The sequence below is a fragment of the Mchenga conophoros genome, linkage group LG7, assembly GCF_057382185.1.
Source record: "Mchenga conophoros isolate Kocher_MC1m ecotype Shallow Benthic linkage group LG7, M_conophoros_male_GT1.1, whole genome shotgun sequence".
NCBI lineage: Eukaryota > Metazoa > Chordata > Actinopteri > Cichliformes > Cichlidae > Mchenga > Mchenga conophoros.
Genome location: NC_140532.1, coordinates 18,051,524 through 18,195,702, shown reverse-complemented (window position 1 = coordinate 18,195,702; position 144,179 = coordinate 18,051,524). Strand labels below are relative to the sequence as shown.

Genomic DNA, 144,179 nt, shown 5'->3' with positions numbered 1-144,179 from the left:
AGTGAAAAGAAACAGAAAATCTTCAAATGTTACGCAGGATTAGCGATGCACTCTACCAGTGTGCAGTGTTGATGAAAATAAAAATAGTATGCAAAGCCACATCTGGATAAGCCAAAGTTATTTTGGACTCCAATGCAGTAGAATTTAAGCTCCTTTGCCACTACAGCCAAAGGTATATTTAGCACAGAAAACAGCATGTTGGTGAAAATACAAATCGCATGCAGTCTTCTAGAAATTGAAACTGAAAGCACACCTGCTTCTTCAATAGCCAAATATCACCTTTAAGAAACACAAGCAATAAGAAACTTAAGTACTAACCCTTAAACTGTAAAAGAAATAGCATGGTAAGCTGTGGATATGATTGCCTTCTGTGTTGTGAATGTTGGGACAGGTCTCACACATTAATCACGCTGCTGGGCAGAAAGTGGTAAACTGGATAGACTTTTAGCATCACATAAGCCATGGGAATAAACCCACAGTGTTTTCAGTTTTCCTTGTCCAGAGTCCCAATGTGAGGTTCTTTTAAGATCTATTACCTTGTACAGAATGTTTTTGTCTGTTTTCAAACACTGAAAAAACAGACTTATATGTAATCACCAAAGAACACATATAAACAAGAAATGAAGAAAGCCACAGGGGTGGGGGTGGGGATAGGCTGAAAACCCACCAGTAGAGTCAGAGTGAGAGGTGAGTTTTCCTCTAGTCAGGTCACCAGGGCTACGACATTTACACAGACAACCATTCACACTTATATTCACACCTACAGTCAATTTAGAATTGCCAGTCAGCCGAACATGAATGTGTTTTGTATGAGAGACAAAGCTGGAGTACCTCGAGAAAACACAAGCAGCACAGGGAGACCGTGAATTTTCCACACAGAAGGGCGCCAGCCAGCTGGTTGATTCAAACCCAGGACTCTCTTGACTCTTTTCAGTGGCTGGTGCCTGGTGCTATGAATGTCTGTTTCTTTGTGTTGGCTTGTCTGTGTGAAGCTTGCATGTTGTCCCTGTGCTTGTTTGAATTCTTACACAGTACTCTGGCTTCCCCTGACAGTCCAAAGGCTTGGTTTTAGGTTAATTGGCAATTCTAAACTTTTGTATTTTGACTTTTCTAAGAGACTAAGTAATTGTCTTATTTTAAAATGGTGTGTGCATATGAGTACTGCTGCTGTGCTTGCCCAAAGCCTGGTCCCCTTTAGTTCCCTGTGTAAGAAAATGTCCCGTTTCATCCATGCTCATATGAACACATGTGAAAATGTGAAATACAAGATATATTTTGACTTTTTTATACCAGCAAAGATATTTCTAAAAAAAAAAAAAAGGTCAGAGGAAGGAAGCTCTGTTTTTACTAGATAAGAGGGACAAGTGCAGCAAGGGAGCACATTAACTTAATGTCACTATTATTTTTCATTATTATTTCCATTATGAATATGAAAACATCTCACCAATAGTATCCTGGGATTCAACAATAGTGTATATATCAGAGTAATTGCAAAAAAAATGATTTAAAGCAATGATACTAATAAGAGCTAAACACATTTTACAGAGGTTTGCTGCTAGTGCTTTTACTTTTACATTCAAACACTTGCACTTTCTCCTTTGTTTTCAAAGAAGCTCTAAGTTCAGCTTCTGGAAGAGGTGTAGTAGAAGGATTTGTACTGTTGTATTTGTAGTAACAAAAATCAATGCTGAAAAATACTACTTCTAAATTTATAGAGCTGAAATCATTATTTAATTCCGTAATTTCATTTACATGTACAATGACAATAATGGATTGCATTTATATAGCGCTTTTCAAGAACCTTAAAGCGCTGTACAATTCCACTATTCATTCACTCTCACATTCACACACTGGTGGAGGCAAGCTACAGTTGTAGCCACAGCTGCCCTGGGGCAGACTGACAGAAGCGAGGCTGCCATATCGCGCCATCGGCCCCTCTGGCCATCACCAGTAGACGAAGGGTCTTGCCCAAGGTCACAACGACTGTCCAAGCTGGGCCTCGAACCGGCAACCTTCCGATTACAAGACCAACTGCCAAGTCTTGAGCCAGGTTTGGGTATTCTGTTCCGTTCTATTCTATTAATTGAGTTCTTTATCAGGAAGAAGAAGCAGAAGTTGTAAAAATGAAAAAGAAAGAAAAACAAAGCCTGTTTTCAGAAAAACTGATAAAAGGCTATTGTATTGTATTTTATTCTATCATGAAAATAATCATCACTGCAAGTTTTAAGGTGTGACTGTGACCTCTGAAAGCAGGAAGCCACGAAAAGAGCCACTGGTTTCCTGGCTGGTAGGCAATCCACACCAGAGTTCTTCCACCTCTTCACCAAGAGGCCACATGCACCTGCAGATAAAAGGTGAATGAAAAAAATGAGACTTCACACCGAGCATGCACTACATAACCAAAAGAGACAAAAAATAAAAGAAGTTATAGAATATCTTGGCCTGTTGAGTCCAATTTAATTCACAGCAAAGGTATGATGCACGAGCAACCATTGGGCACGCCCCCTCCCCTTGATTGGTCGTTTTCATTCAGGTGCAGGACTTGACTAGTCCATATTTATGTCTTTCTTTTTTTTTTTAATCAAATGTGACAAAAGAACCCCAGTATTTATAAATGCTACACGCCGAGTCTTTGAATGACACAGCTCAGCAGAAATCAACAAACTGTATGGTTCATTTTTCCACAGGATAGTAAAAATTAAAAAAAAGCTAGAACACAGTTTTCATATTTGACAAAAAGAAAGCAGCGACAATTATAAAGACAATAATAAAGAGTGAAGTATCGTCTCCGTTTTGTTTTTTTTTAAAGACTGAAAAAAAAACACATATTAAAATAAAACACGATTACCTTCCTGTTAGGATTTTAGTGACGACAGACTCGGGGCGGGTCTCGCCGATGTAGTCCACTTCCTGCTTCTCTGCCCTGGTTTCGCCTGATCAGCCGCATCAGCCTTTTATCCGACGAAAGCCACAATGTCACATCAAACGGGCATTCAAGGTAGATGCTTTCTTTCTGATTCACAGCTTTCGGCCTTTACGTGTTTTGTTTTGCTGCGTGTCTGATTGCCCGGCGAGCTTTAAGCGCCTGCAACAATTAATTGCAAGGGGAAGCTAGCGTCACGTTAGCTAGCCACTCCTAGCTAGCTTTGAGCTATCCTGATGTGTGCATATGTGTGTGTGCGTGCCCTGTTTGGACACTTATGACCAGGAAATCTAATCCTGAGTCTCTAATCAGTTTACGAGCGACCTAAAACACGACTACTCATACTTTTTTCACCCTCGCAGTGCTCGAAAAGCCTGTAATTCCCCAGCCTTTTAGCATCAAGCATAAATCCGGTAGTGTTTAGATTTTGAGTAGATTTTGAATGGACAGACGACGCCTTCATTTTGACAAACTGCTGGCCTGATACCTGTCGGTGTTTGCAATAATCCGTGAATGGTACTGGCATTGCTTAAGCCGTGTTGTAATTAAAAGGAAAAAGGGATTTATGCAGGGCGTGACCACTTGTTATACACGATGGCATCGCAGCAAAAATAGAAACAACCCCCGAGGTTAAACTTACAAATCAGGCAACCTTAAAATAGAAGTACAAACGTACTTGTTACTGCTGTGTCCGAATAGTGTTTTTTTTTCTTTTCTTTTTCTGTTTTATCTTTTAAATATATATATATGTTAAACGTAAAGCTTAATACAGGGGCTCCTCTAAGCTAAACCCTTTTTGTGGTTGTTTGTAGCTCACCAGATTTTGGTGGTGGTGAAAAACAAAAGTGAATCCTAGTAATTCAGGGAATATGACCCAGTTCATTTACTACCATGTATGTGTTGTGTTACATGGAAGATTTTTCTTTAGTGCCTTCCTGCAAAAGTGATTTTAAAAATGTCTAAATAGTTTGTTGGACTTGTGCCATTAAGGTTCCCTTGGGCTTTGTGTTACAGCTATTAAGAAGTTGGTTTGAATCTGAATTATCACCCTTTTTAAATTTATTAAAAGAAAATGTATTTATTGTGACTGGGTTTGAGATCAAAGGTTGAACCAAAATAATAGGACTGACAAGTTTTCTTGATGGCCTGCTCACTCAAAGCCTGTGCAATACGGGATAAAATGCTAACTTTACAAAGGTCTGCAGGTGCTGAATGCTTAATGAGAAGATCATTTTGTGGCCTTTGTCTAATGGCTGACATCAGATGGTTCACAGGCTATTATGAGTCATTAAACCTTTAGGTGTAGACTCATAATCATATGACTCATGATGGCCATGTTAAGATGAGCGTGATGTTGTTGAGCCTGCATTGTTTAAAGGAGGGGAAGAAAACCCTGACCTTATGTCTTTTTTTCTCTCAGCGGGGAATGATGTGAAGGATATCTTTGCCAGTGCGAAGAGCGGGGATCAGTATCGTGCCCTAAAGATCGTCATCAAGGATGGTAAGCAGCGCTCTAGCGTCCTGGAGTTTGTTTACTTCTACCTAAATGTCTGCCAAGGCTGACATTAGCATTTCTTTATAAAGAAACAAAACTCTGCACTGCTGATTTTTTTTTCTCTCTCTCTTTGTCCACATCTGCTCTCCAGAGCAGCTGACTCTAGGTGCCAGCAGGAAAGCATCTAAAAAATGGGACCAGGAATATGATTCTTTAGTGCTACCCCTCCTCGACGATGATGTGCCCTGCTACGTTCTATACCGGCTAGACTCCAATAACAACCAGGGCTACGAGTGGATCTTCCTGGCCTGGTCACCGGACCACTCTGCTGTAAGAAAAAAACCCCAAACTACCCCAGCTTTAATGAATAGCTTTCCATTCTGCATGGCATTTGTCCTTCTCTGCTATGGGTATCAGACGGGTGGGGTTTACCACATCAAGGCAGCCGTTCTTTTATATGCATTCATTATTTCCTAACAGACCTCTTGAAAGCTAAATATGGGTAAATTATGTTTTTCCAAATAGCATGGTGCATAGCCTCAGCCTCTCCTTCTTGACTTAAAATTTACCCTCATTGCTTTTAGGTGGCATATTCCTTTCATGCATTGGTGTTTTGTTGTAATGCAAATGTGTGTGCTTGCAATTTATGCGTTCTTGTCTCGCACAGTGTCATTTAAGTCATTGTTGTTTGGTCTCACTGAAACTTGATGAACCACTTGCAGCCTGGAGTTGCTGTGAACAAGAATAGCCGTAACAAATAACACACAAGTGTGTTTCTGCAGCAGTGAAATGGGGAATGTTGCGAGGAGAAGCGACCGGTGCCCAGATAAAGTGCAATGGAGGATTATTTGTAGCACGGTGGACTTTAGAATCACTTTCTGAAGGAGGAGCTGAGCTCAGCATTCCTGACCTCTAGTATAAAGCACGAGCCTTCAGGTTTAGGCTTGCTTGGAAGTTGCAAAACATTTTTCCAATGCATGCATGCACTCGTTTTTATCATGTGCATTTTCTTTTTCACTTCGTTAGAACTGGAGCTGGATTTACGTAGCCTAAATCACACGTTTGATATTCAAGGTATCTTGTAAAGTTTTGGTTACCACTAGTGTAACTATGAATTTGAGCAGTTCCCTATTTTTATGACAGGAAATGCAGCAATAAACCAGCAAACACATGAAAGAATGTCTTGACAGAAGCACCGGCTGTAATATGTATTATAATATTTCTCACTTTTTTTAAGGCAAGCAACAATAAAATGTTTTTTTTTTTCTTTAAAGATAAAGCTCTCATTACCTTATGTCCTGTGTAAAGTTTGCTAAATATTATATTTATTTTTTTTGGATATTCACAACAGGTGCGACACAAAATGTTATATGCTGCTACCAGAGCAACACTGAAGAAGGAGTTTGGAGGCGGGCACATCAAGGATGAGATTTTTGGTACCAGCAAGGTTGGTCAAGTGAAAGGCTTGTTACTCAGTAGTTTAACAGTGCCAAGTTAAATGTCAGTGTTAGTGTTTAGCACCTAATAGGAACTGTGATTACTATATCAGTAACAGTGAGTCAGTGTGTGTTTCTGCATGCCGTGTGATTGGGCTGTTCTTTACCTGCAGGATGATTTGAGCCTCAGTGGTTACAAGAAACATCTGACCTCTCAAGCTGCTCCTTTGCCTCTTACTGCTGCAGAAGAGGAACTGAGGCAGATCAAACTGAATGAGGTAACACACACACACACACACACACACACACACACAGACAAGTGATTTGGATTTTATCACTTGGTCACCGCTTAGAGTTGTCATCATCTTGGAGGAAACGATGTTCTGTGCAGTGCTTGCTGCACACATGCGGTCACTTGTTGACAAGTTCTCTGGCTTGAAGTGTTCTAAAGTGGGTGTGGATTAGGCTTCTCGTTTCTCTTTTGGCATTACGTCATTATCACATTGGAGGCTTCACTGGGAGAAAGCACTGGCTTGCTTTAGCTCAGCGGTATCCCTCCTCATTGCATATCCTGGGTGTGGTAGGTAAATCCAAACCAGTACAGTGTAGGGTATCAATGAAAGCTGGCGCTGAAGCTTTCCAAACAGCGCAAGGTCAGCAGCAATGCAAGTGTGCATATGCTTGCCTGGCAGTATCAGTGCAGTGCAGAGATGCTGATGCATTAGCACAGCAGGATGTTCTAATGCATCGGGAAGAGATAAAGCTATTAGCTGTGTGTATATCCTTAGCTCCACAAAACGTGCTGTTTAGAGTTGTAAACACTGGTTAGCCTAATCAGCAAAGGGACTAAAAGAAGAGCTTTTTGATTGTTCTAATCGAACATTTACATGTTGGGAGCTAAATGCAAATGAGAGGGTTCTGTAGCTCTTAGTATTTGGCAGTGATTGGTCACAAGAGTACAGGTGAGCTGCATCAATGGCTTGTGCCTTTGTTGTGATCAGATAAAGAAGTGCTGTAATGTGATACTTGTTGCAGGCAGTGTCGTCAGCAGTGTTTACAGTGCTGATATCAAGGTCTCCGGGGATGTGCCACATAGACTCCAACAGACAAATGAAAATGGGAACATTTGAAGTTTCACTCTTTATACTTCTGGAGAGTATTCCTAGAATTTTGCCGAGAATTTCTTCAGTGTTAAGAAACAACCTGTTTCTAATTGCTGCTCTCCCAGCTCCGCCACATGAACAAGAACTATCTTTCTTACCATATATGGAAGTGCTCTGAGTAGAGTGCAGGCTGTCTCCAAAAGTACGGTCAATTAAAAGCAGCAGAGCAAATGGGAAGTGAGGTTTTTTTGCTCTTCCCACTTGCCCAGCTGTTGAAGGAAGATGATATACTGTTAATCTGTACTGCCTAGCTCAAAAAGCCTTTGAAATATTTATTGTTGCTTTGCCTCGGAGACTGCACACTTTTTTCCAAGCAGATGGATAAAAGACCTGCAATCCTTTTTGGTATGCGCGATAGCTACATGGGAGGCTCAATCATGTTTGCATGGCATTTCATTTTGTGGGAGCAAGCCTCTAAAAATAGATGCAATCCATCAGTGTAATCCTTCCAGAATTTCCAGTTTTCAGTGCAATTTCTCGGAGGCGCCTTGTCACTTCGATACAAGCACCTCATCTGTAATCATCAGGTCTAGCTCTGAAGATGTGCAAAGCACTTGTAATCCTAAAAAGTTTTTTTTTTGTGTGTTCTTTTTTTAACGGTGTGCCCTCACATGATTACACTTATTGAATTATTGTGGCTTATGTTTTGATTTTGAAGACATTTGATGCTTGCTAAGTAATGCTCTGATCAGCCTACTTTAAAGGCTTTGATATCATTTTTCAGTGTTTTTGTCAATTGTAGTGTTTTAATGACGATAATGTGACTGTAGAACTCAAAGTGTGTCTTGTTTCTGTGTCTTCGTTTGTGGTGTGTTTAGGTGCAGACTGACATCAGTGTGGACACCAAGCAGCAGACTCTGCAGGGAGTGGCTTTCCCTATTCATAAAGATGCCATCGCAGCACTTGAACGTTTCAGGGACAAGAAAATCAACTACGTACAACTGGTGAGTTATTAGCTGGGGTTATTAGCCTCTACATGGCCAAGTGTCAGCATACCTGTCACAGCACTACATCTGGGCATTTTTACATGCCATGGGATTACAAAGTATTGTAAGGGCAGCCACATACTCCTGGTGTCTGCAGCTTTCTGCATACACGTCTGCAAGGCTGTATCCTGGTCTAAATGACAGTAATTAGCTCAGCACTGACATATTCATATTCAATAATTTGAATGTGCAGTTGGAGTTTTTACCTTGTGTTTGGAAAGATGCAGATTGTTTTGGCGAGGAGACCTTTCTAGTTTGACACAATGAGTTACTCAGTTTGTCCAAAAAGCCTTTGTGTAAATTCTGCTCATTGAAATTCTGTCGGTTTGTGTCACAAGATCAGATGAGTCCAGTACAAAGGAATAATTGTAGCACTGTTGTGGTTGTGCATCAGATTTCCTTTTCATGAGTCTAAAAGCTTAGTTAAAGTGAATTTCTTTCTTTTGTGGGTTCTATTCATCCTTACTAGTTTTACTCCTGGCTGCTGAGGATCACATTAGCATGTAGAGTAAAGGGAGCTGTTTGGTATTTACTGGCACCACCTAGATTTTTCACATTGTCTGGTAACCAAAGCAGGGAGCTTGTAGTTACAGGAGCACTCGGCTTGCTTAAAGGGTAACTTTTTGCTTCTTTTGTCAAAAAAGAAATTAGATGCTGAACAGGAGCTCATTCGGTTGTGCGGCACTGAGCCAACGGAGCTGAAAGATCTCCCAATGAGAATCCCTAAAGATACTCCACGTTACCACTTCTTCCTCTACAAACATTCCCATGAGGGCGACTACTTAGAGTCCACAGGTAAATGATTTCCCACGGGTTATTACGAACAGCAGGAAAAAACAAACAAACACTGTATTTTGTGCAGGTTTCTGTGTTGTTCTGCTCTGAATGGTGCTTCACGTGATTCCAATCTCACTGTCCTTTCCTTCTTTCTTTGTAGTCTTCATTTATTCTATGCCAGGGTACAAGTGTAGCATCAAAGAGAGGATGCTGTATTCCAGCTGCAAAAATCCCTTGGTCGACATGGTGGAAAACAATCTCCAGATTGAGATTGAGAAAAAAGTAAGACACTGTGTTTTGTGATATACTAGGGCTGTGCGATATGACCAAAATCTCATATCCCGATATAAGAATTCTATCGTCCCGAATCCCGATAACGATATAAATCGCAAAAATTTTCTGTAAATTCTGTGAATCTCGGGCAGCTCGACTTGTGTGAAGTGTTTCCAGCTGCGTGTCATGTATCTGGAGTCGAGTGTTTTAACCGATGCATGAAACTATACAGTTTTAGACATAAGTTGTAACGGCCGCCGTTTTCTTTGTATTTATTACACGGCGTGCTGCGGGGAAAAGCCTGTTCTAACGTTTGAGTCTAAGGTTTATTTTTTAGCACTTGGCGGCTCTTTTTTACTTCTCATCCGTAAATAATCTGCTCTTTCACGTGATTCAGTTTATTCTGAAAAGTCTCAACAGGATCTTGAGCTTTATTGTGAAAGGTTTATGTGGAACATAAACAAGCGGCCCCACGAAGGTGTTGCTGTCGCTGTTGCTAACGACAACGCATAAAAACAGGCGCTTGTCCGTCAGTAGTGTGGTTATATTACATATAAGAGAAAGAGAGAACTTTAAGAAATTAATATGACCACTACAGTGACCATCAAAACGATGAAAAAATATTGTCGTAAACAGTTTATTTTGCGACACCACGAAACAAATGATAGCGTAAAATGAAACGATAGACGTTTTTATATCGTCATCCGATATATATCGTTATATCGAACAGCCCTATGATATACTATAATAATCAAATGTCTTATGTAAAATAAATATCATTTATTTACATAAGAGATTTCCTGATAACGAAAGTATTTGTGTACTGTGTTTCATACAGAGTTTAAAATGGTTTTGGTGGCTGATATGACTGATTACAAATGTAAACCTTATTCTACATGTATTGCTTAAACAAGACTGAAAACCTACAGTGTTATTATTGATTCTACAGTAAATCTCCAGGCATTTACAGGAAGGGTGGAGCGCCATGCTTCCAAAGCATATTTTCCTCATAAGGTGTTTTGATGATGGTGGTGAAGGGCACTCTACCCATAATTTACTCCACATTGCATTACACATCATATTGCCAATGCTTTTAATGTATTAATACAGCTTATGTAGGGGAGAGAAGTGTGTCATGATTTATGAGATAAATCGGCATCAATTTGCAAATTCTGAACGTGACAGTCAACAAAAACGTTCAGACATTTTTCATAGTTTTTTTTTTTTTTTTTCATTTAAATTGAGTTTTTCTCAAAATTTTTTTTTAACACAATTCAGTGGGCTACATACTGAACTGGGAGGAAAGGATGGAGACAAAGCATTAATAATATGGCACTAATATTGATTTGACACCAATACCAGCGTTGGCATTGATACTATCTATATTTGGATCGATTCGAGCACATGCGCTGTATTTTAAACAGCACACATGTCATGGAAAACGCTGCACAGGCTCAGGAACACTTCCACAATTTACTGTCTGTTCAGCTTAAACATCTGTCATGCAAATAAAAGCCATGTTGTCATCTTAGAACTCATTTGTAGTGACCTTTTCTAATGGGCCTCAAACAGCATGCTCAATGTTGGGCACAGGGGTGAATGTTTTTCCTTTAATCTGTCACACAATGCACCAGTGGTCCAGCTCATCTTTTTAATGCACTTTTTAAATATTTCTGTTTCCCAGTTGGAAATAGAAAACGGAGAAGAACTGACAAGTGATTTCTTGTACGAGGAGGTGCATCCCAAGCAGCACGCACACAAGCAGCGCTTTGCCAAGCCCAAAGGCCCCGCTGGTAAGAAGGGCGGCCGCCGCATCACCCGACCACCGGGGGAGAGAGAGGAGGAAGATTAAACAGACCTCACCGCCCGACCACCACCTCTACCCCGAGCACGGTCCACAGAGGAACATTCCTGCTTTGGGGAGGGGAAGGCAGGAGGGAGGGGGGGTTAATCATTTTCGACACGCTTGTTTAAAATAATAAGACAAAAACCTCAAATTCCCACAGAGTTCACCCACAGACCCAGCTATGCACGCCAAGGACAACTGAGCAATGACACACTTCAGAATGTCCATTTGTAGCTTGCCAAATGGAAGTACATTCATGTAGGTTAGTACATTCATAAAAACCCTTTTACTATAATTCAGAGAGGCCCAAACCAAGTCAAAGATGAGGTTGTTTTTTTTAATTTTCACATCGTTGCCAGCTCTGAGACTTCAAAAATGTTAGTGTAACTAATGTGAACTTGCGCCGATGTGATGAAAAGACCCCATTTTGTGTTCACGTGCTCAAATTCCTAACTTCCATTCCTCCTCGTGTCAATTAATGTTTCTGTGTCTAATGTGTTGATTATTTGTCTCCTACTGTTTGCACAATGAGGTGCTCCAAAGCAGAAAAAAAAAATTCTCAAACTTGTGTCTGATGATTCATTTTATATTGGGGGAAAAAAAAAAAAAAAGACTTCTTTTTTGATATAACTGTGGTTTACATGAAAAAAATCATCTGCTGAGATACTTATTTTTCTATGCAAGTGCTGTAAATGTACATATTGTAGCTGTGTGATGCTCTTTGATTAAGAAACAGTCTGGTCTGTTGAGGTAGATGTCCACGTCGGTAAGGATCACAGTGAAAGAACTGGGGCTTCCAGAAATATTACATCCACACATTTCAGATTTCACAAGGAAGGAAGCTTTTCCAGCTTTTCTGGTTCCCATAATGACAGGGAATGCCACGCTACTGGATGGGAAAGGGAATAATATAATTACCTTGATCAAAATGTTGCCACATCCACTGATGTACTGATTAATATTAGGCAAACTACTTCGCTCACCTCATGTTTGAAGGGAATATCCCTTTATGTTCATACAGTGTCATTATAATAGAAAAATCATGTTTGGTCTTATGTTTTCTTATAATTCTTTTAAAGAAGAAAAATAAAATATTTAAATCACTTTCTTTCACTTCTTTAATTGTTCGTAATAAATACATTTAACACTGGGAAGAACAACCAATCAGCATTCTGAAAGAGTTCGGCCATTAGATTTGTTTAAAGGCCGCACAGAAATGTATTCAGCAGTATTTTTACAGCAATTACACACGTAAGCTACATGCCTTTAAAAAAACAAAACAGTGCAGTAATTCTTCTGTCAGTCTGCAGTTTGAAGCAAGCTCACAATTCCCACGATGCTTTGCTTCACGCCTTTCTATCAAGATCCAGTGCAATGTTTTTGACGACTCCGTGAATCTCCGCGTAAACCTGTTCAGACACACAACAATCATGACTACATCATGAAGTTAGCATATATATATATCGTAGCAACAATATGACATTTTCCTTTAGTTCAACAAGACAAGAGTGCAGCCTCCGTTCTCTTACTGCCTGCATTTGCTCCCTAAATCCCCTAAATAATATGTTTGTTATTACATAGACTCCCCATACACTTTATTAGGTACACCTTGCTATATCAAGTTGGGCCCCTTTTGCCTTTAGAACTGCTTTAATTCGTTGCAGCACAGATTGAACACAGTGTTGGAAAATTCCTCAGAGATTTTGGTTAATATAGCGTCACACAGATTTGTCAGGATGTGGCAGAAAGGGACATTTGCATCATGCATTCATTCGGCTTTCTGCTGCTCATCCCATCTGCTTTAAGGTTCAACATGTTGTGCATTCAGAGATGCTCTGCTGCATACCTTGTTAAGATAACAAGTACTGTTGACTTCCTATCAGCTTTAAACGGTCTGCCCATTTTCCTTTGATCTCTGGCATTTTCACCCTCAAAACTGCCACTCACTGGAAATGGTTATGTGCTATTTACACAGCATCAAATCGCAACAAAAGTCACCTCGAGGTGCTTAAATGACCACAGCCACGCCTATACAGCAGTCAGTTGCTGCTATGTGATTGGCTGTTTAGATATTAGTGTTAATAAGCAGTTAAACAGGTGAATGTATTTTTGCTAATAAATGCCATTAAAAAAAACCCAAACAATGACCCGACTCAGTTGTTAATGATCCTCTTTTCAAAAACTAAAACAAAAAAAAAAAATCCCTTTGTGGGATTTCTTCATTCAGCCTGGTCCAGCAGAGGCACATAACACAGGCAAACAGCTCAAGGTGAAAAGCTGTGCAGATGCCAACACAGTAGCTTGACCTATACATTAAATCTGCTGGGATCGTTCCTGTACCTGTCTGATGACAGGCCGTCTGTTTTTCCTCTCATGGAGGCAGTTGCATGCCAAGGAGTAAATACTCTCCACCTGGCTCAGCTCCCAGGCTTTCATCTTTTTGTCCACAAAATCCTCCAGAGTCAGCTCCTCATCTTCATCATCTATGTCATACCTCATCTCCATCTAGGAAATGAAGTAGGGAACACACACACACACACACACACACACAGTGATGTAACAATCATCTTCTGCAAGCATGTTCCATAGATGCTGACTTGTATATTAAACATCAAATGCAGTATCAGCACATGATGAGCACAGATGAAACTTTTAAAGGTGGAAGATTTGAACTTTTTTGTTTAAATCAATAACAAATTGACTATTAACCGATAATGTTCCCTGACTTATTAAAGGCAAAGCCTTTAATAAGCTGGAAGCACAAAGTGTAGCTTGGCAGGTAACACGATGAAAGCCTCTTTTGTGTAACTTACCAAGAACTGTGGCTCCCGGTTTTCATCAACTGGCGGGAGTCCAGACAATATTTCTAACAACACCTGTAGATGGCAGAGAGACGGGGTTAATCGCACGGCTCTGGGCAACAGGAAAACTTACATGTGGCGGCGGGTAACATCGCCAACACTGCAGTATTCCCACAGCATGTAGGAATGCATATGCTTCGTGGCAAGGTCAGAGATTCTACTAAAGTACTGATCCCGGAAATCACCTAATGATCACCTAATAATCACCTATGTTTGACAATTATAGCTACTGATACGTATCGCTGTGTCCCACAGCAGATTTGGGATAATGACAGATGATAAACAATATAGAGCTCTTATTTCACAAATACTGAAAAAAGTATACTGCAACGCTTGTGTCCTGCAGTTATATATGTGTCAGTAGTTTGGGAGAACCTTGGAGTCAAGGAAAGTGCTGAGTATTGCTCTACATTTTACATTACAGCTGCAGTTTCTCCAGCCCTACCTGTGTGTATCAGTGTGTGTGTGTGTGTGTGTGTGTGTGTGTGTGTGTGTGTGTGTGTGTGTGTGTGTGTGTGTGTGTGTGTGCGCGCGCGTCTGAAGAAAGCCTACCACTCCAAAACTGAAGACATCGGATTTTGGTGTGATCTCTCCTCTTAGCGCCTCCGGTGCCATGTACGCACGGGTACCCACGATCCTCTCAGTCATCATGGTCGTCGAGGTTCGCTTGGCCGATGCTCTCGTCAGACCAAAGTCTGAGATTTTGGCCACAAAGTGTTCATCTAACAGGATGTTCGCACTAACAGGGAAGAAATACCAGAGTGAGCAACAAAACATCCAGTCATGTGTCATGTATATTTCTACATTTAGGGAAATGTGATTTTACTGGTTTCCTTGCCAAGAGTTAAATTAAAACATCAATACCTCTTGCATGATTTTGCTTATGAGCCTCTATAAAACTCACTAAATTACCAAACTGTACCTTTCGTGCCCAAACTGTACTGTTGCATTACTAATGAACCTGTTCGTGATCTTCATGTTAACTTAAACTACTAGCTACTAGTGGTGTCATCAGATTAAACAAAAATAAAATAAATCTAGGTGTGGCATCAGTTTTTTCATGCGCCTCTGAACAGGGACATAAATACAAGTGTAAATGAAACCTTTTTCTACTTTTAATTTAGTTTAATTTTGTCATATGATCTGCAGAGAACCATATGGGAAAGCTTTTTCTACATCCCCAAAGTCTTTTTTTGGTTCTTTGTCTAAAACAGTAATGTGATGTAATTTGCATAGTGTTCCATAAAGGTACGGGACATCAAAAACAGGATATTTTCTCTCTTCTTTGTAGGATATCTCTAAACCAATAACGATGAAAGCTTTCGCACTATGAACCTTTTAACATCTCTGTGGACGTGATGGTTGGAGTGCAGATACTCCAAACCTTTGGCTGTCCCTTCTGCTATCAAGCACCTGTGGTGCCAGGAAAGTGGAGGACTTCCTTCCTAAATAAACAAAAAAAAAAGCATGTAATTAAATCCCTTTATGAATGCACGGGGACTGAAAAGCAGACTGTTTGTGTAGAAGAGTAAATAATGCTTACAAAGCAAGCCAGTCGGTCTAATAACGATCCATTGGCCATGAAAGCGTACACTAAACATAGGTGCTGTTCGTCACAGGAAAATCCAACCATGTCAACCAAGTTCTCGTGTTTCAACCTGTGGAACAAATGCTGTTATTAAACCATACCTGCATTTGTAAATACATGTATGTTAAATATGCTTCTTCACCTTCTTCCTGAGGGAAACTTACACTTTCAGAGTCTGGATCTCTTGGTTGAACTGATCTTGCAACTTGTCCAGTGGTATGTCATCCACCTAAATAATACAATATCTCAGATGCAATTAACAGCAGTACACAGAGGCATGTGGTTCTGTTAAAAAATATTTTCACTTACTGGATTGAGTTTTTTCACTGCAACTGGTTTGTCATTCAGGAGACCTTTGTATACCGTCCCAAAGCCTCCCTCTCCAATTCGGCTGCCACCAGCTGACGTGGACCGGTCATCAAAGTTGCCTGTGATCCTCATCAGGTCACTATATAAGAAACTGGAGAAGCCTAAGGAGGGAGACACAGTAAACTGCCTCATTAACTTCTCTGATCAAGAGCCCGACGCTGCCACCTGCTGTCGATTACGTAAAATCACATCTTTACGAAGAAGCGGCATCGAAATCTAAACATCTTTGTTGACTACACTACACCACTATAGAGCAGCTTAGTTTACAGTGCTCTAATGTAATCAAGTAGATTTACTGCACTACTTTAGTACTGCAGTGGCAGATTTACATGGTGCTGAGAAAGATATGACATTTTAATTCACTGAAACCAGACTTTTCAGCAGATAATGAAAGATGAACATTATCTACTTAAAACATCGCATGAATATGACTCATAAATGACTGTGTTAATAAATGTCAGACGTGTCATACGTTCAGTGTCACATGTTCAATCAAGATATGAACGTAAAATTAATACATAATCAAAAAGTGAAAGACCTGTGTGTATTGGTTCGGTGTTCTCCTGTGGCATTCGAAGCTGCAGCACAGTGGTGACGGGCTGCTGCTGCACATCTCTCTCTTCCAGCACTCTGGTTGAAGCAGTGCTTTGGGTTTGTGTCTCCAGTGGACTGGACTCTTCAACTGTGTGAGGACAAAAACAAAAGATGATCAGAATAAATGATTGGGTTTTACATCCTGTATCAGTGCGGTTTGACTGTTTCTCCTCATGCTCCAGGCATCACACCTTTAATATAACATAACAGATGTTTACTCATCCTCTACCCAAAAAGTGCAGAAGTTTTTTGCTACATCTCTTATTGCAATTTCACAACTCGTGGTTAACATCTTATTTTCTTACAATAATTTTTTTTAAAAAGAGGGCGATACTGGGAAAAAGATCTGGGGTAAGTTAAGATTCAACAGGTTTATTCTACCTGTTGCGTGTGGTTATTATTTAATGGCTTTTAAAAGTCATACCAGGTAGCAGAACACTGGCAGCAGCCAGTAACTCGTGACTCTTCAAAATGTCCACAAGTTCACCCACTGTGCTGTTGGTGGTCCCCCAGTCATTGAGCAGCTCCACTGTGGGACTGCGACCCTGTGCAACAAGACCTTCAAATCTCCTTCAAAGACAGCGGCACAAATTCAGTAAACAATAAATAAACAATCAGCGTGATTTCATTCAATGAAAAACAAGCACGTCAGAAAGTTTGCCCGCATCTTACCTGACATGAAGCTGGGAATACCTCGGCTCCCCGCTCGGTTTCTGTATATCTACAAGAACTTCTTTCCACCTGTCCTGAGGATCCAAAAAATCGGACAATTTGCGACGTAAACGAAAACCGATGTTGCGAATATAAGTAGCGGAAGTTACTGGATTATCCATTCTGCGGGGAGCTTGTGACCAAACCTGAGATTGGGTTTTATCTAACAGTCATGTTGTCATGATCTTAGACCTGAAGACGTTAATTATACTCCATCGAGTGGATTCTTTAACCCAGAAAAATCGCAAACAGTTAGGTTTTGCTCACATACCTAAAAGAAAAAGTGTTTTCCGATATTGAGCAACTTCCCCAAACGTAAACAGCAGGGCTGTCCTACAAAAGGTCTCCACCTACAAAGCGGAAACGCAAAGATTGAGTGCTATGGTATAATACAGTCTGTGCTGGATGTTCTTACCTGTAAGCGGGCACAACAAACTAACAATAAACCTGCGTGTGGTTATTCATATAATTATCTTTTTGATAACACAAGAGCAGAAAGGGAGACAGCTGTCGTGTGATGGTGGTTTGGAGATTTACAGTGTCACAGTGCCCTCTAGTGGATAATGAAAATAAAACAAATCTTCCATTCGTGGGTGCACACTGACGGTATCCGGCAAGAACACCCTGAGTTTGAGTCCACCACTCGGCTGGGCCTGTCATGTGATCAGTTTGCATGGTGTCTGCGTGGGTGCTCTGCCTTCAAAAGACATGTAGTTAGTGGTGCCCGTTGGTGTGAATGGTTGCCTGTTTTGCTGTGTTAGTCCTGCGTCAGGTTGGCGAGCTGTCCAGGGTGTAAACTGTCTCTCACCCAAACGATATCTGGGATAGGCGGAAGAGGATGGATGGAATGAATAACCGAGAGACCTTAGAACTGTGATTGAATTCATAATAACTGCTGCGTATGTCAAATATTAGAATACTTGTATGCATATAATTTAAATGCACAAAAACAGAAGAAAATAGTTCCCTTAACATCTTCTCAATCTCCATCTTCATCTTCTCTTATTGAACTCTAGGTTTCACGCACGCATTCATTTGGAAATGTGATCAAATAACTATATAAGTAAGTATTAGGAAAAAACAAACATCTTTTTTGTACCCATTTGTGTATTTTAACACTCAACTGGACATTTTTGAACTCCTATGTTGCTACATCAACACACAATATAAACCAAAGGGTGCCATTTTTGCAGGATGTTAGGTATCGATCAGCCTATCCATCACCCATAAGGCACAATTTTTTTTCACTGGTGTTTAAATCCCACTCACAGTCCAGCATAGAACCCCACTCCCCAAATAAACTCCCCAAATGTGTTGCAGGAAAAAAAACTTCTTTAACAGATTTTTTTTTTCTTGGAAACTTTAAAACCACATCAAGGAGGTGACCTCGATCGAGCCATCTCATGTCAAACCAATTTGGCAAACAGCTGGAGGCATTTGGTCTAAACTGCTTGGAGTACCTTTTTTTGTTTCTGTGTTACAAAAAAGCTGGATCTGTTTATGGTGTGTGTTATTTGCTATTTGCACTGTATTTGATGAACTGTGATCAGTTCCATGTGCAAATGGAAGGCCTAGCTGTATTACTGGATGGGATGGATTACTGGGTGGATTTGTGATGAAGTGCAAGATGCGTGTGTGTGAGACATAAATTTCAGAGAAAAAACCCACACACAAGATTAAAACTTATTTTTGCATCAGAAAAGTCTTACAATAACATGTTTTGAATGCTAATACAAACAAGTGAAATTAAAATCCATTTGATATTTATTGAGCTATTAACATCAGCTCAAACCATCAAACAAACCACCCACAGAGACCTGCTGCACTGTGCACACACCAAACTGCATCAAAGCAAAAGTTAAATTCAGGTTTGCTTGAGTTTTGATCTCATTTGATATTAAACTTTCAGTCATGAATGGGACACAATTCTCACTCCTTTGAATGTTTGTTCTTACATAATATATATATATGTGTGTGTATATATATATATATATGTAAGTAGCACGGAGGGAGGTTAGCCAACTAACGGAGTTGCAGAAAGGTGCGACAAATAAGGTGCCTAAGAAATACAGCAAGCTGTCCATACCTGAGGCCTTGGAAACTGCCAAGCAAAGACTCACAGCCTTGGCCAGCCGCTTGAGGAGGTACACCAGAGAGATCGAAGGCAGGAGAATAAACCAGCTGTTCTCCACAGAACCAGCAAAGGTGTACTCTCAGTGGCAAGGGAACAATAAGAGAACAGCACCACCAAGGCTGGAGATGGAGCAATACTGGAAGAGCATATGGGAGAAGGACGCAACCCATAACGGCAATGCTCAGTGGCTAGAGGATCTGAGGGCAGACCACAGCGACCTCCCTGAACAGGGTCCAGTAACCATCACAGTGGCAGATATCCAAGAAAGGGTCTCCAGTATGAAGAGTTGGACAGCACCAGGGCCCGACATGGTTCACGCCTACTGGCTAAAGAAGCTGACTGCACTCCACGAGCGTCTGGCAGCACAAATGAACCAGCTGCTAGTTAACGAGAGACACCCGGAATGGCTAACTGAAGGCCGGACGGTCCTGATCCCCAAGGACCCCAAGAAGGGACCGGTCCCCTCCAACTACCGACCACTAACCTGCCTCAGTACTACATGGAAGCTCCTGTCAGGCATCATATCGGCTAAGATGAACAGGCACATGGGTCAATACATGAGCGGGACACAGAAAGGAATTGGCAAGAATACCAGAGGCGCAAAACACCAGCTACTGGTAGACAGAACAATCAGCCGAGACTGCAAGACCAGACTGACCAACCTGTGCACTGCCTGGATTGATTACAAGAAGGCCTATGACTCAATGCCCCACAGCTGGATACTGGAATGCCTAGAATTGTACAAGATCAATGGAACCCTAAGAGCCTTCATCAGGAACTCAATGGGGATGTGGCGTACAACACTAGAGGCCAACTCCAAGCCCATAGCACAAGTCACCATCAAGTGCGGGATCTACCAAGGAGATGCTCTGTCCCCACTGCTGTTCTGCATAGGCCTGAACCCCCTCAGTGAGATCATTAACAAGACTGGCTACGGATACCGACTACGGAACGGAGCAATTGTCAGCCACCTCCTGTACATGGATGACATCAAGCTGTATGCCAAGAGTGAACGAGACATCGATTCACTGATCCACACTACCAGGCTATACAGCAATGACATTGGAATGTCGTTCGGACTGGAGAAGTGTAGTCGGATGGTAACAAAGAGAGGGAAGGTAGTCAGAACTGAGGGGATTGAACTACCAGAAGGACACATTGCAGACATAGAGGACAGTTACAAGTACCTGGGGATCCCGCAGGCGAATGGGAACCGTGAAGAGGCCGCTAGAAAAGCTGCAACCACCAAGTACCTGCAGAGGGTCAGGCAAGTCCTGAGGAGTCAGCTGAATGGTAAGAACAAGATCCGGGCCATCAACACGTACGCCCTGCCCGTGATCAGGTACCCTGCTGGGGTAATAGGCTGGCCAAAGGAGGAGATAGAAGCCACTGACATAAAGACAAGAAAGCTCCTTACCATGCATGGAGGGTTTCACCCCAAGTCCAGCACCCTGAGGCTGTACGCTAAGCGGAAGGAAGGGGGCTGGGGACTGGTGAGTGTCAGCACCACAGTCCAGGATGAGACAACGAACATCCAAGAATACATTGGGAAGATGGCCCCAACTGACCGAGTGCTCAGTGAATACCTCAGGCAGCAGAAACCCAAGAAAGAGGAGGGAGACGAGGAACCATCATGGAAGGACAGGCCCCTGCACGGTATGTACCACCGGCAGATAGAGGAGGTGGCTGATATCCAGAAATCCTACCAGTGGCTGGACAAAGCTGGACTGAAAGACAGCACAGAGGCACTAATCATGGCAGCACAAGAACAAGCTCTGAGTACAAGATCCATAGAGGCTGGGGTCTATCACACTAGGCAAGACCCCAGGTGCAGGCTGTGTAAAGATGCCCCAGAAACAATCCAGCACATAACAGCAGGGTGCAAGATGCTAGCAGGCAAGGCATACATGGAATGCCATAACCAAGTGGCCGGCATAGTGTACAGGAACATCTGTGCAGAGTATAACCTGGAAGTCCCGAGGTCAAAATGGGAGATGCCCCCAAGGGTGGTGGAGAATGACCGAGCTAAGATCCTGTGGGACTTCCAGATACAGACGGACAAAATGGTGGTGGCTAACCAACCGGACATAGTGGTGGTAGACAAACAGAAGAAGACGGCCGTAGTGATCGATGTAGCGGTTCCGAATGACAGCAATATCAGGAAGAAGGAACACGAGAAGCTGGAGAAATACCAAGGGCTCAGAGAAGAGCTCGAGAGGATGTGGAGGGTGAAGGTAACAGTGGTCCCCGTGGTAATCGGAGCACTAGGTGCGGTGACTCCCAAGCTAGGCGAGTGGCTCCAGCAGATCCCGGGAACAACATTGGAGATCTCTGTCCAGAAGAGCGCAGTCCTGGGAACAGCTAAGATACTGCGCAGGACCCTCAAGCTCCCAGGCCTCTGGTAGAGGACCCGAGCTTGAAGGATAAAACCGCCCGCAGGGGCGTGCTGGGTGTTTTTATATATATATATATATATATATATATATATATATATATATATATATATATATATATATATATATATATATATATATATATTGTGTTCAACTTTTGTTTCCAGGCAAACACATAAAAAAAAAAAAAGATTGAAAATTACATTACAAACTAAACTTTAAAATGTCATCTCAATCTACCCAAAGTCATCCAAAACCTATTTGAAGTAAGACATAAATAATGTTTGTATGTAAGGCTATTACTTTTAGCATGGAGCTTGTGAAACCAGTGACCCAGAGCACATGGCCATCACTGCACCTCACAACACACGCTAATACAATTCTTTAATGCTGCATGTGATTTTGATGAGTCCCAATGATGACAAGCAACATTTGCATGATTTTACACAGTTGCGAGTCATTTCACTTTGTCTCTGTGAAAGGAGTATACAAGAGATGATCTAAGCAGAGAGAGGCAACTGTAGCCCACAGGCTTTTTATGATTATATTTTTATAGGCTTGGCTGATGACACCATGAGTGATACTCTTAATAAAAGTTAGTGACTCATAAACTTAAAAACAACTTCTATGACACTGCATACAGATGGTCTGCATTACATGAAAAGGAGACTTCACCACATAAATAACCAAAACGCAATTAAGTTATTTTGTGAGGGAAAAGCATAATGAGAGCCATCACTGCAATTGTGGTGCCCGAAAGGGTTTATTCTCTTTATGCTTGAGGTTTGATGCCATCTTTTGCAAATACATAATACATGAGACCAACTGGAGCTCGTCAGAAGTTGTTTATTATTAAATGACAGGTGAGGACATTTGAGTACCTCTGCATAATGACGTGGGACTTCATTAGAGCAATTGTATGTTGTTAGTAGGAGATGGAGTGTATCTGTACCTGTCTTCTTTCTGTGTATGTGTGCTAACCTGGGGTGCGAACACAAGCCAGCGGTGCCCAAGAGACCATCAAAGAAGACGCTTGTTTGACGAGGACCCGAGCTGCCGAGAGCTCAGGTAAATTCCCTGTGTGTGTGTGTGTGCTCCTGGTGAAGGATAGCTCTCACACCTGTGCGCAGGAGATTCTTTGAAGTGCCTAATCATCTCGTGCCTCCTCTAACCCAACTGACAGGATCCAAACACTGCATGCACACTTCACACGCAGAGGCGGGGAGTGAAGCCAGAGCCTCTGCTCTCCTGTGGCAAGTGGAGGGATGAAGGGAGAAGAAAATAAAGAGAGCTGGAAAGGGAGAGTCTGACGCTAAAGATGAGGAGAAGCATAAAAGTTCAAAAAACAACAACAACAACAACAAAAAAGGAAAACTAACAGCCAGCACAGGGGAGAAGGCTCTCGATAATTAGAGTGCAGAGGAAAAGAGGTGGAGAAGAGGATCTGATAGAGGCGAAGGAGAGGTGGAGATGTGAGGGAGAGCAGAAAGCGAGGTCCCCTGTAGTTTGGGAACAAGGGCAGAGGTGGGAGACATGCCAAAGTGGCTTAAATCAGCGGGTGGAAACGCTGCAGGTGCAGGAAGTGATCTGAGGAAGTCATGTGATATCTAGGAAACTTTAATGGTAAACAAGGACACATGAAATGAGAAGTTGTGCTAGCCACGGATGCTATACAGTCCATTATGATTGTGTAGCTGAGATATAATGTACGAATTGTGAACCTTCTCAAAACTGTATTGTACATAGGTTATACTTTTTTATTGTGTGAACTTTATTTTTGTGGAACTAAGGTTCCGTGTGTTATTGTTGAAGTGGGACATTAATCAGTGTAACGCCACCTGCGGCCACATTGCGGGTGTGGGGTTTCCTAGCCAGAGCTGTACGGACTCCACACTGGTGAGGCACGCTTTCTGTAGCTCTTCTCCCTGTACTAAATTATCCATATAAATTCGGTGTATTTGTCTTTGTTAAGTATTGGCTCCTAGGGTTAAAAGCTCTCAAAGTGTTTTCAATCGCTTTGAGTGAGAAAAATGATATTTGGAACTGCGCTTTATCTGTTGTATCATCCGTTTGTGTGGAACTGACTTGTGTTAAACAGGGTGAGGAGAAGCCTGCTGCCGCTGTGTGACACTGATTTTGCTGCTGCACTCTGTTTTATAGGAATAAACCCTGTTTCCAGCCAGTCCGTGTCTGTTGTCACAACGCAGTCGACCATTTCACATCTGCTACATAAAAGTGGTGCCGTGACCCGGATGCATCTGATCAGCCGCTGCTGATCGCTGAGGTTGAGCTGAACACTTCCGACACCTGTAATATAAGTAAAATTATTCTGTGGGTCAGCAAAAAATTTCCAGTGTTCTGTTAGTAGGCATTTCTCCCAGTTACACCTGTTAGAGTCTAACTGAGCCGTGTTTACTTGTGTTGTATTTTTCTGAGTGATAGGTATTTTTGTATTCCTTTTGTTTCTGATCCCCTTTGTAGTTATTGCTAACCTCCTGTAAGCAACATGGCTGGTAGGGGCCAAGACTCCTTTAACCTTTTCACGCCAGTCGCTGGGAGAGGTTGGAGACTGTCTGGGGCAGATGAAGTGAGAGACAGGTCTATAATGTTGCGTGATGAGCCAGCAGAGTCAGATGACATTATTCGAAATAAAGCTCATGAGCGCCAGTCCTCAACCCCTGCTTTGAGCGACGACAGCACACACAAAGAGCTACGTGAGCTCATTGGTGAATTGGGAACCCAGATAGGTGAATCAATCGCTAGCCGGCTACTATCCAGTCAAGTCCCACTTGGTCCAAACCAGACAGCTCCAGCCGAGTCCCCCAAAGTTAAGAGCCCTGACACCACTCTCGACCTCTCCAAAGTGAACTTAGTGGTCCGACAAGATATCAAAGACCCACCTATGTACAGAGGTGATGATGCGGATAAGTACTCTGTTCATGAGTGGATAGACATGATGGAAGTGTACTTAGAGAAGAGAGGGTTGTCTAGAGCCGTGCAGGTGGATGAAGTCTTAAACCACCTCCTCGGCAGAGCTAAAAACATTATTAAGGTGGGTTTGAAAAGTAACTCATGTTCTGGTGTAGTGACCAACCCTGAGACCATCTATGCCATACTCAGGCGTTATTTTAGTGATAGTCCTGGCTCCTGTCAACCACTGGCTGACTTCTATGCCACCCAAGCAGTTGCAAAAGAGACCCCAGTAGACTATTGGGTGAGGCTTAATATCGCTGCTGAGGCAGCTGACAAGCATTTACAGCGTCAGGGAGGCAAAATGGAGAACATGGAGGCAGAGATAGCCATGATGTTTATCAGAAATTGTCCTGATCCCAGCCTCGCCTGTGTTTTCAAATGTAAGCCCATCAGTAAATGGACAGTAATGGAGGTTCAGGAAGCCATTGATGAACACCAAAGAGAGTGTCATGCAAAAAAGAAGAGCCTGGGCTCTGCCAGACCCCATCCCCTCCTCGTGGCCACTGCGACAACCACAAGCGAGTCGCCTGAGTTTGAACTGAACCATGCCCAAGTAGGTACAGTAAAATGTTCCCAGGACAGCCCGGGTAAGGCTGCTGGAGCTGCCGCTTCAGACCCAAGTGCTCTAGACCGCGTGCTCAGTATGCTGGAGAGGGTGTTAGAGCGCTCCAACCAGCCTGTCCACCCCGTAATTAGACCACAGCCTCTAGCCTCAGCCAGGTTCCCTTCGTGCCAGGTTTGTGGCAATAGCTCACATTCCACGCGCACTCACTGCATGAGAGAGAGGAGATGTCTAGGTTGCCTGGAGGTTGGGCATCAGAGGAAAGACTGCCCCAGAGCAGCTGAGCCCATTACCCAGCAAAATAATCCCCAGGGAAACTAGGGTGCTTGCACTTGAGAGGGGACAGTGTGAGCGAAGAGTGTGAAACCCTCAATCCCAGTGATGACATACAGACTGTATACAAAGAAAGCCTGAAGTGTGCCCCACCTGGTACTGTTGTACTTTCCCAGAATATAGTAAGACTTGATGAGGCAGACAGCCTATTTTACACGAATGCATTGGTGAATGACAAAGTCTCTTTGCAGGCCCTTCTTGATACAGGTTCCATGGCGTGTACCTTGAGCGAAGAGGCGGAGCGAGAGTTAAAGAGCGCTGGGGTCGCATTGGAATTAAGCGACACTCGTACCGACATTGTGCTAGTGGGCTGTGGTGGAGTTCAGGTTAAACCCAAGAGTATATGCGAGTTGAAAATGGAAGTGTATGATTGTACGTTCAGAGTGCCTGCCCTAGTGGTCCCCGGTCAGAAAGATCAGTTGATTTTAGGGACAAATGTTATCAAACACCTCCTCAGACACTTCAGGCTGTCCCCCCATTTCTGGCAAGTCCTGAGCAAACCCGAATCAGCAGAAGCGCCTGAAATAGTGCAGTTTCTGAATATGCTGTCTGGCATTAACCGGTGGAGGGGTGACAAAATGCCAGATGTCATTGGCACTGTCAAACTAGCTCAGGCAGTGACTCTACTCCCCAAGCAAGAGCACCTTGTATGGGGCAGACTGCCAGCGTCATCACCCCTTTCCGAGGGCAGCGCCATTCTGGTTGAACCACCAAAATCGCAAACTCATAAAAAAGGTGTCATTGTCTGTAGAACTGTGGTTTCTATGAGTGGCGATAGGTGGGTCCCTGTTCGAATCCTGAACACATGTGATAAGCCTATCACATTGAGACGAAACGCTAAGGTAGCAGATGCTTCCGCTTGTGTAGCTGTTGAAGATCTCGAAGTGGCTTCTGACCAAAACCCAAGTGAGACCCTTAGGGTCCAGAGCCAGACAGTGTGTAGCGACGCACAGAGTAGCCCTACCTCCTGCCCTAGCCTGCGTGACAGCTTGCAGAAGATGGGGTTGGAGGACCTAGACCTCGACTCTTGTGAAGTCTCAGACCACTGGAAGGCTCAGGTACTGCAACTGATCCACAGGTATGAGGATGTCTTTTCCAAGGGTAAGCTGGACTGTGGACTGGCAAAGGATTTTGTCCATCGCATCCATCTGTCTGACGACAGGCCGTTCAGACTTCCCTATCGGCGCGTCCCTCCACGGCAGTACCACAAGTTGCGACAGGTGCTCACAGAGATGGAGGAGCGAGAGCTGATCCGCAAATCCAACAGTGAGTGGGCGTCCCCACTGGTACTGGTGTGGAAGAAGAATGGAGATCTCAGAATATGCGTGGACTACCGCTGGTTGAACGCACGCACAGTCAAGGATGCCCATCCCTTGCCCCACCAGTCAGACTGTCTGGCAGCCCTGGGAGGTAACGCAATTTTCAGTGCCATGGATCTCACCTCTGGCTTCTACAATATTGAGATGGCAGAGGAGGACAAAAAGCTAACGGCCTTCACAACACCAATGGGGCTCTACGAGTTTAACAGACTCCCCCAAGGCCTGTGCAACAGCCCGGCGAGCTTCATGCGTCTCATGATGGGCATATTTGGCGACCAGAATTTCCTAACCCTGCTGTGCTACCTGGACGACCTGCTTGTTTATGCACCCAATGAAGCAGAGGCTCTCAGGAGGTTGGAGATTGTGTTTAGCAGACTACGTGCCCACGGACTGAAGCTGGCCCCCAAAAAATGTCATCTGCTCCGAAGGAGTGTGAGATTTCTGGGCCATGTTGTGACTGAAGGCGGGGTTTCGACCGATCCTGACAAGGTTAAGGCGATCACCGCTATCTCAGAGGCTGATCTCATGATGGAGGACGGGGTTACGCCATCCCAGAAGAAGATAAAGTCATTTCTGGGTATGGTAATGTATTACCAACACTTCATACAGGACTGTTCTAAGATTGCCAGACCCCTTTTTACCCTGACTGCCGCTCCTAAAGGAAAGAAAGTAAATGCCCGAGGTGCTGCTTCTTTCCGGAGGCTCAGCCCAAGTGATTGGAAGAAGGAGCATGTTGACTCGTTTGAACGCTTGAAGGCTGCACTCCTTGACTCCGTTGTGCTTGCTCACCCTGATTTCAACAAACCATTTATCTTGTCGACAGACGCTTCACAGGACGGCTTGGGTGCTGTGCTGTCACAAGTCCAAGAGGGCGAGAGTAAAGCACGTCCCGTTGCATTTGCCAGCAAGGCCCTCGCCCGTGCACAGAGAAACTATCCCGCCCATCGCCTTGAGTTTCTGGCGCTAAAGTGGTCTGTCTGTGACAAATTCAGCCACTGGTTGAAGGGGCATAGCTTTACCGTCTGGACAGACAATAACCCCCTAACATATATTCTCACGAAGCCCAAGCTTGATGCATGTGAACAGAGGTGGGTGTCAAAGCTGTCCCCCTACGACTTCAGCATCAAGTACATTCCTGGCAGTAAAAATGTCGTTGCAGATGCACTGAGCAGGCAGCCATTCGTTCACAACCGTGTTAGTCAGAGACTCATGACTGAACCCTATGCAACCCTGTTAGAGGAGTCGCAACAGGTCAAAGAAATCTCGGTTCAGGATGCATTCAGGCTCAGTGCCAACCACCAAAGTGTTGAGTGTTTGGCCCCTGCAGAGAGCCTAGGGTGTTGTTCCCTGACTAATGATGAAGTTTCCGCAGTCTTCGCAGGCCACGCTGAGTGGGACCAAGGCTCAAAACAGAGAGCAATCTCCTGGTTGACTCAAGAGCTAGATCGGTTTCCCTCACTAGGCCAGAACACCTTGTCTGCCTTCTCGCTCCAGGAGCTACAGGAGGAGCAGAGAGCAGATGTGACACTGTCTCAAGTCATTCCGTTCGTCGTACGTGGTCGGCGTCCATCACGTAGAGAAAGAGCTCACCTGTCGCACAGAGCGCAAAAGACGATGAAACAGTGGGAAAAGTTGAAAGTGTTGGATGGTATCCTGTACAGAGTGAGCAAAGACCTGCTCACTGGCAAAAAGCGCCATCAGTACGTGACCCCATCCACATTAATCAGTCAAGTCCTGTCAGGTGTCCATGATTATGCTGGCCATCAGGGCCAAAGCAGAACTCTGTACCTAGCCAGGCAGAGATTTTTCTGGATCAACATGGAGCATGACATTCGCGAGCATGTCAAGTGCTGTAAACGTTGTGTTGTCAGCAAAACACTCGAGCCTGAGGGGAGGGCTCCTCTTGAAAGCATTAAAACTACCGGTCCTCTTGAGCTCGTCTGCATAGACTTCTGGTCCGCAGAGGATCACAGGGGCAAGAGTGTGGATGTTCTAGTAGTGACTGACCATTTCACCAAGATGGCCCATGCTTTCCAGTGCTCAGATCAGACGGCAAAACAAGTTGCGCGCCAGTTGTGGGACAGATATTTCTGTGTCTATGGCTTCCCTCAAAGGATCCATTCAGACCAGGGCGCCAATTTTGAGAGTGAGTTGATCCAAGAGCTGCTGCAAGTGGCCGGGGTGCAGAAGTCAAGAACGACACCTTACCACCCTATGGGTAACGGTCACACCGAAAGGTTTAACAGGACCTTGGGAAATATGATCAGAGCCCTACCTCCGAGGGAGAAGCACAAGTGGCCTCAGATGTTGCAGACATTGACCTTTGTCTACAACTGCACCGCTCATGAGTCCACTGGTTACGCACCGTTCTTCCTAATGTACGGGCGTATCCCCAGGTTACCAGTGGATGTCATGTTTCACAATGTTGCAAGGGACAATGATGTAACAGACTATGACAGTTATGTAAAAAGGATGAGAGATGACCTCAGAGAAGCACTCGCATTGGCCCAGACTAACACCGGAGCTAGTCAGCAGCGTCAAGCAGACCTGTACAACAAAAAGCAGAAAGGTGTTGACATTGAGGAAGGAGATCGTGTCCTTTTGGCAAACAAGGGCGAACGGGGTCGTAGGAAGTTAGCTGATAGGTGGGAGTCGACCATCTACACTGTAATCTCCAAGAACCCCACATGCCACACGTATCGCATCAGGAACGTCAAGAGTGGACAGGAGAAAGTTGTCCATAGGAACTTGCTTTTGCAGGCTAATTTCCTGCCCATAGAGTCCGAGGGCGAACCAGAGATGTCTTTTGCCAGTGAATCAGAACTCGGCCAGGAGCAGAGTCAATCTGATGGAGAATCCCCTGTCGCTGATCCTGAGGACGATTGTACTGAACGCACAGCCCGTTGGGTGGCTCAGATGATGGATGACTGTGTCCCGGCTCCTAGAGGACCCCAAGAGTGTGACAGTATTGGAGACAGTGTCTGTGCGCAGTTGGATGATGAGGAGCATCAGGACAGTGACAGTGCCAGTAGTGAAGTAGCTGCTTACCCTGAAGTAGATGATGACAACAACAGCAGGGCTTGCACTACCCCAGTTGAGGAGGGAACACTACCAAGTATCAGTTACCCTGAAAGTCAGCCAGTCAGCGAGGTTGGGAGCCTCGTGAAACATGGTGGTGTACCCCCAAGTAATGCAGCAGGCCAGATCAGGACGAGAGTGGGTCGAATAGTGAAGCCTGTGAATAGGTTAATCCAGACTATGAAGCAAAGAAACCTACAAACAGGCAATGTAGTGAGCAGCTTTGCCAAGAACTTGTTTCTGTGAGGGCTACTTGTTTTATATGTTGGGTGATTTTCATGTCAGATGTTAACACCTATTTTGAGATTGTCTTCAGCTCAGAGTACTATTCATCATATAGTAGCTGTTACCGTGTTGTTTGTTCAGGATAGTGTATAAGGCACTTTCTCTTGCGAGTAAACATTAGGGGGTCTGGCCAACTTTCTTCTGTTTACTTTCCCCATGAGTTGGGAAACATATTTGTTGCACGTATCACCGGGTAGTGAATTTCCAGATCACTGACAGTTACGAATTGTTATATGTGACGCTCAGTTGCTCACCCTTACCTAACGGGTTTTGAGAAGTTCAGGGGGGAGTATGTAGCTGAGATATAATGTACGAATTGTGAACATTCTCAAAACTGTATTGTACATAGGTTATACTTTTTTATTGTGTGAACTTTATTTTTGTGGAACTAAGGTTCCGTGTGTTATTGTTGAAGTGGGACATTAATCAGTGTAACGCCACCTGCGGCCACATTGCGGGTGTGGGGTTTCCTAGCCAGAGCTGTACGGACTCCACACTGGTGAGGCACGCTTTCTGTAGCTCTTCTCCCTGTACTAAATTATCCATATAAATTCGGTGTATTTGTCTTTGTTAAGTATTGGCTCCTAGGGTTAAAAGCTCTCAAAGTGTTTTCAATCGCTTTGAGTGAGAAAAATGATATTTGGAACTGCGCTTTATCTGTTGTATCATCCGTTTGTGTGGAACTGACTTGTGTTAAACAGGGTGAGGAGAAGCCTGCTGCCGCTGTGTGACACTGATTTTGCTGCTGCACTGTTTTATAGGAATAAACCCTGTTTCCAGCCAGTCCGTGTCTGTTGTCACAACGCAGTCGACCATTTCACATCTGCTACAATTGCATAACATGCAGAATTATGTCTATTTCCCAAATTACCATGATGGTGTTGGGGTTACATGTGGGATATTTTTTGCAGCAGACGTTATTGTTTCATAGCTTTTAGGAGTCTGGAAAACTCTTATTAACTGTTCAACTTAATAACCGTGGTTAAAATTGTTGAAATGTTTAGGAAAAGATTTGAGAAATTTCACCCTCAGAATAGCAGATGTAGCCTTTATATAATAAAAAAAAATCCCATTAGAATATTATTTTCAGGAGACTGTGATATAGTTCAAAACTAAAGCAGATACGGAATAACAATAAAACACAATAACAGGGGACATAAAAGGCACAATTCTCAAATAATAATGAGTATTTTTAAACCATTAAAACCATTTGGTTCATCGGATTGCCAGATGGACAAGTGGGACTTTTCTCTCCAGAGAACACGTCTCTACTCCTCTCGAGTCCAGTGTCTCAGGGTGCCTTACACGACAGCATCTGATGCTTTGCATTGTCCTTGGTAACGTAAAACTTGGAAACAGCTGATTGGCCATGGAAACTCATTCCATGAAGTTCTCAATGCACTGTTCTTGAGTTAATCTGAAGGCCACATGAAGTTTGGAGGTCTGTTACAACTGACTGTGCAGAAATTTGGTGACCTCTGCACACTATGTACCTCAGCATCTGCTGATCCTGCTCTGTGATTTTATGTGGCCTGCCACTTCACGGCTGAGTTGCTGCTGTTACCAATAAGTTCCACTTTACTGTAATACCACTAACATGCAACTGTGGAATGTTTAATAGTGACGAAATTTCACAACTGGCATTCTATCACGGTACCATACTGGTATTCCCTGTGCTCCTGAGAGTGACCAATTCTTTCACGAATGTTTGTAGAAGCAGTCTGCATGCCTGGCTGCTTGACTAGTTGGTCAGTTGGTCAGGGACTTCATCTGCTCTGCACTACCCGACTCACTGGACCCTCTACAGTTTGCATACCGCCACAACAGGTCCACTGATGATGCCATAGCTCTGACACTACACACTGCCCTGTCACACCTGGAGAAGAGAGACACGTATGTGAGGATGCTGTTTGTAGATTACAGCTCAGCATTCAATACCATCGTTCCCTCGAAGCTGGACAGGAAACTGCAGGATCTAGGACTGAGCAGCTCCCTCTGCAGCTGGATCCTTAGCTTCCTGTCTGACAGACGCCAGGTGGTCAGACTGGGCAGCATCACCTCATCCCCCATCACACTGAACACTGGTGCTCCACAGGGGTGTGTACTGAGCCCTCTCCTGTACTCACTCTACACCTACGACTGCACAGCCACTAACAGCTCCAACATCATTGTGAAGTTTGCAGACGACACTACAGTGGTGGGTCTTATCACCAACGGTGATGAGACGGCTTACAGGGAGGAGGTCAGCGCCCTGACCCACTGGTGTCAAGACAACCATCTCACCCTCAATGTCGCAAAGACAAAGGAGTTGATAGTGGACTTCCGGAGGTGCAGAGAAGTACACACCCCCATCACCATCAACGGCGCTGCTGTGGAGAGAGTGAGCAGCTTCCGGTTCCTTGGAGTACATCTGGCTGAGGATCTTACGTGGTCAGTACACACAAACAAAACAGTGAAGAAGGCGCAGCAGCGCCTCTTCTTTCTCAGGAGACTGAAAAGATTCGGCATGAGCCCCCGCATCCTCAGGACCTTCTATCACTGTGCCATTGAGAGCATCCTCACTGGATGCATCACCACCTGGTATGGCAACAGCACCGCCTACAACTGCAAAGCTCTCCAGCGAGTAGTGTGGTGCTCTGAACGGATAATTGGAGGTGAGCTTCCCTCCGTGTTGCAGGGAGCATGCACTGCCATACACGTTGTGTCTGTGAGCGCGAGGAGGGAGAAAAAGGCGAGTGGAAAGGTACGAGTTGTCGTCGAGGAAAAACGGGAGCTGGAAGCATGTAAATATAATAATAACCACTGCAGCCAAGAAGAGTGCCTGACGAGCCCAGTTGTAAGTAAGCTATTAAGACTCGACTGTACACCGTGTTCGTGTTTTCCTCCGAAAACAATAAGTTCCGTTGGAGCAGTCTTTCAATGCCTCTCTGTCTCTCACAAGAAAAGTTGACCCACACAACAAAGTAAAGCTATTTTTCGGCTATGAGCCGACAGGGACCCCGCCGTATTAGTCAGAGGTCCCTTTACTACAGTTCGGAGTCGCGGACCTTCAGTAATAGTAATAAATCACACAGCAATAGTACATTCACGTTGTTGTAAAAAGCACGATAATATATTAAGTAATCCAAAGTATTCAGAATACGTTACTCTCATTGAGTAACATAACGGAATACGTTACAGAATACGTTACAGAATACATTTTGGGGCATGTATTCTGTATTCTGTAACGGAATACATTTTAAAAGTAACCTTCCCAACACTGCAGGTTGAACACTTTTTCATTTGCTGAACTGTTTATACCGAAAAAGAGATGATGCATATCTGCATGCAGTGCTTTAAGAAATTATGGGCTTCAGACTGATACATCCCACTTCTTAGTTAAAATAAAAGAGAGAAAGACTGATTTATGCTCATAAATCAGCACCAAAGATGCAGTGTGTACAGTCTGTTGAAATTAATTAGCAGTCTTGTCGGGGAGTTTAACAGTTCCCCCAACTCGTTGGAGGTCTCCCATAGTGGAATTCAAATGAGCCAAATGCATGGGGAAGTCCAGAGAAGAGCAACGGGGGGTATGGGCACAGCATCGGGGTCAAATAGAAGAGCCTCAATGTATCTTTGAATGTATACTGCCTGTGCATACAAGGAGTTTAGCAGTGTGCCACTGATAGACATTGAAAATTCACTGCAGGAGGTCTTCTCTCAAACTGGAACACCATTGATCCGATTTAGTGCGCACTGAGAAAAGCCCCAGCGACTGAACAACATTTTAATAGCCTTTTGTGTCAGAAGGTGTTTTGTGGCTATGAATTTTAAATGTTTCTAGCTTTAATGTTGATGAGACCCATCTCTGTGTTGCAAGTTTAATCTTGGATAGATGTGTGCACACAACAATACTGTAATGGCCCATTAGACACATAGAGGGCAGCCTGCAACTGCTAATTAATGACTATCATGATAAATATTAGCACGTCCTTAAATATGCATAAACCTAGAATATGGGGCAATGTTGAAATCTCTCTCTCTCTCTAGCACACACACACATGCACACACACAAAGAAACCCTGTCTTTTTTCCTCTGCAGCGTATAATAGTTCACATAATTTAAGGCAATACGGCTTGAAGTCAACCAGAAATTAAAGCAATTTTTGCGTTTCAAAGTATCCTTTCATTTCTGCCTTGTGGGCTGAAGAATTTGCAGGGAAAGAGCAGCTGTTTGCCTGTCCAATTTCCTCTTGGCCTACACACGCACACACAAGCATACACTCACACATCCACAGCTCATCAGGAGTTTACTTCTAAGGAATGATCTGGCGGCATCTTGAGTGGCAGCTCACCACTGCGTTGCACTCGAGTGGTCATCGACACTGGGTGATTGCAGGAGGTTGCCCTCTCATATTTCCTCAAAAAATCTCTGGCTGCGATCCCAAAATGTTCTGTCCAACCAAGCACACCAGCATGAGAACAAAAAGAGCAGCCTCCCCTGGCATCTCCACCACCGCTCCAAAGCTACTTGTTAGCACGGTGTATTCTGGGGTATCTGGAAAAATGCCAGGAGTCATGCAATGCCATGTCTGAATTTAATCCAGCATGACACATAGAAACAGACCATTAGGTATATTTATTAATATATACGGAGCCCCCCAGGGGACATGGGAGAAAAAAAAATTAGGGAGGAAAAAAAAAAATTAGGGAGGAAAAAAAAAAAATTAGGGAGGAAAAAAAAATTAAGACGGACTTTTGCGAGATCTCGCAAAAGTATTGCGAGCGCTCGCAAAAGTATTGCGAGATCTCGCAAAAGTATTGCGAGCGCTCGCAAAAGTATTGCGAGATCTCGCAAAACTCCAACAATGGCGGCAGCTACTTAGTTGTAATATTGCTCTTTCTGGGTCACAAAATACACTTTTAAGATATTTTGAGGCGTGAATGTAGTTGTGTAAACGTCAGATACCTGCTCGGTTTACAAGACATCACATATTTGCAAAAGAGCTCCGACGTTTTTGGAGATCTGACACCCACTAGCTCGAAGCTAACGGGAGGTCGAGACCTACTACAGCCGGGAGGAACACCGCTTTCCCGGCACATCGTGCCTCGACCTCCCGGTCGGCTTCGAGCTGGCGGCCACTAGCTCGAAGCTAACGGGCGGTCGAGACCTACTACAGCCGGGAGGAACACCGCTTTCCCGGCACATCGTGCCTCGACCTCCCGGTCGGCTTCGAGCTGGCGGCCACTAGCTCGAAGCTAACGGGAAGTCGAGACCTACTACAGCCGGGAGGAACACCACTTTCCCGGCACATCGTGCCTCAACCTCCCGGTCGGCTTCGAGCTGGCGGCCTCCGAAGAATGCGGCTAAAACTTTTGCGAGATCTCGCAATACTTTTGCGAGCGCTCGCAATACTTATTGCGAGATCTCGCAAAAGTATTGCGAGATCTCGCAAAAGTATTGCGAGATCTCGCAAAAGTATTGCGAGATCTCGCAAAAGTCCGTCTTAGTTTTCTTTTTCCTCCCTAATTTTTTTTTTTTCCTCCCTAATTTTTTTTTCTCCCATGTCCCCTGGGGGGCTCCGTAAATATAAGCATACCTGTTTTATTTTGTTTTTTACATTGAAGAGTGTAAATCAAAAATACTAAGATTTTTTATAGAAATTTGTTCACAAATTTTATTTTATCTTGATAAAGACAAAGGAAACAAATCTAAAAACAAATGTAAATACTTTTTTATCGTTGGCTGTGACGTTGTTTAGTCAACAATAGCGATAGTGTTAACCACCACAGCATTTTGCTAGATAACAGACTGTGTGGCAGTTAACATACTGTAGGTTTAAACTTTTACACTTTTGCTTTGCCCACTGTATCAGCGCACTAGTTTCACTCAGAGTAACTCATTCAGTATTCTCAGCAGCTACTTTGGCCTTGAAGATGTAAAAATGTAGCAATACGCTAGAAAATTGCTGTGAATTGTGTATGAGGACAGTGAATTACATGCTATATGTTGCACTCCAAAAACATGTAAGTGTTTTTACACTTACCGGGTAGTAAGTGTAAATAAAAACTGTGACCACGTGAGGTGGTGTATCTGGAGCATGTTTCTATTAACATAGCATTGTGGCAGATCACTGTCCTTTATTAAGACTGGTTTCACAAGACAGTTATTCCTAGTGAGGAAACCTCTAAAACGGGAATGGTTTCATAGGTCTACTGACATTTTTTCCCTCCTCATCTTTTTGGGCTGTTTTTTCATTAGTTTTGTATTTTTCTATGGTCAGTGTCACTGCTGGTAGTATGGGGAGATACTTGGAGCCAGCAGAAGTTGCACAGGTAGTCCAGCTCCACCAGGATGACACATGAATTCGTATCATTGCTAGAAGGTTTGCTGTGTCTCCCAGCAAAGAGCATGGAGAAGATTCCAGGAGCCAGGCATTTAGAGCTGGAGAGGGCTGTTGAGATTCTTAACCCATCAGGAGGAGCGGTATCTGCTCTTTTGTGTAAGGAGGATCAGAATGAGGACCGCCAGAGCTACAAAATGAGCCCCAGCAGCCTACTGGTGTGAATGTCTCTGACCAAACAATCAGAAAACAGACTTTGTGAGGGTAGCTTCAGGACCCGATGTCCTCTAGCAGGCCTTGTGCACTCTGCCCTGGACCATGGAGCCCGATTTGCATTTACAATAGAATAGTAGATTTAGTAGGTCTATTACTGGTGCTCTGTGCTTTTCACAGATGATCAGGTTCACTCTGAGCACATGAGTGATATGAAACGGTCTGGAGAAGCTGTGGAGAAGGTTATGCTGCCTATAACATCCTTCTGCATGACTGGTTTGGTGGCGCGTCAGTGACGGTCTGGGGAGGGACACACAGACTTCTACAGGCTAGGCAACAGCAGTTAAGACCCATCCTTGAAGCTATTGTCAGACTCTACACTTGCCCAGTGGGTTCTGGATTCCTCCACAATGCCTGGCCGCTTGTGATGAGACTATGTAGACAGTTCCTGGATAAGTAATTCATTTCTGCTGCATCATTTTTCACTTTGATTTTTGAGATATCTTTGAATTCAGCCCTCTGTGGGTTAATAATATCATTTCCATCAGATGATGCAGCATCCTTTCATTCCTAACACATTACCCAAACCACATTAGTGTGCATATCCAACATTATTTTTCCCCACTGACATCTGATGTGTTTTTGAAGTGTTGCTTTATTTATTTTTTTGTACAACACTGAATTGAAGCGACATCAATATCTCAATTTTCTGACCATTTTTCCTTTACAGGAAACATCAGACTAACACTTATTAGTCCTAAGTGACATTTGTAGCTGTCAGAGTGTCTGATCAAGCTGACCCACTGTGTCACAGCTAACATTTGCTCTCAAAGTCTTAAAATTGAACTGTTTTATAATAATAGCTTCCACATAGTTTTGTATGTACACAACGCCTTCACTTCCCTGTGGTCTGAGCTCTGGAGTGGCTCTCGTTGAGCCTATAACCTCCATTGTTTGAATTCCGATTTCTGTGAGGGATCTTTTTGTATTGGTTTGCCAAGATATAAGTGGGGCGTAACTCATGGGTGAGGGGGAGGCGCTGCTGCAGGTCAGTAGTAACTCTGAATACTGAAAAGGCATTCTGATCCTCTTGAAGCAAATCATTGATGGTAGGTAACCCCAGCCACTGATGCTTTGCTCCAGTGAGGGTGGAGGTGAAAGGAGTCCGCGAAGCCCTTTGACATCCCAGCAGGGACCCTGTAATCCAACGCTCGTCAGTGCTAATCTCTGTAGCTTTGCAGCTACAAAGCAAACATCATCTTATGTGTTTGACTTGCAAATGTTTTGAGTAACAACCATAATGCGCAGATGACCAGAGGTGGAAATTGGTTAATTGTCTTTGGATTCTGACAGAAAATTGACGAATTTCCTCCTTGACAATGGCAGGTTGATTGACTGCTGCAAAGGAGTCAAGGGTCAACTCACTGAATTGGTCTGCTTTCATTCTTACTTGTGCCATCCAAGTTTGCCTGAGAAAGTCTGAAAAAACACTTGAGAAGAACTTTCTTTGAGATTTGAGGAGGCTTTCAATCCCAGGTGCCTTGAGATGCTAATCTACTCTAGTCTCCATGCACAAAAAGGCAATTTTTAAAGGTTTACAAACTCCTACTTTGTTCAAGGTTTTCTGACCTCTTTTCTACACTGCTCCCTTGTATTGTCACGTAGCGATGTGCTTGAAAATGCCATTCTGTAGCTGAATAAATAACCCAAGGCAAACTAGGGCGGTTTGCTCTGATCTCCCACAATAAACTTCTCTGAAATTTCAAAGCAGGTCTAGACCTCAGCTCTGAGGCCTTGACAATAGTCTCGGCTCAGAAAAATGACAGAACACTGCCACAGGTGGTTTATTCTTTAAACTATAAAACAATGCTGCACCTTATTTGTTCCTTATTTAAAAACCTGTTGGAACTTGCTGATGGATGAGGTTAAGGTCTGCGCTGTGGGGAGAGCAAAGAAGAGCAATAAAAGGGTGGATACACTGACACACACTGTAACTTTTTCCTGTTTGGTTTGCCCGTGTGCTCTTTGTTGCATGATAATGATATATAACCTAATATATAATACATATAATACAGCTACAGTGCTGAACATTGACTCAATGATTTACTAAATAGGCCATGAATATCAGCCATAGGTGTATAAAAATAATCATATTAAAAAAATACAACAAAAAACTATTAGTATCCAGGTCACAACTCTTCAGCAGCCTTGTGGTGAAGTCGTAAATCTCATAATCACCTTTACAAGCTCAAACATTGAGCTTCTATTCATTATAGTGAGAGATGTGCATGTTTCTCATGCGACTGATCCCTCTCGATCTGAAAAAACCAAAGGCTTTTTGTTTTGTGCATTGACTACACTTGGGGTTAACGCCTCACAAGCTCTTATACCTACACCTAAAATGCTGAGTCATGCTAATCCCATAGATTTATCTTTTATCCACAGTGAAAACAGCTGGTGGCAATGTTTAGTGGACTGTAAATAAGAACAGCTCAGAATAATGGTAACTGTGGATGATATGCTGGACTGCGCACACCCACCACAGACTCAGTCTATGGATTAAGCAGTCTCCTGTCATGATCACGTGGGCTGTGTAAGTCTTTTTCCCCCTGAAGCACCAGTAGTATAACTCTTATTCTAAATTAATTTAAGAACTTAAGTATCTGTTATTACTTTTGATGAATGTGGCTGTCCATTAAAGTCTGGTGTGGTGAAGCTAAGTCGGGTTTGTGATTTTCAAAATTTTATTTAGCTGTGACTCAGTTCAGAGACTAGATCTTTCAAAAATCAAACCAATTCAATTAAATCTTATTTATGTCGCACCAATTCACAAGAAGAGTCACCTCAAGGTGCCTTATATTGTAAGGTAAAGCCCCTCGAATAATTCAGAGAAAACCCCAACAATCAGATGATCCTCTATGAACAAGCACTTGGTGACAGTGGGAAGGAAAAACTCCCTTTTGATAGGAAGAAACCTCTGGCAGGGGGATAAACAAGATAAGAGGCACAGTGTGGAGGAGAGTCATAAATTAACAAATTATTAAATACAAATTGTTGGATAAACACATGTATAAACACACAGTGAAAATAGGTGAATAAACACTCGTCATGGGAACTCAAAAGCAGCCAAGATCTATTGCAGCATAACTACGGGAGGATTCAAGGTCGTCTGATCCAGCCATAATTATATGCTTTATGAAAAATGAAAGTTTTTAGCTGAATCTTAAAAGTAGAGAGGGTGTCTGTCTCCAGAATCCAAACTGGGAGCTGGTTTCAGAGAAGACGAGGCTAAATCACAAGTAAGCCTGAGACTGAAGTGCTCTATTCTGGTCATATGGTACTATGAGCTCTTTAACATAAAATTAACAGGAAGCCAATGAAGAAAAGCCAATATGGGAGAAATGTGCTTTCTCTTTCTAGTCATTTCAAATCAGTTTTCTTTAATATGTTGGTTACAGCTTTAAACAAGTTTAAAAAAATATATAATTTAAGAAATCCTTCTTCTATGTTCTGAATGATTATTTTAGCTTTCTTTAATACTTGAACATTACTACCCAGTAAGTGTAAAAAACTTGCATGTTCTGGAGTGCAATATTTAACATGTAACCCACTGTCAGTGTTATCATGCACAATGTCCCACAAGTCATAGCAACATCATCTTTTTTTTAGATTTTACAGGCATAGTTACTACTGTAGAGGGTGGGTGTTAACCAGGAAAAGAACATCTACAAATTACAAAAAAAAGTTGCAAAATCCCTTAAAATACACATTGGCAAATTGTGGTTGCCTAACATAGCCAAGTGTGTTTGCAAATTATCAGTGTGAATCCTTTTAACTTCACCCACCATCTCTGCCATGGGGAGATGATTGCTACATGGTATAATTGAAGAGTAGATCAAAAGCCAAGGCAGAAGTGGTCGCTGAAGACAAGTGTAAGGGTGCATCCATACCGACTGCAGCGCTCTGTGGAAACTCAGACCCACAGATTACAGGCTTCAGCTTATCATTACAATAGTTGCTGGGTAAGGAGCAAGTTGACTGATTTCCAAATTACTTAAAGAATGCACAAATTGAAGCTCACGATCTGCTTTATTCTATATGATCTGGAATTCTGGGGCACATACTCAAATAGCTAGCTATAATGTTGGAGCAACTTTTATTTTTTTTTACCAATAGACCCTCGTATTACTACATTAAAACAACTGGATTTGTGAGTTCAAATGTGTGACTGAATAATCTTTAAAGTCGTATTATAGTGCAGGATGTTGTGGTTGTTTGCATACGTTGTTTCAACATGTGCTCGCAAACTAAAAGGAGTCACGTGATCCCACGGACAAAAGTTCACTGTGTAGGTGAATTAAGGTTGTGCCAACTTGTTTCCTTTCCATTCTTGACAGATCACCCTCAGTATTTGTCCAGCAGGTCCACCTTAAGCCCACCAGTGAGTACCCCACACCCATCGTGCATACATATATGTACAAACACTTACATACATCTCAAAACCTTGAAACCACCAGCCACACCCGCTCTGTCATTGATGGAATACAGATGTTATCAGCATGCTGGATAACACTGTTTGCTCTCTTTTCTCCACATCTGTTATACAACCAGAGCAGGAGCAAAACAGGGAAGTAGAGACAGGTCGCGCTCTGGATAACTATATTTTAATTAGATGTCCTGCACCACCAGGGTAACAAATTGTCATCACTTATTATTGCCACAATATGCACTGCTGCTAATACTTCTGCAGTTTTGTTTTGCTTGACGTGATAATGCTTGTAATAGTGATAAGCAGATCGACGTACAACTTTTCCAAATATCCTTTTTTATCAACTATTTGATCAAATTTCATCAGCTTTTTAGTACTAACTCATTGAGATCGTAAGAAATGTTGGCTGACTGGAACCTATTAAAACATGTGCAAACACGTGAAAATACAGCACATAGAGCAACAAAAGATTTTTTTTTTACAATTCTAACTCTAATTCGAGGAGTAAATGTCAATATTTGGTATGAATATCTGTATTCTCTAACACAGTCTGAACTCTCTTAGTCAAATTTCCTTCAGTAGTCTTGAAGAATATCTCTCCAGGTTTCTTAAAGGACATCCAAAGCTTTTCCTTAGAGTCTGTCAAGATGATCTCATACTGGTTCAATCATTTTGAAGCTCTGGGGAGGCCAGTCAATGACTGATAGTGTTCCACAGTGTCTTTTCCTATCCAGGTAGGCTTTTATTCAATTCACTTCAATTCAATTTTATTTATACAGCACTAAATCACAACATCAGTGGCCTCAACTGCATTTCGTTGCCCTGTACCTGTGCATGTGCAATGACAATAAAGTTGAATTCTATTCTATTCTATTCTCAAGGCGATGGACTTCTACTGCATTGACAGTGTGTACAGGATCATTGTCATGCTGAAACATGAAGCTGTTGCCAATCAGTGGCTTTCCGAATGGTTTTGCATCACAATCTGATGATACTTTTCTGTGTCTATGACAAGATCTCCAACACCACTGGCTGGAGTGGAGCCCCAAACAATGACAGGGCCTCCACCGTGTTTTACAGACTGCTCACTGTTGTTTCATCTCCCGACCTCCCTGGTGACAATTTGAACCAAAAATGTCAAATTTGGATTCATCCCTCCATCAGATGTGTTGCCATTGATTTTCAGTCTATTTCTTGTGTAATTTGACCTAACTGAGCCTTTCCTCTCTGTTTACATTGCTTCAGTCTCTGAAGAAGTCACTTGGTCACAAGTGTTCATCTGACCTACAGATGAACACTTGACCTACAATCAACTTTCTGGGAGTTCATTACCTGGGTGACTGAGCACACATCAGGAAACTATTAATATATTTTTATATATTTTATTTATTGTTTACTCCAATTAATTTGTTAAATATGTGTACACACACACACACACACACACACACACACACACACACACGTAGAAAAATATTTAGTATACACATCCAGAAATGCATATACTATTATATATTGTACATATATTTATTAGTTTCAGATGTAGCCATTCTTGTATTTTGCTTGTTTACATTATTGTATTTTGCACAACTCTGTTGCTTGTGAAGCTCGCACACAAGAATTTCACTCACATGTGCTGTACCAATGTACCTGCACATGTGATGTGACAATAAAAGTGATTTGATTTGATTTGAAGTAATATAGGTCACTATGCAATTGTTCCATATAACACACTATATAATTTTAACGTAAAACAAACAAACATTTGGCACTGTAAATAAAAGTTTTGTATCATCTACATATTTGACATCAACTAATCAGCAAGAAATCTTTCAGCAAGTTGTTCTCACGTGTCTATGTGAATTTTCCAGTTTGGAACTCATTTTTCATTATAGCCAGCTGCTGCAATCATCACTACTGATACTTTTTCAAGCCTCATTTCACTGACAACAGCTGTGTAGCAAAAAACTATTTTAAAAATGTATTTAATATATATATAATTAATATAATATATAATTAATTTGCATATGAGTTTAAATTTGTATAATACTTACTACCTCAGAATTTTTTTTTTTTTTTTTGCAACTTATTGCTTAAAAGTGCACTTTCAACTTTTTTTGGTTTTTCAGGGGGAAAAATTCACACTGATGACGTAGAAGTCTCAAAAACTCCCATAAAAAACTGTCACATTATAATACTGCTATAGCCCTGTGAGTTTGTCTGCAAAAAAGGGCAAAGATGCTAAGGTTAACAAAATCAACATTTGCATCTTACTTGTTGTTTAAGTAAACAGTTTGTTACTTCTATATGCGACTATATTGTCTGTTTTGGAGAGGCAATAAAAACGTTCTTTAACTCCTTTAGAATTCCTTTGCCAAGAACTGTTAAAGGGAAAACTTCAGTCAGTGAGAAAGACGTTTTAATGCTGTTTGTAAAAGTACATCTCATCCAGAATGTGGAGCTACAGCAGCACACAGTACCACACGCCACACATTTTTGCAAAAGTGATTAATGTGCATCATGAAAGCCTGGAAATGCTTAATAGCAGTTGCAAAGCTATTCTGTCTGTAAAGGTTAAACCACAACAGAGGTCCTTGGGGATAAAGAAGACAAAGCGAGGTGTTTCGGACACATGCCAAAGTTAACTGATGCAAAAAGATACTCACTGGGCCTTTATGGGTCATTTATTTTAACTGTGATGGAAGGAGAGGGTTAGTATGTATGCTCGGAATCAGTTTGGGGGCTGCTTGGTAATGTCCGTGGGTAACAGGAGTCATTTGTTGTGATTTCTAAAGACTTTCTGATATTTTCTCAGGCTGTAAACTCTGGGTCAGAGACCTTGGACAACTCTTTGTTTCCTTCTGCAGAAGACTAGTCCAGACTCATCCATTGCTAGAGGCCAAAAAGATAAAGCAAACAAATATCTGCTGGGAAAAGATGGAAACAGTTTAGATAGATAGAAAATCTCCTATCTAGCTTCACATTTACATAATACGTAATAGTCCTGGACATAAGCAGTCAAATACTGTGAGTAATTTTATTTAATTATATTTATATATTTTATTTTTGTTTGTTTGTTTTTTTTTCCTTAGTTGCACTTTCAAAAAAGATGCATCCACATGTTAAGACTCAGAAACTGCTTTAAGAGAATTTACATTTGTCTCCACTTGCATCTGGAAAAAAAAAGACCAGGGCCTCCCAGGCCATGATTACATGTTATATTTTGCTGTTACATTTCTAATTAGAGAACACACAGGAGTGGAGGATGTGGAACAAGTTGAGTCACAGTCGGTTTGGTTTCAGGAACATTTCATAGCCACATATTCATTCGCTGACAATCCGCTGCAGCATTATACTTCTGTGCTGAGGTAAAACCCTTCTGCCCCAATTCTGACCCTGCAGGAAGGCCGCTGGGCTTTATAGCACTGTAGCTACATGCATTTTTCCATTGTTTCACCTGTGTTTACATCCATGATGTAATGTGAGTGCTTAACACTACCCTGAGGCTACAATGGGACTTCTGCTGTTGGTGGAATAATTTGCAATCTCCTGTTTTGTTTGTTTTACCTCACATCAGATGGAATTCCCCTCTTATCTAAATCCAATAATTACTTAAACCTGGATGTCAAAACACTTTCCATTATCATCACAGCCCCTTTTACCCCCTTTTTCCCTTTGATGCCAGTTGTTACCATGCAGGAGCAGAGTACTTGGGTCTTCTTTGGCTTAACTGAGTTGCCAGGAGGACAGGAACACTCTGTGTGATCTCAGGATATGCTGATGCCTTGTCGGGATTAAGACAACACTATGCTGTATGTAACTTTCATTTAGGACTAGTCTAAAGATGTTGTGTCTGTTTACTGAAAACAGATCGTGTTTTTGTGCTGTTTTTGGCTTTTCACGTAATTAAACCACATTTCAAAATGTTTGATGCTGCTAACGTGAATCTAAATTTGAAGGCAGCTAATAGCCACTTTAGATGCCCACGTCATTAGTTTTTGTTAAAGAAAATAACAGCACTGAACTTTTTTTTTTATAAAACCTAAAATGAAATTTAAACAGTGACTGACTTGGTGCTTCCATTTCATATATCCTGTCTATGTCCAGGATTTAAGCAACACTGATGGGGTGGCTGTGGAAGTAGTGCAGGTCATCTACTAGATGGAGGGTGTTCCAGTCTTAATGCCACCATGTCCTTGGAGAAAATCCTAAACATTGAGTTGCTCCTGATGGGTAAATATTAGATAGAAAGCAGTTAGACATAGAGAAAAGTGCTTGTGTGAATGTATAAAATGCTTTGAGTGCTCAAGTAGAGTAGAAAAACCTTGTATATGAACCAATCCATTCACCATAATTTACAAATGGAGGACTTTGTTCTTAAAGTCTGTAATGGCTCTTCACGTTGATGGATTTAATCTTTTAGCTTAATCCCAGTCAGGCACCAGTACAGAGATGCTTTACTGAAATTCTGGGTGTGTTGTAGGATTCTGGTCTCTACTTTCACTCAGACACTTGATGCATTTGCTTTCTTTCTTTTCCTCAGTGTCTGGACATTCTCCTGTTTCCTCAGTTACCTTGCTGATGGAGACGGGGGAGGGTAAGTGCTTTAGCGCCATTAAAAGTAAGTTAGGTGTAGCTAAAAGAAAACACAAAGCAAAGGGTTAAAGGGCAGCAATGGGCTGCTTCAAATGGTTTCCACAGTCTTCCCTTGATAGGTGCGTTTGAGTGGATGAAAAAGTTTCATGTGGGTAATGTGTATTTTGGTCAAAGTAAAAAGTACATTACATGCTTGTAATGTTTTATCTGTGTGGTAAAATTCTGAATAATATACTAGCTTCTGTCGACATACAGAAACACAGCAACAACAAAGTGGAATCCAGGTTTACATACTAGTATTTAGACGTTGGCTAGCACACTCTGTGAATAGCAGAAGTACTAAGGTATGTTTATTTACAGCCTTTCAGATGGGCCAGATGGGAATTTAAAAAAGAAGAAAAAAAAAAAGAAGGGCAGCACAGGCAAAGCTTAGCAGATGACTCGGTTAATTCCTCCAGGGCTCCCTGCATGTCTCCAGCCCTTTGCACTGTAAATGGCTTCACTAAAGTCATTACTTTCTTAATTGGACCAGCTCAACATGTTTCCCAAACTCTTAAACAGTTTATGATTCGGAGATGCAAACCAAACACTAAAGACTGTTGTTTCCTCTTTGCCTCGGGGTGACAGGCCTGCCTGCCATGTGAGGAAGCAGGAAGACACCTGTGCCACATTTCCCATCATCTCTTTCTATACCATACATCAGTGTGTCTGCCCCGAGGACCGAATTGTAATCAGCTTATTGTTTAATGGGAAAGCCAATCTCAGCGTTAGGCCTAATCGCCTGCCGTGTCCTTTTCGAACCTTTCCAAAGACACCATGAGGTTTAACAAGGAAAAAGGCAGGGGGGGGATAATAATTAAAAGGTACACCAGTAGGATACCGTGTTCGCTCACAATCACCTAAAAGAGGGATCATTCCTCCTCACTGAGTCCTGTGGCACTTGCGTGAATTGAAATCACATGTGAATGAACGAGCTGATCCACAAACGGCTGGAGCTTTCTGTGCTTCAATAGCCTCCGTGCGTGATATTACTGCAATGTTTTGAACATGCTGAATGGAGTTCGAGCCAATTTAGCACGAGGTCCCAGCTGGAGTTCCAGTCTTGGTTTACTTGGGAAAAGAAAATGTTGGGAGAATGGAAAACGTTCGCTCATATACATGCAGTTCAACCCCCCTCGCTTGTTGTGACAAAGATGAATGGTTGGCTTTAGGGGACTTTTAATCAAGGCTCGAGAATACAGAACGTAACATAGTCTGTGCCAGCAGACCACTTTTGAATATTAACAGGAGGATTGGATCCTTTAAACTGGATCCTTTAACCTCACAGCACTTTTTCTCATATCATGATGAAGCGATTCTGACACTGAAGATGAGGATCATAAACACAGATACCACATCTTCACAGTCTGAATGGACTCTGACACTACGACTGGGAAGCTGAGGGTCACTTCAGAGAATCCTCCTGTACATAAGGTTTGCCTTGGCCACCTGCGTGACGTGACATAAGGTAGAGGGTAGGTGCAAAGATGTGTGATGGAGGCTTTGGCAGGACTGTTTCCTGCCTCTCTTTCTCTCTCTCTTTTCTTCTTTAGCAGCACCAGGAGCCCCTGCATGGGGGCCACCCCCTCTGACATCAGCGAGGCCCCGCAGCCCTGGGAAGTTGAGCATGTGAGCTTCCCCAGGTCATTAGGGAGAGGCTTGAAAAGACTGTCACCAGGAAGGAGATAAGCCGCGAGGGGCGTAGTAATAAGGCCCCGAATAATAGCCCCTCTGTAGAAAGCCACTGAGGATACAGACCCAGGGATTAAAGGGAGACTGAAAAGGAGAAAGTCAATGGACCTCCACAAAAATATGAACCGAGAGTACTGGTGAATAGTGGGGGGAGTTATCAGCATTCTGGGGGCTCCTTCTCTGGGCCCCATCAAGCTCAAGGAGAAGAGCGGTGTTCTGTGTTTTTTAGCCTCTTCTCTGATGGGATTGGCAATATTAAGGGAAGACTTTTCTGCCGAGTTTGTACGTATCATTAAAAAAACAACAAAAAAACCTCCAACTTAATTGGACGCAGACCTTTGGTACTCCGGTTCACTGAAGTCATCCTCAAAGTGGAGGTGCTGCGGGTCATCTTTTTCGATGCAGTTTACATGCAGTGTGTTACTGCGGTGCAAGAACAGGCTGTCTGCATTCACTGTGTTTGTGCAAACTGCTCATGCAGATGCGCATTTTTGTGCATCTACTATCTTTTTATTCTAATGGCAAAAGTCAGCTCAGTGTGTAGAGGCTTGTTTCTACTTGTTTGCTGATAAAATCTCAGTCACCCTCCCTGTCAACACTGTGTCCATGTCCTGTGGGAGAACTGTTTTTGTTTAAACAACAGGGCATTTAAGCATCACTTTAAACTACAATGGCAGTCCAGGAAACATGTAATTACAGTGTGGCAGAATATGAAAAGAACTGGATCAGTTAAATATCTTTAGTCAAAGTAAGAAAAGGTCGATAGCAATGGAAAGCTTAATATCCAATGATACTTTTATGATCTGATCTCAGGATTTGAGGATTTCCTATAACGGGACACTTGGTGCTGTAGGTGGAAGACAGAATAAACAAGCATTCAGCCTCTCTCTTTCCCTGAGACCAGTTCTTGATGTCTTATTGATTGTGAAAGTGGGTTCGGATTGGCCTGCTATGCGCTCAGCTGCTTGAGCTGTAACACAAACCTACAGGGTAATTTAGGCTTCACGCCAAGTGTTGAAGGGGAAGGAAACCTTACAAAAGCTTGTTAATCTCCCAAAGGAAATTTCATTTTTCTTAGGGGATACCCAGCAAAATGTACTAACAATCAGTGGGGTCTATACGAAAGGTGATCTCTGAGAGGCTGGCGTGGCTCACGAATTGCCAAATAATTAGGTCATTCCCTTTAATGCGCATTATCCGAATCAATTTCCGATCTCACCGCAGCGCCGTGGAGCATCCCATAATGTGAGCCACATTGTCAGATGCGGTCAACGGTAATATGAAGCAGACATGTGAAGCTGAACTCAGGTGGGCTTGATTGTATCTGCTGGAGCCACGAGGCCTGTGTCAGATCTGCCCTTTAACCTCAACAGCACTTATTAGGACAATGACAGAGCCAGACGTAAACACCCTTTTCAAATGAACTGAATGAACTTTTTAATTACCAAGTGGTAGGTATATACTTATACAGATACAAAAAAGTCACATCAGTGTGCACACACAGACAGAGAATTTAAAAACACAGCTTCTATGCACACACACTTCTTAAAGAAAGTCTGTTCTTTTCACTCAAGCACTCCAACAAGTTTGTTAGTAGAACAAAATTCAACCTCTCTCCTCACCCCTCTGTCACCTCCCACACAGCTGCTTGCTGCCACATTGTCCTCGCATCATTGTCAATGTCACTGTCATCACCATGCGCAACATGCGCTAACCTTTCCTCTCACCGAGCCCGGCCCCCGGGGTGTCGGCTGTCGGTTGTTTCGGGGCACGACTGTGGCGCTGAATGGTGAATCAAAGCTGTGCTCTCCCGCAGCAGGAAACCCCTCGACTCCGACTTGTTCTGGCCTATTCGGCAGCTCACAGCAACCAGACTTCATTCCCTAGACCACTGCTTTTAGAAACTCTGTCACTCCCCCAACCCCACAGTCACACAATCCCTGTGTAGGAGCAAGCCCAGAGAGACAGGCAGGTCTATGAATAGGAGCAGAAATTGAATGGGCATTTCTTCAGACACTGCTAATGGGTGGTCCCTTTACCTCGGGATTGGACTGCGTGCAAGCAGCCGATCCAAAAGAGCTCTCATGCAGTGTCACCTCGAACAATAATCTGCAAAATCAGTCCAGAGTTTGGACTTCCTGGAAAGACATTTTTTGTTAAGGGGATTTTAAAAGAAGGCTCTTGCTGACCATGGAAGCTGTCTTGAGCTTCCCAACCCCATCAGCTCTGTCTCTTTCACCCTTACTCTTTTTTTATTCCCATTTCTTTGTTTGCTTAAGAGGCGTCTAGGAAAAAGGCATCTTAACTCACAAAAATTTATAACAGAGAATTTGTCCATCAACACATCATGTGTGCAGTTAGCTGACGTGGAGTATTTTCAAAATTCACAGATTGTATAGAACTGTGTACAGTGTTTCTTAGAAATATCAGCATTTCTGCGTCTTTCAGGACATATACAGTAGTGGCCTTGAGTTCACGTGAGGTATTGTATGAGCTATAGGTGCAGGTGAGTGGGCTTTCCATGGTTTGTGTTGAGCAAACAGAGGCTGTTGAAATACAGGAAGGTTCTGAAAGAACCACACCAGACACATCTATGTCTGTCATCTCACTCTGGGAAATGCACAACACTGACACAGGCTGCATGTAAAGGTTCCTTTGATCAGAGGTACTCTCAGATCTTCAGCAACTTCCCTGCCATTTAGACCTGTTTACACAACTCCAGACTCTAACAAGCACAGGGATAATACCTGGAAGACTGGTTTCAAGACCTGGTATAGTGGGCTACTCATAATGAAGTCTGACCTGGGTTTGGCCTCTTTTTCAGTTCATTGTTAACATTGCTGTTATTCTGATTGCTGTCGTGTTCGTCTTCTCCTTCACTTCATTTGTTATTAATCTATGTGAAACTGTCTATAGTTTCATTAAAAAAAAATGCAGTAGGTTTCTACTAAAACATATCATTAACCATGAAAAGTACCACTCATATTTCCTTTATTGCTTTTCTGCAGTAATAGTCTAACCCCACAGCTGCAAAACCACAGACTACATGACAAAAAACGCAGTCCATCATGGTTCCTATCATGCTTAATACAGATTTGGTCCATGTTTTATGAGCTGCAACGCTCAGGTAGATATCACCATAAAGCACATAGTCGAAGTGGGTAGAGAGGAGATCAGAACTGGATGGAAGCTGTGATGACCATGTGCTGAGCTCTTACAGCAGCTCACAGGCCCCCTGATGGGGGTAGAAGACTAAATGAAGACCACCTGTACTGGGGCTAATCCCCCAAACACCATCCTCCTCCTCCAGAGGACTGCTTCATGGACTCATGCCATAGGATTTACACTGTTTTGAATTTGAACCAGTCCCTTTTGCCCCCCCTTCACCTTTTCTCTTCCACTTGAAGTATGGATAAGGGTGGCGAAAGGAAAGAAGGGAATGCAGAGCGTTTTTCTTTTGTGTCTCTGATGTCACGACCAAGCTAAAGCTCACCGCTCACACATCTGACAGAATATTGTGTTCTGTTGGAGGTAACTGATGTGTAATCATAAAATTGTTTTGTGTTCATGTGCTCAATCACCGCTATCTGTTTTGGATTATGTTGGATCTCTTAAGTTTGCTCAATAAAGGGAAAATAAAGTTTCTCATTATGAAACAATTGTTCCACGTCCTTTTGTGCATTTGCAAAAGTTTCACGTTTGTATCTGGGTTTTGTTTTGTTTTTTGCCCAAATGTATCTGTCATCAAATCGTGGGAATACTTGACACAATTGCAAGTTAAAATGGTAAATGGTAAATGGTAAATGGCCTGCATTTGTATAGCGCTTTTCTAGTCCATAGGACCCCAAAGCGCTTTACACTACATTCAGTCATTCACCCATTCACACACACATTCACACACTGGCGATGGCAAGCTACATTGTAGCCACAGCTGCCCTGGGGCGCACTGACAGAGGCGAGGCTGCCGGACACAGGCGCCACCGGGCCCTCTGACCACCACCAGTAATGAACGCATGGAGAACTGAGCGCTGTGCGCAATCAAGATTCGATCTGCAGATTCAAGGGCTTTGAAGTTGTGTATATGATGAAGGTCGCAAACAATATCTGACATCAGATTTTAACCTTGTTGTAGCGAGAAGTGAGGCACATACAAAGCGCACACACGAACATGCACACAGACAAGCAAGCACATGCACATTAAGATTACATGATTCCATGAGCTAAGGAGACTGGCTGTCTACTTGTGTTTCGAGATAACGTACAAAAAGGGGACAGTTTCCAGGTGTTGAAGGCATTTCCTTTTTTTCTCTTTTGGCTATAGATAGTCTCAGTGTAAAAGAGAGGAAGTGATTGACAGAGTTATTATATTTTGGGGTTTTTTCTTATTTGTTGCTGAATTTTGGCTTGAGTTCATTAGGTTTTCTCACTGGATTTACTTGTTTTAGTTTAGTCAGTGTTTAAAAATGTTCAATAAAATATATCAATAAAATGAATGAAAAATGGGAATCTAATGCTATTAATATTTAAGATAGTAAAGTCGGTACATAGCCAAATGTCTCAGACACTGGATACACGTGATGAATGTGCGCTCCATTGGTAGCAGAGGGTTTTAACTTCAAGCTCACTTCTGTGGAGTGTTGAATGCTTGAAAACACTTGACCACTTGGCACTCGCAAGGTTATATTAGTGCATGGTTGTAATGCTATTAGTGCCGGTAAAGTTTTATTGAGCTTGATAGCATCCTTATATTGTGCATAACTGTAAGGTTGACCTGTGTGCTATATGGTGCCTTCCTTGATGGAGAACTCTCAGCGAGATTTAAACAGTCTGTCTGTAAAAACGCATTATCTCTTGCTCGCTCACAGTGTGAGATACTCAAAGAGCAGCAGAAGGTTGTGAGCAAAGTGACTACCAGTGTGCAGTGTGAATTCTCAGGCTTTCTTATCGTGAAGCATTTTGATAACACTAATTTTAGACCTCCTAATATCTCAGAGACCAGGCTATCTGTGCCTGTAAGGTTCCCGGGCTCACGAAAAGCTGCCATCTTTCACTGTGAACGAACCAGGTCTTCATCAGTGGACACATTGGCTCAGTGAAAGCCCGGTTTGACAGATTCAACTCAGGCAGACAGTGTATGTGTGCGTTTCAAGGAAAGGATCCTCACAACTAAATAAGGAGAAGTACAGAAGATGTTAAGATATGTTTATAATAAACAGTTTGGCTCTGAACTTTGCTCATGCCATATCATTTTAAGCTTAGAGATTAAGTCAGAGACAGAAATTCAGCTGGGATTATAGAAATTGGGATTAAATTTCAAAATAAATGAGGTGCCGGTAGGATTTTGGGTCTTTTGCACACAGCCTGGCGAGCTGTTTACTTATGTTTCCAGTCTGCATGATGGACTAAACCAATGGATTGGTGGCTGTTGCTTTTTATTTAGTCTTTCTTTTCATCCAACTATTGTTTTAAGAATTTAGCTAAATGAAACAGTATCTTACTCTAAACTAAAATAAGTTTTTGGTCTCTGAGAAAGAAGGTTTAAAAAAAAAAAAAGATGCGTGCATGTGTGTTTATGTCTGTGCAACACTTTTATGCTTCAGGCCCTAATCCTTCTGTGAGGGAATGAAATGAGGCGAAAAGCAAAGTGATTCTTTGTGTGAGTGCCGAATAACAGTGAGCTCAGCGGGTGTGTAAAAGGATGAGCCCTGCTTTAGACAGACTGACACTGTCAAAGCTTACAAATGATTTGCCATGTCTCACGTACAACTCGTGGCCTTCAGTAATACTGGTATTATTTCTGAAAGAAAATGATTTGAAATCAATGATTGGACTTACCAACAGTACAAATTAAATTTTAATCGCGAGTATTTTTCTTTTCCATTTTCTCATTTTATAAAGCTTAACAACAAATCCCCTAATACTAAAATTTTCTGGTTGGAAGATATTTAATTATATTACACATTTAATGAAAACTTTGATCTATGATAAAGTATGATAGGTAGGTCTTCTCAGGGAGTACCTGAATTTTGCTTCATGTCATCTGGGATAAACTCCAGCACCACCGCAACAATATTAGATCTGTTTGTTTGCACTGAATAAATAAATGATAAATCCCATTAATTACATTTACTGTTCATAAATGAAGACGACTGGGAATGTGAGGCAGACCAGAGGCAAATCTGACAAAAACAAAGCTTTCTTTGCATTAACATTGACAAACCCTAAAACACCACTTATGGACAATCAATGCCACAACTATGAATATCCGCTTTCTCTCTTTACTACATCAGACTTCATTGCTGCTTATTTTTGGGTCTTTCTGCATTATGTTTTGTATCTAATAACTGAAAGCATGCTCTGTTTGGTCATCAATGAAGAATATCCCATTTCTTTGTCTTGAGAAACTCTTGGGTTGTTTTTGCAGTGCTTTGGGTCATTATTCATTTGCACTGTGCAGGACTGCCTGATCAGTTTTGCAGCATTTTGGTGAATCTGAACAGAGAGCACAGTCGCTCTACACTTCACAACTCAACCTGCTGATTCTGTCAGCAGTCACATCATCAATAAACACTAGTTGCCCAGGTCCACGGGCAGCCATACATGCCCAATTCATGACATTTCTTTCACCCCCTTTGACAGATGATGTGCTATGCTTGCACTTTGTGGTAATCCTATGTATTTTCATGAAGTTGTTTCTTGAGTCTAGACTGTGAAAATGACGCCTACCTTCTCAAGCTTGTTCCTGACTTGGATGTTAACCATGGAAATAATTCTGTCATCATACCCTTTAGGGTCTTCTTTGATCTTTTTTGGCCTTTTGGTGTTGCTGAGCAGTTTTTGCTCTGTCTGAACAGTTTATTTGCCACATTGGTGCTGTTAATTCAACTTTATTAAATTAATTTAAATTTCATAAAATATAGGAGACAGAAAACATAAATTCACGTCATGCAAGAGTGGCATAAAAAAAAACAGAAAAATACACACAGGAAAGAGGAGGAGATGTGCTCACTACATGGGAAATCCCCCAACAGCCTGAGCTTATAGCAGCATAAATAAGGGATGTTTAAGGCTTCCTTGATCTGGCCTTGGCTATAAGCTTTGCTGAAAAGGTGTCTGTCTCCCAAATCCAAACTGGACTTGGCAAGTATCCAGTTTCCTGTCATTAAGACAATAGAGCACTGAAGCAAGCGTGCAATCTTCTTAATGTAGTGTATGTTAATGTATTTATTTTGCCAGTCAGTCTTCTCTCATCCTCCCATTTTTTTCTTGTCTAACATGACAGTTTTTTTTTCCAAAGGCAGGTTCAGCTTTTGACTGTTTATAATGGAAGTGGAGAACCTCCAGGCCTGGCATGTTATCTATTTTCACCCCAACCTCACTGTTATTTTGGTTGCTGGTCACAAATAGTAGAGCAGTTGTCCTGTCTGTGGCCCATGGGGATTGTACTCTGTAAATTACCCTCTGCAGTTGGAACGGTCAGGATTTAGCATCCCAGTCATATTTTAAGAAAAACACGATGGTTACTGGTGAACAGTGTGGCATTCGGTCATGGTATGGTATCAGATGGCAGATTGATGGCTGCGGTAAATGTTAGCGGTTGATGCTAAAATGCTAGTTCTTTCCCACTAATCAAACAACAAGGGTTAAAAAGCTGAGTTTGATTTAATTGACCGCATCATATCAACACATTCATGCTATTTCCATATGCCACAGCGGACAAAGACATTTTTCAGGAATAAAATAAATCAACACTAGTGTGGCCAGCTGTCAAAAGAAATCAACACCCACTATTTTTATTGAGGGGTGTGGATGCACGATTGCCTGTTGACAAGTGCAAAAAAGGGAATACATTTCTCGGTGAAATTTAATCAGAAAGACAGTCACATGACCCGTGTCGCAAGTGTCATGTTGAGAGCGTGGCCACACCGGACACCACGGGTGTGAAACGGTCGAATGCCTTCTGTTTAGATCATCATCTGTTCTCCATTACATTTATTAGTGTGATGTCTTTTTGCAGTATAGTGACACATCCCTGGTGTCTGAAAGTCAATTTCGCCATTAAACATGATCTCGCTTCACTCAGCTGTATGATTTGCCTTCTCATTTTAGCGTAATTGATACAATCATGTGAGGAATTAAATTTGGCCTTTATGGCAGCAGACCTTAACCTTGACAGCAACCTTCTCCTAATTTAAAGACACATGCTTTGTCTCACTTCTGTTTGCTTAACCCCTTTACTAGTCAGTGGAGCTAGAGTGCGGAAGCAGACACTTTCTATTAATGGAAAAAGAGTGTTAAGAAGTCAGAGACTGGAACTGGAATTAGGCTGATTGTTTCCTTGTACAGTGCAGTCCAAGCCTTCCTTGTTAGGCCTTTGCTTGTCATGTAATGAGCTCAGCAGAGTTATAAACACAGTGTCCCAACCATGAAAAGAGGACATCTAAATACAAAATTTGTACTTGTAAAACAGCAAGAATTCACCATGTTTTCACTCATTTGGCTTTTCAACCATTGCAATAATGTGAAATTAAAGCCTTTGCTGTCCGATTTATTTCAGCAACGAAGAATTCTTTTTGGGTTTGTTTGTTTTTTTGGCATAATAAGATAATTCATCAGCCCTCAGGAGATGGGTGACAGAGTGTACTTTAACATTGTTTTATAGCTGTCTGCAGAGCTGAGGCAGACAGTGCCTCACTCAATGGGAGTATGGAAAAGGTTGACAGACTGCTGTGTTTAAACAACTAAGAATTCAGCATCTTATGAAGCTGCGTTGAGGAAATGGGGTGGGGGCGCTAATCTGTAGTGCAAGCAGTCAGGTGGATGAGCTTCTTGATCAATGCACCATGAGAACCACCTGAATGGTCGCAGACCGGGGATTGCTTTGTCAGTGTGTTATGCTAACTCTTTGAGGGACACAGTAACTCCCCTATCCACCTCCCAGTGACTTTTTTATTGAATTTTCCTCTGAGCTGATTGAGTATCGCCATATTAATTATAGTACAGTGATAAGAGTTCATTATACGCATGCAGTGCAACAGCAGACATTGCAACACTGCACAACAATAAAGGATTCTGTGGACGGTCATGGAGAAATTTATGGTCAACAATCCATTACCCCCCTGGGAGGAATGATTCTCTGTTGTCATGTTACAATCTTTGCACTTGACACACGTACATGTGCAAATATGTGTCAAATAAAGAAGATTTTGCAACACCACGAGAAGAGGCTGGTTAAGGCAAGGCCCCGATGTGTATCAGGAGGTATAGATCACTGTTATGACTGCAGAGTTCAAAACCAGCGACCCATGAGAGGCAGAGCAGCTCTGGAACTGCTTCAGCTTTCGAGCTTAGGCTTTGCTTAAGTTTGGGGTACAGCAGAGAGGGGAGGGCAGTTCAGACTGGTTGATAAATCACCTGACATGTTGGTGAGCTTCCACTGCTTTCTTTGTTTAGTGTACACTTTAACTAAGAAGTACTTTGTACGGTGTAAGGATTCTTGCAGAGCTCCAAATGTGCTGAGTACACCAGTGTCATTTTTTCATTATTAATTCAGTTTACCGAAAGATTTTATGTTTTTGTTTTAGCCATGTATTCATCTGTATGTGTCACTCATTTATTTTGTCAATGTATATTGACCCACATGTACCTTTGAATAAAAATTAGATTATTTTGAAGAAAAAAAGACAGGATCGTGCTGCTGCATTCATTTCCCTATAAAAACAGTATTTGACAACTTCCCCTGTAGCAAATGGTGAATTTTGCCACCTCAGAATATATCAATCAAGACCTGGTTTGATGACCATTAGCATAGATCCAGTGTTTTTCCAAGAACCTGAACCTATACTGTTAAGCTGATCACTAAATTATTATGTAGACCAAGTCATTTTATTCTAAAGGAAGGTCTGAAATTACAGAAATTGATCAGATGAGAAAAGAGAAACGAGGTTTAGGCCTCCGAGGGCAAAATAATTAAAGACATAAATCAGTGTCAGAACAAAATACTTGGTACAGAAAATGAATGACCAAGGGAAGAAACAAGAAGCATTGACATGTATAAAGAGGCAAATCATTCAATGACTATTTGTTTTACTGGGTAGACACTTGGAAAGGGGGTGAAATATTTAGATGGCAGTGAATCTTACACAATTTTTACCTTATTTTTTTTTATAACCTAAATCAAGGTCATTCTTGGTCATTATCAATCACTTAACTGTATGCATAAACCTCCAAAAGGTAGACTGAGGCCAGAGACCAAACAAGCAATACAACCCATAAAAAACATATTATAATAATAATGATTCACATAAAAAAACCCCCCGATAATAAACAATAAATAATTACCAGCAAACTCCTAACCAGAACTTTTTCACACTGCAAGCAACAGTCAGGGTATCAAGAGCCAACCTCGTTTGATGCATTTTTATGAAAATTACTCTTCACAATAAATAATTCACATAAGAAAGATGGTATAGATGTACAAATGTGTAGATGATTACAACAGAGAACTGACACGTGCAGATTTTGAGCAGACCCTGCAATATCTGGGAAACTACGCAGATATTGCAGATGTTTAGCCAAAACATCTGTCTGGAATAACAAGCACATGAGTAGCTAGACTAAACCTAAATAAGCTATTTAGTGCAGGCATGTGGCTAACTCTAAAATGCACCATAGATTATAAAAGCTGGTTTGTGGATGGGCGGATGAAGAGGTGTTAAAGTGATAGCTAGAGGCACTGGCACCTGTGTGCCATACAGCGGTTGTTGCAGTATAAGAAAGCTGCACATCTGGGACTTATCGTTCTCGTCATAGAATTAAGCTCAGTCTTTTCTTTCCCCCTAAAATTGAAACATATAATTAGGAAAAATAGAAGATTTAAGCACCAAATGAGGGTTTTTTTTATGTGGCTTTAAAGCTGAACATTTCAAATATTTCATAAGAGAATTTGTTTCTTCTGTCACTATGTAAATCTGCTTTTCTTGCCATAACCGGTTTGTCTCAAACTCTGTTCTTTTTTGCACATACCCAGTGAAAGAGCTGGGACACTGGACAAGAGGACTGAAAAGCCTCACAGGAGGTTTGAAGAGTGAATGAATAACACATCAGGGAGGCATCAGAGGAGTTACAGTGGGGAGATTTTTTTTTACTGAAAATAACAATAACTTCATCCCAGAAGGTTGAAATTCATAATCAGATTAGACAGCCTGACTTCAACACTGAGTAACTATTCTTTTAAAATATTGTCAGCTTTTAGGAACTGGAATGTGCGAATCCTGCATTTTTATTGAGAAGTTTGACCCTGTTTGCAGATGCATTCTTGGTCTTGTTTCATTCTTTTGTCTAAGTTTATTTCAAAAAGTTTCATCATCTGAGATGCTTACATATTTAACAGAAGCCTGGACTGACTGTTAAGAGCAATTTCTGAGGCGTATAGTTCTTTCTACTTAACATTTATCGCAATATATGAAAAATTATGCAATGCAAAGCTATGGCAAACCTCTGTTTGGCCTACCGCCGGCCACACCACCGCTCTGTTAGCAGATATGTGTCGATGAAATAAAAGCTCTTGGAAGAGAGGGAAAGAGAAGAGTCAGAGAGACTTCAAAAAGTAATAGCTGTGACTTGAAGACTAGATGTTTTGTGTCAAAGAAAGAGCTTTTGGTATCCGAAAGTGTTTCCGGTGAGACCACTGCGTCTAATTACTAACAATGCTGTGACATCAGTCTTCAAAGGACAAGATTTCTTTCACACATCCATCAACTTTGTGGAACACTTTACGTGCCCAAATGATTAACGAGAAGCTGGCCGCTTCACAGCCAAGGAAATCCACTTCCTCCAATAGATGACAGTGAAGAATGGTTCTTAATGCCTTCTGTCCTCATTATTTTGTGCTTTGATTTCCTCAGTGCTTTTCTCACCAGTTGTAACTAAATAGTCTCTAATTTTTATGGTAGCTTCATTTTAATGGCGAGAGACAGAATATCAACCAAAAATTCAAAACAAAAAACACACATACACGTTACTTAATTATTATACAGTAAAGTGATTTACATATCATTGAATGAATAAATGTTTGATCATCAAGCAAAATTAGGACTTGGTGGAGAAACTCTAGCAGGGAGCGCAATTGTAAGACATTTCTTGTAGTTGGTCACCAGGTTTGTAACATCTCAGGAGGGATTTGGCCCACTCCTCTTAAAGAAACTCTCCAAATCCTTTAGGTTTCTGGCTGTCACTTGGTAACTTAAAGCTTCCGGTCCTACGCAGATTTTCTATAGCACTGAGGTCTGGAGAGTGACTCAGCCACTCCATGACCTTTGTGTGCTTCTTCTTTAGCTAATCCTTTGTAGCACTGTAGGTATATTTTTGGTCATTGTCATCCTGGAAAATGGTAAATGGACTGGTTCTTATATGGCGCTTTCCTACTCTACCTGAGTGCTCAAAGTTCTTTATATAACATGCCCCATTCACCCATTCACACCAGTTCAAACAAGCATCTTTTTCTGAGTTTAAGTACTTTCTATCTAACATTCACACACACGTTCACACTGTTATGGGACTTAACTTGGGGTTAATATTTTGCCCAGGGATGTTTGGCATCAAACTGACAAGCTTCTAATTAGTGGATGACCTGCTCTGCTTCCTGAGCTACAACCACCCCTAAATCCCCTGGATCCATCCACAACCTATCTTCAGTGATCTGGCTGAGAGTGACACACGGCCCTCAACAGATCGCTGACAAATGGTGGTGACTGTGGTTCCAACAGAACATTAAAAGCTCCCACGACAATCCATAGTTTTGGGCTGTGTTACGGTCGCTAACCTCTAGGCCGTCTCCATATTTATGTTGCGGCTTTTGAGCCGGATCGTAACAGGCCGCCACCACCTTTCTCATGATCATGAGGTAAGATCTTACACGGAGCTCCTGGTCAATAGCTGGTCATTTTATTTGTCTTTCATTTTCAAATAATAATAGCAACAGTTACCCTAATAGGTCTTTAATCTTGTCCCTGGTGTCTTTGGTCTTGGCCATGGTGGTGAAGAGCTTGGAATAAAAGAAATTGATTCTGTGGACAGATGTGCTTTATACACATAACGAGTTAAGATCAAGAGTATGTATAATTGATTGACTGATTGTCCTACATCAGGGGTGTCCAAGGCCAGGCCTCGAGGGCGGTGTCCTGCAGGTTTTAGATGTGTCCTTGATCCAGCACAGCTGATTTAAAGGCTAAATTACCTCCTCAACATATCTTGAAGTTGGTACTAAAATGGTAGTATTACACATTTTTACTGGTGCAGACAGTGCTGCTGATACCATGGAACATGTAAGAAGCTGTACACACTAAGTTCCTAGTTTATCAGGATGAGTTTGCAGCTCCATAACATGCTGTTCAGTCAACTAAAATTTAACTTCATTAAATTCATTACATCAGATATCACATTACTTTCACTTGATTTCTCTTACCTGTCAGCAACAATAATAACTTAATGATCTGACTCATACTGTAATTTGTTTGTCTATTCATAATTATCCACAGTAAGTTCTGACTGTTCTCATTTGAATATTTTGTTCTCCCCATAGACAAATGATGCTAATAGGTACAACGAGTCACTGACCATCTCTGGCAGTTTAAGCAAAGGTTAGTAATGTTGAAAGTGTCAGTCAACACAGTATAGTCTATTTTATTCCACCTGAGACTAAATCGTTTTAGATGCTAATAATATCAATGTGTAAGTTACAATATCTCACGTATTGTCCAATATGTGTTAATATTGACATTTTTCCCTAATAAGTACTCTTTAAAAAGTGTTATTTTTTGCAAGTTAATTAAAATATAACTATTTACTCTTTTACTTTAAACTTGCTAAGCTTTTTTTATTACTAACTAATTACTTTTGTTGTTGGATCTAATTCAGTCAAGGCTCTGTTAAACACACATATATCACATTCTTTGCATATCATTAGATAAAATAAGATATTTCAGTTTTAACCAGCAGCCAGGATGAGGTTTCTCTTTAATGGTTGATTTTTTCTGATCAGCAGCAACACAAACTCTTGAACTCCCAGGAAAACCAGCTGACTGCTGGGTGTTTCTCAGTACTCGCTGACATTTGGCAGCTGAGAAACAACAATATGAAGCATGAAGTTAGTTCAGGCAGGCGTTCAAGTCGAGCTCTGCCAGTCCTTGCATATCAGCTGATCTCAATGCCAGTCCTCATCAGCTAACGGTCCAGCTCATTTCATATGGGGCCTACTGTTCAGGGTGCTTTAGCCTGCACACAGCCACTTTGCAACCCACATCTGGTCGTCTGTTCATGCTGTATCTGACTTATTTTGTTGAATATCTGTTGCCCCTGATACCTGCTCTGCAGTGTGCCGGGGTTTTCTTACCTCATTCTTTTCCACATAGCTACATGCAGGGGGCTTGGAGTTCATTGAACAGCGCAATACAGATTGATATAAACTATTCCTTAAAGCATTTTTTAATGCAAAAATGGTTTGTGAATGCATTAAGACCAGCCTTTATATGCTTCTTCCTATGTGTGTGTGCCATAAAATCTATATATTATTATCTGCTACCATGCTGACCTAGCCAGTATAACAGTCTAGGTTTGAAGCCTATTCTGTAAATCCAATATGACTTCATTGTTTGGCATCTCAGTTACATCACGACTCTTTTTAATAACAGCCTAATATAGAATCAAGGAAATTTAGTGCTGCATGGCACAGCTTCAAAGTGTGGCTTTCCTCAGAGTGTGCCTTTGTGTGTGTGAGAGTGACAAAGCTAGAATCATAGCAAGAATCACGGCTGAAAACAAACAGAAATCACCGGACTTTCACTTCGTTTTACTGTTTTGGCTGATTTAGTGCAACATGACCGGTCTCAGCACTGCAACACTCCAGCTTGTACCTTGTGTGGTGGCCGAGGCACACTCACTATTGGCTCGAGATTGTAGGGGCGTTGCTTCGCAGTTGGTGAGTGCTTAGGGTGCACGGGGTGTTCTAGGGATGGCTAAGGGAAAGCTTACTTGGCACTGATCCCTCCTTTCAGTATAGACTGCAATTAACATTAGGCAGCACTTTTTTCCGAGTTGGGGGGGGGGGGATGAATGTGTCATAAATAGTTCGCCTTTATAGAGGGTAGTGGATGCATGTTGAGCAATGCGATGAGGCCAGTGCACTTTGCAAGACTTGCGCTGCAGAGAGCGTCCACGGATCCCACGACCTGCTGCTGACAAGCCGGGGGGAAAGGAGAGGCAGAGGGGGAGCCGCTCGGAGAGAGATTGAGGGTACTGCCTTGGAGACGACAGCCCGGGTTTCTTTGCGGAGGGAATCATGCAGTTTGCAATCTGGCTGGTTGGACTAATGTGTCATCTGTCAGCTTTTGTCCGGGAGACTCTGCAATACCAGTTGCATCCGAAACAAGGTAGTGTTTTTTTTTTTGGCTTGCGAGTACGATGAAGTGATACTGCTGAAATGTGTTTCAACATTATTAACGGTGATTGAGCATGATTCCCGGCGTGCGGTAGGCTTGTCACCCTGCATCTGCATTTAGTCTGTTACACAGGCTCTAGGCTGTTTGTTACCATTGCTTTGTCTCTCACTTCCAACTTTCTCTGACTTTTTTTTTTGAGCAGAAAGCTTCATCAAGCAGCTGTCATCGTATGAAATCGTCAAGCCGCTACGTGTGAATGACTTCGGAGAGTCGTTCCCCCACAAACTGCACTACAGAAGGAGACGGCGGAGTTTAAACAATGACCTGTCCGGTTTACGGCTTCACTACAGGATTGATGCTTTCGGGGAACGCTTTCATCTCAATCTAACCGCAGACTCCAGCTTTATCGCGCCCTCTTACACGGTGACACACTTGGGAGAGGAGCAGAGCAACGACACGGACTCCCAGTCCACTGACCCCGGCGATATGCGCCACTGCTTTTTCCGTGGACACGTCAACGCCAAGCGCGAGTACCCTGCCGTCTTCAGCCTGTGCACTGGTCTGGTGAGTACTTGGTTTCCACTCCGCTATCTTCAAGCTTCTTTTTTGGGAAGCTTTAATCACTCTGACATGCTTTCTTCCATTTAAACGAATTCCATCCACGCACGCACAGCCCACAGCTCAAGTCATGTGTGTAAGTGTGGATCGAGAGCAAGTGTTACTGGACTAGTGACAATGGGAAGCCCTGCACCTTTGTGCCTGTGGGGATGGTGGGGTGGGATGTGAGGGCTGGTTGTTATGGTTGGGATTGGGGCTGATTTGACAACAAGCCACTCTGTTGAAGTGTCCGTCTGCAAACACACTAAAACCCTGATGTGGTCATAGAGGATTTTCACACAGAAATGGATTATTAGTTATTTGGTGTCATGCTCGTGCTTGTGAAACAGAGATGCCAAACTCATTTTACAGGCCATATACAGCCCACACTGATTTTAAGTGCACTGGACCAATGAAATGACATGATAAACGTGTCAAAAGTTCTGGTAGTTCATTGCCCAGAATGTCCTGTATTCATAAAATGTTATATTTTTGTTCATTGACAAAAAATATTAGGTGTTTGTTTGTTTGTTTTTTACTATGGATGTAAACCCCCCCCCCCCCACCCCCCCGCAACTTTGTAGTATATAGTGGAAAAGGAAGCGCTTTTCTGTCAATTAACTAATAGTTAATTACTTTGTTTTAGTATGAATGGCAGTGGGGAGGAGGGGGGACTTAATCAACTGGAAAAGCTGTAAAAGTTATAAAAATACAGTTAAAAGTTCAAAATCTATTTACATTCTTTGGGCCGATTTTTGGCCCAGGCCTTATGTTTGACAACCCAATTTTGAAGCAGTCCAGTTTTTAATTTTATGAATAAAAATGCAGAACATTTCCTTGTTCCAGCTTCTTTAATGTTTATAATATGATACTCAAATCATCATAAGTTTGACCCATAGACAAATAGGTCTTTTGAAGATGCCACCATGTAGTTCCTGGAACTCGCTTCTCTTGTGGTCACTCTTCATAGCCTAAAGAGGCATGTTCATTAATTGACAGAAGAAAGAAGATGCTCATTGATGAAAATGTATCACATTTTTTTCCCCTGCCAACTTTATAGGGGTGTAATGGAATAAGTGGGTAATAAGGGGGTTTATAGGACTTATGTGTAATATCGGACGCCTGATGCCAGAGTCATTTAGTTTGCTGACTCCTATGTGAGGGAATCTGATAACTGTTGACAGCGATGACTTCATGGGTCACATAAGGTTACTGGTACAGGGGCAGGGGGTTGACCTTAGTCGCGCCAGGCGGATTCTGGCATAGACTGTGCCTGGGGATGGGGCAGGGTGGGAGAGCAGGGGTTGTTAGAGTGGACAGATAGACTGACCATAGCCTCAAAAGCCTTCCTCCTGCTCTAGGCCATTATCAGTGATGGTTATCCTTATTTTAGATGTACAGCAGGAGAATAGCATGTCATATAGTTATTTGCACATTCAGTTAAAAAACATAAATCTTTGTATTATCACTTTGCAAGAATTGACTCACAGCAGTGTAGCTATCAAAAATAAAATAAGGTCAAATAAAGTGTTTTTCTTGTTATTCACCAATTTAAGACAAAAGGTGTTCTCCATTTATCAGGGCAGCCTTTAATTGCCCTCTCTGATATATGACTCACTTATACAAACATGTGTGCATCCTTTTTTTCAACAAACCGTCTTGTTTCCTTGCAACATCACTCATTGAGAATGACAGGACAATGGACACACCACCAGAGGCTATTGGGTCATAAATGTTTCCGTGTCTGATCACTGGGGCTTAATGGCCCGGGCACATTTTGGTGAGATGAGGTCATTAAGGAATAATTAGGCCCTAAAACAAAGGGGTCATTCTGGAAAAAGCAGTTTCCCCTTTCGTCCAATATCACCGGGGGGCAATTGAGGAGAGCTCGGGGGAGGCAGGGTTGAGGAGCTTTTGGCCTTTTCAAAGGGAGTCATGAAGGGCAGAAAAGAGGAGAAATGCCCCGAAGAGAAGACAGCTGCCAATGAAGGTTGCGGAGGAGACTTAAAGATTGCTCACACCGTGGGAAATTTGGGTTCCTTGAGAAGCTGGGTCTTTCAGTCCACTCACATAATAGAAGTGTAGGTTAAGTCAGGCTGTTCTGACAAATGCATCTGTTTTACTTCCAGCACAGAATGAAGCAGCTCTGCACAAAGATCAGGTTCACGGCACCTTTATGCCGTAAGATATTTAACAGAGACTGACTGCAGGTGTCTGCAGCCACAGAAAATCATAGTGTCTTTGAGAGATTTCATAATAGAGCTGTGTGCCAGCAGTCGGTCCACTCATGTCATGAATGTGACCTCGCTTCAAAAAGGGGTCTCTCAGTTGTAAGGTCCAGTTCAGCACCCAGTACTGAACAGCAGCCATTGTGTCTGCCCAAACCTTTGTCAGATTTGCTGCTGAGCTAATGCTGGGAAACCCTGAATCTCTTCCTCTCCGCTGACTAAAGGGAGCATTTATCTGTTCAGCTTTCTGTTAACACTACACGAAACTTTAGACTGGATCACCCGTAATTACCTAATTGAAGTTAATTCACCATAGACAGTGATTTACAAGACACCGGCAAACATCTACCAATTTTTGCATTGTATAAATCATTCATTATATTTAGATTATGACTGCAGTGGTTTGAAAAAGGCTGCAGTACTTCTATGTTGATCAGGCATATTTAAACAGAGTTTTATTTTCACAACCAGATGAGACGAAAGCGAATGTTTTGAGCCTGCTGTGAACAAAGAGGACATTACATCGACAGTTTGATGACAACAGAGTAATCTCCATCTGCTCAAGATGTGCACCGAAATGAACCAGAGCATGTACCAAATGAACCTTGTGCTTTTTTTGTAGTTCCAAGGTCAAGAATGAAGTAATATCTGACTGTTATTCAGTGATCATTTTTTTGAAACACAAAGGGAAACGTTCTCTGCAGTGGATAATTCCTGATGCGTTTTAGCCACATAAATTTGTTTTTTACTCGACCGTGTAAATGTAAGAAAATGTAGTCGTGTATGCTTGAGTGGATTGACTCTTATTTTGACTGCAAAGACCATTTCATGAACACTGTTTATTCAGTATCAGCTTCTCTGGCGAGTTGTTGTCACAGCATGTTTTGTGTCTATGATGAGTGATTGGTGGACTTTAGGACTTAAAAAAAAGAGTCACATCATCTCGAAATCATTCATACAAATGCATCCGTTCATGCTGTCTTCTCTCAAAGTTCCCCGCTGGATTTGAAAACTACTTCTATTTCGTTTCACTGGCTTCTCAGAACTGAAGAACCAGTACTGATCCAGGGCAGAGGGGGGGGGGTGCTTCAACAAGTGAAGGCGTTTCTATCCTGTGCATTGTTTATGAAAGTTTTGACACTTTTGCACTGAACCCACATCCATATGTTTTTGGAACATGGCATAGTTATTCTAAATAAAAGAATTAATATGTGATTGAAGTCCAGACTCTCAGCTTTTATTTAAGCGATTAAGCAAAATTATTGCATTAACTTTTCAGGAATTACAGCCACTTTTATACACCCCTTCCTTATTTTCAGAGGCTCACACTGATTTGGATAATTTTAAATATCAGGACTGTTTTTCATACTTTGATGGGTTCTAGACTGCCTGAAATCTCTGTTAGGCCTTTACTGTAAGCCACCTTAGATTGCTGCTTGCTTGTGTGTCTCTTTGCCTTCAGCTTTGTCTTCAGAAAGTTGAGTTGACAAAGTTATCTTAGCAGTATGCTTTGGTTCATTTAACTATTAGCACTGTCTGATCTGTTTTGAAGTGTTTGGCTGAACCTGAGCAGAAAGTATAGCACATGTACACTTCACAATTTATCCTGCTGATTATCTCAATAATAATAATAATAATAATAATAATGGATTGGATTTATATAGCGCTTTTCTAGGCACCCAAAGCGCTTTACAATACCACTATTCATTCACTCTCACATTCATACACTGGTGGAATAAGTCACATTATCAATAAACACCGGCAAACTTGTTCTGTTGACAGTGATAGTTGCCCATACCATAACATAGCCTTGTCTTCTAGTCCTTCTGGTGTTGCTGAGCTGGCTGGTGCATTCCCTTTTTTTAAAAGAATGTAGCAGAGTGTTGATTTAACCTCTCTTAAAGTTTTTGTTATCTCTTTAATAGGTTTTTTTTCAGCCTAATGAGGGCCTCATTCACCTAAACTGATATCTCTTTGACCTTCACATAGTTCCAGTTAACACCTAAGTAATGAAAGTGCAACACTTGGAATCAACTCCAGAATTTTTATCTGCTAAATTTGTCGTGGAACGACGAGGAAACAGGTCCCACTTGGCCGTGAAACCGCCTTCACATCTTGATTTGAATTGAATGTCATACAAAGGCAAAAATTACACAAATTGTGCCACTTTCCAAATACCTAACTGTAGAACTGAGTGCCTTTAACCTTTTTCAGGAGCTATAGTGTAAACCTGCAGGGGATCTAATCCCTCACTTTTTGAAAAGTAGGGAGGAAAAGTGCAGTTCCAGTTTGTACTTGTTTTCCACGTCCGAGTTGTATCTTTTCCATTGTCAAATGTCCATCACTCGGGGATGTTTATGGCGTAATGCTGCCTTAAAGATAACATTCCAGCCTCCAATATCCTGTTTAAGTGTGCGCATGAAATTACCATGCAAACACCAGTGCGCCTCATGGCTGAGTGAGCTAAGAAGCTTTGTGAGGGACCGAGCTGCCAAATCAATATTAGCATTCCTCTGTCAGCAGCTTGGTCCGCGTATGATGATGTCACTCTTCCCAGTGTCAGGGTTTTCGGGGAAAAACGCATTTTGACACTTACAGCTTACCTAATAACCTGTGCATAAATGTGTGAAACGGTTTACTGAATTGCAACAGCGCCCTGATAAATGTATCATGCAAAAGACTTAAAATGTTTCAAAACTCGCCTTCATTGTCACGGAATGAGATTCTCAGGGCTTAAACTTCAACAATAACTGACATGAAAGCAGTTACGGATATTCTGTTGCCTTTTCAATCAGCATGTTCTTTCCATACACACCTGTCAAAAGAGCTTATTTAAAAGCATGGAAATAATGTGAACCCTGGTGCCAGAGGCTAGGACCGAGTGACTGCAAAGAGACCACAACCTGTGTAAATGAAACTGTGAAATAAACAGACACGCGTACAGTAGAATATGCACACATGCACGTGCATGCTTTGTACCAGTGACATCTCCTGGCTTTTCCCCCCCCTTATAGATTGGAACTTTTACAACACAACATGGCGAATTCTTCTTGGAACCCCTTTTAAACGCTGCTGGGGAGGAATACGATGAAGAACACGACAAACCTCATCTCGTCTATCGACATGAGAGGAAAAGAAACATCTCCAAATCTGACAACAATGCAGATCCCTGTGCTGCCTCAGGTAATAGACTGCCTAAGTATTCTACCTGTAACCACAGTCTGTCTGACTTTCACCCACAAACACTTACCTCCTTATCTCCTGTATTTTCTTTCTGAACCGTGGCAATAAACACTGCCCTAAAATGTAAATTATACTCAGTCACGATCTTTGGCTTGCAGATTTCAGCCTTGATTAGTGGCTGTTACTTGTGCACTGCGTGGTGGTTTCATGCCTCCTCTGCTGGAACATTGAGTCCCAGGTTTGTAGCAGGAGCTCAGAGGGTAGGTGCGATAACTTTTTAGTTTGCAGCTGAAAAGAACTGGGGGGGTTTTCCACTTGGGAGGCTGCTGGAAAGTTCCCCCAATTTCATTTGAATTTTTATGGTTGAGGCCCTGCGGGTGGTGGAGAGGCCCTCAAGAGAAAAGCAGGGTGACTGAGTGAAGTTCACCTCGATGGAAGACCTTAAAGTTGTCCTCCAAGGGGGGCCTTTGTCGAGTGACGCGATAAATCTTTTATATGCCGACTGCTTGATTTGTTTGTTGTCTGAACGCAGCCATTGTCGCCCAGTGGTGGCCTTTGTGTGTGGCGGTGGGTTAAAAAAACTTGGATAGGCCAACGCTGCCTCAATATGCTCAACCCTTTCACTCGCTCAATCTGTGTGAGGCAAACAGAGACCCAGCATTCGCTGAAAGCTTTGTGTATATATATCTATTAACCCCCTGACTTTTAATGTTTTAAGAACATCCATTTCCACCATTCAGTTTAAGTGTGTAAACCAGTTTAATGTCTAGTTAACATGAAATGAGAAGCATCCTGAAATAGCTTCTCATGACCTTTACTGTGAAATGAAATCCTTTTGTTCAGTGTACAGCAGGAGGTAGCTGGGATGTAGGTGTTTAAAGTGTTAGAGACACCTGCGGGGCCTCATCAAAGGATAGCAAGTAAACAATGAACAAGGGATTAAAAGAAGCAGTGGGCCTGGGTTAGGACTGTGAGGTGTCCCCAGACTGTGCCATTATCAGAAAGGGCAATCTCCACATGTTGTGAAAAATTGGTTCTTTGAAGGCTTCACTGAGCACAGACTAATAGGCTTGTCCTGTCTTTTTATGACACACAGCGCAGTGCAGGTTACATATAAACGCTAACTTGACGCGTGTCGTCCTGCTTCCGGAACACTTGCAGTTTTTTCTCCTGGTCTTTGGGCATTTTCCTCCTGGCTTTGCAGTATGTCTGCACATTGATGTCTCAGAAGGAAAATTGTCCACTTAATTTTCTTCATTAGACTAAACTGACTTCTAAAATAAATGTCAACACACTCAGGCTGTCAGCTTGTCATTGTGTTTGAAAAACTGGAAAGCTTTATTAATGGATTAGAGGAGCGCATAAGCATCACACAAGACCACATTTTAAGCAAGAAGCACATAGATTACCCACCCAAAACCTGTGATGTTAGCAAGAGAGCCGATTCCAATCTCCTTTTTTTTTGACTGGCTCTAAAAGGACTCTCTGTCAAGGTCAACGCGATCTTATGACTCTGTTTTTCTCTTTGTCGCTTTCTCTTCCATATTCGTGTTTTCGTGTGGAGAGAACGTTTGAGCCACACAGAGAAGTGCTGATGACCTTCCAAGCAGCCACTCTGATTTGTAAAAAAAAAAGTTTTTGCAAGACATACGGTGATTTTATTCCTTATCCATCCCCCTTTTTTTGCTGTTTCCTGAAGCAAAACATATTTTTGAAAACGATAAAGATGAAACAAACTGCGCTTTATCAAACACACCTTCAGGAAACAGCATGTGTATCAGCAGAATGGTAAGATAAGAGCTTCCTTTAGAAATGCTGGCTCAGAATACCTCCCTCGTGCACTGCGCAGTGCGCCAGAACAACGGAGACTTCTGTATCTGCTGTCCTAAGACAAGTAAGAGTTTCCAAGATCTCTGAAAGAAAAAAATGCTGAAAGGAGAGGAAAGCGATGTTTCCACATAGAAACATTTCACAAAGATGACGCTCTGTTTTGAGCTTTGAGCTTGTCATCTCCGACACGTACAAATAGTTGACTTATTCATACTTGTGCTGTCACTGCTTGTGAGATGTCAGATGTAGAAGTGGACTGATAAGACTGAAGTGTTACCTTGATGGAAAATTCTATTTTAACTGTCAGGTCACGGCTGTCTTCAGCTGCTTTTCTTCACGACATGTGTTCATGGTCTGTTGATAAAGCGAGAGGCTGTTATTGTAATGCTGTGTTGAATGGATGGAAGTTTATATGACATTTTTAAATGTAAATTCATCCTACTGAACCACTGATGCCAGTGTCTTTGATGGACATTGCAGCTGTATCAGTTTCCTTTCTCTGTCAGCCAACCTGGGTGGTTTTCCTTCTGTTTAGAATACCTTTACTGGAGTAGATAGCTGTTGAGTGGGTGATTAATGTTTTAAAGTCACAGAGTGCCTTGTTGTGCCTCGCTCTGAATTTTGAAAGCATAGAGGCAATAAAGCTTAACAGGCTCAAACCACAACACGGCTCCGACCCCTAATGACACATTCTACAGGGTATCAGTCTGTCGGCTTGCATGTGAATCCCCGTGTCATCCTTTGATAGAGATAAGCGCAGAAATGAGGGCGGCTGCAGGTAGGGGTAGATTCTTCTGTCGCTCTGCTCCCTTTGCTTTTTAAAAATCCATGTGAAGACAAGCAAAAGGCAAAGGGAAGCGGGAATTGCAAAGAATCTCTTTCACCAAGCCACTGGCTGCAAGTCCAGAACTGTGGGGTGTCATATTTTGTCTGAATTAGAAACAGTGAAAAGACTAAAAGACAGCTTGACACCAAACTGAAATCCAACTACCCAAAATCCTGTTCCAGCGTCAGCTCTCAAGCAGCTTGCCTGATTTCTTGATGGGTAACCGAGGCCAGCTTGGAGACCGAATTGCCTGGCGTTGATGCGGCAATACTTGGCACAGATGGCATCTGTGCCCCCTGACCCTTAACACAATCATCGTATACGATTCCCCTCTCGGTGCCCACTGTGTATACATGGTAGCTCAAATGCTAGCATCAGGTTTTTGGTCAATGGGTTCATTTACATGGAAAAATGTCCTCCCCGCCTGCGGTTTGAACTAGCCGACTTGAATCGGTGCCTGCCCTCCCTTTGCGCTTTCATGTATGTGAATGGAGGCACTTGTTGATTGTGACCTCACTTCCCTCTTTGTTTGGAGTCACTCACTGGATGAGTTGATGTGACCTTGAACTTTTCCCTCCTAGAGGTGCTTGGATTCTGGGCTTGGCGGCTTGTTTGCCGGGCCTCACTTGGAACTATGTATGCATTAAACCCTTTGTTTTCCTCTGAAGCGCGGCTCTTGACAGGGGTCAGGAAATGTGGTCAGCTAGGGTGTGATGGGCGAACAGCAATTACTCTGTCATCTTCACCATCTTTCTTTAGATTGTGTGGAACTTCTGGGTGTCACATGGCTCCAAAGGGCTTAGGCTTATTCTGTGGCCTTATGGCCCTTGCACTGACTCAACCTCCTGCATTCCAGGAAGTACCTATTGTGGCAAAGAATAAAAACAGAGTTTGTTTTGGGGCTTTTGTGTCCGTGTGTAAATGTGGTTTGCTTGTGAATGTGTGTTTGTGAAAGTGCATGTCATCTCCTTGGCCTGTCAGTGGATGAAGTGTCCCACTGAGTGCTGAGAATTGCTGAGCAAGAGCGGAGAGGAATGGGGAAACGAACTTCTTTCTTTGTGAGTTTGAGCAATTCTGGCTTGCACTGCATGTGCCTGTCTGTCTTGCTTCAGAGCTTGGCAGTGGCCCTTGCCTTTTCTCGAGCTCCCACTGCCTGCTTTTCTTCTTTTACACCTGCTTCTATAAAGTAACTTTTCTTACTCACTGCATTGCTGTTGGCCCTCATTTGAAAAAGACTCATTTCTCTTGTCTTTTTGAATGCCAGTTGAATATTTTTGTCTTTTGAATCACTGTGATCTGAAGGCTAGCCTTAAAATGTGTCAGATGAGTCTAAAAAAATCAGATTTTTCATGCATTGATTGCGAGTTTGAGCCACCACATGTGCTATTTGTGTGTAATGAGTGAGTTTTCCCTTCAGGTAGGATGCTCTGTTGAGTTAGTGCCTCAAATTTCATAACACTCCATGACAGATAATGCAAGCAGCTAATAATTTGGTCCATTGCACTCGCTGAGTTTAGGATAACAGATACTCCGGACAGGGCTGAGTAGGGCTGGGTACACACACAGTCTGTAACTTTAATAGCTGCCATGTGCCTACCCTGAGGCCACAGCCCTATTGAACCCAGTGTGTTGGGTGTGTTGCTCAGATTCCAACTTGAGCTATTTTCTGCCACTGAATACTGTCTGGGCATTCTTAACAGACTTGAGCTTATTCAAACAACTTGAGTGACAGTGATTAACTGCATGGTGGCATGGATGCTGGAAGAGCAACAGTTTCCCACTAAGGGTAAACCCAAGAGATGACCGGAAATCATCAGTGACTTGGCCAGGGTCTCGGGCTGTTTACTATCATAGAGGCCAGACATCCTTCAAAAACACAGAGCTACATTTTTAATGTAAAGATGATTTATAGTTCAGTATCTAAAGTAGGGGTTTCTTTTAAAATATGGTAGACGTGATTAAGTCATCCATACTGATTGTCTTGGAGTAAAATCAACATCTCGATATTTAAATGGTTCCTTGAACAGATCTGTAGTCATTGTTGAGTCACAAATGGTCGTCTTCGAGGAAAAGAAAAATGAGGCCTTGTATATGTGCTTATCAGATAGGATTTTAACATTACGTATAAACGTGTGATTGCATAAATTGCAGTGTTGAGGTTGATGCTCTTTAGTGATGCATTTAACAAAACCTGAAGATCCTGTTTAATTTGCTGCTTTGCATTTTATTAGCATCCTGTGTGTGCAAATCTCCGATTGGGCTGGTTTTGTATACCTGTGAACTATGGCTTTCACTCAAGCAAAACGTTAGCAGTATTTATCCCTGCAAAAAAAGACGTTAAAATATGCTGCCCCTTTTTGTCATTAGAATAATCTATAGAAGGACAGGAAACTGTCCAGAATAGTTCCTGTCGGGGAGTTTCAAAGGATCGAGAACATAGTGCTCATTGTTAATGTCTTTGCTCTTGAAGTGGCACTAGTTCTGTGTTATTGTATATACAACATCGTGTATCATGTATATGTTGTATTCACTCGCTTGTTTTGTATGTCAGTACAAGCAGAAACTATTTATTTCTGTTTAGAATGACTAAATCTTTGCCTCTGTCTTGACCAAATCACTTTTGAAAAAGGATTTTTTTAATCTCAATGGAACTTTTATTTGGATAAATAAAAAATAATATTATTAGAGACTTTTCATCAAATCGTTGACACATTTTGAAGAGCTTTAGAAAATGATGTATTTGCTCTTTATCGGCACTTCCTTGTAAAACGCCAACATCTGTCCTATAAACTATTGACTGGGCCTTCCAGATGTAACCAAATTACTCTAAGATTTGAAGACATGTGTATTCAACAAAGAGGAAGGGTTGCTTCTTGCGTATCCCAATCCAAACATTTTCAATTGAATTCAAATGGTATCCATAATGATTTAATCTTTAGTATATTTGGATGAACCCCTTTAAACTAGACATCTTGGTTTGGCTAAGATAACACTCCAGGCTACTACCCGTCACAGTTCTGATTCACAAGTAGTGTTTCGTCATTTGAGGAGGTCTGCAGCCGACCACTATGCTGTCGTTATCTCTGAACTGAAAATATCAACCGAGTGGACTGCAAGTGTACAAAGACCATACTTCCAGTGATGTCGACAGCCACGCCACTTCACTTTTAAAAGCCTTCTTCAGCAGAAGCAATTAGCTGCCTTACTTCTCCACTGTCTAGCCGCAGAATTACACTTAATTGTGCCCCTGTCTGCGGTGGTTTCAAAGTTTTTCCCCTCTTAACTTGTATTCCAATAACCACGCTGTCTGATTGTTTTAAGTAGCAGGCACTACCTGTACTGATTGGAAAGTGTACTTTAAATGTGTCCTTGAACCAACACAGCTGATTTAAATGGCTAAATTAGCTCCTGCAGTTCTCCAGAGGCCTGGTAATGAACTAATCATGTGATTCAGGTGTGTTGACCCAAGGTGAGCTCTAAAACCTGCAGGACACCGGCCCTCAGGGCCTGGAATTGCCCACCCCTGGTTTAATGTGTAGCCTAAGATGACAACTCTCAGAAGGCCAGCAAAACACTGTAAAACAATGGTTATTAGTTCAACTACGTATTTGTTGGTTCTTGGCATTTGTCATGAAAGAGCAGCTCTATGTTAAAATCCCATTGAGATCCTTTTGGACAGGCTGGCATACATAGATGGACTCAGACTAAAAGTATATGTAACAGTAAAATATTTCCACACTTTAATGTTTATGGATTAATGTAAATAAATGCTTAACTGTTAACATATGTGGCAGTTCAAACCCAATCAAAATGTCTAGATATGTTTAAAAGAGTTCAGTCATTGTGTGTATGGGATATTTTGTCTGCAATTATTCATGGCATTGAGTGAATACACAAACAGGGTAATGTTCATTGTTTTGATTGTGTTTTGGCACAGTGATATAAAGATTTACACATCCCGAGTCAATTAGGTGTTGGAACATAGAAGTGAGTGTGTTCTGTTGGTACAATTTAGCTGTGTGTACATTGGAATCGACTAGATTATAAGTTGGAAATGCCTACACTCATGCCATGCAGGGCCCCTTTTTAATAATGCTCCCGATCATGAGAAACCTCTGAAGTTCGAGTTTATATTCCAAGTTTGAAAAGAAATAATATCTATCAGGTTCTTTTTGTTGATAGTAAATTCCAACATGCAGAGCACAGAGATATAAAGACCTTCTGTGGCTGATTTTTCCAGTGCCCAGTGAGTGATGTAATGCCTCTGTGCATACAGTGGGTCAGTCACCCCTGTCTTCTCATGGTGTAAGTAGCAGCTCACTACCTAGCGAGAGGGGGATTTCAACCTAAGGCGATTTGGGAAGGTTGTGTGTGGCTAATCTGCACTGATTCAAAGGCTATTATAGCAGAAGGCAATATTTTCACCTCCTCCTCTTTTTTTTCCATCACACACTTGCTTACTCTGAGTCTTAACACCAATTTCTGAGGATGGAGAGATACTCCTCTGTGCTTTGATAATCCCTTTGATGTCGGACTGTCTGCAGCGATGAGTCTGTTTAAGGGGTTTAGTGCGGTGGGTTTTGGCCTTTGAGACTTTTCTTTCCCTGGAAAATACAAAGCTCCGTGCTGGCCCAGCTGCCCGGGCTGCGTGCACAGGCACAGACCGGCTTGGCGCTGGCTTGGATGCTGGTTCTGGCATGGGGTTGGGCCTCACGGCGGCAAGAGCTGTGGGCCATTGTGCCAGGGAGTCACGCTTCGCCTCGTGTGCCCACTGGGGGCATCGCTTGAATACTCACGGAGCACTGAATGAGTTTTCCTTTCTCTTTTTTTCCCTAATCTAACAGTTACACACAATCTGTCTCTGTGTGACTGTCTGGAAAGATTGAGTTTACAAAACACAATGGAAGTCTTCACTGTAATCGGGTTATCCAAAGTTGAGGAGGATGACGGATTCCAAACTATGCTTGGATCGTAAGCACTAGTGGTCTTACTTAAAGTAATTACATAGTCGGTGTAATTTTTTTTTAGCAACTTTTGCTACATTGTGTCCCTTTTGCGGCTTGGTTTAATGGAGGCAAAAGAAAAATACTACACCTATATGTACAAACATTTATTAAAAATTACAGCAATTTGAGTTTTGACAAAATAGGAAATTGACAGTGAAATCTTTCATTGTCAATTCTTAGCTATTTCATCAGTGGCTCCTGATATTTTTCTTCTTTTTCTTCTTTCAGCTGGTCCTTTTAGAGGTGGCCACAGCAGATCATTTATTTCCATCTCACCCAATCCCACTTCTTCTGTCACACCAACCCTCTGCATGTCCTCCTGCACTACATTCATGAATCTTCTCTTTGATCGTTCTTTTCCGCCCGCCTGGCATACGTTAAATCAATCTTTCCTCGGCAGGGCGACAGGTGAAACTGCTTTAAGCAAGCTTTCTTACACTATATCACGGATGTGCGCCAAAGCAACAGTGGAAATCAGAAGAGCACAATGATCGACCTGCACGCTTCGGTCCTGGACTTCTCACAAAATGCAGTGTAAAGTTATACAGTGCTGATTGACTGCTTAAGCATTTTGATGTTCATAGCTGATACGTGCAGTTTATCTGGCCCTCCATTGGTTGTCATTTTCAGTCAGGAGAATCTGGGGATATTGCAGAAAACAAACTCAACCCTTTTTTGTGATTTGGATTATTCCTGTGGTGTGACTGGGAAACCTCTTGCTGTTTTTTCCACTCTGTTTTTATTCAGAACTCCAGGGTTCTTATTAATGTGCAATCAACGCTACTTCATTTTTAAGTACAGCAAGTTTTTCTTGCCTTGCCTCTAATAATATAGGCAATCGGTCTGTGTCTCTGCCTCTGTGTTCCTCTTTTAACTTCACTCTGTCATGATGATGGAATCTACCGTTTGTAGCCAGCACAACACGTGCGCTTCAGCTGAGAGAAGTGAGCCATTTGAGTGTGCACTGTGTATGGCTGTCATTCTGGGTCTGAGGCTGCTGTTGGAGGCGGCGTATGAATGGAACTGTTTGAGTGTTAATGTGTTCCTTTCACCACGATTGTAACAATTTACCAAAATAATACAATGACTGGGGTATCCAGAGCGGAATATAGGATTTTTACGCCTCTGCATGGCGTAAACTGAGCCTAGTCTCTGTGACTCAGTAAAGTGCTGTTAAGGGATTTCTTAGTTTGTGTGGCTTCGTTTGAGACAGGAGAATCCAGATTGCCTGAGATAAAACACAGGCTCAAAGCTCACCAGTGACTCTGTGTCTCTGGGTTCAACTGCTTTCCTGAACACTTGAATGAGACGGTTTATGGCAGGTGTCTGCAACAGAAGCCTAGTTATGTGATTGGAACTAAGCTGCGCCAGAACATGCACTGAACTGTAGATGTAGCTTGCTCTCTTATGAAACACCTTTATGACGTTAAGTAGTCCATTAAAAAAAAGGCTAATTGCCACATTAAAATTATTTTCTTTCTTAAACAGAGAACTTGAAGAAGCCAGCCTCTTCAGAGATGAGAGGGACCATGAGAGAGGAGCTAGAATCTCTCAGAGCCACAGTAGAGCACCAACGCGTGCTCGAGAACAACTCCACCGGCCCACACCCGAGATCGCCACGCAGGCGCAAGCGTTTCCTGTCCTATCCTCGCTACGTTGAGCTGATGGTGACAGCAGATGCCAAAATGGTGCGTCACCATGGACGCAACCTAGAGCACTACATTCTAACAATCATGTCAGTAGTAAGTAAAATAATGTTTCTCATTTTTTTCAGTGTTTAAATGTGTTTTTGCTCAGTATTGTTTGCTGGCATTGCCTTCCTGTTGGGATTACATGCTACTAAAAGGTCTTTAACATATGATGGGGTTAGTTACTCAAGACCTTGTATGTGAGGAGAAGGGTTTTAAAATCAGCTGTTAAACCAATTTAACCAAACATCAATAATTGAACGATTTAGAGGTTCATTTAAAATACTGAAAAGTAGCAAAAACTTAGTGAAAGAACATGACAAACGTCTCAGTGTTAGCCATGCTGTTGTTCACAGCAGATTTCACAAGTCATTGAATTGTTTAAACTTGAGACTTGTAGACTTATAGAATAGTCAGTTAAACTTGAATGAAATGTAGGTTGCTCGGTTGCTAGAGACGAGCTAAATGCATATTTTTTTCCAAGCAATGTTTAACTCTATGTGGCCATGTTCTTTGGCTGTATGCTCAGCGTGTTGTTTCCCCATGTGTAAATAAGCGTCTCAAACTAGATCAAAATTAGGCTGGATGGAATACACTTACAAACATTAACCTTTCCACTAGATGGATCTAATTTAATAGATGCCAAATCTACAGCAGAGCTGTATTGAATTTAATGTGGTTTTGTGGACATTTACATTGAAAACATGCATCGTCTTTTTTTAATTGTGAAAGATCTCTAGAAAATGACCAAAACTTTACAGCAAAAAATAAACAACTTCAGATAAGAAACTTCTTATGATGATCGTCTCCATCATGAGGGTCAGATTTTAACATTAAATCAATGACACTCGTGCTATTGAACCTTTTTTAAAATGATAAACTCTGCTGAAATGAATGCAACAGAAATAAAGAGCAATCTGATATTTTGGTCACAGTAGTATTCAGAAGCTTTTTCAGTGAATACGCCACATATGACAACACTTTAAAAAATTTAAGTTCTGATATATACACCACGTACTCTGTGATATATTTCTTTCCACTATTAAAGCAATTGCCCAGTGGAAACTGCAGTCAAGTCCAGGGCTGTGTTTTTCTAGTCTTAGATTTTACTGTTTGGCATTTTTGGTCATTAACTCCGATGTAACCTCAGCATGCTTCTGCATATGCCAAACAAACCCTGTTAGCCTGTCCAGCACCTTGACCACTTTATAAGTCCTACTTTTGACTGTGAAAGAAGAATATTCATTTTAAGAATATTCATGGAGTTGTACGATAAAAACTGTCCAACAATAAAATACAACAGAAAGCACAAATATTCAGATAGACCATGGCTCACTAAGGGTTTACAAAATGCATGTAAAAAGAAAAATACACTCTATAGGGAATACCTAAAACAAAGAACAAAAGATGCTGAAAATAAATATAAAAAATACAAAAATAAGTTGACCAATATTATACGTGTAGAAAGGAGTATTATAGTAAAATATTGAACAACAATAAACATAATATGAAAGGAATATGGGATGTTTTAAACGGTATCATTAAAAATAATTCTGGACAACAAAGTTATCCACAATACTTTATCGATAATGGCAATATTATGGAAAACACTGCTGATAAGGTCAACAGCTTTAATCATTATTTTGTAAATATTGGACCAAAACTGGCAGAACAAATTCCTGAGTCACTGCCATCAGTAGACTGTAGTGAAAACCTGATTGATAGGAACCCTAACTCAATGTTCCTCACATCAGTGGAGGAAAAAGAAATAATTGACATTGTACACATGTGTAAATATAAAACATCTACTGATTGTAATGATATTGACATGAAAATCGTCAAGAAGGTCATTGAAGGAATTGTAGGACCTCTAATATATATTTGCAACTTATCATTTCAGACGGGAAAAGTGCCAAACAAAATGAAAATAGCTAAAGTTGTGCCGCTGTATGAAACCGGGGATAGACGCCACTTCACAAATTACAGGCCTGTTTCTTTACTACCACAATTCTCCAAAATCCTAGAAAACCTGTTTAATAAACGATTAGACAAATTCTTAGATAAATATAAATTACTCTCTGACAGTCAATATGGATTCAGATCAAAAAGATCAACATCTCTGGCATTAATCGAATCAATTGAGGAGATTACGAATGCTATAGATCAGAAACAGTATGCAGCTGGAGTATTTCTGGATCTCAAGAAAGCATTCGACACAATCAATCATGACATATTAATTAATAAACTGGAACGGTATGGGATTAGGGGGGTTGTACTGCAATGGGTGAAAAATTATTTAAGTGACCGGAAACAATTTGTGAAGCTGGGTGTCCATTCCTCATCATGCTTGGACATTGCTTGTGGTGTTCCACAAGGCTCTGTACTGGGTCCAAAATTATTTATTATTTATATAAATGATATTTGTAAGGCATCTGATATATTAAAATTTGTATTATTTGCAGATGACACAAATATTTTTTGTTCTGGGGGGAATCTAAAGGAGCTGCTGGATACAATTACTTCAGAAATGTGCAAAATTAAAAAATGGTTTAACAAGAACAAACTATCGCTAAATCTAAGTAAAACTAAAATTATCTTATTTGGGAATTCCCTTAGAAATGCACAAGTGCAGATTCATGTAGATGGTGTGGAAATTGAAAGAGTACTTGAACATAAGTTTCTTGGTGTGATTATAGATGATAAATTAAACTGGAAGTCTCATATAAATCATATACATAACAAAATTTCAAGAAGTGTCTCAATCTTGAGTAAAGTAAAACACATTCTGGACCACAAATCACTCCACATTCTCTATTGTTCCCTGATTGCACCGTATTTGAATTACTGTGCAGAGGTTTGGGGCAATACTTACAAATGTTCGCTATCATCAATCTTTATATTACAAAAAAGGGCCATAAGGATAATCCATAAAACTGGTTACAGAGATCATACAAATCCACTATTCTTAAAATCAAAAATTCTAAAATTCACAGATCTGGTTCATTTTCTCACAGCACAAATTATATATAAAGCAATAAATAACCTGCTTCCTGACAATATTCTAAAAATGTTTTCTAAAAGGGAACGGGGATACAATTTGAGGGGGGAATTAAATTTAAAACATCCTCCTATCCGTACAACATTAAAAAGTTTTTGCATCTCTGTGTGTGGAGTGAAGCTGTGGAACAGACTAAGTAAAGATATGAAGCAATGTCCAAGCATGGCGCAGTTTAAAAAGCGGTTTAAGGATATGGTTTTTACAGGGTACAGGGAAAAGGTAGAGATTTGATAGGGTGTTCTTGTCTAATATTTTCATGTGTGTGCGCATGCACGGGTTTGTTGGTATGGGTATATATATATATATATATATATATATATATATATATATATATATATATATATATATATATATATATATATACATATATATATATATATAATTGTAGGTTGTGTATCCTTGAGGTGTTAATGGGGTTATTGAAAATGTGTATATGTGCGTATGTGTGTATATACGTATGTATGGATAGATAGAAACATATATGTGTATATATTAAAAAAAAATAAATTTACACGTAACATATAATGTAATTGCAAGGAGGTATTTCTGTAGTCTATTGATACTAGATAGTGGAAAAGGGGTGGGATTAAATAAGCTTATGCTTCTTCCTGCTCCTTTTTGAACATGGACGTTATTTGGAGTTGTGGTTGCTCGTTTTCCTTTTGTTTGCTTTGTTCATTTGTCTCTTTTAATTCTATTTTTTTTTATACTTTTTCAACATGTTCAAAATAAAGATTCAATCAATCAAAAAGAAGGCTGGTAATTAAGCCAGTGACACTGTGATGGACTGGGTAGTAAAACGTCTCAACTCAGGACGGGTTATTAATTCAACTGAGTCTAGTATCTGCTGTCTCTCTACACCATCACAGGCAAAATGTTTGAAACACTCATTTACTTGCAGAGGAGTAATGATTGTCAGTGGAGTGTCCTTAAAGGTTGCTGGAGTATAGTGAGTGTTGCATAGGCCAGTTTCGACAGCAAATCATGTTTATGTCTGCAGACCAGGGGGCAGCCATACACAAATGCATGCTTTTTCCCCCCTGTCCTCTTTCAAATGGTTACATTTGCTCTACTTTTGCAAAAATTTATCCAAACTTACCATATTATTTTCTATTGGTCACGCCGATAAACTGTATAGATATGACCCCTGATGTCTTACTGTCTTACTGTTATTTTAAGAAGGTAGCTTTTAACCATGTAAAAAAATGTTGCACATGTAGCAAAATATAAATTCTAAGAAGTCCTAAAAAAACCTTTACTGTTTAATATTTGCTCCTGAATGCATTTTGCAGTAATTTATGGTGTCGTCCCCCCTCGCTTCTGGCCGTTAAACTGATCGCATGAGAGCATAAACTGGAGGTGAGAGTCTAATGAGCGGGGTCATGTGTCACCGTTGGATGACGTGCATACAAAGACAGTCTCGTTTTATTACTCAACCCGGGCAAGCCTGGGCTACGTTTGCTTCCCTCTATGTTACGATGAGGTAGCTGTTTATAGTAACTAATAAGTTCCTGTCATGAGGCCGTACCCTGTTTCGGGGCACCGCTGGCTGACTGTGACACGGGTGCACGAGAAACGCAAGAGTAGCAGAGGGGAAAAGAGTTGGAATATTTTGCTGTCCCCACAGAGGGGCTGCTTCACATTTGTAGCCAGGTCCAGTTTCTTTCTTTTCTTTTTCCTTTTCTATGGTCTTCTGGGTGGGGGGGTTGTAATTGGTTTAAATACTCTGTTGATTAAACTTACCCTCGAGGAGGCACTCTGTGCTTTCTTTTGACTTTGGTGAGGTGCTGCTATTTTGATTAAACCAAAATAGAGCTTAGCTAAAAGAGCCTTGACTGTGTGTTCCCATTCCAAGAACTTTAACTAATACATGACTCTAGCTCTGCTCTGACTCAGGTTAGTGGAAGTTTGCATTTTTTTTTGTCTGTGTGTTTTGTCTTTGTTACAGGTAGCAGCAGTGTACAGGGACCCCAGCATAGGAAACCTCATCAGCATCAAGATTGTCAAGCTTGTCATCATCCACAATGAACAGGTGAGTACGGGGTCTTGAATGCTACGTGTACGCAGGTCATCTGCGCGTGGTTGACGTCATTGCAGGTGTCTTTGGCTTGGCTTTTTTTTCTCTGTGGGGCCTCTTTGAAAGGAAGCTGTCTTTCTTGTCGGGCTTATGTAGAATACAAATCATAATGTATTAAGGCTGCTAGCCACCTGCAAATGAAATGCTCTGTTATCAGTTTTTGAATAAGTAGGCATTTGCCTAGGGATTTTCTTTGTTTAGTTTGGTCACGGTGAGATTTTCCTCACTACCTCTGTTATTGAAAGGACCACAGGAAAGAACATAAGGCCGTTGTAGGTTGCAAGATGTCACTGAAAAATTACCAATGTATGTCCTTGTTTTCCAAAAATCCAGCACCTAAATCTTTAGTCCAAACATTATAATCATAATGAACACAAACATAAGACTCACACATTAAAGAACCTGATGTTCTAATATGTCTTTACCACCATTATTAAAAAAGGTTACTGTATGTAAGCCCAGTTTGTTGGTCGTAACCCCACTGCTGTTTCACCCAAAACAGGAAGGTCCCACTGTGAGCTTCAACGCTGCCACCACTCTGCACAACTTCTGTGTCTGGCAGCAGAGCCACAACGTCCAGGACGACAGCCATCCTTCTCACCACGACACTGCGCTCCTCATAACCAGGTATCTGCCTTTCCCACCCCACCCCTCACCTCCTTTTCGAAAGCAAGTCGCTCGAGCACGCTGCCCTTTTCAGAAGGGATTTACAGGATGGTGTTTTTTCTTTTTCACAGGGAAGACATCTGCCGCGCTAAAGACAAATGTGACACATTAGGTAATATTTTGGCTTTTCATGCAAAAATATCTGCACGTTAAGTTCTTTTACAGTGAACTTTCCACTCCACTGACCACAGCTCATGAACTGTGCTGTAATGAGTTTATGGCAAGCTGTCAGCTAATAATATTATCGTGACAGAACAGAGTGGTAGACCTGGGAGGAGGGAGACTGTGGCAGTGCTAATCTCTCTTAGGAAACAGAAGTTTTGATGCCTTTAATCTTCTCAAACGCTCAAGCAACTATTTTTCCCCCAGACACACTTGGCTTGTAGATGTTTATGCGGATCTGTGTGTTTTCCTGTGTGTGCGTATTGGTGTGTGTTGACCCTGTAGGGCTTGCTGAGCTGGGAACCATGTGCGACCCGTACCGGAGCTGCTCCATTAGTGAGGAAAATGGAATTAGTGCATCCTTCACCATCGCTCATGAGCTGGGCCATGTGTAAGTTGCAGTTCTAAACCTGTTGCCCCACCACCACCCCCATAACTCACACACACACACACATAGGACGTATGTCACCACTCAAAGCCAAGCTCGACTACAAAAGCCCTCTTATCAAGAGACACAGAGTGCAGCAGACACAGGTGCAAAACATAATAAAGAAAAAAAACCTTGACTTTTAATAACATGCCAGCCTACAATGCCTTACTATAGAGCTCAGGACGTCAACCCTCCATGTGTCCGAGCTTTACCTCGATAGCTATAAGCTCAAAGACACAACTTTATGTGAATGCCAGAAAAAACCCTCAAAAATCCTAATAATAATTGGACCTGGCATTGATGAACAACAACAAAGATTTTCTTGGAAATGGTACAAGGAGCAAGTACAAAGCTAAATATTGTATTTAGTACCTGGAAAGCCTTCCACCCCCCCCACCCCCCACCCCCGACTCCTCAGCGCCAAAGACAGGTAAAACAAACTGGAGATGTCACATCGCCATCATGTGCGGCTCGCCTTCGAGCGGGTAATAGCGGGGTTATCACAACATGCCTTTGCGCCAGAGAGTGTTTTCACAACAAGCAAATACTGCCACATGTGTGGAGTGAAGAAAGACTCGTACGCATAATCTGTCTTCAAATGACTGAATCAAAACACATGACTTTATCTCTCGTATGAAGCGATGTTTATTCCAAACATCCATTTGTGGCGAAATTATGATAAATAAGTCATTACCTTCTCATTCTTACAAACGCTCCAGGTGATTTAAAACAGAGAGCTTACTTTTGGATAAAGACAAGGCCTCTGTCTTTGGTTTTTTTTTCTCTTCTGCTTCTCTCCATCTGGGTAGTAAAAAGGCGCACTGTCAGTGTGAGCCTGTGAGGTAATAGTTAAGAATGAGAGATATTTTTTTCTAGTTCCTCTGCCACGGTCACACATTTTTCCAGTGGAGAGACTGGACCAGAGGAGCAGCAGATGGACCAAGCTTACACCCTGCCCTTTTTACTTCGAGTCTCATGTGGATCTGTTTATGCTAAAGTTCAAGCAGCTGGAAGCCCACTTGGCTCTGTCTCTTGGCATGGCGAATCACTGTGTTTGCAGGCGTGAGCTCTCATGAGTGTTTGGCGCTCTGAGAAAGCCAGTGTCAGGTAATGGGACCCACTCAAGAGCACTGCAGATTAATCAGAGACTTATACTAATGGCTGGGAGGCCTTTCTCAGATAACTGCGAGAATGTGCGATCACTACTAGGCAGCACAGGGATTTTTAGGTGGCGTGGCGTCACTTGATAGCTCCTCAAAGGTGACATGTATGAGGACTTAAAACATTTGTCTGTCTTCACATGTCCCAGATCAAAAATAAATCTTCCTGACATTTTGCAAAAAAAGTATATCAAGTGTGTAAAGTGCACACAAAAAACAAAACAAATCAGAAAGCCAATGGGATAAAATCTCTGGGATTGTTAAAGATGGTTTCTTCTCGTGGACAAGTACATTCAGAGCAGCTAAGATGTGTAGTTCACAGACAGTGAGCCCTGCCTATCTTGAAGTGCTTTTCAAAGGATTTTAATCAAAGAAATACTTTTTTCAGTGCTGAAGATCCATCAAATAGGGTGGCAGAGTGGCGCGGGGACAGTGATGTGCACAGAGTGATGCAGTTATTTTGTTAAGAGCTTGAAGTGAGTGGTTTCGGATGCATGTAAATCACTGAAATTGGTTCCTCCATTGATCTAGCCACAAAACTGCCTGATTTATAACCTCATTACACTAAAAGGCTCTCATCTCAGGATTTTAAGGTTGTATTCTCATTTGTATCCTTCTGATCTGACTTATTTGACGCAACATATCCAGTTTTATGTTTTCTCTCCTTTTTTTTGTGAAACTCAATTCTATTTACTTTTTTTTTTACATCATAAGTGACAAAAAATCTTTTGCATAGTACCAGTTGATTCAGTTTTGATGTTGTGAGTATTATCCAACGGCTTGGTTTGTGTGCAGAGCTTATTACTGTGCCAGAGGCTTAATTATTTCCTGGGTGTTTGCCCTCGGGCCCTCCGTCTCCCGTAGGGTGGGCTTCATGCCAGCCATGCTAGATCTTGTTTGTGTGGTGGTATGGATTGACCCTCAGCTCCAGCCCAGAGCACAGCACTGCCCCACATCCTGGCGTAAACATCTCAAGACATCATACAGCTGCATGGGATCCTGTGTGTATAAATACATGTGTACTCATGCGTGCATGTATTTATGGGTAATGCGCCAAACCGCAGTACAAAACAGGACATCTATGCTGGGCTGCACTGTTCTGGACATGATCAAGAAAACCTGCTCTATGAGACTGCCAGCTACAGACAGCCTGGATGAATTCATTAGTTTGCAGCTTCCATGCCTCATTACGTACAGTTATTCTTTTGCAAAGACTCCCGTCTCACTGCTTGATCGCTAAAGACAAATGCTCAAACAATTAGCTGGTTAACTGATTTTTGGACTTGCAGAAAATACAGGAAATAGTATTATCTCAGCAAATGTTTGTGACAATGTTATTGCAGCTTTATTGGTAAGATTGTGTACACATCAGTCTTGTTCTCCTGTCTGTGAGAGCAACTGATGTGTGAGGTGCTATTACCCCCAGCTTTTTCTAAGCATTAAGCCCTTTGAGAATGTGAGATGGTGAGCTTTGACCTCTAAGCTGGAGGTAGATCTCACTAGCATGTTGTTCTCGATGTTGAAGCCAATAGATAATGATAGATGGGGTGTGACATTTTTTTTAAGACAATGTTGCACCACCTACTGGCCAGTTGGAGTTTTCTTGAAACTCTTGAAAGGATTTTACTCTCTAAATATTTAGCAAATAATACAAATAAGGATGTGCATGTATTTGGAAGTGGAAAACAAACAGACCAGTAGAGGAGAAGTGCAAAGTGTGAGGAATAACTCAAAGATATTACCGGATCTGTGGGCTGGTTGTGAACCCCTGCTACAAATGACTGAGAGTCGATCTTAGACATTTATCCTTTTTACTATGGCATATCTAATAATCGGATGATAACCCTCACAATCTCTAAATTCCCCCCTTTTTTTTGTTCTGCACCAGGTTCAACATGCCTCATGATGACAACCCCAAGTGCCGGGAGGCAGGGATAAAGCACCAGTATCACGTCATGGCTCCTACACTTAACTACGATACCAACCCTTGGTCGTGGTCCAAGTGCAGTCGCAAGTACATCACCGACTTTCTTGAGTAGGTATCTGCAGCTCTCCTATCTGGTTCTAAATTGCTTCGTAATCAAAACATGTGACTCATTATGAGCTCTTCTCACGGGAGAGAAAGTGATGGTTTTTCCAGCTTTTACATGTAACTGCTTCCAGTCTCCCACAGAACTCTGCAGACAGGTCAGTGTAATGTAAACTGTGTGGAGTTGTTATTGCCTTGTGTTGAAAGAGTATTTCCTGTTTGAATTTGGGGGTCTTCCTCAGCTGACCTGAGCGATGGATCTCCTGAAGTCCTTCATCTGTCTCCCTGCTCAGACAGAGCTATTTTGTAAAGAAGCTGGCCAAACAGTAATCTAGTCACTAATCCCATTTCATCACCACAACCTTGTGCATGGGGAGGTGGCTGATTCAGCTACTCCAAACCCGCACCCACGGACGCTCATCCTGACTTCGATTCAAAATGGGAAATGTCAGTTATAATTACATCTTCCCTGAACATGACCCTTTAATCTTTGCCTCCTTTCCTCTGTTAATTGTAGAGGCCTTCACAAAGGACAGCCTTGTTAACCAGATGCGTCTCGAGAATTAGGCGATGGCCTCATATGGAGTTTTAAGGCCATGCTCTTTGCATAGTTTCCAGCTAGCCCGGACCTCAGCATCCAGTGGTTGGAACTTGCAGCCAAAGTTGAAAAGAATGTCCATCTGTCTCTTTATTGTTTGGATAAAGTTGTGTTGCTCTTCTGTTTGTATCTAATTACTACACAAAAAAACAGGAAGAGCATGACGTGAACGTCAGTCGCATTCATGTTAAACTGTAACATTTGTTAGTCACTTTGGATGTAACACACAGTGCAGGTATCGAGAACGAAGCACTGGCTTCGGTGTGGGAGCCGCGGTGGTGGGAAAGGCTCTTGAGAGTGCAGTCCAAGTGCTTTTGAAGTTTTTTGCAAGCCAACAATGAGGAGCATTGATTGAAAGTAGCACTTCTGCAGCACCACTCCTGCTGAGTGGACCGACCTGGTCAAGTATATCAGTGTTTTGACTGCCCATTCTTCCCGTAGAGTAAATTCAACCTGTAACAGTTTACAAAACGAAAGGCCGTGCCACCTCTCAAACATCCCTTTTCAAACAGCAACGGATTCCCCAATGCAGTCCCTCTTGTCTGAATATTGTTGTAATAATGTGTACTCAAGTCCCGTACCTGAAAGCTGATGAAAACTGTACTGTTGTAGTGCAGTGTCATTGTGTCCCATCTGCTGCACAAAGACACTATTCATTCCTACTCTGGCACTGTGCAATTTGATTTAACCCACAACATCCAAATATAAAATTTAAATGCAACTCTTTGACTATTCCTACGCTCTAGTTCTTGTTCATTTTGGGGAAACCCTATCAATTTCCTATGTACATCTCAAATTTTGCCAAAGCAGCAACAACTCTTATAAAGTGTAATGTGAAATTATTATAAATAATCCATCAGCATCTATTTTCTTGACGAAAACTAGGAGCTACTACATCTACTTTGTGTTTATTCATATATAACTATAATTCAGTTCAATTCAATTTTTTATATAGCACTTTTATGTTAAAGTAAAGACATTATACAGCAAAAACCTCAACAATCAGATGACCCCATTTGAGCAAGCACTTGGTGACAGTGGGAAGGAAAAACTCCCTTTTAACAGGAAGAAACCTCAGGCGGGACCAGGCTCACGGAGGGACAGCCATCTGGTTGTGGATGAGGAAGTTGAAGACAATCTTCATACAGTTGAAGACAGAATTATCAGCCTCCCTCCATGAGAGTAGTCACATATTCTTTCTTTATGATTCCTTCCACTTTGAGATGCACTTAAACGTCCCTACAACACAATACCACCACTTCTGTGTTTCACGCCTCTCTCGTCGTAATCCAAACATAAACACTGTCTCTTTAGTCAAACAAGCAGTTTAGTCTTATTTGATCCAAGGACCCACTTCTAGTATCTTTCTCCAGGTTGTTCCTGGTATATTTAGGTCTGACTTGAAGTTGTTTCTTCTGCAGTGAAGAGAAGTTTTTCTTGGTCTGTGAACTCACAGTCCATTCCTGCACAAAGTTCTAGTGATTAACTTCCTTGAGACCACTATCCCTGACTTGACTAAATCGTTAACTAGCATTTTGGCAGTTGTTCTGGGGTTTTTAGACACATCTCTGCCAGGCTTGTTCTTTACTGTGTGACTCTTTGAATTTCTTGATGCTACTTCTCACTATAGATCTTGACACAACGCTGTCATAAATTTGTAAATCCATCTCCTGCTTTGTGAGCATCATCTAAACGGATCTCTGTTGTTTTTGGCATGATTCTTTCTGAAGTGACAGCTTAAAACCTTACTGAAGTTTTTAACACTTAATTGGAAGAGAACCTTAAGTTTTACGTTTTAAGCACTACAAAGTAAAAGCACATCTTTGCACAGCAGTAAAAAAAAAAGGACAACAATAATTCATCTTGTCAGAGGCAAAACGCTGACATGACAGACTTACTACTGTTTGATCGAACACTGCACATGTCGTTTAGCTCTTTGTAGAAGCCTCCAATCTGTCATGAGCTGACCTCTTGACATCTTGCCTTTATGGTGTACGTGAAAACTGTTATTGTTTAGTCTCATGTGACAAGAACACAATAACCGAGTCACCTTGTAAATAAACACACTTCCAAGTCTGCCAAAGGCTTCCAGGTGTGACAGCTCTTGTTTCCAGATGGGAATTGGCTCACCGTCTTGAATCCACACAGCTGATTTTTTGTCCCCCTTCCCCAGAACATAGATGTTTCATTTAAAATATGACCACAATGACCCCTTCTGCCTCGGTCTGTCTCGGTCTTAATAATAATTCCATTAAGTTCCAGTGCACCGATTAGACAGATGACCAACTGCTGAAAGACACTGTAATATGGGACTGTCTGAATGATTCCTCGACAGGCTGCTATGTGGTTTCCATTCAGTGTCTTCCACTGCTGTTGCTTTCTTCTAGTGCAATCATCCCCTCCTCTTGCCACAAGCCAGCATTTGCAACAATTTCTTACATTATGGCTGGAAATGAAAGGGTAAAGAAACAAAGTAATGGTAACGGAGGATAATCCTGTGTAATTATTGGCCTGTCACATCAGCTGGTGCTTTGTTGAGCAGGTGTTTTAGCGGCTCGATCCAGGATGAAATTTGTCAGAGCAGTGCAGACATGTTGTCTAATTACACATCTAGACCTGTCTCATCTGAAAGTTTCCTTTTCCCAAAGTAAACAAAGCGAGAGAAGATCCTTTGTGGCTCGCCTTGCTCTGCTAACATGTTTCATTTGTGCCCATTCACGGCCGTAAATGCGGATGATTTTATACGCAGACTGCTGGTGGATAGACGCAGTAAGTCCAGCTGTGCTTTTGTTGTCTCTTTTATTGTGTCATGGCTCAGGGTGTGGCTCATATACGGCACAATCTGTCATTATACTGCAGCGCTGGGGCTGGTGCAGATTTATTTAACTTAATCATGGTGCTTTAGCATTCTAAATGTTCTTGTTTGCCTTCAGCAGAGGAAAATACATCTAATACAAATGTGATCAGTAAGCAGATCCCTTTTTTTGTCTCCATCAAAATACTGTTTTATTCAGTCTGTGGCGCCTAACTCCAGTTTCACAGTGACAGCGTTTGCTATTAGGCTTTTAAGGGGGAAGCGGTATCAGTTTCTCTCCTCTGTAACGTTACAGACCACCCACAAGGAAAACACATCTGTGGATGATCACAGACAGTGACACAGAGATGTTTACCTTGCTTTTATGAAAGAGATGAAGTGTGCTGATACATTTTAGGGTTGGAATTACTACATTGTTATGAAGAATTCTGTACTGTGAAAGTCTGCCTGTTGAATGTGTACATGATTTGTTTTGAATTTATTTATTTAATTTTTTAGCACCGGCTATGGGGAGTGCCTCCTTGATGAGCCTGTGGGCAGAACATATGACATGCCCACTCTCCTCCCTGGTCAGCTCTACAATGCCAACAGACAGTGTGAACTGATGTTTGGTCCCGGTTCCCAAATTTGTCCTTACTTGGTACGTTGTCTTGCTATCAAAATAGATTAAAAAGCCACGGTAAAAAATGAAAGTGAAACATTTCTTTACCTGAAACATTTGAGGGGACAAAAATAAGGCCAAGGATCCGAAACTGACCCACCGAAGGCTCCAATCTGACCCACTGGACACCTGGGCCAAAACATGTGAAGCAGGGCTTAATTTTTGGACTATTAACTGAATTTATTTGAATTTCTAGCTTTTGTTACTGAAACTCCGACATGGCCATTCTTATTACTCAAACCTAAGTAAGACGTAAAAACTTCCTGTTTTCTCACTATTATAGTTTTGTAGTAGTATAGTTAAAAAAAGAGGAAAAAGGTAAACAAGGACTTTTCTGTGAATGAACAAAACTTTGTTACAGTGTTTTAAGGAGCTACCACATATTTTTTCTGTAATTTTACACACTTATTTCTTATGATTCTTTCTTACTGTCATATATCTTCCATTTACTACAACAGCATTTATTTATCATGTAGAAAAACTGTTAAAATTGCACATCTTCGTTCTTATATTAAGATATCTGAGGCATTCATTGAGTACTTAACCCCTTAAAGCCTGAACCATGAAGTAATCAGGCGAAAACTGTAGTGTTAATTGAACCTCCTGATAAAAGAAAACAAGGAAACTAAATATCACTTTGCATAATTGAGTTTTAATTCATATCATTTTTGCTACATTCTTCATTTTAGTGTGATTTAATTGCTCATAGTAGCATACTGCTACTGTCTCATAGTATATATCAGGTATTTCAGGAGAAAATGAATCACACTGTTGATGTAGAGATCTTAAAAACTCATGTATCAAATATGATAGACTTGCCATTATGGGGTCAAACTTCTTTAAACTGACCAAACGGGGAATCAGAAAAAGTCGACTACCAGCTGCTTGGATTGAAATGTTTGTAGAATTCCGTTAATATACTGGGACTACAACCACATGCTTTATCCCTCTTATGTAAGACCAAAATGGCTGGAGCAATTATTTCTTGTGTTATTCAGTGTTGTTGAAAAAAATATTTTGGCATAAGAGGGGTTTTCTACATGCTTTAACACCTTGCAGGATATTCACATCACAGAAAAGCTCTTTTCCTGTTAATTCCCAAATGATTTACTGCTCGCGTTTGTTTCTTTTCCCCCACAGAAACAGTGCAAGAGGCTGTGGTGTACGAGTGCGGAGGGGGACCACAAAGGGTGCCGTACACAGCACATGCCACTCGCTGATGGCACTGACTGTGGACATGGAATGGTAAGTCTCAGTCTCTCCATGTATAGATTATGGGAAATCATCTACACCAAAAATGCTAACAATTTTAAGGAACACACTTAGGGTGTCCCAGCTGATATTCAAGAATTGCCCATTTGAGAATGTAGGTGTAGATAATGCCGCCGCTGAACCTCTAGTGTAGGTTAAAGGTACCGCACAAAAAACAGTCGTTGAGCACTGAGTTTCCATAGGATTTTTTCCACCTTCTTGCACAGCGGAAGGAAAACACATGTCTCTCATCTAGTAAATGGACATGAATAATTATTGTGATGCAGTAAAGGCTAACAATGTGATATTTCTGTCAGTGCATTTAAATTAATGACACAAGCCAAACCTCTAATGGAGTTCTGTTTTGAATCATGATGCCTTTCCCTGCTAGTTCATTTCCTCTGCCAAGAAAAAGGAATAATTTATCATATATTACTATGCTGTCGCCACATTGATTGTAGAAACCTGCTCGAGTGGGTTCAGGTGATGGTCCTTGTTAGAAACTTGAAGCTGTACTCTAAGTGTTTTACGGAGACCCAACCCCCCCATTAGCCTTAGTGTTCCCCTCGCTCTGGGATGCTATGCTAATTAGGCCTGAGACGGGTCAGTTACTTAAGATATGTGGAGAAAGGGGTGAAAAAGAAGAAACAAAAATGTAAAGAAAAGAGGGAGAGAGAGAGCCCTGATAGGGAAAGGTAAATACATGGGCCCTTTGAAAAAGGATGCCGACCGCCGTTCACAGTTGAGTCACCTTGTTGTGAACCCACGACCCCAAAACCTCTTTAAAAGGCGGGTGATTGGGTCAGTGGTCAGACCGTAACAGAGCCAGTCTGAGGCCAGCCAGCGCTCTCACAAAAGACCTCACATCAGTGATTCTGCTGGGCAGGAGGTGGGGAGGAGAGGGCTGAGGAAAGCAAGGAGGAGGTGAAGGAGGCTGTTATGGTGGGCTGGTGTTTAGCATTCAAAACATGCTGGAGAGGAGGAAAGAGAGGGAGCGAGAGAAGGAGGGCTCTCTTTTTCTCCTTAACCTTATGCCCTCCAGCAGTCTTGTAGTGTGGACCCATGTAAATCTCGTATCCCTTGTATCCTTTCATCTTGCTCTATCTCCCTCCTCACCATGTTAGGTTCTGGATCAGCCCAGTCTAGCGAAGAAAGGTTAACAGGGGATGGCTAACATCTTAATCCAACTACAACAACCAGACTAAACAGTAATGGTCCTGGGATTGTAGCTCCCATACTGCTCTCGACCTGAATGTGGGAGAAACACATAGAGTTCAATCGCACACAGGTTTGCTTTATTAAGATTCAACCCCTTAATCCCACTGGAGCTGATTTAGCTAGATTACCACTGATGCCTGATCTTTAGTGGAGACTAGTCTATATCAGAATTAATTTAAGGTTTAAAGAGACTAGCATACAATCTTATATCAAGTCAGGTTTTTATTCTTAACAGTTATGCATAACAGCATTTTACAAGAAACTACTTCACAGTGAAATATACTGTATGCATATCATATATAGTTTTAACCAGATTTAGCTGCAGTTTAATCTAACCTTCCACAACTAATTTCTATTTCAAATTCAAAATTTCTTTGATTACTCTGTCCACTTGCCACTTTATGAATCACTATGTAGGCATATACTGCCTTGAGCTAAATGTTTAAGATACCACCTTGCCTACATTGTCATAGGTAATAAATCTAGACGCATGCTCTTTCAGGCCACTTTTGTAGGTATTAAGTACTGGAAACCACTGGAAACTATTTGATTGATGTTGACATGACAGCATCACACACATAAAGCAAATCTCCTGTTCCATTACATCCCAGTGGTGCTCTATTGGGCCGAGATCAGGTGACTGTGGAGACTATTTGAGTACAGTGAACTCAGTGATATACTGGGTACATTGTGGTCATAAAGGGACGATTATGGTCAGCAACAAATAACCCAGGTTTTTCCAATCATCTATTGTTCCATTTTGATGAAACTGTGCAAAGTTCAGTTTCCTAATCTGAGCCTTACAGGTCCCGCTGTGGTCTTCTGTTGTTGTAGCTAGACTTTTAGTCAAGATCGCCTAAACTAAGACCAAGACAATACCAAGACCAGAGGGTATCGAGACCAAGACAAGACCAAGACCAAGACAGACCGAGTCAAGACCAAGACAAAGTCGAGATGAGACAAAAAAGTCTTTAAACTGCAGCCAGATGCTGCTTCGTTTACAGGTGTCAGGCATATATATGTGTTTTTGCGATGCACTCACTTACCGAGAGGACAGAAGCACGCTCCACTTGACTGCCGCGTCGCTCACCCTCTCTGTTTTTCACATAATGATATTATCCTATATCCTCGCATGTGATTGGCCACAATATGGAGGGATTGGAGCATAGCTGAGCCACTGTGTGAGAGCTGAGCAGTGAAAGGAAATAAAGTGAGGAGCCGGCTCTCGCCCAATGGGAGTCGACTCTTCTGATTCACTACAAAGCACTCTGTAAGCACGGCTCTTAGAGCTGATGCTTTTGCGCAGGACACATTATCGAACGTTACAATGTGTGTCAGGGATACTGTTGACTCCAAATCTCCCGACCACTATGTCGATCTGAGACAGCGAGACCAAGACCAAAGTCCGTTGAGACCAAGGCAAGACCAAGACCACGTAAAAGAGACCAAGACCGGTCTTGAGACATCCAACTCTAGTTGTAGCCCATCTGTTTCAAGGGTTCCACATGTTTTCTGTTCAGTGATGCTCTTCTGCATACATTGGACGTAATGAGTGGTTGAGTTACTGTCGCCTTCCTGTCAGCTCGAAGCAGCTTGGCCATTCTCCTCTGACCTCTGGTATCAAACAAGGCACTTTCACCAAGAGAACTGCTGCTCACTGAATGTTTTCTCCTTTTCTTTTTTTCTGGAATAACAGATGAGAGAAAAATGTTCTTTCATTTCTGCCTGTGTGTGCGTCAGCAGTGGCACCACCTTTGTTTGTGGTGCCGAGGCCCAGATTCATCTTCATGCAGGGTGCTCTTTGAAGTGGCGTTAGTTGAAAGAGCAGGGGACCCTACACCAACGCTCACCTGCCCACACAAGTGCTCTTTAATGTGGTGTCTGAGTGGGGTGTGCTTGTGTGTCTTTGAGCATGTTTAAAGTCTGATAATCTGCATGCCCAGATGACTCCTCTTCATTCTTTTGTGCCAGAATTGCGTTGTTCCTTCTTTACATGTCTTGGTTCTGCTTTTGCGTTGGTCCGTGGTTAGGTTCAAGTGTTAGGCTCTGCACGGGCCTCAGACCCTCATGGCTTTTTGGCTTTTAGCTGTCAGATTCGTAGGATTGCAGCTATGTCTCTGGGATAGGGGTCGAGGTGGGGGGGTTTGGGGGACTGAGGATCCCAGCTCTTTTCAGATACGTGTTTTGTTGCTTACTGTGTCGTTCTGAGCAATTCCATGTCATCTCATAAACTAATTTTCCCTCTTGCGCTTCTGTGCTTTTTGGGAAGAAGTTTTGCTCTCTCCAGTTATGAAACAAAGTTTCGACCACATTGGGTAATTGAGGGCAGTGCCTCAAATAGTGGGAGAGTAGCATGTCCTGTAAATGAAAGAGGGAGGTGGAGAAAAACTTTGTTTGTATACTGCTCAGTTAAATCAGGGCATTGGGCAGTGCAGGGTTCATGGGTAGTTTTCTCTCTGTCTCTCTCTCTGTTCCCTTCTTCTCTGAATATCTCCAATCCTGCCTGTTTGTCTCCCTCCCACCCTCCTTCCCCATCTTTTGCTTTCACTGGGTGCCGGAGTGAGTAATGCGGTCACATGACCTCGTGGCCGCTGCCTCTGTCATCTGGCTCAGTGGGCCGTGCGCTAACGAGGGCATCCCATCACTTGTTGTCTATAAATACCACCACCACTCTTCCTCCCTCCTTCCCCCTCCATCCTCTCTTTTCTTGCCCTTCCCCGTTTCAGTCCCCTCACCCTTCAAAAGGATGCCGCTTTCACGCCTGGCTGCGACTGTTTGCGTGTGTGTTTTAATTGTGTGCTTCAATGTGTGCGTTTATTGGAGAAGTACCTGTTTTTAAGTGTGAGCAGATGCACATGTGTAGATGTGTGCATGCAACTATGTGTCTTTGTGTGTGCATAGATTAGGGGCCAGCCTGCATGGTCAATAAGTGTCAAGCCGAAGTGCAGGGCTGCTAGGCCTTGTATCAGTATCCTACCCTTTGAAGATCCCAGTGCTGCTTCTCACCACGTTGTGGCTCAGCGGGTGGCAGAGGGGCAAAAGAGAGGCAACAGAGCTTAAGCTGGCTCTATTTTTTATTTTTTATTTTTTTGGATGAAGGTTTTGACCTAAAGCATCTCAGCAAGAAATGATGAAGTATTCAATGAATTAGTTTTTTAAATTTATTTAATGTGGTGGCTGCTAGCCAAGTTTTTAGTGTGTGAAATATTTGAAAGAAAGATTTCCACATACTCTTGTTCATGGCTTAAATGAACAGTTAGTGTAAATTAAGAAACAGGAAGTTGCTTTTGATTTACAGAATCTTGTTTGGAAAAGAATGACGACCCGCTCTGGTTTCAGCCATTTAGAGCTGAGATAGTGGGGTCTTGAAAAGTGAAGCCGGGGCAGAATGGAGTATGCTGGCGGAGGCGATGAGTGTTGGCTGGATCTCCGCTGGCAGCTTGACAGACTTGTTGTACGATGCCGGGACAGGCAGTGCGTTTGTGTGCAGTCTTGTGCGAGCGTGCACGTCTGCATGGGGATCGCGAGGCCAGTATCAGTGTTACTCTCAGCTAATCTCTGGGTATTTGCAGGATGTTGCCACTTTGATTTGCTATCATCGCACACATATCTGTGGGTTTGGGGTAACAAGAGGATTGTTGTTTTCGCATTCGTGCAGTTTACTGATTGAAATTCTGTGTCCGGAAACCACTGAGTGGAGCTTTCATTGCATGTGTATTTGCTTGATTACGCTATAATGTGGTGACATTTAAACCCGTCGCTGTGTGAAAGGCGATATATTCAGTGGAACTTGGAAAGAGTTACAAGATAATGGGACAACAGCAAGAAGCTGAAAACACTGCATCCGACTGTAGCAGTGAACCCACTTCCTGCACAAGCACAGACTTAACGTAGAAAGCCTTTATTACCTCAAGAGGAGGTCATGTTTTTGGTCGAGTTTGTGTGTCGTTATTTCTGCAAACATGATAGCTCAAATACTTTGCACACAACTGAACTGCCCAGCGCACTGGGGCACATGTGTATCAAACTTAAACAAGTTTTTCTTGCTTGAGCAGGACTCAAAGCCTATGGATGCTCTATGTTACATTCCAAGTATGAGAGTCCTCACAGTCCCAGGATGTAACTATATAAGAAGAGACATGTTGATTAGTCAGTGTGCAATCATTTTGCCAGTCAACCCTTCCTGGCTTGTACAAGGATGGTTCAGGGAGACACTTATGAGAGTATTCTCTCTGAACCACACTGACGTACACAATAATGTATTTGGCTAACTTGTTAGCAAGCAGTTGTCTCTTTACACATCTTACAACGACCCAACATAAGCATTCATTTAGAGTTAACATATGTGCCTAACGAATGTATTTGCAGTCTCCACCACTTCCTGAGGATGTTTGAGCTTAACTTTCTTAAAAATAACCAATAAAAAAATAATTGCTGACTCTGCCTGTCTGTTGTTTGGTAAGTTTACCTGATCTATTTTTGCTCACACAGATGCATGCTGCTGAGCAAAAAGAGTCTGAAGTTGAGCTTGTTTGTTACAGCTGTTTGCAGGAAGCTTTTTTGCATTTGTATGTAGATTGTGTAATTGTGTATCTAAAACTAGGTGAGCACATATATAGGTAAGCACTTACTAGTCATTAGTTTGAGAACAGTATCACAGCCAACTATGGAAGACCACACAAAAGTGTGTCTTGCATAGATCTTTGTTTTAGTAGTGCCTGTCCAAAGTCAGAGACATGCAGAAACAGATGAACATTTGACCACTAGCTGGTAGATCCACCTGCAGTTTTTCTGTGACCACATTTTGACATAATGGCACTTGAAAACACACATATACACAACAGCTGTACGAGTGTGACTGGTAGTTACCTGGACACAGGGTCTGTCGGGATCAAACAGCAAATGGTACTGTATACTTTTATACCTTTGAGTGGCATTGTAACATTGTGGCTTTGCTCAGTTCTGGTGTTAAGTTCTAATCACAGATTGGGTTTATATTTAAAGGTTTTTTTTCTCAAAATGGTGATCAATTTACTAAAATCATCAATCATCAATCCTTTTTTATTACGGAAATGTTTCTTACACTCCTCGGAAAAACGGAGACCACAAATGAGGACAGGAAGCAAAGAGGAGATAAAATTAGAGGTTGTTGTTTCTCCTGTTGTCTGCCACACTCCTTCCAATGTGTCTTCTCATTTCTCTGTCTTGTCTTATGGTCTTTTAAGACACGACCAAAGAGGAGACTCGAGGAACTGACAGTGAAAACACGTGCATGGGCTAAAAAATGAGTCTGTGTGTATCCACTCTGTAAAAGCAGCTGTAAGGTGACTGATTTCCAGTCGCATGGCCAGCAAATGGAAGTGCTGCAGATGATCCTATGTTGTCATTGGGCCTCTACAGCTTCCCTCACCTCCAGGACAAGCGATAAAACACGTAAAACAAAATGACGCCATATTGAAAATTAACTGCGGTGGTCCATGCCATCGCATTTTGAGGGGTTGCTCCAGATGTTTCTAGCATTTCTAAGATTGCAGTCTGTTTTAATTTTGCATTGTTGGGAGGAAAGGGGGCTCCCAGCTGCTGGAGACAATACACAAACCCCCAACCATCCGAGGTGAACTCCTAACCCAGAGGCATGAGAAAGGCACCGCCCGCATGAAAGGTGATGACTTTTGGAAATGGCCGTGTTAAAATGAAAGAGCGGAGTGCTTTTTAAATCAGTCCTCTACCTTCTCATTCCTCTTGTGATGTATGGCTTGGGTTCAGAAATGAGGCGCTCTCTGCAACAGTTTTCTGGCAATTACAGGGCGCTAACTTCCAAAGCAGCTGAGGTGCTCAGAGCAGATGCTGCTGTCCTTACTATTTTCACTGTTTGAGTTAGCATGCTGGTAACTGCTCTCTGTGACTCCATGGGCTACTCATTTAATCTTTATTGAGTATGTCATTAAGAGCCAAGAGGCAAAGGTATTGGGTATATTTCAGCTTACATGATCTATATATATATATGCATGCAATATAGGTGTATGCACATATGCATACTTTCATATGAGCTGGTAAGTTAGCTTGTACCTTTGTGAAATTTCTAATTTGAAACACATGCTAGTCACAGCTGGATGGGTTTCTCTCACGGGACCTCCAAGTGTTTCAACACATTCCCAGCTGAGGTCAAAATTTGACAATCTTTTCAGCAAAAAGAGGCTCGCCTGGTGTCCTTAATGGGCACTTGGGCTTTGCTAAATGCGCCTTTTTATTTCAGTGTTTTCCAAATGTGTATGTGCTCTTTGGTAGGAACCTAATTGGAAGTGAGTGTGGATCCAAGTGCCTTCAGACCCTAAGCAGTCATTCTTAACACTTAATACACATTCACATTTGCGCACTTATGTGTGTTTTTTTTCTTTTTTTTTTTGGTTTCCACCCCCCCCCCCCCCCCCACCCCCACCACACCCCCCATTCCTCCTTTCTTTTTTTTCACCACATCACCTTTTCAGGCCAAACAAAACGGATGTAAACAGAGGGTGCCAGCATGGATAGTGGAATGCCTCAGAGGCTTACACAGTCCGTGGTCCTCTGTGACAGACAGTCAGCCTTGTGTTTGACAGCTCCTTGGGTCCTGCTGCCTGTCTGCACTCTGGTGGTCTCCGCTCGGCCTTTGCAATTCACCGTGAGGGGATAAGGGGGGATGGGTAGCCCTGGAGAAGAGGTATAGAAGGGATGCTCAGGTCTGGGCTGACACTCCTCAAGTTGAGCGTGGGGGGCTGCAAGGGGAGGGGAAACTATTTGCTGTAACAAAGGAAAGCTTTTGGACTTACTGCCTAAATGTGTTTCATTGACAGTTCCATGAACTCGGTGAGCTCCAAAGTCCAGCACCTGTTTGCCTTTTTCTGTGGCATGGAAACTATTTCCAATAATGCGCATGCTTTATCAAATTCTTTTCAGCACTTTCCATTTGATTCTTTTCTTAATTCATTGTTTGCGCTCCAACAGAATTATCGGCGCGTTCAGTTTGCATTTACGCTAGACTCGGACTCAGGAGGAGTGAGCCCGGGAATTCCTCAAACTAGGCCCGGATTATGAAAATGTTTGTGGCTTGTTTAGTCCATACCCTGCAGCTCTTAACACCTGCCTGCCATTGTGTACAGACTTTACACTCCATCATTAAAGACCCACAAGTGTGTAAAACACACATGCAAACAAAGCCAGGATAGCAGAAGCAGCCAAATAGTACTTGCTTCCATGTGGTTTTGTGTATGCCCTTTTGCATTTGTACATCTGAGGTAATGAATACATGTTGTTAATTTGCATTAAAGCAGAAATTAACCAGGTCAGCCATTGCCCAGGAGCTACCTCTGATTGATTGACCGATCTCACTGGCTAATGAGCTGAAATGATAAAATTCCAGTGAAGTAAATGTGGCACGGTTTTGTTTCCATTTTCTCATGAGTCTTCAGAACATGACGCAGGGGCTCAAATGCCTCGTAGTGGAAAAAGGATTAGACATAGTAGATTCATTTCTCAGCTGATTGGAGCTGGGGGTGGGAGTAACAGGATGGACATGAAGCTCCCGACAAACGGAGTGCAGTCAAAATAAACACTGTGAGGTGTCCAGAAAGAACGTTTTCCTTTTCTGGTTAAAGGATAAAAAAACTGAGCAGGAGAAGGGAGCTTCTGATGTCAGGCTAGTAATGAACTTTCTTCCTCTTGTTATCACGACTCTAGAGTTTCCTTATCATGGTGCCACTGCTCCCCTCGCCTGTGTGCCCGGACGGCGGGCTACGTACCCAGACAGACGCCGTCTTGTCCTGCATTCTTTCTCTGAACAGGACCCTCTGATATCTTAGTCACTGAGAGCAGGATTTGGTTACACACAAAGGGAAATGTGCGTGCTGTGCTTTGCTTATGAAAGCGGTATTAGTTCTTTTTGGCAAAAGTTGCTTAGCGGGTACACACTGCTTGACACTGGAAGCCTTATTTGTGGGATAATTGGGTCTGTTGCATGAAAGCTCTGTGTTCCTGTATTTTGTTTTTTAATTCCGAAGATGGCTTATAAAATATAAAGTTTGGAATACAGGGGTCGGGTTAGAGATACACTAAACCACTTTTGTGAGTGTCAGATTGTCATTGTGTTCATTAAATTTCCTCTTACTATCGATTGTGTTGTGGAAATGCAATTTTCTCATGTGGGACTAAAGATCTAATAAGCCGATGACTGAGATGGCGAAGAAGAACACTGTGCCCAGGTGTGCTGTACTAGATTATGTTGCCTTCAGTAATGCAGGGGTTGCTTTTATACATTTTAACATGCTCTCTTCTTGCTTGTGTGTGTTCCATTTCAGTATTGCAGACATGGGATGTGTGTAAATAAAGATTTGGATCTGCAACCAGTCCATGGCGAGTGGGGTCCCTGGGGGCCCTACAGTGTTTGCTCCAGGTCCTGTGGTGGAGGAACGAGAAGCACCACTAGAGACTGCAACAAGCCTGAGTAAGAAATAATGAGATCGTTATTGACGGTCAGAGTGCAAATATGTGTGCGATAACTATGATTTGGATGTGAACAACATGTTTAAAGATCACTTAATGTGATTTTTAAATTCAAACTTTGCGTAGTGCCTCTGTAATCGTTAATTTTCCCGTTGTTGTAGGCCCAGAAACGGCGGTAAGTTCTGTGTGGGTCGCAGAATGAAGTTCCGCTCCTGCAACACTGAGCCATGCCCACGAGGACAGAAGGATTTCCGGGAAGAGCAGTGCTCTCAGTTTGACGGCAAACACTTCAACATCAATGGTCTACCTCCCACCGTCCGCTGGGTCCCCAAGTACAGTGGCAGTGAGTATACCCAAACCATTCAAGCCACACCATCAGCAATACACACTATTTAAATGCAACTGAGCATGTAGCTTTAACTTTACGTAAACGTTCACCTTAAACACCACATCCCACATTTTTAAAGTGATTTTTTGTTTGCATCCAGTTACTCACAGTTTGCACAAATACGTCAATAAACTTATCTGTAAATCCACAAGTGTGTGTAAGAGAGAAGCAAGGACCAAGACCTACAAAGTTGCGACGCCTCCACAGCCATTGCATTTGAATCTAATGTGCCTGAATTTTAATACATGGCAGGGGAAGACAGGCAATTTTTGTTGAGAAATTGATGAATGTATGATAAAAATCTACAGCTGTATTTTTTTTAAGGTGTCCTTAAGTAAACTTTTAATTGACACTAATCAAGGGCAACATAAAGTCTTTCCATATGAACTTCCTGGCAGCTTTCTCTTACAGATGTATGTCAGGCCCTGCCTAGATAGTCTGCCCCATGAGATTACCATCTGGCAAAGTTGCTGCAAGTGATTCTTTTAGTTAATTGATGCTGAAGTGAAGAAGCCAAGCCCCGGTCTGGGTACACTGTCAGATACCATCTAGAATAGAATAGAATAGAATAGAATTCAACTTTATTGTCATTGCACATGCACAGGTACAGGGCAACGAAATGCAGAGAATAAATATTCTAGATATTCTAGAGTCTAAATATTAGAGATAAAGCAAGAGTCTGCTGAGGGTCACAAAGAAGTAAATAGGTTTAAGTTAAAAAGTTTGTTTCCTAAGGATTCGCAGGATTTCACTGAAAATGTATCTTTATTGCTCAGAATTTTAATTTAATTGTTTTCTTTGTATCCTTTAAGTATTAATGAAGGATCGGTGCAAGCTCTTTTGCCGGGTTGCTGGGACTACGGCATACTATCAACTGAAGGACCGTGTCATCGACGGCACACCGTGCGGGCCAGACACTTACGACATCTGTGTGCAGGGCCTCTGCAGGGTATGTCTGCGTGCTCCTTGTTTTTCCCGATTACACTCAAAGCAATACTTGCTCACATACCCTCCGACGCCGTCAGCTTCAGCTTAGTTGCGCGCTGTCAGGAGCTTCACTCTAAAGCACACATTTCTGTCTTTTCTATCTTCTGCACTTCTGCAGCAAGCGGGCTGCGATCACGTGCTGAACTCAAAGGCCAGGAACGACAAGTGCGGCGTGTGTGGCGGCGACAACTCATCGTGCAAAACTCTGGAAGGAACCTTCAATGATGCTCAGTATGGTAAGTCCCTCTCAGCTCAGATTGCACGCTCTGTCCATTAATAACTGACTGTTCCACAAAACATATGTCAGCACATTCTGCAAATAAACAGGCTGTTATAAATTGTATATGCAGCAAACATAGACGAGCTTAGAAAGACTTTTAGTTATATGAGGCTACAACACTGACATTCAATATGTTCATATTAGGCACTGATGTCATGTATGGTTATGGTTAACATGTTAAGCTTGATGTGAAGAACAATGTATGCTTTGGACAAATTTTGGGGGAAAAAATACATGAAAGCAGTTTGCTCTAAAGCTTTACAAACTTTGTTCATGTCACTCAGTCTGGTCTTTTGATAGCAAACACAAACCTGACATCATCCCCTTTCAGCTGTGGTGCTTAAAGCAGTGCCTCACTGTGGGCCAACTGCTGATTGCATCCAATCCTTTTTAAGTCTGGGCAGTAAAACAGGACCAGCATTAGCATAAAAAGCTATGGGTGTGGCCTCTGTCATTTGTACTGTGCTAGTTTGGCACTCAACTTTAGCATCTCTATCCATCTTCCTTTTTCTGCGCTCCTTTGGCTCAGGGGTGGCAAAGTGCTTGAGGACTGTATTCAACCAAATCAGGCACTGACCTCAGCCCTGGAAATCTGGCTTAACCATAAGAACGACAAAAAGAAAAAAGAAGGAGTGGGAGTGTAGCCCAGGCAGGATATCCCTCTGCTCCTGTCTTGAGTCTGAGCCTGTCTTCTTGCCATTGAACCTTTTATTCTTTTTCTTTTCATGTCTCTTGATTTATTCCTTTTTTTGTCCGCGTTTCATTCATTGTGTTTACTTAGTTTTCCCCTTAATCCTTCTTCACCAGCCGACACAAAATGATGAACTGTCAACCATAAGTCTGGTTCCTTTTACTTGTAAACAAATATCTTTATGTTCGCAATACAATTTGTATTAAACATGCTTTTGTAGCTAACACCAAGGCCCGATAATACTTCAAATAGCACAAATACATTATTATTCTTTAAAAAACTGTGTTAAAACACAGGAATTGGTGACTCACTTACATTAACTGTTGATAGTTATTGTGAATCAAGAACTCCCACACCATCCGCCTTTTACTGAAGTTTCCTCAATGTTCTTCACTTAAAATGAAAATAATCTGTACACAAAATACTTAAGGGATTAAAAACACAAGCTAATTTTCTTTAGCAAAGCAAATACTATATAGTATTCCTTCTCGCTAGTGTCAGAAAGTAGTCTGTACAAGGTAAACCAAATCATTCCACAAGTGCAAGTTTTTTTTTGTTTGTTTGTTTTAACCTCGGGGTGTTGTATTTACTATTCTTTTCTGGGTCACTCTGTGGTGAGGGCTGATTGTGTGTGCGGTCAGTCGCTAAGCTAGGAGATACCACGTAGCCTCAGGGAGGGTCTAGTGTTGGCTGTTCCTGATGTATTTCTGTGGGCCTGTGAGCTTATCGTTACCCAAGTGGCTCTAGGTAGTGAATGTGACATAGCACTTAAAAGCAGTAACAGTGAACTCAAAAGGCAACTTTGGCAAGGTTTTTGTTTTGTTTCACGCAAATCTTTATGAGTGAAAAGTGTCAAGACGAAAAAAAAACCTTACTGTCTGTCATCTCTGTTTGGTGCAGCTCATTTCAAATCAAGACTAACAGACAGAAAGAGAAAGACCTACATGTGTGAGATCTACAAGGCTGATGAGAAGAAGATATGTAAAACAAGTGCTGCCCCCGAGTGGCTTAAGGTGTCAGGCTAATTGTCAGATCGCTTCAAACCCACCTCTTGTATTTTATTCCTTTCACTTCTCACTTGTGACTCTCAAGCTGAGCCTATATGAAAAAGGAAATGAGTAAATAATAAATCGACTCCTAGTTTACCTTTCCACCACCTGTTGCAAACATTAGACTAAAGGCAGTCTATTAGAGAGACCAAAAGTGCAAGACAATGGTTGCACCAAACAGCTGCTCATTATGAATGCAGTTCATGCAAATTCTGGTCCCAGTTTGGTCTCGCTGGTTCTGTGTTTTGCTTAATTTGTTGTTAAACCTTCATACCTGCATCTCGGTTATCATATTTTGGTCTTCACAGGCTCTTTCTCTTGCTCATGCTCAGTCGCCTTCTCTGTTAGTTTATCATGGGACAACAGGCCTGGTGTAGTAATTACAGGCCAAAGGTAAGTCCAGGGAATAATTACATATAATTTAACGGTCAGGCCTCTGAGACTATAACAGGGCCTCCTGCAGGTTATTTGAGATGACTAGACTTTTTTTTTTTTGTATTTTTCCAAGTGTGACATTTAAATCCCTAGTGGTTGGAACTTCCCTAAGAGGAATTTGGTGTAGCATAGTGAAGCTATTATGGAAATCACAGTGGGGAGTGTTCAGTGCATTGGTGTTATCGTAGCTACGTTTTTCCCTCTTGAAAGTTCTTAAAAACGGTCTCAGTCTCTTGTTTGCCTGGTTTTGTTTCTTTCTTCTTCTTTAGGTTACAACACAGTGGTTCGGATTCCAGCTGGAGCCATGAACATTGATATCAAACAGGTCAGCTACTCTGGAAAACCAGAAGATGACAACTACCTCGGTGAGTGTACCAGTAAGAAGGTGTGGTTTTTAAAGCAACACCAGGTCAAATTTAAAAGCATTCAGTCTGAATGCGGTGGCAGTCCAAACCAGTCAGATGTATACATTACATTTCTTCGGTTCTCATCTCATAGGTCAATGCCATTACCCCGAACATGACCATAAACCGCGCTGACTCGGTGACCCAGAGCAGTAAAGGCAGATGTTAATGAAAAAGGGGTTGAACTCGAGAAACGAGCCAAGTTACTGTCAAACTGTTTTCAAAAATGAAAGGAAAAGGACTTTTTTTTCTCTTTTTTTACTGAGCACGTATATCGAGGAAATGTGAGGAGCGTTGGTTGAGGGTAAGCAAATGGAGTGTCAACCACTCGGAAAGATAAATGAGGCAGCAATAAGTGCTAATTAGATGCATGTGGAGCTTGAGCTGCATGGAAGTAGAAATAAGGGTTTTAGGGTCAGATGGACCTATTCTGTGCTTGCATGTGAGCAAGAGGAGGACACAGGAAAAGAAAAAAGACAAGCAAAAGAGAAGAGAGAAGCTCTTTTGCCCCCTTTGTAAAGTGTACAGGCATCCATGTTTCAGATGGATCAAGTTGTGTTCAAGATGTTTTAATTCCAATTGTCAGAAGAAATTTCTGGTGGACCCCTTTTGCCCCGCCAATTCTGGGAGTGCTGTCTGCATTAAATATGGTCAATGTTTGCAACACCCTTTCAGTTTTGCCACTTCAGCTGGTGCAATATGGAGGAATTTGTTTAGAGAAGATCAGGGTGACATAAATGGGTGTCAGTGGCTTAGAAGTTCAGGCGCCATTTTTCTCCATTTATTACGTGTATATTGTGACAATATTTCAAAATACTCCAACGAAACAGGTTGAAAAACAAAAATCATGTAAATACAGCGTTTGCGCTGTGCCGTGAGTCAAGAACAGCCTTTCAGAGCTGGTGAAACATCAGACGTCTCTGTCGCCAGTACTCCGAGTATGCTCTGAATGAGTGCTACTTTGAATTCAGTAAATAAACATAATTGCTTTCTCATTTGGCTACTCCCATGGGTGCTATCAATCTTTCTCCCTTTTTCTTCGCTCTTTTCTTTTTCCTTGTGTAATGAAAATTGCACATTAATGTCTTTTCTTCATTGTTCTTCATTTATGCGTACACGATTCTGGACAGTGCACAAATTCTTCTGCAGGCATAAGAAATATGTGATATGTTGCCATAAGTTATCTGCGTGCATCATTGTCAATTCTCTCTGATTATTTGGCATTGCACAACTTGCAGATTTAAATGCAAAACAACAAAAGTTTTTACTAGGCTTGATTAGATGCATTGTTTTGGCATGTACTCACAGACTGTAATTCAGAGGTGGTTGTTTAGGTATTTGTGTGTATTTGCAGTCAGTGAAGATCCTTTGTTTCCACTCCAGTGTCAATCACCGAAGAGAGTCCCGGAGTCTGACTCCAAATAAATGCAATTTGGTGTCACCGCTGTTTCAACATACGGTACCTCCTCGGACGGCAGAACAATAGGTTGGCAGCTGTCTGCCAGACTGTTTACTTTAAATGTAGGCTGAAAGTGACAAATGCCGTCTCGCGCATTCCCCAAACTTCAAATTGAGAGGGCAAAGCTTTCCTTCTTCTGTCTCTTGTGGTGAAATGTGTCGTTCTTATTCGAATGTCATTCCAGCATTATCCGATAGCCATTCCAATTTCCTCCTGAATGGAAACTTTGTGGTGGCCATGTTCAAAAGGGAAATCGACTTCAAGGGAACCGTCATTGATTACAGCGGCTCAGACACAAAAGTTGAGCGCATTAACTGCACTGACCGTATTGAGGAGGAGCTCATTCTGCAGGTATTAATAGGAAGTTTGTTTTCTTTTAATGCTTAAGTCAACTTTATGTTATTACTATATCAGTTCTGCTTTGATTATTTGCATACTGTGTGTTCTTCTGTTAATGTTTCTCCCCACACCGCTTCAGTTTTCACCTCTGCGTCTCTTTTCTGCAAAAGTTTGCTTTCGTTCTCACCTAGTGACACACTGATCTTAATCCCTCTGTTAAAGAGGTGAGAACTCTGTGTGGACAAAATAATAAGCATGTCAGACCTTTGACCTCGCCTTTTCCAACGTTATTCCCACAGGTCCTGTGTGTGGGAAACCTCTACAACCCAGATGTTCGTTACTCCTTTAACATACCCATTGAGGAACACAGGGAGCAGTTTGTCTGGGATCCCTCAGGCTCCTGGCTCGAGTGCAACCGCATCTGCCAGGGTAAGATCTCTTGGCTTCCAAATCTCCACACATGAAGAACACGATCATTTTTCATTGGCTTCTGTGAATTTAAAATCACTTCAGAAATGGGGGGAAGGGACCTTTTGAGCTGCTGGGATGCCTTCATAAATACAGAAATGAATATTTTTTAAGCTCACTGTTGTTCAAAATGTGCAGCATTTGTCTTTGTGAAGAGTCAATGGCCAAACACTCCAAAAGTGTGAAGTATACAAGATCAAAATGTATAGTGTGAGCTTCAGTGCAAATATTATTATTAATTAATATTATTAATATTTTGATTTCTTCTCCATCATGTTACTCACACCTCTAGATTTTAAAAACTTACTCAATCGGCATCTGGTTTCTAAAGAGCCCCTTCTTTGCAACCCCATTCTGATCCCAGGTAATCACATTACCTGACACCTTCACCTTCGCCTGGTTTTACTACACCCCACAAATTTCCGTTTTAGTAGCAAGCTACTCGGTTTCCCAGTGGATCTGAGTGCACAGCGTGTGTTTGAGGGGTGTGAGACCTGCACAACCCTAAGGCTGGAGGATTGAATGTTAGAAAGCTAGCAAGACTTGTTAAAGGCGATGAAATGTGATATTTTTAAGTAAAGTGACTACCAGATGTTGAACGATCTGAACGTTGCTTTATTTCACTGTTTGTGCGTGTGTGTGTGTGTGTGTGTGTGTGTGTGTGTGTGTGTGTGTGTGTGTGTGTGTGTGTGTGTGTGTGTGTGTGTGTAGGTGAGCGAAGACGGAAGAGAGTGTGTGTGCGTAGGAGCGATCACCTTGAGGTGTCGGACCAACGCTGTGAACATTTACCTCATCCCGAAGCCGTCAACGAGCCATGCAACATAGACTGTGAAGTCAGGTGTGTATTAATGTCCCACGGTCCCACTTCCCGTGCACGCCCACACTTCATGACAACCCTTCTCTGTCTCGCAGGTGGCACGTTGCTGGAAAAAGTGAATGTTCAGCTAAATGTGGCCCAGGCTATCGCAACCTGGATGTTCAGTGTATGAAGTACAACCGGATGAAAAGACAGAGCGAGAGAATGGAGACCAGTGCCTGTGCCGACATCCCCAAACCAACGACCAGAGAGCCCTGCCACGGTGACTGTCTGCTGAAGAGCTGGCAGTACAGCGCCTGGTCACAGGTACAGTCGGAGGAAATTACATTGTACATTGTGAGGGCCTAGCCCGGTTAAGGACTTTAAAGCCATCCAACCTGCATGACTTTTCCATATGCAGTGTTCTAAGACATGTGGACGTGGCAGCCGTAGCAGGGAGTCTTACTGCATGAACAATTTGGGCCGCCGGCTCGTGGACAGAGAATGCAATGAATACCAGAGGGTGGTAACTGAAACCTGCAACGACCACCCGTGTCCGAAGTGGATCATCAGTGAGTGGAGTGAGGTGAGCCTGGATGCTCTTAGACAAGCAGATATGACCACACAGAAACAGATATCCCAGAATAGAAATGATTTATTCCTCAGAATGAGAGGATGAGTTCAACACACCTCATAAAAGTAAGCTTCTGCAAAGCCACATGCAAATAATAAACAATCAAATTACTGGCGTACTATATATAGTGTATATGTGATGTAATACAGGGGATACCCTGAACCTGCAGCTTGAAGTATAACTGCTTTCTCTTATAGTGTTCACACCAATGGCATAAATAGGACAGGACAATTAGCATAAAAATGTGTACTCACCATCGACTGTTTCGTAGATTTTCAGTAACTTCATAAAAAACAAACAAACCTCAACCTACAACTCTTCTACCATCAGTGCCTGGTGACTTGTGGGAAAGGGATGAGGCACAGACAAGTGTCCTGCAGCATGGGAGCCAGGGAGGAGAAGCTGAGCGAGCACCTCTGCGACATGACAAGTAAACCCCCTGCCGTGGGAAGCTGCGAGCTGCCCGAGTGTGCATCTTGGCAAGTTGGCGTCTGGGGAGCGGTGAGTTCTGCGCACACACACGAGTAAGACACACACACTGACACAGCGGGGCGAGGTGACTCCATTCAGTGTTTGACTGAGGAAATGGGTTGCATGTGTGAGTGCCTAGGATTTACTCTGTGTATGTGGTTGTGGATATGTGTGTGGTCAAAGAGAGAGAATGTGGCAGTAGGAGACTCAGTGTAGATTTGTAGTGCGTGTGTGTAACCTGATATACCTGCAAGTTACAGCAAAGTGTGCTTACTGTGACACCAGCTCCCATTTCCTTTATGCTACTTTCACTTTGCCCTCATATCCTGTAAGACTAAACCTGACCCACACTATTAGAGACACACATACACATTCAAATATACAAATTTCCCACTGTCTCTGGGTAGATTTAACTACATTTTAGTAAAGAACAAACTAAATAAAACAGGCATGAATGGGCGTTTTTCACCATTCATAGTGTAGTTTTGTAACTAATAATACGCTCCCAGACATGTTTGTATTAAGTCAGATAGTAGTATTTACAGAGCTGGAATATATTGACTCATTACTGCCTGGGTAATTATAATTTGCAGATCAAATAAATCTATCTTGTGGCATTTTCTGTGCTCTCGTGTGGTACCTAAACATGATGGGAGAGCCTTGTATGTGAATTAAGAACTGGGTAAAGGGTCGAGTTGAGGCTCCGGGTGTGTATGTGAATGGATGTCTGTGTGTACGTGTCAGGGCCTCTGCTGAGCAGGACCTTGACTAAGGCCCTGTCTAAGATATCAACCTTCAACCTCCAACTTCAGCAGAGTTGGCATAGGTGCGCATGTGTGTAACTTGTTTTTTTTCTTTTAGTGTTCAGTGACCTGTGACCATGGCTACCAGATGAGAGCTGTAAGGTGTGTGTCGGGGGATTACGGCGACACAGTAGATGACAGAGAGTGCAATGCTGCAGCGATGCCCAGAGACAGTCAGGTAATAAGAAACCTAAGATCGTGCATCGAGTCAAGAGTCAACCATACAGAGTCTTAATTAATAGGTTTTAAGTGGATTTTACCGTAATTTCACCATAATGCGAAATATTTCACAAACAGTTACGTTTTTTATGGGACTACTCCCTGAAAATATATTGTAATGTGACCTTCAAATATATGAATCCAAAATGCATCCCCCCGCCCGCCTGCCCACACACACACACACAACGCTCATTACTACTGTAAATCCGGCAAGTGGCACGCACAATTTAGATTACTGATGAGTTTATGTTCCTAAGTCACTTTAAAACAGCATTAAGTAATTTCTGATTACTTCAGAGGAAGTGGAAAAAGCACTAAAAGCATCTGTATTTTATCACCTTTAAAACACTTCTTCTATCTGAACAACCACCAGAAATGAAGCAGTGCCAGCAACACTCTTGTCAGAGCTACAAATGAATGTTAATATATCAGCATTAAGTCCAACATTAACCTTCCTGTTTTGGCTTTACCAGCTCCCAATGGGGAGACTAGCACTTTAAATTGCTAAACGCTTTATTATGTTCCCCATCTACTTGCCAGCTGATTGTGGTTTGGTGCTGGTCAGGTAACACAAGTGTAAAGTGGGTTTATCAGAGCCTTTTGAGTGAAAACAGCTGCCTGCTGTGGCTGGAAAGAAGGTTGGCAAGAGTGATGGAACTGATCTAAACACTGCAGCTGTGGGTCAACAGTGAGCTAAAAGTTGTGGTAAGGCTCGATATGGCAGATTATTTTTTAAGATATAGACATGGACAAGTGCCGCTTTAAATCTTACTGGATTTAGCTTGAAAACTAATCTAATGGTGTTTTGTTTGGCTTCCAAACAAGCTGAGGTCATAAATTCTGCTCAAAGGTACCCTCCCTTTACTCAGATTTTAGATGCATATAAAGAAACTAGAATTTAGGTAGAGCCTTTTAGTGTCAATCTTGGAACATGCATAGTTCTGCAGAATGAAGGGGAAACATACAGGTAACACTGACTTAAAAAATCTTTTTGATGTCCATTGACAATGATGGACACTCAAGGCATTTGACTGATCTTAAAGTTTATAGATAAGTGATCGTTTCTAGGTGTTTGATTTCAGGTTGTCTTCAACAGTACTACGTTTTAGGGTTCTAGGGCTTAGAAAGGTGCAATGATATATTTTTGGGGTATATTAATAACCATATTTTGCCCCAATTTGTTTAATTTACCCTATTCCTTTAAGACAACTTAAGATCCTTGCATATTTGCTTATTAGCTCATCACAGGGCAGTTTGTTACAATGTTTGTCATTGAAGGACTGTGAGATGCCATCATGCTCACGAGCCTCTCCAGCACAAAGCACTCCTCGTCCAGACAACTCTGCGCAGTTCCTGACTCAGTGGAGATATGGCTCTTGGACTGCGGTAAGGAAATAACTTGAGGTTGGTGGATCTGTTAGAGCATAATCTTTGTACTGTTTTGTTCATCACTGTGTGTGTAGATCGAGTGAAAGTAGGACTGTAGGCCTCTGACAAAGAATGAAAAATAAGAATATTGATGGAGCAATTTGTGTGCGGTTTGTGCGTGTGTGTCTCAACCACACTCAAGTCATGTTATGTGTTTACGAATATTAGGTTGACATATTCAACATCACTGTATATCCCAACATTCCTCTAGAAAGTACATACTGCACATAACTACAATCCTCTGTTTTACCCCCTGCTGTAACTACACACTCACACAGACATACAATATGCAGACACGTGCAGGCTCCAGTGTCTTGGCAAAGAGGTCCCTCCGCCTTTCTAATACTTTGCATTGTTATTCGGAGCAAATGGAAACCAGATTTCATCTAAACACGAGTCTTCGGTTTCTGAGATTGAACCCCATCTGTCAATCTGAAAAACCGGTGTGAGCTCACATGTCAGAGGCCAGCGCCAGTACGGTCTTTCAGACACACATGCTCCACATGCACATATATACATGCATGCATTCCCCAAGGAGCAGCATTGCCATCCTCAGTGTGACATTGATATGAAAGCGATATTAATGTTTCTGTTTGAGCTAGAGCTGCTTGATTGCATTAGATATTCATCTCTTCAGAAATGTTTCCATGGTGTCGCGCTGAGATGGCAGGAGTAAACCTTCAGAGCATAATTATGAGCGCTGAGGGAGTTATGTCAGGATACCAGTGACAATGAATTCATTTGTAAGGTGAAGAAGTCACAGTATATACGTTTAAAAAACATAATGAAGTTGCTCCTTTCCTGCATAAAAAAGCCAGGTTATTACTGTAATGAAATTAGGCACCAATACTTTGAACATGGCCAAAAGATCCAGATCAGTGACTTGAATTAGATGAGGTAAAGTTGAACCCTTTATCATAAGCATCATGTCATACAGCACTCCTGGATGTATTTTATATTGTAATTCTCATCTCTTGGGAACCATTAGAATTTTCTCTCTAGCCCAAAATGGTCGAGGGGTTACAGTAAAGTGAAGCACACAAATCTAGAGCTGATTTTTCTGCCTGTGTTCAGACAGCAGTACCTTTTGAATGCTTCGTGCTACCAAATATCACAATAAAGCTTGCCCTTCCTTCTTTACAAAACCATTTCACTAGCTGGGCCCACGTCCTCATTTTAGGTTTGACAGCGTTTTAGTAGGTAAAAGTGAATGCTTTGGCATAAATTGAGCTGCGGTTTGGGGAAGGCCTCAAAGGGGACTGTCGATGGCTCCCGGGCCTGGCAGATCCCCATGTACTAAATAGAAGCAAAGAAGTTAAAGAATGGAGAACACGTGAGAGAGCTCTGCTTGTATGTGCATGTCCTCCAGTGCTCCGTGTCCTGTGGCAAGGGAAAGCGGGCTCGTTATGTCAGCTGCCGAGATGTCCACGGAGGAGTGGCAGACGAATCCTACTGCGCCCACCTGCCCCGCCCCGCTGAGTTTGCCACCTGCTTCAGCCCCTGTGGGCAATGGCACGCCGGAGAATGGTCACCTGTAAGTAAAACATCCAGCTGTGTCGAATAGAAACAGATGTTTCCAACAATTTTCAAATCGTGTTGAAACACAATGAGCTGTAAACACTGTTCGTGACGTCACTAAACCAGCATTTGCATGGAGTCAGTGATGAGCTGTAGTTTCTGCATGAATTTGCTTGAGTGAAAAACAAATTCCTTATACTATTTGAACCCAAGTGAGATTTCTTTGATTTACAGTTTATGGTGGGACCAACCTGCCAACTCTATATTGTCTGTTGATTTCTCACTCATCATGTTTTTCCTCTTTGCTCTCTACGTACCACAGCTGGTCGAGGCAGACGGCTGCCTTCTCTGTGCATAGTTTTGTGGGAGGACTTTTCTTGTTAAAAGGGAGTTTCCCATTGTCCCCCCCCCTAATTAGATTACATTTTAATGTCACATAATGTTGATTTCTACTCTTGTTGTATTCATGTTTTTAGTCTCATGGGGGCTTCCCATCAAAAGAACTCACCACGAAATACTGCAAATCTGTTCATGGGAACATCAGTGAAAATAACATTGCTCAAATGTAATTCAGAAAATGGAAAACATCCAACAAAAATGTCATGAGAGAGATAAATTAAAAAAAAAAAATCTTGAAATTGATCAAAAGCAAAATTTAAAAAAAGGGTAAGCAGTCATTCACTATCCAGACTTTAGGAGTATATAGAAAATGTTTGGTTACTAGTGTAACCCCGGTTCTCTGCTAAGCAATATTCCACAGTGCTCGTGGAAGTGCAGGCATCCCAGAGGTTCCTCTGTGTGGTTGATACCCAGGTGATGCCTGAGGGGATGGGTCAACTCACAAGCAGCTGGGCAAGGGCAAGACGCCACCAATGGTTACCTGACAATATTCAGTGGTAGCAGTAATCACTAATGCTCAGCTAGCAATAGCTAAACAAACATAAAACTCAAGCTACTTGATGTGTTACAGTTATGCAACAACCACTACTAGAAGAATATCTCTTGATGTAAATATGTACATCAAATATAACTTAGTAGTTAATCCTTAAACTAGAAATACCCACATTGATGGTCTAACCTTGATGGTTGCATCAGCATAAGATGGATCATTTTGGCTCAGGACCGCTGAGGAGTTCTAGTGATCTTTGTAGGGAAGAAAGCAGGTATGCTTGGTTTGGGGCTGGGGGCTATTATAAAGGGGGTTCTGGGAACCTGTGTGATTGGTGATTGGTCTGTCTTGGTCAGACTAGTAGTGGTGGTGGTAGTGGAGCTTCCGCAATTGGTCACACAAGACGGCGCTTCTCATGGTGCAACACGTAGCGAGGTTTGAAACATTGATTCTTACTTAAGGTATCCAAAAGCCCACATTTTTCTGTCTTATAAAAACATAATATAGTTCTCAGAGCTTTGCAGAACATGCAGTAGATTTTCTTTTTTCCAAGCATTTTTTTCTCATTAAAAATCACAGCTCTTCTATTTCACCTTTGTTTTTAAAACTCTTTGGCTCTCTTCCCACACCTTCCCACAGTGTTCAGTGACTTGTGGTGTAGGAAGAGCCACCAGACAAGTGGTTTGCTCCAACTACCCCCAGCCAGTGGACCAGTCTTTCTGTGACCCGGATGAGAGGCCCGTGACAGAACAGGAGTGTACTGCTGCACCCTGTCCTTCTGTTTACCACCGCCAACGCATTAATGACCAGCCCTACGAATATCCTCAGGATCCAGGACGTCACCCAGGGCACAGCAGCTGGAATGTGCCTTCAGCAGACAACCAATGGAGGACCGGACCTTGGGGCGCAGTATGTTCAGCATGAGATAGTTGAAGAAATAGCAGGGTTCAAATATATTTTGTCAAGGTTCCTTTTAATGCACTTGGAGGGTTATTAATGTCTTTTTTTTTACATACAGCAAAAGTAAGCTTTCATATTAATGTAGAACCAGCAGTGTATATACAGGCCATGCCTATATAACATGTTGTTGAGAGACCTGTGTGTGTGTGTGTGTGTGTGTGTGTGTGTGTGTGTGTGTGTGTGTGTGTGTGTGTGTAAACACATTCTTGCGAACACATCTAGTAGGAGTGAGGTAGCAGATGTTTTCATTTCCCAGGGCAGAAGGCCATACATGGTAAAGGACTTTATGGACAGCTTAAAAGGAATACTGAAGGCTGCAGTGTATACATAGCAAATGTTATATTTCATGTCAGTGTCAGTGACTGGTATTTAGCAATACCAAAAAAACAATATGGTATCAAAAGTGTTGTTTTTGATGGTCCTATTAACAGATTCAAAAGGTAGTGCCTTGATTCCTTGGCTGAAATTAGTTCAGCATTAACAAATCCAAATAGTTTGAGGCAGTTGAGGCTCTTAATATACTTGGCTTTGAATCGCGTTGGCCCAAATTCAGATAGAATGCCATGTTTCATTTCTTCTTTTAATCCTTTTAACCTTGTTTGGTAGTTTTACGTCTGCATAGTGTTTGCATGTGTGGAGGAAGGTCAGTGTAGGTGTGGTTGTCCCTGTTGGTAGTAGTGTTATTGTTAATGTTATATAAAAAGAGCTTTTTACATGCATTTGGCATGAAATTGCTCATGTGTTTCCAACCAGTTATCAGTGTGAAACCAAATGCAGTGTTACATATGGGTCACTTTTACTCAGATTGTCCCTAGTGGCATTATGTATGTACTCTTACACTTCATAAATAATGGGTGCGGTGGAGACTGAAAGTTCTTCTTTAGACTCATGTAAACATGATACTGCTGCAAATAGATTCTATAAAGAGATTTTACATTTGTTTTATGTTAGATGTCAATTCAAGAGCTTGGTAGTCCAATCATTTTGAATTAATCATAATCATTGTCTGAATATAATTGCATATTTTGTGTGCTCTCCAGTGTTCCAGCACCTGCGCAGGAGGCTTCCAGAGGCGGGTGGTTGTTTGTCAGGATGCTGATGGACGCAGCAACAACTACTGTGATGAGAGGGTTAAACCTGCTGAGTCCAAGAACTGTGATTCTGGGCCCTGTCCTCTGTGGAACTACGGTGTTTGGGGAGAGGTGAGACCATATTTATAGTTAGAAGTGCAGTTCGCTCATCTCTTTTGTTTTCCATCGACCATTTATGCGATCCCCATTTTTGTTTGTGTATTTTTTATCACACAAACAGGGACTTGGTCTAAAAATCTGGTAGTCATGTCTCTGTAAGTCAAAGCAAACTGATCTGGAATCCGAAAAACAGAACATTTTGTTTGCTGTTCCCCTCAGTGCACCCAAACTTGTGGTGGAGGGAGGAGAACTCGCCTGGTGGTATGTCAAAGGCCCAATGGACAGAGGCTCAATGACTACAATTGTGACATCCTAGACAAGCCACCTGACATGGAGCAGTGCAACTTGCAGTCCTGCCCAGGCTCTGCCTCCTGGCACCGTGACCCATGGAAGCCGGTATGATAGTACTAACTAATTTAACTTCAGTGGTTATTCTTCCTCAAGAAAGGTGTGTGCTGCATTTACTTCAGATCTGCGTTCTTAGTGTGTTTTCAGCCTGAAACTATCAAAGGTTCTGAAGCAAGAGCTGGGTTATCTCGCACCACTGTTGCCTACCCAGCTCGAGCCCACCCAGATGGGCCCTGCAGTGGCATGGGGCTGATTACAAGTTAAAAAAAAGAGGAAAAACATACCCAAAACAATGCTGCTCCACTTAGGGAATCATTAAAAACACATGGATCCCATTTATGAGCCAAGGCTCCAAATTAAAACATATAAATCAGGACAGTGCTGTCTAACAATGCCATATATTTCTAACTCCAGAAAATATTTATTTTATACATGAGGCGTGAAGTAAATGATTTATGTTGTTATTGCTGTCTTCACCCTGTGCCCAAAGTACACAAGTGTATATTTGTGTATAAGAGTTAATATTATGACCTTTATTGAACAGCAACAACAACGACTTTCAGTGCATTTTGTAGATGTTTTTTTGTACAGTATGATGATATTTTGCAAGGAGCTGGTTATATTTAATATTTCGCTGGTGCTCTTGGTCAAACTTCTCTTGTCTCTCAATGAATAATGACATTTTGTACAGAGGAAAATATTTTCCATCATTTGTTTTGACTTACATTTTAATGCATCTCTGTTGGGTTAAACTGAAAATATATGCAGTAACGTTTAAGGGAAAAGAGAGAATTTCACAAAAGACGTAAAAAGTCGTTTTGAAATTATATTTAAAACCTAAAAAAAAAATGCAAAGTTTTTCAACAAGAGGCATTATAGTAAAGGTTGTTTAATATATGATGTAATGTATGTCACACGGGAGAATTCCATACTTTCCAACAGCTTTCAAAGACGTGTCCCAGTTCTCACTGTGTATACTTCATCTTCCAGTTAGAAGGGGATACGTCATCATAATAAGGTGCTAATAACTTAATTTTAAATATTGATGACTTAGCGGTATTGTGAAGATTGAATTTTTATCATATTTCCAGGCTTAGAAATAATTTATTTATTCTGTTTCTGGTTGATAGCATCAGTTCAGCTTAGTCAGTGTGCAGTAAATCAAAACCATTGAGAAGTTCATTATTATTGTTGATCAAAGAAAGCACGCAGATACCTCCTTTGTGTAAAATTACAGTCGATTGTTGTTTCTCTTTCATCCTTTGGCCAGTTTTATTTCTGAAGGATTTCGTTCAAATGAATCATATTTATTTGTTTACAGTGTATTATTAATTGTTGCAGCTTTAATATTTTGTTGCAGTTTAGACTTGTGTAATGCTTCACTTGAATTATTTGACATTTTTCACACGTCCGCCAAATAATTCTGCATTTGGAGGGTTATTAATGTCTTTTTTTTTACGTACAAAAAAAGTAAGCGAAGTATGCAAAGACCAAATTCTGCTTTGGTCTTTGCATTCACTCTGCTACACTGAGAGGCAACATGTTCAAAGAGCCACATCATTTCCAAATTCGGCTGTCAGGTGAAAAGTATGTTCTATATTAGCATGAAGACTAAATATTATTTCAGAAATATGTTTGCTGCTCTTATTGTTCTAATCTTTAAAGAGCAACTAAACACCCGAACCTTGAAGCCATTTTTTCTTTAACATTTCATCTTTCGTTAGTAATGTTGAAGTGAAGGCGTGTTTGTGTCATTACAGGTGCAACTAGGCACACATTCAACCTTAATATGGATGAAAGACTTGAAATGTTTAACTCAGTAAAAGACAGCTCTTCGGTCAAGTATTAGTAACGTAAACTGTGAACACTTTGTAACTTATCCAGGTAAACACAGAGCATTTGCCATATACAGTCTGAGTATGTGTTGGACTTACACACCGTGCAGGGATTGAATCTATATTTGCAGAGTCAGGCTTCCACTAATGCTTAATTACCAGTTATACACTGTGACATGTGTAAATCCTCCGAGTTACATTTGGATTAAGCCAAAAAATTATCATGACAAATATTTCAGGTGAAGTGTTGCAGCTTGGTCTCTGTTTATGTTGGTATCCTTCCCAGTGGAGGAGGATCGCAGTCTGCCTCTTTTTGTGGGTTCTTTTATTTTTTTGCTTCTCTCCCTGCGTATTTGTGTGACGACTTTCCACTACAACCGAGACTCCTCACCCATGGCAGTTTCACTCCCAGTCGTTTTATTAAAGTCTGTGGTGCAAAGTTGCACAAACCCAAAGGGCCAACTCTGCTTTATTTTGCATATTTTGGTACGTTGTTGTGCTTGTTGCTATTTATTTCATTCACATGCGAAATATATAAATATGTTAAATTAGCTGTTTCCAACTGTAAAGAACATTAAAGAAACATAACTGTGAAATTTGTGTTGTTTCTCACTGTAATGTTTTATTGACAAACAAACAACAACAAAAAAATAACACTGGACTTTAGTGAATGTCATAAAGCCAAAATGTTGCACGAGGAACAGCAAGACAGAAAAAAACACGTTGCTTTGCAAGGGGTAAGGTAAATAACAACTGACTTTAAAAAGAGTTTGTTTTCATGTGCACTGACTTTTTATATACAGTACATTTATATGCTCTACATACTGTGTACATGCAATACACATACAGTTTATGTACAAAGTTAACGTACAGCACCCCATAGAAAAGATGTGATCTGTGGGCCATTAGGGGTATTTTGGTATTTGACCCTCAATTTGACTTTACTGTTTTGTTTTTCAGTAATACTTTAAATAATTTAATCTTTGGGGGGAAAACTTAAACTCTGATTCTATAGTATCTATAGTGTTTCACATACCATGGCACATTGCAGTGTAATAACACTCCAGGCCCTTTTCCTTTTATGTGTTTTAACATTTTCTTCTCTAATCTCTTTGGAGAAAAACATGCAGAGTCCAAATTAAACCTTAGCGCTGGGTGGCACATCTGTTTACCATTGTATTAATAGTGCTCTCTGTAATGCATTTGGCTGGAGACAGTGTAATGTTATCTTTTTTCTTTTTTTAAACCGCAACAATAATTGGTATTAATTTTTTCTGGCAAGTCTTGTTTAGTTTTTGGAGAAAGGAGTAGAAGTTCTGAAAAAAAAACCCAAACACTGTTTGCAAAATGCAGGCAATTATAATCTTTGAAGTACTGTCAAACTCTATATTTAAATTAGTATTTCAACAAAGGCTTCAAATAACCCACAATATGCCAGAATTACTTATTTACTTCTTTCTTTAAAAGTAAACGATTATTTTAACTATTGACCTACAAAGCACCAATGTACACAACACAATAATCATTGAGTCTTTTTCTATTCAAAATTACAATTACCTATTCATCTTCTGTAATGCATAAACTCTCATATAATTTAGGAATTCACAATGATTTGAGAGGCTCAAAACGCACTTATTGTTCATAGAAAACAAACCTTTTTTGTTCAGGTGAAATAGGAGACGCTTAGAGGCCAGATAGAGATCAAGCAGCATGGTGGGGAGGTGGGGGGCAGGCAGTTGTTTTAATTAACATTTCCAATATTGCTCATGGCTTTGGATTTATCTTACCTTATGTAAAAGCATCTTACCTTTGTAGTATATACCAAATCTTCTTTCTTTTTATAATTTTGAACCATCAGCAGTAGTGTATATGTTAGTTGTTATATGTTACATAAATCAAATATATTCAAACGTATCCCGCCTTTTTTTCTGTCAAAACATTTCATAAGAGACTGTATTATTAAAATCCTTGTAATCTTGCAGAGACACCCTTAAATGCCATCCATTCTAATCAAGCCCTCTCAATATATTTAAACCAGACAACAATCCTGGAAATAAACCTGAGTACATACTACCATCTTGGAAATATTCATAAATGAGCTCTGCCTCTCTCGCTCTCTGCCTCTCGATTTATAAAATGTTTACACCCTTAAACTGACTTTTCAAAACTCACCTTTTCAGATTGAGACTTAATCTTAGACACTAATCTTGCTTGTTGTGCCCTTGATTTCATTTTTGTTTTCCTTTTTGGCACCTTCTACATATTAAAAAACATATCTTGATAAATTCAACTGTTTACTTGCTTCTTCACTGACTGATTGACTGACTTAAGTGTCTTTCCATCAATCTGTTGTAAGTAACCAGAAAGGTCTGACTGATCAGTTACTGTTAAAGTCATATTCATTTTCCCAATACACGCCATCAGAGAGTATTTTAAAAAGAGAAAAAGACACAAAACAATTACCACATTTATTGCACAGGTTCCGGATTATAGGCACACAGTTCAACATAAACTTTTAGGAACATAAATATCATTAGCTAATGGTAATTACCTTAAAAGCAATCTTGATGTCAGCTGGGTGTAAGGACCAGTGATACGGCTGTGTTGCACCACTTATGTGATTTATGCCTGTTTGTTGTTAACAAAAACATACCACTTCCCGTCGAGTGTGGGTTTCCCATGGAGGGGGGATCACAGTAAAGCGTCTGCACGCTAATCATGCTGCTTCAAATGAAATCCACATGTAGAGCTTTGACATACTTGACTCCAGTTTGAGGGCAACAGGGGGGGAAACATCAAACCTGTCACTTTGGGGGCAGTTGTTTGTGACATCATCAGCCTTGTGATTCCTTATGCTGCCCGTGTGCTAGTTGAGTTTAGGTTATTAGAGCAGCGGCTTCCTGGTGCTTCTCACTAGAACAATCATTGCTGTGTGTGCTAAATTGGTAAAAGACTTTAACATAAAGGATCAATCCCTGGGGCTTACACATTTTGGCAAACCGCTAAGATTTAGGTGCCACTGATGCCGTGAGATGATATCAGAAGCTATCTTTGCAGGTTGCTGCACAAGTATCGTCATGATCTAGTTTAGTTTAATGATAGTTAGGAGAAGTCTATTAATGCCGTTCCTGCTCCTGCTGAAGCACAGTGAGTGTGTGAAAGCTACTGAAAGAAAATAAAGTGCCCATTTAGTGAGCGTAGCTGTTGTGGGTGATCCAGCTTGGGAGCTGATGCAGTGAGATGAACAGAGAGGAGACAGGGATTGAAGGTCTCTGGAAGCATTTGATTTGGTCTTCTCCGGGCTGGCTGAATGGCAGAGAACATGATCGTGTTTTCACACAGGTACAAAACATCTGCTTTTTCGCATTCCTTTAAGTGAAGCACTGTGAAGTGTTTTTAAACCCACAGGAGTTACTTCATAGACTCCACTTACATGAAAAGTCCTCTCACATGAGGCTACCACCACAGACTTAATGGGGCCTGTTCATGTTTGGGCATGTCGATGCTATCAAGTGATGAAGTGAAATGGACTGTTTCCCCTCTTGTGGGTGCGATAATGATTGACACTGTCTTCTAGGTCAGTTTCAGTAACAGAGCAAATAGCGCTTTGTTTCAACTTTTAGCTAAAATAAAAACCTTAATATATCACCACCTGGTAGTTCTGTTTCTTTTTGAAGTTATAAAGGATGTTAATTCCACCTCACCACATGACCCCTGCATGATGCATTTGGATTGACGGAGGAACTCTGAGACCTGACTATTATCTGTTCTCCGTCATTGTTGTTATTTACTTTCTGTCTTGATTCCTATTGTATTTTTCCTCTGGTGGAAAAATTTTCCTTTGCTAAGAATTGATACCGTCCTTGGACTTGGACTAAAATGAGGTACAGTGTTGGAGAGCTACAAAACAAAAAGAAAATGATGGTGAAAGAGAGGAAAACAATTTATAAGGTAAACAAGGCAATCTCCACACAAAGGCTAAAAACAAAACTGAATACCACTTTGAAAATATGCATTAAGTGTAAGATTCCTTTGCATCAGTTCCTTGTACATTTCTTTTTCCTAGAAAAAATTGAAAGGTTCAGATCTTTCTCTTCTCTGAGCTTTTCCATACGTTGCTGTTTGTAAAAAGAAAAGCAGCTGCGTAACATTTAGCAGGAAGAGGAAGTTTGACTTGGCTGCCCCGTGTCACAGGTCACTACTTTATGACTAACTGATCTGCTGTTTGTGTTTTTCCAAGTTGTGCCATCAAGAATTTGCTTTATTCTTATGTTTATATGACTACTCTTCATTTTTGGCTGTGTTCATTATAGCGCTCATTGCAGGATGTTTAACAAGCTCATTGAGAAATGTCTCGGTGGAATCTTTAGAGTTGGAAAAATTGACTGGATAGTCCATTTTTTTCCTTATGTCACTTGTTATATTCTTTCTGAGTGGTGTTGACTTGAAAAGCAAACTGTGTTGGAGACTGTTGTACATGCCGCTCAACCTGCTGTTTATTTAACACTTTATGGCAAGTTCATACTTACACGTTTAGGTCAGAATGTGCTTAGTTTTAGCCATTTGGAAGTTCAATGTGGATCTTGTGTTAAAACGTCTGTGAAAAACTGGATAGACAGAAATTATTTCCACATTATAAAGTCAACTACATCCATAAATGAATAATATGACAAAATCAACTTCCATCATTTCAAATTCATCACTTGTTAGGTCAATATATTGAACTGCATCCTGATCTTCATATACTATATGTGCATTGTCATTGTTCTTATTTCAAAGCATCTTATAAACTTGGTTGGAGTTGGATATTCAGTATAAATCAATGAAACTAGGATGAAGAAGTCTGATTGGGTGTTTTAGCCTGTTGGATAGAAAAGATCTATGACTCTTGACATTCTTTTGCCCCATGACGCCACTCTTACCAGCTGTTCCCATGTTGATAACATGTGTTGTTTTGGCTTCTGTCTCTGAAACCTCCCTGCAAAACAAGACCATGGACAGAAAAGCCTGAATGTTCTGTGACACCACGTCTTCCTCTTCTCCTTATCTGAACTTGATGTGTTCAGCTGCATGCCAAGAACATAGTTACTCAAGACATGTCGCTATGTCAACTATGTCAGCGTTTGGTTAGTTCCCACCTATTAAACTCCTACCAGATTAAGACTGCTGGGTTAGCATGGTTAATGAGGACAAGTCAACTTTGCTCAACTGAGTGATATTTTATCACTCAGCCTTGACAACATGTGCTTGAGAGTATGATTCCACACGCTGTTCTTCCTCCAGGTCAGCACTGAGCTCCTTTGAAGACTGTATGCAACTACAGTTTGCCATATGCTTGGTATTACCATCCCCTTGCATTGCGAGCATGCTGCAACGTGATTGGAATGCAACCATGGTCCTCACATTTTAAGATGTGTACTCAGTTAGAACCACTTACTGTAGTCAATATACAACACCATAATTGTCCCTGTCCCTCTATTAGGATTTATATCTACAAAGCTATTTTAAACGCGAAAGATATACTTTTTTGTCCTATGATCCAGTTTGTTTTAATTTAAAAAAAAAGCTACTATGATGATATATTACACTAAGAAAAAAGATGAAATTCTGGGATAAACCAGCATGCAGATGGATTTAGGAGGAGGTACATAATATTTTTCAGTTCCAACATAAAACAAACCTGAATTCTGCTTTTATTGCCAAACAAAACCTCTTCATCCCATAATTATAGTTCAAGCAGCAGTAAATGTTTGCTGCTTAAGGCCATGATGACAAACTAGTCTGTCTGAACGAGGTGGTTACTTGGTTTTGTGGAATATTCTTTCCTCTCCACAAGGTACTGCAAGGTCATATCCATTTATTAGCAGTGTGACACATTTTTAAACTACAGTCAAGGTTCCCTGGGGCGTTTTAACAATTTCCATGTGTTCTGTTGGCTTACCTGTTTAGATTAAAGCAGTGGGTTGGGTCATCTTGAGGTTTCTGCCTGCCAGTCCTAGACAAAGGCATTGATGCACAAAAAGGTATCTGATATCAGTTTGATTATCCAGTTGGAGCATCCATATGAGATCATAGTGTTCACTTAATCAAAATCAGAGGTCTGTATTTTGTAGTTTTGTAGCATGCAAAAAAGGAGAAAAATGGCATGAATTAGCTGGGTTTGGTTTAGCACTCAATTATGCGATTTGTGGTAGAACTGTGAATCTTGATCAACTCAAAAAGGCTGCTTTAGAGCCACTAAGCAAAATAATGAAAAGCTGCCTCTTTGTTACATGTGGCTGTAAATATTAATTATGTCTTCCTCTGGAGAAGTTTTGTTCTGCATGGGGAAAAAAAAAAGAAAACTTGTTTGACAAAAGCTGTTTTATTTGGCTGATTTCCAGCTGCCAAATCTAAAGCTGTTGAGTCGTTCCATTTTAGAGTAATCCACATCGTGCCTAAATGAACCTCACTGGATTACAGTGGGCTTAGCCCGCCAAATCATCTGAAATTAATTGCTGGGACAACGTGGGAGGGTTTAATTTCCCTCCCGTGTGACCTGTTGATTTATACGTTTCTCCCAAGGAACTGTGAACCTGTATTCAAAACTGCTACACCTTAGCACACCTGAATAGTACTAGAAGTTCAACACAACTAATAAAACATACAGTACATACGTGGAGGTTCAGATGAAGCAATTTTTCATTAGTAAAATACACTAAAAACTAACATAAGTATGTGTGTTGATCAATTTTCCACCAAGAAAATAAAAAAACAGACATATTTTAAGTTTGACACTGTACAAATGCAGGACATAAAAGACAAGCAGCAGGCTGATTGATAGGGAAAATGGTCTTACCTGAGTGGGTGCTGGTGAGTGAAGCAACCCAGCTGTAGATCGCTGAATCAGAGGTCCCTGAGTCCTTGCCCTCCTCTTGCTCTCAGAGGTGAAACTGTCTTCTGGTCCCACGCGCTGTGCCAGCTCTCTGTGCTCTGTGTTATCGGCCATGATTAAGTAATGGCTGACAGATGAGGCTGGCAGGGTTGCGGGAGGAGCGCGATGCCATATAATGTCTTTTCTTCCACTGTTAAAACGCAGATACAGTTCAGCTGGGGGAGCGTAGCTCGTATGGCTGTGATTTCCTTTTTTTCCCTACCCCTTTTTTTTTTTTGCCTTTCTCTTTCTTCCTGCTTCTTTTACAAGAATGAGGAGGGGCCAGCCCCACTCCTCATCTCCCCCCCCTCCAACTTGTTTGCCTCTCTCTGCTCTTGTCTGAGGTAAAGGAGAGTCCTGTTTTGCTTTTTGAGTGAGCGTGCAGCAGGTATGTGAATCTGCCGTGCTTGGGGACTAGTCACTCAGGCTCTGGCCCTTGGCTTTGATGTCATCTGTCAGCTGAGCGGGCCCTGTGTTTAAAATGCCTTGATAATTACAATGTGTATGATGCGTGTGTGTGCAGTGTCAACCGCTACCCGCACCATACTTACCAAGAAAAGGCAGGATGAGGTGGCTTTGCTGAAAGGCTTTGAATGGAGCATATGATTATTAGATTGTTTAAACAGGAAACCATTCCTCTACCTCCCAGAATGTGAAGAAAAACACAAACTCCACATCTGCAAAGCCCATAGGTCACCACCTCTGAGTTATGCAATAATCTGAGATCATAATTAGAGGACAGTAGAATATAATGTTCATTATCTGGACTGGAAAAAATGCTCAGGCAAAATCTCATCTGGTGTGTTCGATTCTAGCATCTCATTTATTCAGAGTGGCCTTGTATACAGGCACTCACTCAGCAAGCAGAAATAGGCACCTTAATTGCTGTCTGTAACATCTCAGGCAAAGGCCGTTTCAGATCTTTTTATTGGTGTGTCTGGTTTTTATTCTTCATGCCTTTTTTTGTGTCCTCTTGCCTCATTGTCTAGATTTCCTGAAGTGTATCTAAGTTCCTTATTGGTGCCAGATGAATGTCTTGCGTGTGCATCTACGGTGTGCTTTGCATTGCATCCCTTGTCCCCGCTTCCTGTGCCTCTGCTGCTCTAAAAGCAATCCCTGTGTTTACAGGTTCAGTTGTTTCACTGTATTCCATCAGCATGGCTGTTTAACATAAAGGTTTTTCGTCACTATTTTGGGTTTTTTATTTAAATTTGTTTTGGAGTGTGTGTTCAGTCGGCCTTTAGGTGTTGGGTCAAAGGGGTGTTCTTCTGTTGAGGCCTTAAGTTCTGCATTAAATGCGATTGTTTATGCATATTGATCTGAGGCTTTACAAGAGAGCCTATGAATGAGATTTCTGGTTAACAGAATGTGGTTGCCTTAAAAAAATCAATCTCTTCTGGTTTTCAGTGTGGTAACTTGTGCTTAACAACGTTATTTTCAGTTGACGTACTTTTCGAGCAATCATAAGCGTGAGCGCTAATCGAGCTATGAGTTGGACTTTACTGTGTTTCACTAAACTTTGTGTTGTTCTCTATCCAACACCCATCCCCCTTCCCTGCAATTTCCTCCCCAGTGTTCAGTAAGCTGTGGCAGAGGGACCAAACAGCGGGATGTAGTCTGTGTATATCAGAACCAAACCAAAATAGAAGAGAAGCACTGCAGTCATCTGCCCCGGCCTCGGACACAGAAGGCCTGTCGGGCTCGAGTATGCCCCAGTTGGAAAGCTAACAGATGGAGGGAGGTATGTTTGTTCTTCTTGCTATCTTCTGGGGATTAGATAATAACCAAAAGTCTCAGAGAGGCCATGCTGTGAGTAACTGCAGCTGAGGCACAAACACAAACTCTTTCTAGAGATTGCAGATGTAGGACATGTACACACAGAGCACCTGTCCAATCACCGCTCAGTTTGCTCTTTTTGAAGATTTATGTGTCATTCCCAAAAGTGTAAACTAAACTCTAAAGGCCAAGACTGTTTATGTACAGTACTGTGCAAAATTCTAACAAGCTTCAGAGTCAATAATTGTGTGATGACCACCTTCATTCCTCAACACAGCCTGAACTCTCTTAGGCAGCTTTCTTGTAATTTGTTAAAGAAATCTTCAGGAATAGTTCTCAGGCTTCTTTAATGACATTCAAAGCTCTTTTTTGGATGTTGGCTGGATTTGGTTCCATTTTCTGTCAAGATTATCCCACACTGCTTGAATAATGTTGAGGTCCAGAATGTGGGGAGGCCAATCTATAACCGATAGCATTCCAAGTGTGCTTGTACTGCGCTGGCAATGTGATTGGGATCATTGTGATACTGAGAAATGAAGCCAGTGCAGTACTACTGGATGCTTTGCACATGGCGTTGTTTTTATTTATGCCCGATATGTCATCTTTTGCCCTCCATTTGTCAACTTTCCTCAGTTTTCTTTAAGACACATTGGACAGCATACCAAGATATGTCAAAGTTTGAGTTAATAGCTCTAAAGATGCAATTTCAAATTGGTTCTTAGGTTAAGTTTCTGCTATGTGTAGACACAAAAGTGGTTCATCCCTTGAGTTAGGTGCCTTTTTATTCTTGATCTTTTCATAGGTCAGTGTTAAATGGTTCAATAAACAAAAAAAGAAATACTCTATAAATGGTCAGGTACAAGGACTGGACTAAAGTGCAAAAAGCGGTTAATGTCAATAGAAAACCTTTGAACGACATTCAGAGAGCCTGAAGAACTCTTGCTCAAGACCACTTTAAAAATGACAAGAAAGTCTGGCTTCTTGGAAGCAAAATGTAAAGAAATGAGGAGTGACACGAGACTTTTGTGCACTACTATAGCACACTTAGTGTAACATTTGTGTTTGTGGTTTCAAATATTCAGGGAACTTTTTAAAATCCTATCTTAGAGTACAGTTCTTCTATGAAAGCTTTTTGTCAGACCACACACTGACCATGTGAATGTGAATCTGTCAAAATGAAAAGTGATAAACGTGGCAGCTGATGCAGCCAAGTTTGTGGTGCATGCACATGCAAACAGGGTGGGAAGGGGATAAATATCTGAATTACAGGAGGTTTCTGTACTAATTGGTGACTTGGACACTGAATACTTTCATAGCAGTTCATGAAAAGCCTCTCATGCCTGCTTGGAAAGTATAAAATGTAAATGTAAAATCCCCAAAGGTCCTGCAAGGCTTACATTTGCTCCCCCTTCACAAGACTCCTGCCACTCCCCACTCTTTGAGCCTTTCCTCCTCCCCTCTCACTTTTTCTCTCGCTGGTGTCTGGAAGCAATCATCTTCCTCCACATACCACCAGCAACCATGAAATCCTCAACTAGAGCATAAAGACATGTTTTATATCTTAATGTCCGTGCATGTGACAACTATGAAACCTCAGCACCCAGTGCCTGAGTTATTCCGAAGCTACCCAGCACTCTCAGTCACCTCTGACTGCGAATGTAATAGACAATATATTAGAGGAGCTGGGGGGGAGGAGGGGGTGCTTCCCATTGGGAATCAGTTTGGTTTTCAAGGACAAAATTCTCTCCACTTGCTATTCGAAATACCATGTTACACATGTTTATTGTAAAGTGAAGTTGAAAGGACGATTCAGTGTCTTATTGATTTGGTTATCTTATTTTGAGTTTGGATTTTAGTTGCATGTTTCTCACAAATTATTGAATTATTTTGTTTTAATAAAATGAAGGTGAATGATTTTGTTTATATGGTCAAATCTATGTTTGCTTTAAAAAATGATAAAGAACAAGTTTTGTTTAATTCCACTATACGAAGCTTGAAAGTACAGGAAAAAATGCCCTTTTAAATGAAATGAGCTGACCCTTTAAACTGCTTACTAAACACTGTGATTAAAGAGCGCACACTTTTTAAAGCTGGGTTATGCTGTATCACTTCTAGAATCACTTGAACAGCAGGTTCTATTTTCATGCTTGACGCAAGTTTTTTTTGCTGTTGTTTTTGCTTTTTAAAGGCATATTTTGATCTGAAGGTCAGATTTCCTGCAGTGCTTTTTGTTCTTTCTCCAAACTCAAAGAGTTGAACCTTCACATCTAAGGATAAACTCTGCAACGATAACAGAAGTTGCAGCAACTTCTGGGTCGTACACTGATTTTTATGAATGTGTAATGTGTGGCGGGCAAGCTGAGAAATCAGCGTGGTCAGCTGAAATCGTGGTAAATGGCCTGCATTTGTATAGCGCTTTTTCTAGTCCCTAAGGACCCCAAAGCGCTTTACACTACATTCAGTCATTCACCCATTCACACACACATTCACACACTGGCGATGGCAAGCTACATTGTAGCCACAGCTGCCGTGGGGCGCACTGACAGAAATCTTACAGAGCGCTACCTTAGTATGCAGGCATGCTTCTCAAAGAACATCAAAGAGATGTCTGAGATAGATCTTTGTGTGATCCCAGATATGCAGCTCACAGAATAGGAACAAACCCATTTCTGGATTCATGAAGTGCATTGAACCGGAGCATCAAAGCAGCATATCTTAACTCGGCAGACCAAACAAACGTTATAAAAATATCGCCTGTGAAACTTAGGAGAGGAAAACCAACAGAATTATAAGATGGATTTTGCTGTCTCACTTAAATTACTCTGTTAACACATATTTTCTTAGCATATTTGTTAGAATGGTAGTATGCAATACGTAAGCATCTCAGAAAATAAGGGCAAATTCAATAAACCATTATCTTGTAACTGCCCCTTGTAGTGGCTGCTGCTGAGCAGACATTATATAGTCTTAGTTTAAATTGGTGAGTCCGTGATTTAGAGATTTATGAAGCATCATAAGCACATGGTCCTAAAATGCAACTCAGCTGTCAGTTCTTACTACTGACCCCCACTACTCCTAAATAGTGACTTGTTCTAAACCGTACTCATGCACAATTTTAAGTCTAAACTCCAGGGCAACATACCTCCAATGACAAAGTCAAGGTTAATAACAAAATATGTTGTACAGCATTTTTCTCATGTCAAGGAAATTGGATTTAATGTGTAAAATCAGTGTGTCTGTGTAGGCCCTCATCCAGGCCATGGTAGTCTTAAGAGTTTGAAAAATCAAGAAAAGGAGCACACACATGTAAAGAAATCTCTTAGAACATACGGTTGACCCAACTGGACTTTCATCAAATCAGAGAAATCTTTGAAATCTTTACCCTCCACTCACATCTTGCCTCAGATGACCTCAACAGATCGCGTGAGGGTGGGGCAAGGTCACACAGTGGATTCACCCGTAACCCCCTGTGATGGTAATGACCCCTTTTATCAGACTTTGGCTCATCTGATGATACACAGGATCAATAGTGGGTCAGCGACCCTCAGCACCACCTCCGAAGTGGTCAGCTCCCACTAGAGGTTAAATGCTTGGAACTCTCCACCATTTGTTTTAAGAACCAAAGAAGCCTCTTGGATGAGAGGCGAAACATCTTTACGGACTTAAAGAAGTTCAGTCGCCTTCTTTTTTAAGCTTTTAAGACTGTGTCATCAGCTTAGTGCCCCTTTAAGGTCAGCTCTACAACAGAAATGAGTTTAAAAAGCCACAAAAACGAATACTTTGTATTTATAGCCTTATTGCTGCTGGAGAAAAATAAGCTTCCTTTAGAGTCATTTCCCACTTCTTGCCATGTTTTCGAAATGAGATGTGTGTTTTGTGTGTGTTTTACTAGTGTTCTGTCACCTGTGGGGTCGGAGTTCAGAACCGCGATGTCTACTGCAGGCTAAAAGGTACGGGACGAGTCCTCGAGGACCTGTGTGACGCTCGCGCGCGTCCTCCTACTGCGCGGCCGTGCCAAACTGCAGAGTGCACACACTACACTTGGGTCGCTGATGAATGGAAAGAAGTAAGTAACTTGTTTATTCTCTTTCTTCCTATCTGTGATGACGTATTTCCTTTGCTCACTCTCCAAGTGTGAAACAGATGTTCAGATGTTTAAGCATCTTATTAAAGCTTTTATTGGCTGCAATCTCCACTTTGTCGCTAACTCTCTCTCTCTGCACCATTAGATGGGTGTCCTGCATACACCCTTTATCTGTCGTGAGGGCTTTAGTGTTAACCATCGCAACTAAATATGATACAAATCAATGATATCCAAACTTGAGAGTACTGATGGCCATCGCCCCTTCTGTGCTACTGAACGGCACTGCTCTGTGTCACACTAGCAGACTGTTTTCTTCCTGGCTCATCTTTCTTTAATGCGATGTGCTTTGTCCTCAAAGCGAGGCATTAAAAAAAGGGACATCCTGTAGGGACATAGCACTGCTTGAATCTTTGCAGTGTTTAGATCTCTGTCTGTGCTGCCGCAAAAACTTTGAACCTTCTTTCTCTCACAGTTTGCCGCTGAAATCCTCTCTGTTCTTATGAAATATAAAGAAAGTGAAAAGAAAAACACACAAATTTTCAAATCCTGATCCATTTTATGACTTTTAAGCCATTACTGAAGGGAAATCTGTTTTAACTTTTATCTTTAACACTGACATTGTCAAGAGCACATGTTTGGCATTGTGTTACTGTTCCAGTTGTTACACAACACTCACTTTCCTCCATTTGTGTAAAGGTTTAATAGGGATGTGCATTTATTGTGCTAAAGGGATGTCCAGGAGTCTTAGAAGTTGATTTAGTTGCTGAAACCACAATCCATCTCACAACCCTGTGTGTGATTTTTTTTTTATCAGTGTAATGCAACATGCGGAGAAGGCGTGAGAAGCAGGAAAGTGGTGTGCATGGATCCAGGAATGACACCTGCTCAGGGTGATTACTGTGATCCATTAGCCCGACCTCCATTGCTCCAGCCCTGCAAAGAAGCTCCTTGTCACTACATGTGGATAACAGGAGACTGGTCAATGGTAAGAACATGAGAAATATAAGTAATAAGTTTCAGTATTGGTATCAAATAATTCATAATTTCTCTAAAATGGAAAGAAATAATTTAAGACTGAAGGAACTTTGTTTCATCTTTTTCTTTTTTCAAACAACTGTCTGAACCCAAAAGGTGTTAACTTAAAAATGAGATAAAAAGGAGAAACTGTGTCTATTTAGAGGTGTCTTCTTGTTTCTCACATACAAATATTCGAATAGTCATAGGGAGATCTGCTGTGTATGTACTAAAACAGCTGACAAGATGAAAATGTGGCATTTATTTCAAAATGTTCATTAAATAAAACACGAAAACGTTTGACATCTTCTGCTAATTTAATTGTCATCGTAATCAACTAATTGCTTCAAAACATCTGCATTTCAGTAGAATCAGGCTCATTCAAATGGAGAAGGCTTTAAAATGAGCAAGGTCATCAATTCTCATCAGCAGTACCAATGAGGCCCCGTTCTACTGCACAACAGCTTCTTCTAAAGCCAAAGCTTTTAACCCACTGTGTGTATTTTCGTGTGGCTTAGTGCTCTGCCAGCTGCGGTGTTGGCTACCAGCAGCGTATTGTCTCCTGCTCCCTGATGCCCACCTCTCCCGCTCAGGGTGTGTACACTCAGTCCTCCTTTGCCAGCACGAATTGTCCTGAGCCTCGCCCTCCTGGCAGCCGGCCGTGCCTCCTCACGGAATGCCCTCACATGTCCTACTGGAAAGTTGGCCCGTGGAGCAAGGTGAGTCAGAAAAGGCTTGTTAGACAGCAAGAAATCCTCCTCAGCTAATCACAGTTTTAACAATACATTTTGATGACTTGTGGATTTTAATAAATCTCATTTGTGGATTTGGACTGGAGCCTTTTTCACTTTTAGAGGGAATGAGTTTGTGTATGTGCGTGTTTTTACCAGTGCTCGCAGACCTGTGGAGCAGGAGTGATGGAGCGCAGAGTGGAGTGCGTGACCTCAAAAGGCCAAACGTCCAAACACTGTCGTCTGTCAGAGAGACCTGAGTCTCAGGCTGCATGTCAGGAAAGAGAATGTGAGTGGTAAAATGTAATGTAATGGTCACTGTCGGTGCTTTCTGTGGAAACAACCATATCTGATTCTAAAAACTCTGTGTTTTGCTTTGTTTTTACACAATAAACTACTTAAAGGCTCTTGGAGTGATCACTTAGTGGAACAATAAACAGACAGTCAGCAGTTTTCTGCAAATTGTGCAGTCTGTCAGAATGCCTCAAGGGCTTCAGCTGAGCCAGGCATTATTGTGGATTTGGAAAGTGCTGTAAAACAGCAAGCCAAAGTTCGCAGGGTTAATCATTCCTGACTTAGATTCTGCCAAGTCAGGCACTGATGAAATTGAAAGGATATACTGGACAGTCAGTTCTCTGGTCAAGTATTAATCTTGACTAGCTAATCAGCTCAATATGAGCTCTGCAACACAAACAAGACAATTACAACACCTCAAGCTTGGGAAGATTAGATCCAAGTCACTATCCGCTTTAGGGAGAAGTGCTTAGTTTTTTTAGCTTTCAACATTTTTATGCTATTTGCTGACAAAAGATTTATGTACTAACTTTTAAAATGAGATGGCTAAATACTCCAGCTTTTAAAAGCTGTCGACAGCTCCCACTATTGCACTGAAAGCTCTTCTTCCTCACTCCCTCTCCCAGGCCAGTTGTTCAGTACGTGCCGAGAGGTCCAGATGAGACAGGGCGTGAGGATAGATGGCGAATACTATCTCAAAGTCAAATCCCGGATCCTACAGGTTTGTATGTTCTGCCAGAATTACTCCGGCACACGTCATGATTCAAGCAGCAGCAGCAGCAAACTTGTGGGATCTCATCCTTTACCTCAATATGTTTGCTCTTAGATTTACTGTGCTGAGATGCAGACTGATTTCCCCAAGGAGTATGTGACATTGCGCAGCGGTCAGACCGATAACTACTCCGAGGTGTATGGCCACAGGTGCGTATGATGTGGAGATGACTCGCTGTATGGTTATGCAATGTGTGAAATATGGTTATTGTGCTGTTTGCACTCAGTTCCCATATTTCTTTAAACGCACAGGTTGCTGAACCCATTTCAATGCCCGTATAACGGCAGCCGAAAACAGGACTGTGAGTGTAGGAACGACTACTCAGCAGCGGGATACACACTCTTCCACAAAGTTCGTCTGGACCTAAACTCCCTGAGGATAACGAGTGAGTAATTACTTCATGATTGCCTTACGCCGTGCACTGTATCGAGACCACACATGGGTGTTTTTTTAACCCTCACACGCCTCGCTCCAAAGCGCTAATGCCACATCCAGAGCCCAGTCCAAATGAAAGTAAGCCTTACTCCACGCTCTCTCCTCCCAAATCAAAATAATGAGATTTCAGCACTGTGTGTTCGTGTCCCTGGAGAGGACTTGAAACCGTGCCCGTCAGCACTCATCCATCCTTTTGCATCAGAAATAAAACATGTCCTCACGCTTGCATGCAAGCAATCATACAATTACAATGTGCACACATGCACATCTTCAGGCCATATTCCTCTGCTCATTATTCCACTCAGCTCCACCTGCCCTATTTTGTCCAAGTATGCTTTTGATTACATAAAACAATGTAGATTACTGTGCTGTTTTTTTTGTTATTCTTTTGTCTTTGATGTGTGTGGGTGTGTGTTAGTGTGTGTTTATTATATTCTCAGGGCCCAAAAGCTGAGACACAATTATACTTGTGGCTTCAGGCAGATTTGTTGGAACCAAATTGCAGGACTGTGCAAGTTTGAGAGGCTTTTTCATCGCTAAACCTCAGCTACCAGGTTAAGTTTAAAATTAGGTTATGGTGAGAATAAAGGTAATGGGTAGGATTAGATGTTCCGCTTTTAATTAGCTTTAGGAATATCTAAGGAAAGGCGTTATGGCCATAAAAATAGGTAAACACAAGATGTGTCTGCATGAGTTTGCATGCTTGAGAAGCTGGATTAGTACCTACGCTATCATCCTCCCGTCTCCTTCATCTGATCTGGGTCCTTACAGCACATGTTCCCACACCCAGTCTGCGCAACACTCATTTAGTTTTCAGGTGGCTTAAAGAGAGCCGAGGAGAAATAATGAGTTAAAGATGAGGGGCAGAATATGAAGAGGTGCTAATGTGGTGTGCCTTTTGCAATATTGCAAATGTTACTTGCATGCAGTCAAACAGTATTTGAATTTCAGTAAACAATTAGAAAGTGTAACATAAAGATTTCCTATAGGTAAATATGTTTTAAAAAGTAGGATTTTGCTAATTTTGCTTTAGATTTAAGCAAATTCACTATAGGAGAAAAGATGTTGAAAAATATCTTCTTCCAGAAAGTAAAATCTTAGTTGTTGATACTCTACAGCCATGTGGTTTCAGTCAATTTTTTCTGCTTGTGGTCACTGTGACTTTAAATCAGTGTCTTTGGTATCTGTTTACCAGTCACAGACCTCCGGTTTTCCCAGACACCTCTTGGTCAGCCAGTGCCCTTTGCTACAGCGGGGGATTGTTATAGTGCAGCCAAATGTCCACAGGTTTGTGAAAAAAAAAGAAAGACAGTTTTGCTTTTTTTGGTTGTGTGTTTTATATTCTTTTACCTTACCTGTTAGAGAACTTCTATGAAATAAATCCGTCTCTTTTGTGTTTTCAGGGCCAGTTCAGCATCAATCTAATTGGCACTGGCTTCAAAGTGGCTCAGGCCACCAAGTGGACATCTCAGGGCAACTATGTTTCAGTCAAAGTCCACAGATCGGAGGTAAAAACAAAACGTTCCAAGTGAACTCCTATAATGCTTGCCTTTAGTGTGGGTCATGCCGGGCAGATTTCAAGTAATGGATCACTGTTTTCATTTTGCTGGGGTGGACTGAGCCTCATGCTGGATCACTCCAGTTGTGGTGTGAGACTGTAGTGCTGAAATGTCATCAATGTGATTCACTGAGCAGGAATCCCTTCATGACATTTATGAAGATTTCATTCTCTGCCCTTTGCCCACTTTTCCTCTCTCATTTGTCTCTGTCTGTAGGATGGGACAAGAATCTACGGCCGCTGTGGTGGTTTCTGTGGGAAGTGCATTCCCCAGGCTCACAACGGCCTACTTCTTCAAGTCCACTGAGAGCTGTGCAGAGACCAAACCACCTAAATCTGTCTGGAATAAGATACTGGCAATAAGAGAGATTTGATCCTGCAGTCATCCGTGAGTGTCAGAGGGGGACCATTTAACAATTATTATCCCACAGTAATATCCTCAATCCCCAAACAGCAGCTTGAACAGACAGGACGCTATATATAGTGCAGTGCTACAGAGCCACCATCAGGTACTTCACCCAAACTACTAACACTTAAGAGGAGTCAGCAGTTGTGCAGACGTTGTCATGCACTCATGTGCTTTGGAGACTAAATTATTTTGCATGACGCAAATTGATTTTTTTGTATCATAACACGGGATACAGGACTGAAAACACTGGGAAAACAAATACAAAGACAGGAGGAAAAGAAATATCCTCCCGGCTGATAAGGAACTTTTTCCAAACTTAGAAAGACACAAAACACTTGGGCTCTGATCCAACTGATATGGTGGTCAGCAAGATAGTATAAAAGGAGACATGCTGTCCTTGCAATCCTACTGTGGTTCAAAAAAAAGGTCTATACGCAGACTATGGAAGAGTATATAAGGGATAGTTGTGTTATTTTTCTACATTGTGACAGATTAAGAAAAATGATGGCTACAGGAACTAGCTGCTTTGGTATATATATGAGGGCATTACAAATCTTGTTCTCAGCAACAGATGAGCAGGAATGATTCCCATATGGAAAAGAAATGGAACAAAAGTAGTTCAGGTTCCTGTTTAAACGTATGTCTCATCCTGGGATTTACTCAGGAGGTGACCCCTTTTCCCATTTGCGTTTTCACTTGCAACACAATAATGAGAATAACGTATAAATCAAATAACCATTATTTTTTAACCTGAAAAATGTGAAAGGGGCCACTTGCATGAGTAATGACATAGTTTGAGACGTACAAACATTTACGGTCGGTGGAATGAGAAATTCTTATGCTTTTTTTGTTTTTGCGGCTCAAGACTCTGAAACGTATCAGCATGCAACTAAGTACTGATGTCCTTCCACACCTGTCTCATGTCAGAGGTCAAACGTTAGGAGAACATCAGGAGCCTTTAGAATAACTACAGATAACGTTTTGTTTTAGTTGTCGTGTACTTTGTGAGTCTGTCTGCTGTCATCTGTTGTCAGGTATTTTTAACAAAACTACTGAAACCCACATAGACAGTCCACCGACTGACACTGAGGCACGACTGTCAGAGTAAACACTAGTGCTGTGAGGAAATAGCTGAACTATTTCCATATTTCCTGGTGTTGAAGTATAATTTTGTCTGTTTTGTGCGCGTGCGTGCATGTGTGTTTCATAGTTAGATTGTTATTGGTGTTTCTCTTTGTCACACGAGTTCTCATCTGTTACACCTTGACACAGTATCAGGTGTGTGTATGCGTGCGCGTCTCACCTCACACCCTCCGTTGGGCCTACTGTAGGTGCCTGCAAAACCCTACCTCTCATAGACATCCATACTCGGTTGAGATATGTGTTGTAATATATTTATGTTTGAACATATTTATTCTGCATTGACTTGTAGATATGTTCTGTATGACGGTACAATGACTACTACCAACAGAGAAGCCATTGTCTGATATGTTTTGTCCGTTGTCTGCTAAAATAGGTATTATCCTACTATTTGTAGCATATAACCACTAATCTTGAATGAGGATCTTTTAAAAGGTGCTTTTGAACTGGAATTACCTCTAATGTTGAGAAGGAAAACTGGCTTTGGGAATAACACTCGATAGGGCAGAGATTCAACTCTTTCTAGCAGACTCCCTAGGATCTCCTTATAGCCTGTTGTGGTCCTTTTATGAACAGAGCTAATGTTTTAGATGCAAGATTGCCCGATAAAACAGACCAGCGACTGTGCGAAGGACTCTCCCATTGAGCAATACTTACTGTAACGCATCATATCCGGCTTTTGCCATGACCGCAAATACAACTATCAACCAACTGAACACGCGGATTCGCTAATGTTAAGCTTTAACCAAAGTTAGGCAGTAGATGCAGACTGTTTTTTTTTCCCTCTCAGACAATGCCGCTTCTTTTGATTTAAAGAATGGCTGAAAATAATAAAAGTCAGTGAGCAGCTAGAAAACCTTTGGCTGTCGTTCATTTTATGATGGTCAATTGTGCTATGAGGTCTGTATCAGAAATTTAAAGAATACTTGATGCACTGTGTGCTGTCAGTTTTGTAGAAATGTAATCCTGTTTTTGTTTTTTTGTAATAACCATTAAGATTTGTAACTTATGATATATGTGTATTTGTAATATTCATACTTGAATTGCAAACTGTGTGCTAAAATATTGAATGGGCATTGGTACTGAGTAGAGAAACGGTGTGCTTGTTTGCCATGCTTTATCCAAAGATGTTTAAAAGAATCCTATGTACCTACAGTATGTACGCAGCCTGTATAAAAGAAACAAATGATTTTGGTGCTATACTAATTGTACTATTACTTGTATGTCTTGCTACTACACTAATGTTAAAGAATAAGTAAGAATAAAACTTGCTTTCCAACAGACTCGTTGATGAACAAAGTGATGGTGTGGTTCTTTATATTTGCAATTTTCAGTTTTTATACTTTGCTATTTTCTTGCTGTTTTTAGAAAAGTTGGATACCAACTCCCTTTACGTTAAGACGCGTGACGTTAAACTGCTAGGAGGGTCGGATCTGGGTCTCTCACATCAAGGCTCAATGCAGTTTAAAAATATTGATTTTAAAAAGTATAAAATCCCAAATCACAATCTATAAATATCTATACTCTAACACTATTACTAGTTAAAACTAAAATACTAAATACTAGTTTTGTGTTTTGTTTATCTATTTCTTTGGGACTTTTTATCCATGAATTTCTAATCATGCAAGTTGCAAAACAATTTTTAACCAAACTAAGTTGACAAAATCATTTCAATTGGTCTTCATTTTTGCAAAGTCTACTTTTAATTTTTATTTTAGTGAACTAAAACAATATGCAACATAATTTATATAAATAATCCTTCAAACAGATCAAGTCATTGCCCTGTTTTCTAATATAATCATGTGCACATAGATTTAAACTCAAAATCTAAGGTCAAACTCCATATACATTCTGTATGCAGCAAAGTAAATATATTAAATGAAATATTACATGGCTGTATGAAGTCACTTAAAGCACGGGTCCTTCTTATCACTACAGCAGTTTCTGTCGGCCACAGAGTCAGCTGGATTCTAAAGAAGGGCAGCAGGTCAGCTCTGGCTGGGTGCTTTGCTCACCACATTGTGGCTCCATGTGGATTCACTTAGTGATGCAGACTGCTTTTCCACAACATGACTTTCAAGAGTTCAGTTCCACTTAAGAGACATATAAACAGAGCAAATACCTTTTAAAACCAGTCCTCACTAATATATATGTATTCTTGAGATCTAGAAACACCTTAAGCTGTCAACTACAGAGCGAATCATCAAAGTTGTGTCAAAATCCAGGAATGAGGTAAGTTTCATGTAAACCCCAGAAAGAAGTGGAAAAGTTCCTTTTCAGGGAATTATGTCACCAAATTCCCTTGGTAATAAAGGTGCAGGTACTTCAGGAAAAAGTGGAGTGCTTATATATAAGCCACTTTTCTAGGGCTCATTGCACCAAGATAGCTTTGTACATTAAATGAAAACAGATACTGTAGTGCCTCAAGAGCTGCTTTGATTTCTTGCCAAAAGCCTGCTTTGGTTCCTAAAATCTAATCTAAGGATTTGGAATAGTCCTGAAGCACAACAACAACTCCCTTCAAGAGCAGTTTTCCAGTGAAATCAAGCTGTGATGAGGTCCTTTCAGACTTCCCAGGCTGTGGACGTTGGGAAAAAACTCCTCTTGCCTTAATGTTTTCATAAACCAGATATTGCTAATGATGGAGCTGAAAAACACAAACCTGTGCAGAGAATCCTCATAAAAGTGCTAATGATTGATGTTGACCACGGCGCACAGTCTGCTTTGAGGTAACGGCACAGACATTCTGGTAAAATCTACAGCTGCAACCTGCTCTAAGGGGCAGAAGTAACTATGAAAAATAAGAATAAATCTGTAATAAAAACTTAATGTCAAATGTTTGTTTTATGTGTACTGTATGTCTCATAGTACATTTTGCTCATAAAAGTGAGTACTTTTGCATTACTCTCATACTGATTAAGTAAACATTAAAGATGAAATAGTTATTGGTACAATAACCCCATTGTTGAATAAATCATAATATAACTTATATGGTCCTTATAATACTTGTTATTATTATAAGGAGTGACAGTCCTGCCAGCTAAGAACAGGAAACTGATGCTGCAATTCAAACGGGTTCACCAAAATTGAACAGTTTAATAGAAAATCAATGCCTGGTCTCATGAGTGTTGGTTTCTGCTGCAGCATGGTTGTTTAAATGTCACAGTGTACTTGAGTGCTGCTGCTGTTGATCACATCCACCGCTTTATGACCACAACATTTCACCCATCTTCTGATGGCATTATGTTACAAAGGAGAAAAAATCTCAAACTGGTTTCTTGAACATGAGTTCACTGTACACTGAACCAGCTTCCAGTTTGGATTCAGGAGACAGAGATTATTTTTACTTTTAAGATTAGGCTTAAAATTTTCCTTTTTGCTAAAGCATATAGTTAGGGCCTTAGTTATGCTCCAATAAGTGTAGGCTGCTGGGGGATCCCATGATGCATTGAGTGTTTCTTCTTCAGTCACCTTTCTCACTCAATATGTGTTAAAAGACCTTTTCTGCACTGATTCATACTTGTTATTAATCTCTGGCTCTCTTCCACAGCATGTCTTTATCCTGTCTTCCTCCTCTCACCCCAACCAGTCGTGGCAGATCGCCGCCCCTCCCTGAGCCTGGTTCTGCCAGAGGTTTCTTCCTGTTAAAAGGGAGTTTTTCCTTCCCACTGTTGCCAAAGTGCTTGCTCATAGGGGGTCATATGATTGTTGGGTTTATCTCTCTATGTTTTATTGTAGGGTCTACTTTGCAATGCAAAGTGTGTTGAAGCAACTGTTGTATAAATAAAACTGAATTGAACTGAATTGTGCTCAAATGGTCTCTACAGTCACCTGAACTCAATCCAATAGAGCACCTCTGGGATGCGGTGGAACTCAAAATGTGCATTATGGATGTGTTACCAACTTTGTGATGCTATCATGAAAGCCAAAGAAGTTACAACCCAGTACTAGGAAGATGTAACTTACCAACTTAACCAAGTGGTTGATGAGTGTGTGAAACATTAAAAAAGTTAGTTTACAAGTTTACTACTAAGGCAAAGAAAAAACTTTAAATTTAGCAGTGGAAGAGCTACTGCATTTTTGCCACTTAAAATTACGTTTCAGCTATGAGAATCTGCACTGAAATCTAAGAAGGGATCATTTTCTGGCCTGAGAAACAAACATTTCCCAAACTGAGAGAACAGTGACCCCTACCGTCCGCAACATAGAACTACATACATGAATCATTATGTCCATAATTACGAGGACTATGAATAATCGATTACTGTCATATTCGATTGCTTTTTTTTTTTTGCTTTTTTATGCAAAGTGGGTTTAAGTTACTGAGCATAAAATAGGCCCAACTACATTGCACAACTGGAACATTTTTGCTTGTCGTCAGTTTATTAATGTAGCCTACGAGAAAGTGCTGGACAAAAACAGTAAAAACAATGCGAAACCCCTTTCCTATTATTGTTGTTGTTGTTGTTATTGTTTCTTTATGTATACAAAATGTTTTGCTAAACTTTTGATTAAAATGCCTTGGAGTTCAGGTTTCATCCGTTAAGACTCATCATTGTAGGAAAAGACAAGTATTACTAACGACATCAGTGATTTTATTATTTACAGCTTTGCTT

The 144,179-nt window shown here is 41.5% G+C and overlaps 3 protein-coding genes and 2 long non-coding RNA genes across 7 annotated transcripts; 3 read left to right on the top strand and 2 right to left on the bottom strand.

The window, feature by feature from the left end:
- Positions 1–2,859: 2,859 nt before the first annotated feature.
- twf1a (twinfilin actin-binding protein 1a) lies at positions 2,860–12,003 on the top strand. The gene is made up of 9 exons (XM_085282704.1): positions 2,860–2,998; positions 4,344–4,424; positions 4,570–4,748; positions 5,770–5,865; positions 6,028–6,132; positions 7,836–7,961; positions 8,648–8,798; positions 8,941–9,062; positions 10,738–12,003. The coding sequence occupies exons 1-9, from the start codon at positions 2,974–2,976 to the stop codon at positions 10,903–10,905; spliced, it is 1,053 nt and encodes a 350-aa protein (XP_085138830.1). The 5' UTR covers positions 2,860–2,973; the 3' UTR covers positions 10,906–12,003.
- irak4 (interleukin-1 receptor-associated kinase 4) lies at positions 12,004–17,412 on the bottom strand. 2 transcript variants are annotated; one of them, XM_085282701.1, is made up of 11 exons: positions 16,984–17,412; positions 16,736–16,881; positions 16,256–16,399; positions 15,658–15,818; positions 15,513–15,577; positions 15,304–15,418; positions 15,096–15,205; positions 14,313–14,499; positions 13,713–13,775; positions 13,240–13,404; positions 12,004–12,308 (listed from the first exon to the last, which is right to left on the bottom strand). In XM_085282701.1, exons 1-11 carry the CDS (start codon positions 17,142–17,144, stop codon positions 12,246–12,248), a joined length of 1,380 nt encoding a protein of 459 aa, XP_085138827.1. In that variant the 5' UTR covers positions 17,145–17,412; the 3' UTR covers positions 12,004–12,245. The 2 variants fall into 2 exon arrangements, with proteins under 2 accessions (XP_085138827.1, XP_085138828.1); XM_085282702.1 differs by having other exon boundaries at positions 16,256–16,393; positions 16,984–17,410.
- Positions 17,413–23,291: 5,879 nt separating this feature from the next.
- Positions 23,292–23,731, top strand: LOC146569973 (uncharacterized). The gene is made up of 2 exons (XR_014893184.1): positions 23,292–23,445; positions 23,648–23,731. It is a non-coding gene; the product is annotated as an uncharacterized LOC146569973 (long non-coding RNA).
- Positions 23,732–62,560: 38,829 nt separating this feature from the next.
- LOC146569971 (A disintegrin and metalloproteinase with thrombospondin motifs 20) lies at positions 62,561–140,846 on the top strand. The gene is made up of 39 exons (XM_085282700.1): positions 62,561–62,876; positions 63,088–63,449; positions 68,725–68,893; positions 78,044–78,297; positions 83,250–83,333; positions 83,881–84,005; positions 84,116–84,156; positions 84,492–84,597; positions 87,685–87,831; positions 91,737–91,878; positions 93,040–93,144; positions 102,702–102,847; positions 103,008–103,189; positions 104,047–104,183; positions 104,340–104,457; positions 106,946–107,041; positions 108,724–108,890; positions 109,178–109,307; positions 110,058–110,184; positions 110,259–110,469; positions 110,564–110,728; positions 111,107–111,277; positions 112,109–112,228; positions 113,548–113,655; positions 115,067–115,231; positions 116,744–117,013; positions 118,105–118,266; positions 118,474–118,650; positions 128,924–129,091; positions 133,019–133,192; positions 134,025–134,195; positions 134,743–134,943; positions 135,115–135,244; positions 135,876–135,970; positions 136,076–136,170; positions 136,273–136,406; positions 137,652–137,743; positions 137,860–137,964; positions 138,232–140,846. The coding sequence occupies exons 1-39, from the start codon at positions 62,786–62,788 to the stop codon at positions 138,319–138,321; spliced, it is 5,733 nt and encodes a 1,910-aa protein (XP_085138826.1). The 5' UTR covers positions 62,561–62,785; the 3' UTR covers positions 138,322–140,846.
- LOC146569972 (uncharacterized) lies at positions 121,102–127,564 on the bottom strand. 2 transcript variants are annotated; one of them, XR_014893414.1, is made up of 4 exons: positions 127,276–127,564; positions 126,379–126,432; positions 125,360–125,415; positions 121,102–125,044 (listed from the first exon to the last, which is right to left on the bottom strand). It is a non-coding gene; the product is annotated as an uncharacterized LOC146569972 (long non-coding RNA). The 2 variants fall into 2 exon arrangements; XR_014893413.1 differs by having other exon boundaries at positions 121,102–125,415.
- Positions 140,847–144,179: the final 3,333 nt, after the last annotated feature.

Excerpts from the sequence above, each read along its gene's own strand:
- LOC146569971 (XM_085282700.1), top strand. The coding sequence starts at position 62,786 with ATGCAGTTTGCAATCTGGCTGGTTGGACTAATGTGTCATCTGTCAGCT. Across the intron at positions 103,190-104,046 it reads GGTCCCCAAGTACAGTGGCA|TATTAATGAAGGATCGGTGC; the intron begins GTGAGTATACCC and ends GTATCCTTTAAG. Across the intron at positions 110,185-110,258 it reads AACATAGACTGTGAAGTCAG|GTGGCACGTTGCTGGAAAAA; the intron begins GTGTGTATTAAT and ends TCTGTCTCGCAG.
- twf1a (XM_085282704.1), top strand. The coding sequence starts at position 2,974 with ATGTCACATCAAACGGGCATTCAAG. Across the intron at positions 2,999-4,343 it reads ACATCAAACGGGCATTCAAG|CGGGGAATGATGTGAAGGAT; the intron begins GTAGATGCTTTC and ends TTTTTCTCTCAG. Across the intron at positions 9,063-10,737 it reads AGATTGAGATTGAGAAAAAA|TTGGAAATAGAAAACGGAGA; the intron begins GTAAGACACTGT and ends TCTGTTTCCCAG.
- irak4 (XM_085282701.1), bottom strand. The coding sequence starts at position 17,144 with ATGGATAATCCAGTAACTTCCGCTACTTATATTCGCAACATCGGTTTT. Across the intron at positions 15,206-15,303 it reads TAGACCGACTGGCTTGCTTT|GAAGGAAGTCCTCCACTTTC; the intron begins GTAAGCATTATT and ends TTGTTTATTTAG. Across the intron at positions 13,776-14,312 it reads ATGTCTTCAGTTTTGGAGTG|GTGTTGTTAGAAATATTGTC; the intron begins GTAGGCTTTCTT and ends TGCCATCTACAG.